General features: G+C 58.0%; 1 protein-coding gene across 1 annotated transcript; it reads right to left on the reverse strand.

Annotated features, from left to right (window-relative positions):
* Positions 1 to 4,341: 4,341 nt before the first annotated feature.
* Positions 4,342 to 92,384, reverse strand: LOC118989595 (contactin-3-like). Its single transcript, XM_037049921.1, has 22 exons — positions 92,277 to 92,384; positions 82,476 to 82,602; positions 73,273 to 73,448; positions 64,039 to 64,134; positions 47,835 to 48,038; positions 46,314 to 46,416; positions 45,493 to 45,677; positions 42,447 to 42,583; positions 41,491 to 41,620; positions 38,937 to 39,087; positions 26,261 to 26,388; positions 24,757 to 24,932; positions 20,238 to 20,355; positions 19,304 to 19,462; positions 19,058 to 19,207; positions 17,441 to 17,511; positions 16,148 to 16,382; positions 14,066 to 14,181; positions 7,381 to 7,564; positions 7,003 to 7,115; positions 6,296 to 6,467; positions 4,342 to 4,442 (listed from the first exon to the last, which is right to left on the reverse strand). The coding sequence occupies exons 1-22, from the start codon at positions 92,329 to 92,331 to the stop codon at positions 4,342 to 4,344; spliced, it is 3,087 nt and encodes a 1,028-aa protein (XP_036905816.1). The 5' UTR covers positions 92,332 to 92,384.
* Positions 92,385 to 141,789: the final 49,405 nt, after the last annotated feature.

Consider the following 141,789-nt stretch of genomic DNA (forward strand, 5'->3'; position numbering starts at 1 on the left):
GAGAACCATCCCTGTTCTACCACGCAGGGCTGGTATCCAAATATCCAAGTCAACAAAGTTATTGGTGAAAACGAGAAATGGGTCTTTTATTCCATGGGAAATGAAGCGGACCTTTGGCGCACCCGATAAGGTCCATCGGGCCCCCAGGCAGCACCAGAGGGCAGAGCAAGCCGCAGCTGAGAATGAGGACCGGCCAGAGCGCCCTTTCGCACGTCCCCGCTGGTGCGTTCGCCCCCAGTGCAAGGTCCAGAGCTCGTTATCACCTCCACGCAGGGCCAGACGAGCTGAGTTAGGGCCCAGGATTCAGGCAAACACAGCTAACGATTCCAATGAGCCACATCCCAACCTCGTGACCTGTGTCTTCCAGACAGTGCTGCCCACAACTTCCTCGTTGCCAACTCCGTCGAGGCCCCAGCGGGGGACGTTACCGAGGGCCCACAGCACAATGCGCATCAGCTCAACGTTTGTTGTTAAGGGTAACATATGCAGAATCACATGATCCCAATTAAGATTGATTTTAAACATAAAAATATGAAATTATAGGAATATACAATGGCTGATGGATTTTAATCGGCGGGGGGGGGGATCACCTTGTAACATCCTAATTGTTTGGCGGTTTGTTTTATTGAATTACACTGTTATGTTTCTATTGAAAATGATAAAGTGATTGGAAATCAACCCAAACCATCTTAAAAAATGGACAGTGAATGGTGAAAATGAAACATAAAACCTGGAAAACATTTTCACAACAAGTGTTTTTCTAGTCTTCACGTAGAGAATTCGGAAGCGGAGCCCGTTTATGCATTCCATGTGAGAAATACGGAATGCCAACATTTCTGAAAACCCAGGAGGCCCCCCAGGTTCAGGTCCCCGGTGGGAATGATGACTGATGACAGAGACGGAGCCCGCCCCACCCTAGGCAGAGTTCCTCAGCCCGCAGATCTGACTACCGGACGGACAGACGGATGAGACCCGTCCCGCCGCAGCTGTAGCTGTAAGGCCGGGCTCGAGTCCCTGTGTCCTCACACCTCCCGAGCCTCGGCTTGCTCACCTGTGAAATGCGCTTGGGGAGACGGACAGCAGACAGGAAGGGCTGACCTCAGAGCCCAGCACACACGTTATTCCACCTTTAGCAGCACCGAACCCCTCAGGAGAAACCAAACAATCTGAAACCAGCGTGCGTTCCAGGAGAACTGAAAACATAATGAACCCAAGCCGCCTTAAATGTTGTCTTGTCTCCCACTGCCATGCCTTTGCTGCCGATGGAAGGGACACCAGGTGAGAGAGGCGAAGGGACCGAGAAGGACAGAGTGGCAGCCACAGAACCTGCACGGGGAGGTGACACCCAGCACAGCTGACAACGTTGTGGTGACCGTGTGTGGTGCCAGGCGGGAGCCAGAAGCATCAGGGGACACTGTGTAAAGTGTGTGACTGCCTTGCCACTGTGCTGCCCCCTGAAACCAATACAGGACAGTATTCAAAGTCACCTGTAATGGAAAAGTGTTGGCGAGTAGGGTGACAACCCTAGGCACCCACACGCCTCCGGCCTCTCCTGCGGGCGTCACCTGGGCGTGCCAACGACCCTCCTGCACAGAGAGCCGGGCGCTCACGGAGGGTCCTGACCACGGTGAGGACGCCTTCCCACGGTCCGTCCTGCAGGTGGAGCGGAGGCCCTGGCGGGTGCCACAGTAAAGGCAGGGCCTGGGCCACAGCCACCTTGATCCTCCTGTGCGTGAACAGCAGCAGCTTCAGCCGAGGGGGCACCGGGACCCGTCCCGTGGAGAGGCCGGCGTCTGCGGCCCCAGGTCCTCGTCCCTCGTCAGGGCTACTGGCGCTCCCATGCAGCCGTGCTTAAGTTCAAACCACACCCACATGTGCACACGTGTGCACACACATGTGCACCCACTCACACCCACACACGTGCACAGCGCTACGCATGCCTTTCCCACTTGATTCTCCTGCCTCGAACTACATCTTTGGGTTTTCATGTAAGAAAACGATTGTGGTTATTTTAGCTCCAATTCTCCTGACCTCGATGGTGACATTTAAAACTCCTGACTGATGAGACACTAATCTTCCTCCGGTACATTTTCCAAATATTTAGAGTCTCTCATGCCGTGAGCCTTGTTTAAAAACAAGGCTCAAACTCTGACACCAGTGACACGGCCCACGGAGGACGTGATGAACGGATGTTCACCCCAAGAAAACACTCGTCAGAGACGGGGGTGTGGCCAAGCCCAGCAGGGCGGAGTCCACCAGGTGCCTCGCCCCTCCCCCTCCCCCCAGCGGGACACAGAGAGCCCTGCTTCAGACGCTGATTTCACTCGGTCAGGAGGGTGCACACGTCCTTTTCCAAAAAATTGTATTCGCTGAGTTTTTTAGAGAGAGAAATATTGATTCATTGTTCCACTTCTCTATGCATTCACTGGTTGAATCTCGTATGTGTCCTGACCGGGGATCAAACCCACAACCTTGGCGTATGGGGACGATGCTCTAACCAACTGGCCAGGGACCCAGGTAAGTATAAAAACATCCTGTGAGACACGGAAAGACGAAAAGTTGGCTGAAAACCACGGTTATTCCTCCTATTTCCCCTGTCAACGCTCTTTTTTACTGTACCACAGCTCAGCAGGCATGGGCAGTTGTTATAAATTTTATTAGAATAATAGAAAATAATACATACAGATAACCATAGGATACACACACAGGAATTTAAAGATACTTTTTATACTTTTCAATGTGAAACAAAGTATGGATCTCACGGAGATACATTGCCGGAAGCGCCATGACACCGCGCGGCCGAGTTGAAGGTGACAGGCACTGGGACGTGTGGGGACTGGTGCTGAGGAGGCGCGCTCCCTCGCCGCGCAGCGTGAAATGCAGGGGCCGCAGACAGTGTCTCCCCCTGTCTGACTGGAAGCAGCGATGGTCAGGTTTTCCTAGCTATATACAGTATGTACAGACCTTGCAGAGAAAGCTGTATTTTTCTCCTTAGTATATAACGACGTGATCTCAAATGGAATCTCTAAACGTACAGTGACGCTCTGTTCTTCCTGCTGCTTCAAATGCTAATTTTGCAGAGAACCACAAGCTTCTGCAAAAGGTGATGTTAGTAAAAAAGAGGTAAAAGAATCGATTTTGCAATGTCTCGCACGACCTGGGCGTCTGTGGATTCCCCACGCATCTCTGCGGAGCCACGCTGCGGGGATGTGTCGAACACCGAGCACGGCAGGACCAAGCCACACACATTGAAGCCGGCCGCGTCGCCCGGTTCTGTGACAGAGTTAATCGGAAACGAAAATGCCCGCCAGACTCATGTGGGTGGCCGGCTGGGCTTCATTAAAAAGCATTCCGTCATCCAAAACAGAGAGGGTCTCTTCATGGAATCAGAAGTGGGAAATGAAGAATCGTGCACATTGTGCCAAATGTTTGGGTTGAGATTCGGGCCCTTCCTTATTTTCTCCGCCATGTGTTCATGAAACCTGAAAGCTTGCTCATCGGTGTGAAGGAAACAATTCATGTTTATCATTTTCCCTTATTTTTGAGAAAGGATGAAGCGGGATCATTTCAATATCACATCGTTGAATGAAACAAGAAAGCACTACCCAGAATGGAAGGGAAGCTCCATAAAGCTGTCTGCTCCCATCGCAAAGCTGTCCGGGGCCCTTCACACGGAGGTCCGCATGGCCGGGCACAGGGTCAGCCAGGCCCCTGCCCACTTCCTCCCTCACGGTCACGGGGAGCTCCCGGGCAGACGCAGGTGAGCAGGCCACGTGACCCTCTCCAGTGGACGGAGCGGCAGAGAGAGACCCAGGCCGAATCCCAGCCGGGCTGGGGGACGCCGGGACCCACAGCGCCCCCGACCTCAAGGGCTGGGGGCTCCAGCCCCTCTGGGAATCACGTCAGCACTGTCCCCAACAGGGGGGTTCAAACGCACTTGCGACCCCTTCAGCATGACCCTGAGTTGGCCTTCCCAACGCCGCCGCCACGGCGGGGGCCTACATGAGCGTTTCCGCATCAATAAAGACAATATATGTGAGTCTCCGCCTGGGAGCGTGGGGGCCTTTACCCACAGGCAGCGCTGGAAATGACAGCTGAAGATCATCCGTGTCAAAAGTCTGAAGTTCGTCACGTGGAAAGTCCTTTGGTTTATGTTGAGTATTAAGGCATTTCAGAGTCTCCTAGAAGGATGCACTGCATTTTAAGTCATATTCGTATCATTCCTACGTAGAAAGTTAAAAATACAGAGTTGGAAAAAAACATGCATAATCACTGCATCTCAAGAAAGCACTTTTTTTGTAACCCATCCACTTCCCAGGAAATCGTCGGGAAGAGTTGCCGTCACCATAGCGTGCGAAGAGCGAAGGGCAGGGCCAGCGGCAGGCAGCTGGCCACGGGGTGGGCGCTCGGCTGGGCTGACGTGGACCCCTTGGCATCCGAGTCTGTCAAGGACAAGAAACGGCTCGTTAACGAGGGTCGCGCCGGCATCCTCGACCCGGGCAGAGGAACGTTTTCCTCTGAAACCCGGGCCACAGCCAGAGGCTCCCGGGGCCGCACTCGGGGCCGGCCCCCTCTGCCCGTGCTGGTGGCCAAGCGTATCTAGGAAACACCGGTGTCGTTTTCTTAAATAGTTCTAGGCTTTGTTCATCTATGTTATCTAAGGTGAAAAGACAACTTAAGGATTTTGAGTCAAGGGTCTGATGCTTTACTGGATAAGAATTTGAAAGACCTGTGTTTGTCTCTATCGCATACATTTCAGATACGTGATTAATAAAACATCCCCTTTAAAACAAGGCAAAAGCAACGACAGCCCGTTTCCTCAGAGGAGGCCTTGTCCGCACCGTCAGAGTGGACGGACAGCATCACGGACTCCGTGGCTTTCCAGCTCGAGGGGGGTCCGGCCCCACCGAGGCCTAGAGCCCACCGTTCCATCGAACACCCACGAGGCCTCCCTAAAATGTTCACTCTGCCCCTTGCGGTGTCCTCAGCACAAGACAGTCTGTCTGCATTGTCTCAAAACCATCCTCATTGCCCCCCATTGACTCCCGGTCCGGCCCCCAGCGAAGTGCCCTTCTGGGCCTCTCTGCCACCCCGCCAGGTGTTTGCAGGTTCCTGCCGCAGAGCCCCGTTCCGAGGTAAATAGTTCTCCTCGTCCGCACGTGGCCCGGCGATCTGTTTAATCTGACTCCGGTCTCTGTGGTCACCCAGAGAGACACTCTCCTGCACGCCCCCCCATCTCCCTCCCTCTCTGTTCCCCAGTGAGTCTGCACCGAGCTCTCTGAGGCTGAAGGGAAGGCTTCAGCCTTCAGTGCCGGACACTGGGGCCGCGGTGGAGCTCGGGAAAGGCAGGGGACTCGGGCATTCACGTCACTGAGAATCGCAGAACAGACAGTGGGGCCAGTGGCCTTGGCAGCAGGGTGACCTGGGCCACGCAGGTGCTGGGGCAGCCGCCCCTCCCCCTGCAGCTGGACCCCAGTGGAACAGTGAAAGTTCAGCCAGCCTCCCACCGTGGGTCCCCAAACGCAGGGGGACACTGTCTTCATCCACGGGCAGGTGGGCCTGCAAACGCTGACCCAGGGCTGCGAAGGGTCAACTGTGCCCAGGATGAAAAAGCCCGCACATGAGTGAATCCACGCAGGTCAAGGGGCAAACCCGTGCAGGTCAAGGGTCAGCTGTACTCAGCCTGAGGCCTGAAAACTCCAGATTTGAGATTTAGAAGACGTGTTCTCCATCATTGTCGCTGATAAAACACAAACCCACGCCTGTTTCCCTGCCCACCCTCTGAAAGCGGATTCCCATAATGAAACAGGTCGCACTTGAGTTTCTAAAGGGAAAGTTAGTCTGAACCTCATTTGAAAGCAGAAACAAGGAACATTTTTAGGTGTTTTGGTCTGGCCAAGTGGTTTATGACCTTAATAAGGTTATTATTTTTTCTACTTTTTAAAAGAATTGGTAAGGCGTGACTATCATTTCTAGAAAGCAAATAGCCTGAATATTAAAAATCTTACACGATTTGTGGGTTCAATACTGCCCCTAAGGGATTGTTTCTACATGCAATCCAAAGGCAAATTTAGGCTCAGAATGTGGGGGAAAATGCAAATTCACAGTTTTGCTAAATACTGGCTACATTTCCTGTCTTCCGGCTTTTATGTTTCTCCTAATTTTGCACAATTCCCGCCTCACCGCCCCCCCGGCCCCCAAGCCTCCCTGGTGTCCCCACGAACGTGTGGTGGGAGGAGTGTGGACGGGGCCCGACAGGGATGCTACAGACACGGAGGTGCCCCTCGAGCCTTACTGGTCATCCGAGGGACCCTGACGGGCTCGCTGCTGGCGCCGTCCCCTCCGTCCGTGGTGGCCCGCACATGGATGACGTAGCCCCCCTCCTCCACGGGCAGCCGCAGCTCGGCCGAGGTCCCGTTGGTGCTCAGCACCCGCATGCTGTCCTGGCCGCTCGTCCTATAGAAAACCTGGAACGCGGAACACGCATGCTCACCACGGGCCAGCGCCCGTGCTCTCACGGAGCCTGCGGCTGTGACCTTATTCAGTTTGTCACAGCTCTGTCCTGAGAGGCTGGCACGTGGCAGGGTCATCAAGTCCTCAATCCCCAAGGCTGGGCAGAGGGAAGTCACCGTCGGGGGGCCGGGCCAGGCTGGGCGGGGTGTTGGGCAGGACCGGCCCCATCACTGGGATGGGGGACACCACACCGAGTGACCACAAAGGCCCGACATCGCTCTTAGCGCCACACACTGGCAGGATCAGACGCGGCAAACCAACGTGAACAATCCACAAACATTTTGTCTGTAGGTGAGCAGACTTACTTCACTTTGATCTGCAGGTGAGCAGACTTACTTCACTTTAAGTGCATTTAAGGAATCAGATGTTTTGGGAAAGGGCCCCTTGGCTAAATGGACCCCTTGGTCCGCTCTGTGCGTCCGCCACGCAGAGCGGACCCGGCCCGGCTGCCCAGAGGCAGAGAAGGAATCAGGGCGAGGCACCGCTCACCTTGTACCCCGTCACCTCCGACTCGTTCTCCGCCGCGCGTACCCGCTCCCAGCGCAGCAGCACCTTCGTGTCCGTGGCGTTCCAGACCACGTTGCCGGGTGGCTGGCGGGGGGCTGGGAGAGGAGGGAGAGGTGAGTGTGGGGGCAGGCGCGGGGGCACCTCCCCGGAGCAGATACACATGAAAATAAAGCGACTCAGAAGGTCAAGGGGGGGACTTGCATACCCCTCACACCAAACCCGAGGGCCTGGGGACACGAGGAGGACACGTGTGGCTTGTGACTGCGGGTCTGGCTGCCGTGGCCGGTCCGTCCCAGACACACACTCCTGCCCCCGCTCCCCCCCCCCGCCCAGGCCGTGACCCACACGGAAGCTACATACGCATCTTCTTGGTCGTGGCGTTGACCGTGGCGCTGAAGGGCCCGGCGCCCGCGCTGTTGTAGGCCCGGACGGCGGCATGGTATGCGCGGTGGCTCCGCAGGCCGTGGAGCCGGGCCGAAGTCTTGCCGGCTGCCACTGTCACTCTGCGTGGCGGGCCCTCCTCCCCGCTGCTCCAGTACCGCACCTGAGGGCAGAGCAGACAGAGCCACCCTCAGGCCCGGGGAGTCCCACTGCAGGGGGCACCGTGGGCCCTGTGTCTTCCTCATTGACCGAAAAAGTATTCACGAGGCGCCTACTGTGTGCTGCGCCGCTCCAGGCTCTGGGCCACGGGGTTATCAGAAAGGGTGTCGAAGAGTCAGACAATGAACAAGTGCCCAGATAAACCAGGAAAATCCAGAGAGGACGCGCTACACACCAGGAGAGGCGAGTGTTAATGAGGGGACAGGATGGAGGAGCTGCCTATTCTGCGGAGCGAGGGGCCCCTGCCCGGCCGCTCGGTGCCAAGCCCAGCTCCAGAACGCTGGACGCTCTGCTGCAGCTCCCCGACAGGGGACTGTCCTTCGGGGAGGGCAGGGACCCGGGGACAGAAGACCATCACAGAGCCAGTGACTGCTCTGCGGTGACGGCCACATGTCCACAAGGCCACGGAGCTGCCGTGGAGGAAGGGGTGGGACGCGGTGCCGCAGGAGCCGTGGTAAAACGCCCGTGTGGATTTCACTCTTCTGCATTGTGCGAAACAGCCTGGGAGGTCACGCAGAGACAGGGGCACACGGAGCGCAGCAATGGAAGACGGGTCAGTGGAGTGTTCGATGAGAAGAGAAATAAGGACGGGGAAGACCAGGAGGAAAACACACGCCCCCTCACCACCTCCAAGTCACACCTCGGCCCCGCGGGGCTTCCCTAGGAGCCCGACTTCTTCCTGCAGCGAGAGTGGCCAGGCCCGCGTGGCGGCCAGCACAGGGCTCGTGGGAAGCACAGCCCCTGCTCGTGTGGAGCCCGGACGTGGCCGCCTGGCCCCCAGGACAGGGGACACAGACACAAGGGCAGGCTGCGCACATGTGCGTCACTTTCATGAAGAATCCATGCTCTCCGGCTGCTCTTGGAAGATGCCCCCTTTTCCTTTCATTTTTCCTCTCTTCATAGTGAAATACAGAAACAGGGAACTGCTCCGCTAAGTCATGGCAGTCGTCCCCGCAGGTCGGCGTTGAGAGGTCGCGGGACTCTGTGGAAGGAGGGACAGCCAGGCCGCCCTTGGGGACAGAGTGGCCGCATGCTCTGGTCGACTGGGGCGGGGGCCCGTGCAAGGGCGGTTTTCTTTGTTTTTGTTTTTTAAAGAAAGCAGAAACCCTGGTCATAAGGCGAAATGCCCCAGACTCAGAGCTGGCTCCATTTCCTAGACAGTGTGGGCTGGACAAAATGTGGCTGTGGGCTGCGTGGGGTGACAGGTTTCCGTCCTCTGGGGAACACACTAGAGATCACTGCTTTGTATCCAGTGAACAACCATCAATTTGCTCTGAAAAAAGAGCAGTAGCAAAGTACAAATTCGGGGATTTCAGTAGTGGTCCCAAATCAGCACACTCAGGTTACACCGGCCCAGCATTTCCCCGCTGTGTGTGTGTGTGTGTATGCATGTACGTGTGTTTGTACATGCGTGTGTGCCCATGCATTTGCACGCACCATGCGCCTGCGCCTCCCTGGAAAGGAGTGACTGGTTTCTGTAAGAGGGACACGAACCCAGACGACTGGGGCAAAACCGAACGTGTCGGTTCCACAGCGTTAAAGGCCCGAGTTAACAGTACAACTCGGCATTTGAGCCAAAAGAAAAGCACATTAATGACAGACCCCGTGTGCCATGGCGGGAGAAAACCAGGTCGGCAAAGCCAGAGTGACACGCCAGGGTGTCTGCTCCAAAGCCGCCGCCGCCGAGCTCACGGCGGGTGGGGCTGGGACTCGGGCCGGTCCTGGCTGTGCCAACGGTGAGCGAGGCCAGTGAGGGGGGCTGGCACGGGGCCAGAATGACAAGACAGCGTCTCGCTCCCCAGAGGGGCCCCCTGGTTGTCAACAGAGAACCACCTTCGATCACGGATCACAATCGAGTGTGGCAGGAGGCCTGGAGGGCGTGGCCTGAGGTGCAGCACAGATGGGGGGCTCCGAGGACCCTCGGGGACAGTGGGGACGGGGGGCAGCAGAGGGGAGCAATGTGACCCCACCAGGGCCGTCCTGCCACTCACTCTGGTCCCCAGCCGGGCTCCGACCCACGGTCCCCCCGTTCCCCTATGAAATCACCTCATCAGAAGCCCCCAAATACTGTTCCAAAGGGACAGAATTAAAGAGGAGACACCGGAGGCCTCGCGCCTGCAGAAGCCCTTCGACGCGTCCGTCCCCAGGAGGAGCTGGAGGTTCCGGCGGCCGATCGCTGCGCAGAACTGGACGTGATTTCCAGTCTCCTTCTCAAGTTCAAGTAGAAATGCTTCAACAGGGAGAAAATGCCACCGCACTGAACATGGTGTTGGTTAAAATTGATTCTAGAATCTTACTTGGCTTTCCTTTAAAAATCGCGTGAATATGCATTAAACCAAAAGAAAGAATAAGCAGTGACATTAATGTCCCTGATTTCTGTGAAATGTCCCCCCCAAATATTTATGTAAGGCTAGGTACTGTTTTCTACACGAAGAAGGAAAAGTCAGGAGTGGCCGAAGACCAAGACCCATCTGTTGTCTGGGTTGTGCTCAGAGAGGATAGCAGGCAACCCCCTCTCGCTGGGGCTTCAGAGGCACGGCCATGGTGCGGGGTGCGCCAGGGTGCGGGGTGGGCGCCAGGAGCCACCGGGCCCTGGGCAGAGGGAGATGTGGGGTGAGAGCCAGCACGGCACTGAGGGGCATGAAGGCGCCGGACACGGGAGGTGGCAGAGGCAGATCGCAGCGCGCGGGAGCCCGCGGACCAGGACGACGGTGGGCACGGGGCAGAGGGCGCCCACGCATCCTCAGCAGACCCTCAGATGAGTCTGCGCCGCAGGCAGCTCCGCCGCAGGGGAGGCCCGAGTCAGTGCTAGAGACTAACATCCGTGATGGGACACTCGGCTGGAGGCGAGGAGGTAATTAAAGAACCCGGACGGTGGAGGAAGATGTATGCGCCGTGAAGGTGCAGGTAAGAGGCGCCGTGGACGCCGTGAGCCTTCCAACCAGAAGGACAGATCTGGGGAAAGGCGACAAAGGGAGAACAGCCGAGAATTTCCCAGAACTGAGACTGGGGATCTTCACCCTGTGCACCTGCCCACAGACGCAGCGTCAGAACTGCACGGAACTACGCAGGTTGCCCTTGGGTGCTGGGAAGTCAGGCNGGCACGGGGCAGGGGGCGCCCACGCATCCGCAGCAGACCCTCAGATGAGTCTGCGCCACAGGCAGCTCCGCCACAGGGGAGGCCCGAGTCAGTGCTAGAGACTAACATCCGTGATGGGACACTCAGCTGGAGGCGAGGAGGTAATTAAAGAACCCGGACCGTGGAGGAAGATGTACGCGCCGTGAAGGTGCAGGTAAGAGGCGCCGTGGACGCCGTGAGCCTTCCAACCAGAAGGACAGATCTGGGGAAAGGCGACAAAGGGAGAACAGCCGAGAATTTCCCAGAACTGAGACTGGGGATCTTCACCCTGTGCACCTGCCCACAGACGCAGCGTCAGAACTGCACGGAACTACGCAGGTTGCCCTTGGGTGCTGGGAAGTCAGGCTGCACGGGGAAAACCCACACGCTGGGTGCAGAGCACAGCTTCCTGCCATTCACCACACTGGGTGCTGCGGACCCCCTGCCCCGCAGGGGGCACGTGCCCAGGCGCCCGGGGGACGCCCGGAGGCACCAGCAGGACCGGCCCCTAAATTATACTGGTTCTTCCTATAAACACAAGCCTGTGTGTGAGCTGATTCACAAACTAGACACAGTAGGGGACGAACCACCAACCACACAGCAGTCACACCTTGTGCCCCTCGGACGGTTGACAAATGGAAACCTCTGAGGTGTTGATCTGTGGAGTTCCTGTCACATTCTCGGAGCCCGGTGCACCGCAGAGCTCAGTATCTCGGGACGGGGACCGCCGATGCGGGGTGGGGGACAGACACACTCAGACTGACACTCTGGGTGTGCGGCACGCCAGAGCTCCCGTTTCTGGATGAGAAAAGCCGTTCCGCCAGCGTGTCCTCGCGTGCGTGAGTGAGCAGACACGGACTGGAGGACGTCAGGGTTTAAAATGCGACCGCTATTTCTGCGAGGAGTTCGGCCGTTCCGAAGACGAACAGCCCCCAGGAAGAGTCCTTAATGTCACTGCGGCCGAGACTGCACTTAATTTAGACTTAAAATGAAATGCAGTTTATAAAGGTAATGTGTGGAAAGACGGCCCTTTTTTGAGCCATTAAAGTACAGGTATGAAGTTTAAACTGCTACTTTAATGGGCTAAAATAATTCTGTTTATACGTACAGATTTTCAGAGACGAGTGTTTCAATTGAGCTGCTGGGCCAAACACATTTAAATAAATATCAGGCTGGCAAAAATGCCTCCGGCGACGTTTTGGAAGAGAAATGCAGATCCGTGGCCTCTTCCCCCCTTTTCGTTTGGTTCTCGGGCCTGGGAGGGCCCAGGCCTGAAGGGCGTTCTCGCCTTCTGACCTCGCTGGCAGGTTTGGGAATGGAAGCCGGAGGTGGGGGTGGGGCTGGGTGTCTAGCTGGGGTCTGACCGAGAGGGACACGCAGCTCTGCTGCAGCTGCCTGGCCTCTGCCTGCTCCCCGTCTCTGCAAATGTGTCTGGGGGGACGGGGGGCTCTCCCATTCTCCTCTGTTCTTCCGCTGGGTCAAGAGTGAAGTTAACCCCTCGCCTCACAGCAGGGAACTGGACTCAACAGGCAGGTCTTTCCTTCCCAGTGGAATTTGCACACTCTCCAAAGCCTCCTCCAGCATCTGCCCTCTCTTTCCCACTCTGGTTACGCTGCTGGGAAGCTGGCGGCCGAGGACGGCTATGGGGTCTCGGTCTGGCGACCTGCACCCCTGTGTGGGCACAGTCCCTGCCAGGCGTTTTTAAAAACCGACGAGGTGCTGGGAACCATGCTCATCTGTCTGTTTGCTAAGTCCAGACTTGGGTTTCCAGCACTTCCCAAGGTCCAGACCCAGAACGAGTTTCAGGATGCTGCCTGTGGACAGCACGCCGGATCCCTGGGGTCCCCTCCACGTCCCCCCGACTGTGAGCTCTGAGCTCGGCCTTCCCTTTGTTGCTGGCACCCCATCCCTCTGTCCATGGGCTCAAGGGTGTGCGGGCTCGGCCGGGGCACCGCCACAGCCCCAGGAAATGAGCTCTCGAGTGAGGACTTCGTCCCATCAGGGGGAGCTGGCCTGTGCGCAGCCCTCATGGGGGAGTCTGACCGGGTCAAGGCCACGTGGGAGGAACAGCGCCCACAGTCATTCCACCACTGGGGGCTTTGTGCCCTGCGGAGCCGTGACCGATGTTTTTCTCGGTGCAATTATATAAACCACTTCTGAAGACGTCCCCAATTAGGACGTCTTTTGTCCGAGCTGGTCTTCACCCTCTTCACATTTCCAAGAGCCCGGGGAGAGAACCGCACCGGCTGCTCCTTCGGAACTGGGATCAGGCCCTGTACGCAGCTGTTGGCTGCTTGGTGGCAGGTGGTGCCTGGGAAGCTGCACCCGGGACTCACTCCCTGGGAAGACACGCCCTCCCCCCTCCCCACCTGCCTCCCACCAACGGCAGCCCAGGGGGAACACGGCCGAGTCGCACGCTCGGATCCTGCTGTTTCCATGTGACTTCATGGGCTGTCGCAGATGCCCGGGAGATCCACCCCGAGGCCCCACATTCGAAACAGAAACAGGGAGGCCCCAGAGTCTCCTCAGGCTGCTCGACAGTGGCCGTGAGGTAGGTAGTTTACTCCCGTCATCTTCGTCGTAGCGACTTCGGAGAGAGCGCCAACATCTCGTTCAAGGGCCGTGTCAGAACAGAGCCCCAAGGTGGCAGGATCGGATGTGGCCCAGGTGTGGCTTCAGAGCCACTCTGTGTTACAGGTGTGCTCCCTGTGTCCCCCCACCTGTCCCGGCAAAGCCATTTCCCCGCTGTGGGGGGCAGCCCTGGCTGCCGCCATCCATGGTGCCCTGGTGCACAGCCAGGGGACTGAGGGGCTCCCAGCCCAGGCTCTGGGGCCCTGTGTGGGCTGGTCTGGCTGCTCTGCTGTGCGATCGCTGGTCTTTCCCTCCTCAGCTCCGCGCTCCCGACTCCGGAGAGCTCGGCCAGTGTCCTGTGATTAACACGCAGGTGGACTTCCCCACGCGTGGGTCCTGAAGTGTCCGTGAATGAGACCCGCGCCCAGGTGTCTGGGGTCAGCAGGTCCAGATGGTTCTGGGAGCTCATCTCTAGCGGGAAATTCAGGTAAATCTGATGACCGAGGTCCTCGGGACACAAGTGAGCGTCACGCTGCTGACCGACGCTTTCCCTGTCACGCCCACTCAGGACAGTGCCATTTGCCACCAGGGACAGAGAGCCCCTCAGGCTCCAACGACACCCAGGATGCTCATGAGGGTCAAGGTGCTGGGGGAGTTTCCACAAAAGCCGGACTTTGGCCGAAAGGTTGCCGTGGAAAACACACAGGTGGACGCGGCGACACCCAGGCGGAGCGGGTGGGCTTGCCCGGGACTCACCTCGTAGCCAAGCAGGCGGCCGCTGCTCAGCTTCCACGGCACCGCGCCCCAGGACACTTCGATCTCCGAGGCGGACAGGCTCTCCGCCGAGACCCGTGGTGGCGCGGCTGCGGGCTCTGCTCGGGGACACAAGGGGAAGCGCGGTTTCAATGCTAGGAGCATGTTTAAAAAACCCACCGAAGTTTCCAGTTGGCCAGCACGTTAGCACATGGAAAAATTCCGACAACAGGCAGTGCACGTATTTGAAAAGACAAACCGTCCCACGCAAACACCGGCTGATGTCCATTCCTGAGGACCTGTTGGCACCGGAGCCACGCGTGTCTCCCTGCTCAGAGGCCGCAGCGGCCTGGGGGCCCCCTCCGGCTGGCCCTGGACTCCCACTTTCCCCCCTTTCCCTTCCTGCTCCCCGCCCACCGCCGCTCCTCTCCTGGCTCCTGCCTGGGCCCCAGCACACCCACAAAAGCTACTGGTTGTCGCGTTTCAACGTCCCAACAACGGTCGAGGGCTACAGAGGTCGCCTCTGCACTAGTAAGTGGCTGCTCGGGTCCTGGCCGCTCGCGCCCCGACCTGGGTGGGGCGCCCTTTGAAGGGGCAGACACTGGGTGCACCTTGGCAGCAGGACCCTCCCGCCTCACGCGGCCCTGAGCAGAGACCCTCCTTCCCCAGAACCCACCCCGTTGTTGGCCGCCACAGCTGATGGATTCTGAGAGGGTGGCCTGGTCCAAGCTGGGCTCCTGGATTTTCCTCCTGGGAACTCACAACTTGGTTTGGGAAGACGAGGGGTGCGTAGGGCCCATGGACCCAGCCCTGGCGTGCTAGGGGAGAGCCCGTCTCCGGGCCCAGGCCTTTGCTGATGAAGGCTCTCCGTGAGGCTTTCTGTTTAACTCTTCCTCCGCTTCCACGAGAGACCCCAGAAGCTCCCCAAAGACCCCTCAGGTGTTTCGTAGACAAACACCCTCTGTTTCTGGCACTTGGAACTGAAGGACTCATCACCGAGTCCTCCGGGCGGCAGGAGGGGTCACAGGAGAAGGGGGGTGCGGGAAGGGTCCAGGCTGCCTCTCCCTTCCCCACGGCACCCTCCGGGCCGGGGTGCCACGAACCTCCTGCTTCACTGGGACCTGACCCAGACCCCACCCTGCCCTGGTCCTGAAAACACCGTTCGGATGGGAACATAAAAGCTCTCTTCTGCGAAGCTGCTTGTGACACATTCGTGTTTCCACTCAGAGAAACAGGGGTCCTGGGGGAGGGGGCGAAGGAGAACAGAATCTCTCCTCGTCTTCAGGGGCCACAGCAGAGGACACAGCTGACATGTTTCACAGCTCAGTGTGGTTGAAGTGCCAGCTCGGTGAGTCGGCTCGGTGGAGGCGTGTTTATCCATGCCGTTCGCAAGCTTCCACTGCCCCACGTGTGCACAAGACCCCCTCGGCCCCTGCAGGTCGCCCGGCCGGGAGAGGCTGGAGGAGGTCGCGTCGGCCGTGGGTTGTACCCAATACCTGCTGACAGCTGCGGCTCCAGCAGCTCCTGACATTGCGAAGCTTTGTGACCAGAGGCAATGCCGGGGTTGGGGGTAGGTAGGGGTGGACGGGGTGGAGACGGTGGGTCCGGGTGAAGGGTGCCCACCGGGGCACAGCTCCAAGCTGAGCCTGGGCTGCCTGGCCTCTACCAAGCCATGGCCTCGCCCTCCCGCTCAGCCCCTTGCTTGGTCACAGCTGTGGTCATGGGCAGGGGAGCCTCCTTAACACTGAAGACCAGGGCACTTCCTGGGGAACCCTCTTCCTCTGAGCCGGGAAGAGGACGCTCAGCAGGGCTTGCCCCGCCCAAGTCTCAGCCGGGACTCAGCACGCTCCCTACACAGACCGTCACCCAGGGTGACGTCTCTAACTGCCCAGAGTCTCCTGCTGACCCCTGGCCCTGGCAACCTGTGACTCCCACCATCCTGCACCCGAAGGAACCCACCTGAAGTCACAGGGAACTGCCGCCCACCCCCAACGCCTCCCACCCCCCGGCAGTCAGCTCAGGGACAGGCCAGTGGGCCTGTGGGCGGAGCTGACAGAAAAGCCAGGTGCCCCCCGCCGCCCCTACCTTCCTCCGCGGAGAACACGGTAGTCACGGGGCTGAAGGGCCCCTCCCCCTTGTCGTTGTACACGCCCACTCGGACCTCGTACAGGGAGAACGGCAGGATGCTCTCGTTCCGGAAGACGTATCTGGGGGTGTCTGCGGACGGGACCACGGTCTGGATCCAGCTGGTGGCCCCCAGTGGGCGGAAGGCGACGACGTACCCAAAGCCTTCCCCATTCTGTAGCTCTTCGGGGACAGGCTGGAAGGGGGGAGACAGCCTGTTGGCGGCCCCAACCACCACGCGGGGCCAAGCACGGGCAGCTGTGGTCCTCAGCATGCGGGTGGCCCCGGAGAGGAAGCCGCACAGGGGGAAGCGGGTGCGTAAACGACAGGGGAAGCCCTGGGGCAGATGCGTGCTGCTCTCACAGCCAGGCCTACGGAGCCCTTCTCAGGGCTCAGGGACTTGGGAGCATCCTGAAGCTGTGGTTGGGGTCCTCGATGGTGATGGTGATGGTGGTGGTGATGGTGGTGGTGATGGTTAAGGTGGTGATGGTGACGGTGGTGGTGGTGGTGGTGATGGTGGTGGTGATGGTGATGGTGGTGATGGTGGTGGTGGTGGTGGTGATGGTGATGGTGGTGGTGATGGTGGTGATTGGATAACCTCATCTCTCATGCCAAATAAGAATCATCTAATCCCCACACGGATATGATAATTAAGCCCCCCAAAGTCGAACTAGAAAACAAGGAAGTAGAAACAATGTGTTAAACTCAAAGTTGTATTTGCATCGTGTGAAAATCCCTCCTGACATTCCCTCAAGATCTCTTAGTTTTTCCAACAATGTCTTCCAATAAGACAGACAACCGTAGTGAGTGCCTTCTGGCTTTCAGCGTGTTCGTGAAGGCTGTTCCTAATTAGGACAGAAAGCAGCGGCACCTGAGAGGGTGGCCAGGAGGCCAGCACCTGCCAGCACCTGTGAAAGGTGTGTCCCCTGTGGGTGGCTGCCCCCGACGGGCCAGCAGCTGTGTGGAGAACCAAAAGGCCTGTTGGACAGTCAATAGCCAGGACCTGACTCTCCCCTTGGTTTGCCAGCCCGATGGCCACAGGCAAATTATTTAACAACTCTGTGCCTTTGTGTCTTGTCTATAAATTGTTGCAAGGATGCAATTTAAAAATACTCAGAATGGTTGGAACGGTGCTTAGCACAGGGCAGGCTTTAAGCCTGAGCTGCTGGCAGGACAGCAGCCCCAGCCACCAGGAGGCCCAGCAGCTGTGGGGACAGCTGACCCCAGGAAGGGGGTGGGGCAGCCAACACTTACGTCCCAGGTTATCACCAGCTCAGACCGGCTTCCGCCTCCGCCGCTGACCTCGGAAGGGGGCACCTCTGGAGCTGAGGGCGAGAGAGAAACAGGGGTGAGGCCCTGGGAGAAGACGCCGTCTGGCTGGTTTCTGGTGTTTGAAGCAATTTCATCGCCGGCACATTTTACACGTATGTGTAAGTCTATCGGTGATGCATGCACTTACGTGTGTGCACAGCTGACCTGGGAACGTGGGCTCGGACACAGGTTTCCCCCGCTGAGCCCTGGGCCGTTTCTGACGGCGGTCAGGGCGTCTGAGGGTGCAGGGGGCCAGCTGTGCGCACTGAACTACTGCCTCCCGCAGCAGCGGGCGGCTTCCTCACGCTTTGCCGCCCACGCTCCCAGTGGGAGCTGCGATGCAACTGCAGCTGTGGGGGAGGCAAAGGTTCCTCCAGGACCGTCAACTGTGCGGGGCCCCTGCGCTGCCTTGTTCACGGGTCAGCTGTGTCTGTCTCTGGGACATCATCACGTCATTTGTGGTTGCATGACATCATCAAAGATTCAAACAGCAGGAGCGAGTGGCTGAAGGTCCCTAACACGACGAGGAAAGTGATTCTCAGGGAAGATCCAAGGATGACGCAATCCATGGCCCAAGGCAGCTTTACAAACGTGTGCCCAGACCCGAACCCTCACGTCCTGCGACCCAGGGCCCTTCCCGACCCTCAGCCAGACACCGCTCTCTCACGGGCTCAGAGGCTTTGGGCTGGGCAGCCCTGGGCACCGCGAGAACTCCGGCGGGTCGGGTCCAGCTGTGCCCACGGTGTCGAGAAAGCGCGAAGCCCAGACAGACACTCCCTCTATGGGTCATGTGAGTGAGCACAGCACCTCTCAGACAAGGTCCCCTGTGTCCCCATCACCTGGCACCAACTGATCCATGTCATTCCAAGTAAAACAGCATCATTGAAGTTGCTGAAACCTACACCATGGCTCCTACTTGAGTCCATTCGCAGACCGACACGAGAACTTTATCGAAACATCATTTTACTTAATTCCGCTTAACATCACAGGCTTTGCAGGGAAAGCCCCCCGGTCACGCCAGATGCCTTGGTGACGTGACACTGGGCACAGCTGTCATGCTCAGACACTTCCAGGATGGTAAGCTGGTGTTGTGGTTACCATGAGCAGCCCCCACGTGGGGAACTTGGACAGCAATTCTCTCCTAACTGGACACTTATGGGGCCAAAATGTGTCTCCTTGGTGACAGCCTCAGCTCGTCCCCAAGCTGCTGGCTCCCCAACCTCACTGCCCTCCCACCCACCAGTGCCCCCTGTCTATGCAAACAGCACCCCCCCCATCAGCAGGGTAACTGTGTCAGGAGTGCTCGTCACCACAAGAGACAAAACTGTGCTCGCTCAGTGTTCACAATGAACGCCGTGGCACACGGGGCTCCTGGACACGTCATGCTGCACCAGGCCTCTGACAAATGCCACCCAGCTGTCCCCAGTCCTGCCATGGGGGTGTCGGGTCATCGCCACGATGGATTGTTGCGGCTGGACCCCGCTGGCCTGGGTACCGAGGGACATGGAATCCACACCCGGGAGACCTGCCAACCCATTACTCAGGAAACAGAACACTAACCTGCCTCTTCAGTTCTTACTTTTTCTGAGGGTAAACTGGGCTCTCCACCTCCGATTCTGTTGCTGGCTACAACCCGAAACTCGTACTCCACCCACGGACTCAGCTCGACCACAGTGGCTGTGCGGGTGTCCCCGTCGAGGAGCCCGGGCACTGCGCAGGGGCAGGTCAGAGAGTGAGGGTCCGAGGTACTCGGCGCTGCCCCGCGGCGCGCTGCCCGGTGCCGGCGGCGTCCGCCTGCCCCTGTACCTGTCGTGGCGGTTTGCCAGCCCACGGAGAAAGGGGTCCTCGCCTGGACGGAGTAGGACGTGACCGGGCTGCGGTTGTCGGTGCCCTCTTTCCAGGACAGCTGGGCTGTGGTGTCTGTGATCTCCTCCACCTTCACGCTCTCAGGCGGCCCTGGGGAACCTGCGGGGGGCGGGGACCCACGGTGGGGAGCTGTTCGGCCATGTCCTCCTCCTCCACCGGAGGGAAGACCTTGCCACTGGGCCACTTCCACCCCCCCTCCGCCGCCCCACGTCTGTAGTTAGAGATTAAACCAGAATGTGAGGCAGTAATTCTGAGGTCGGGACACCCGCAACGGCACACGGCGCCGGCTGTGAGGCCCCTGCCCACGGGACTCCTGCTCCTGTCCACGTGCTGCGTCCTCTCCTGTGCTGGGCAGCCAGCCCCTCCACCCACTCACGGTGCAGGCGCAGGCACCCCAGCTGCTGGGGCTGCTCTGCTCTCTGGGGCCAGAGCCCTGTCCAGCCCAGGAGCAAATCAACACCTCGGACGGTGGCTCAGATCCTTCACCTTGGGCATCCTGGGGGACTGGATCCTAACCCACGCACACACAGACACATGTGCACACACATGCAGTCACACACGCAGACACACGTGCACACACATGCACTGTCATCATTCCCTTCCACAGCAGACACAACTTCTGCGTGACCCACATGCTCACATCGGCCGGCCAGCAGCTGCGATTGCTTGTGACCGGGAGACCATGTGAGGCTAAGCTGAGAGTGTCATTACTTTGGGTCCACACTCACCCTGACAGCGCCTCATTCTCGGGGGTAGGGGGGACGAGTTGGTGTCAGACCCGTGTGCTCCCACGCCCCCCCCCATTCTGGAGATTCCTGCACGGGGGAGGCTCGGGTAAGACACGAAGCCGGAAGTGGGGCACGTGGATGGCTACCTCTGACCACGAGGTCGGCGGCCGATGACGCGCTGTCCACGCTGCTCCGCACCACGCAGACGTACTGCCCGCTGTGCTTCAGCTGGACGTTTCTGATCAACACGTCGCCCGATGAGCTCTGTTGGGCGAACACGCAGTGAGCTCGCTTCCGCTGTGCGAGTGCACAGCGCCCCGGAGGCTGTGTGCACCCCCACCGGGGCGGAGCCTGCACCCCACGAGGAGACTGCGTGGGGAAGATGCACCGATGAATGTGTGGACATCGGAGCCAGTGACACCCCTGCCGGCCTGCCTGTGGGCGTTAATGGCTCCAAAAATGAATGTGGGCGGGGTTGCGGCCCCAGAGTCGTCTCCTTCCACCGGCGACTCTCGTCTGCACACCCACACTCAGCACCACCCGCTGCCTCTCTTCTCCGCACCCCGTCTCTGCACAAACCTCCCGAGAAGAGGGGGAGCATGTCGGTCTCGGGGGAGAGGCAACTGCAGGGCAGGGGCTGCCACGGTCCGGCCCCACTGGGCCTTACACACCCAAAGCCGCTGGATTCGGCTTCACTGCAGAACGTGGGCACCGTGAACCTGAACCCCTCACATGGAGGAATTAGAACGTTTCCAGCCCTGAAGGCACCGGCTGTCCATCAAGAGGCTCCAGGTGCCTTGGAACCCGTCACCGGAGCCCACGTGGCTGGTTCCCAAAGCTCAGCTTCCAGTTGTCTTCATTTTAGACGAACGCAAAACCACGCCCGCAGAGTGACTGACTGCGGGCCAGCATCGTGCTGGGGTCAGCAAGTCAGGGGTCGACGTGAAACGATTCGGACAGCAAAGCCGTTCAAAGTGGATGATCGTTCCTTCACGCTGTGCAGCGGGGAGAGGAAGGGGCTAACGGAGACGCGGAGACTGTAGGAGCCACTGATTACTCCTCAGGCACCGACGTGGCATTGGGTGAACCCGTAGATGAAAAATGCAGCAAAAATCAGGAGGGACCCCCGCCTCCGCATCCCCTCTCTCAGAAAAACCCCTCGGTGGTGTTCTTTTCCTAGTGGTTCCCTTCCTCACGCCGACGTCTCCGGTGCCGCTTCAGGACCTGAAGCCCAGTGTGGGGGGACAGGTATCCGCGTGGGAACGCGTTGTTTTTATGGATCCAGGAAGTTTGGTAAAGATGACGCAACGTCACCCGGCACAGGCCCCGTGCAGGAACCCCAGAATGAACAGGGCCATCGAGGTCTTGTTCCACCTGACGTGGGGCCACTGGCCTGTTGTCATCGGGGAAAGGGAGTGGGCGTGTGGATGGGCAGCCCTCCTGGAAGCTGTTTCCTTACCTAAGAAGATGGGACGTTCGCATGAGTCCCTCCCTCAGAGTGTCCCCTGCAGAGGCGTGTGCCTGTGCAGAAGGACGTGTGGGCAGAGGAGGTCCTTCACACCAGCTTCTTCCTCAGCTCCCCCCACAGGTCTGCTCAGTGAGCGAGGGGGGTGTTGCTCGCCAACACTCCTCCCCGCAGGGTTGTTCTGAGTGATTGTAACAAAAACCGAAAACCCCCAAGTCTGACCTGGACGCCCCCTTCCCCTCAACAGCCGAGTGTGAGCCCACGAGGGCACAGGCTGATTGGCCGCGACCACAGACCGGGTGCCCCACAGCCGACACTTCCCAGGGGCACACTTCTCACCTCCCGGTCTCACCAAAGGGAACAGAAACTAGGTTTGGTGTGAAGGATGACGATTGTCAGACTATTTTCTGGTGAAAAGCATGATCTAAAATTTTAAAGCCGGTATAAGAAACATAGTTTAAAAGTCAGTTTTTACTGTAATAAAAAAGTTTCTGATTTTGACAGCCATGTTTTAAATTGCCCCAAATGAACTGTTCACCCTTCACTTCCTCATTCATGTTCACGTCAATTAAATAGCGTAATAAAATGGTGTAATAATTATGTCTTGAAAAGTGAATGAATTTCTTTCTGAAACTGGAGCATAAAATCCCAGCCAGTGTAACAACTTCAACTCAACGATAAAAAGGCGAGCACCCCCGAAATGCAACCCGGGCCCGTCCCCCAGCTCGTTGCGGGTCAGCACCGAAGCAGCCAAGTGTCACGGCTCCACCCCAGTAGGAGGAAAAAAGCCGAACCCGGAAAAACCAACAACTTTTCTTGGGCCCAGCGGAGAAGGGACGTCACAGGCAAACCCACAGCCTCTGAAACTGGGGAGACGGCAGGCTGGGGGCCCCTTGAGCTTCATGGCGCTGAGCAAATGGCCCCTTGAGCTTCATGGGCAAAGGCAGTGCTGGTGCCCCCGTGGGGGACCCCGTCTGCCTTCGACCCCAAGGCGAGGCCAGCACTACAGGCCCTGTGGATGGGAAATGCCCGGCAGGCAAACACGCAGACACACGCAGAACAGAGTCGTCTAGAGCTGGCAGTGGGGCGGTTCCGGGCAGAGGGCGTGAGGCCTCCTTTTGAAGGAATTAAAACATCCTGCAATCGACTTTGGTGATGGATGCAAAACTCAGTGGCTGTACCCCCAACCCTCGGCTGCTCACATTGAGTGGATGCACCATGCGGCACGTGAGTGACTTCTCAGTGACGCTGTTAAGGACACCGGTGCCCACACAGCAGCACCCGCAGGGACCAGCCTCCTCCCTGTCTGGGGCCGAGTGGTCCCCTCGTTCCCTGCACTCGTCAGACTCGCCCTCGTTGGCGACACGTGGTCTCTCCAGGAGCAAAGAGCCCCCAGACAGTCTGCAACACTGCATGGCGGGAGGAACGTGGAAAATTCTAGAAACTGTGAGAAAGACACAAGAAAAGGGGAACAGACAGTCCAGTGTCACAGGCAGCGGAACCCAGACTCGCAGGTGAGTCTGAATAGAGGTCTCGGCTGCTCGGATCAGGTCACGGCCTGCAGTGACGGAGACGGGAGCCGGCCTGGACAATGGCAGACTCCCCAACTGCGGGTGCAGCTGGTTCTGGGACCCTGCTCTGCAACATGCTGGTCAGGCTGCAGCCACTGGGAGGCGCTGCCTCATGGTTGGTNGCCTTCAACCCCAAGGCGAGGCCAGCACCACGGGCCGTGTGGATGGGAAATGCCCGGCAGGCAAACACGCAGACACACGCAGAACAGAGTCGTCTAGAGCTGGCAGTGGGGTGGTTCCGGGCAGAGGGCGTGAGGCCTCCTTTTGAAGGAATTGAAACATCCTGCAATCGACTTTGGTGATGGATGCAAAACTCAGTGGCTGTACCCCCAACCCTCGGCTGCTCACATTGAGTGGATGCACCATGCGGCACGTGAGTGACTTCTCAGTGACGCTGTTAAGGACACCGGTGCCCACACAGCAGCACCCGCAGGGACCAGCCTCCTCCCTGTCTGGGGCCGAGTGGTCCCCTCGTTCCCTGCACTCGTCAGACTCGCCCTCGTTGGCGACACGTGGTCTCTCCAGGAGCAAAGAGCCCCCAGAAAGTCTGCAACACTGCATGGCGGGAGGAACGTGGAAAATTCTAGAAACTGTGAGAAAGACACAAGAAAAGGGGAACAGACAGTCCAGTGTCACAGGCAGCGGAACCCAGACTCGCAGGTGAGTCTGAATAGAGGTCTCGGCTGCTCCGATCACGTCACGGCCTGCAGTGACGGAGACGGGGGCCGGCCTGGACAATGGCAGACTCCCCAACTGTGGGTGCAGCTGGTTCTGGGACCCTGCTCTGCAACATACTGGTCAGGCTGCAGCCACTGGGAGGCGCTGCCTCATGGTTGGTTCTCCACAAAGTCTCAATCCCTCCCTCCTCGAAATTGCAATTCTTTTCATTTGAATTTATTTGCTGATTGACTGATTTGAGAGACAGACAGACAGACAGAGAGGACACCGGGACCCGGAAACCTTGATTTGCTGTTCCGCTCATTGACCTATTCATTGGTTGGCTCTGGCCTGTGCCCTGACTGGGAATCGAACCTGCAACCTTGGAGTATCTGGATGATGCTCTAACCACTGGCCTTCCTGACCAATTCTCGGTCGGGTGGGACCGTCACAAAGGAGGACACACTGGAAAGCATCTGTGTTTCGCCTGAGTCTCGACGGTGGCACTCACCACTCAGCAGCGTTGGGCACGTAAAAACATGTTTCAGACCCTCAGTCTGTGTGCCTGAGACACGGCAATGCCACGGCTCACGTCGGTGCCATCGCGGGGACTGGCTGTGAAGGAGGCGGGACTCACTGAAACCGAGGCGCTTCCTGGTCAGCTTGTCATTGGACAGTAAGCACTGTGTGGGGACGCCGTCCCTCCCGTGGGCTGCCAGCGACAGAACCGTCAGGGGTGGCGCGGTCTCAGACGCCAAGTTTAACCGAAACCACACATTCCAGGTGGCAGCAGATGGGCTCACTTTCTGGTGATTCCAAGGACTTCCTTCGGTCCCAACAAACCTGGGAGCCCCGAGTCATGAGGGCGACAGGCATTTCTGGAGCCACCCACGCATGTAACCAGCGGCCTCTCCACACACCGGGACCCAAGCCGCACGTCAGCAGGGAGCAGGAGGAGGACGCACGACTTACCCCGCCGACCTTCTCCAGGTGGGACCCGCCCCCGCCGACGTCCGTGAGGGCCCCGTTGAAGTACCAGGTGAACACCGCGTGCAGCAGGGGGTCATGCCGCGCCTGGCAGGGCAGGAGCACGCTCTCGCCCACGGCCACGTCCATGTCGGGCGGCGCCACCGTGATCCGCGTGGGCTCTGGGGCGACAAGGTTCGGGCAGAAGGTCACCATCTTGTTTTGATGAAAGCGACTTTCACAGGCAGACTGCCGGTCTAAGTCGGAGCGTGTGTGTTTGGATATGCACATGCATGTGCTGGTCTGAGTCAGGGGGTGTGTATTTGGGCACACACGTGTGTGCTGATCTAAGAGAGTGTGTTTGGACATGCATACGCATGTGCTGATCTAAGTTGGAGCATGTGTGTTTGGCCACACACACATATGTGCTGGTCTAAGTCAGAATGTGTGTTTGGACATGCATGTGCTGGTACCAGTTTGTGTCTTTGGGCTCACACACATGTGATCTAAGCCAGAGTATGTGTGTACATGCACACACATGTGCTGGTCTAAGTCAGAGTGTGTGTTTGGACACACATGTGTGCTGATCTAAGAGCGTGTGCTTGGACATGCACATGCATGTGCTGGTCTAAGAGTATGTGTCTTTGGACACACACATGTGCCGGTCTAAGCCAGAGTATGTGTGTGTACATGCACACACATGTGCCGCTCTAAGTCGGAGTGTGTGTTTGGACACACACGTGTGCTGATCTAAGAGTGTGTGCTTGGACATGCATACGCATGTGCTGATCTAAGTTGGAGCATGTGTGTTTGGCCACACACACATATGTGCTGGTCTAAGTCAGAATGTGTGTTTGGACATGCATGTGCTGGTACCAGTATGTGTCTTTGGACTCACACACATGTGATCTAAGCCAGAGTATGTGTGTACATGCACACACATGTGCTGGTCTAAGTGGGAGTGTGTGTTTGGACACACACGTGTGCTGATCTAAGAGTGTGTGCTTGGACATGCATGTGATGGTCTAAGAGTATGTGTCCTTGGGCACACACACACATAGGTGCTGGTCTAAGCCAGAGCATGTGTGTTTGGACATGCACATGTGTGTGCTGATCTAAGTTGGAGCCCATCCGCCCCATCAAGGCTCCCGTGGTCCCCCCGCCCACGTGCCCCCTCTCCTGCTTCATCCACTCAGCAGCAGCAGCAGCAGCAGCAGTGCCGGCCCCCGCGCCGCCTCTCGCCCTCCGCACACTCTCCCTGCCACTTCCCGCCTCCCCACACCCTCCTGGTTTCCTCCCACCTGCGGGCTGCGCCTCTTCCTGCCTCCATCTTTTCCTAAACCCGCCCTCGCTGTGTGTCTCCTGCTCGGCAGCTCCCCTCACTCGGTCTCCACGCCTTCTCTCGGTGACTTGTGGTCCCCCCCAAACATGCTGTCTCCAGAGGGCACGGCCCGCCGAGAGCCCTTCTCCTCCGGGACGGCGCCACATGGCGCGCTGCGTGCACACCCACCCGTGACCACCAGGCGCGTGGAGTCGTTGGCTGTCCCGAACCGGTTCTCCGCGAAGCAGGTGTACGTCCCCGCGTCAGCTTTGGTCACGTTGGCTATTCTGAGGCCTCCGTCTTCTAAAAGAGAAATTCTAAAGGAATGCAAATTAGATCAATGAACGTAGGGTAGTCACTTTCCCCCCAATACACAGCACGGTTTTAAACCCAAGCGTTGCCTTAGGCTGAACTTTCAAGGCCAGGAAACCGGCCGTTGTCTTCAGGAAAGAAAGAGAACGAAACAACGTTTCCACACGCACAGGTTCCCACTCCCACCGCCCCGCCCCCCATGCCCCACCAGGACCTCACCCAGCACCACTGGAGGGTAGACCTGACCTGGGAGATTCCTTTGTCAAATAAGTGGGAAATACTTTCCAAAACACATGGTGTGGAGGTTTGGAGAAAACATAAAGTAGATATGAGACTATTTCCCTTCAATCGGAAACAGTATATGAGAAATGAGAAACCCACTGGTCTTTCACTAGGAGCCTGGGAGAGGCGTGTGCAACCCGAGAAAAAACAGATTTTACGGGAAAACGTTGGTGTGGTCGCTGTGGGCTTTGGTGCAGAAGCCAAATTCTGGGTTCATGCGCCTCTGAGTCATCAGTGAGGAGTGACAGCCAGCGGGCGCCTTCCACAGGCTGGGCACTGTGAGCCAGGCGGGAGCCCACCTGCCGGGGTCACAGGCCCCGGGGGGCACAGGGATCCCTCCCTCCGCAGGTGCCCAGTGGGCTCCCGCCTGAGAGACGTGCTCCCGGGACACAGGCGGGGTAAATGGGGGCCGTGGCTGCAATGGGAGCTGCAGGAGAGTCTCTCAGGAAAGGGGTCCTGAAGCCAAGAAGCGAGAACAAGGAAGGCTGCCCGTCTGTGGCCTGGCCCCAGAATCCGTGTTGCCCCTGGTCCCCACCCTGCATCATCTCCCCTCTCCCTTAACTCCTGCATTTGTACCACCCATGGCACAGGCCCCTGGTCCGCGGACGGCCCTTTCCCTGTCTCAGTTCCCAGGTCTGAGAGGGGTCGCTTTTTCCCGAAGGGCCGATGGCGGACTTCAGAACGCGGCAGTCCAGTGTTCAGAGGACAGGGAGGTGTGGACGGGGGTCCGGGGCTGCCTCCAGCTTGGGGGCCATGTGGCATGGTGGGGGTGGGGACGCTGAGCCCGAGGGACAAGCGCGGAGGTCACGACTCCGTCTCCGAGTGTCATCCATCAGCGGCATGGTTTTCGTGGATGTCAACATGCAATTCATCTGAGTTCCTGGCCCAAAAATACACACACGAGGTTTTTCATGTTTATGCGTGTGTGTGCACACGCACGTTCCTTCAACAGCCACCCCTCACACTTGCCTGCATCCTGGTTTCGCTTCCAGGAGAAGTCGTGGGCGAGCCGTCCCCACAGGGGCCCGTGGGCGATCCGGGGTAGGGAGACCCAGCAAACTTGGCAGCTCATGTTATTATTATTATTTTCAATTCCCAGGCACCTTTTCAACACAAGGGTTTGAGAAGCGTGGCCCAGAAAGCTGCTCAGAGCAGAGCCCGCTATGTGGGGGGTGAGGTGAAGGAGACGCCCCGGGTCGCCGTGCAGAAGGCCCGGTGCCCGACCTCCACGGATCTGTGACGGACGCCTGGTGTGAAGTGCCAGCGGGTCCCTTCTCTCTGGGTGGGGGGGGCTCAGAGCAGAGCCCATGCCCTGCTTGTTGGCACACACAGGCCTTCTGGAGGAGTGGGCCGTGAGGACAGACCAGGAGCCGCAGAGAGGTCCCATGAAGGGGAACCTGGGGTGGAGACCGTTTTGGGGACCACGGGAGCTGACCTGACCACTGCAGCCGTGACTGTGGAGTCCTGCCACCACCCCCGTGATGTCACACAGAGGGACTGTCCAGAGCCGCTTTCCCCCACTGGGGTGGCGCTGACCGATGTCCTGAGGCTTGCGGACTCCGCCCCACCAGCTGGTCTCCAGTCACACAAGCCTCCCGCTTGTCACTGTTGTTACGCGTGGTCCCATCTTGGGGCCTCTGCAGAAATGGCTCCCGTGTTGGTTCGCATGCCCTCCACCACCAGATTCTGGCTGCTCGCGGACAGGGTTGTCCCCCAAATGACCCTATGTCTTCACCTTTTGCCGCTTCCGGACTAATGCCTTCTCTCGCAGGCCACGAGCTCTGGAAACCAGCGAGAGCGTCTGGATTAACCCCACTGCGTTCCCGAGCCTCGCCCAGCCTGGGCCGGAGCAGACCCCCAAACCCTGCTGAAGCATCGGCCACTTCGGGGGGCGCTGTGAGGTCAGAGGGCTCCGTGAACCAAGATGAGCTGGGAAAGTGAGCAGATTGTCACACCCAGACACGCTCGCGTGTGTAGACGCACACATAGGTGCGTTCCATGTGTATGTGTGCGCGCATGTACCTGCCCTTCCATCTCTACGGAAGCAAGGGCAGGCCGTGCAAGGCTGTGTGAAAGACTTCAGACACGACCTTCCTGGGTCGGCGGGACGGGGAAGGCACTTGGGCTGCTGAGGAGGAGAAAGGGTCAGCGGGCGGGAGACCGAGGAGCCAGGCCAGGGTGGGAGTCTCGGAGGGAGACGGGCGACCATGGCACTGGGCTCACCCGACTGCCAACCCTACCTGGGAGACACATGGCCGTGACCCCAGAGCAGAGCCGCACCTGCGCCACGGCCGACTGATACGTGTGACCTGCCTTCACGGTTGTGGAGATAGTGCGGGTCTGCTGCCGACTCTGCCCCCGAAGAGAGTGGGGAGGAAACACCAGGAGGCCTCGAAAGCCTTTGGGTGGGGAGGCGTCCGCTCCGAGTCAGAGGAAAGGGTGCGTGGAAGCTCTGGGATGTGGGGCACCCGCCCTCCAGGATCGGGAGGGCAAAGACCCCCTAGAAACGCCTCCTGTGGATAGAACAGGCATTTAGCTACCCAAACATCTTCTGGTTGGGGGGCCCAGAACAGTGGGGTGATCCCAGACGTTTCCCGGGCTGTGTCTGGACATGAAGCTAACCTCCCGGGACAAGCCTGGAGCCTTCGGGAGTGTTGGGGACGAGACCCCCTCCTGTGCGAGAGGCCGTGTGCCTCGCTGACACGTGGGGCGGCCTCCAGGGCCCCGGTCGGGAGGCACTGAGTCCAGAACAAGCACGCTGGCTCGCAAAGACACAGGTTCCGTTGGTAATTGGTAGTTTCTTCCCAAACTGGTTCTTCCAGTAACTTCTACAAGGCCCACGGGGCCCTTGTGTGACAGGAAAATAAACTATGTTTAGCAGATGGAGGGGACGACTGTCTCTCAGCAGACCACCTTCAGGAGCCCGCACTTCCCTTCAGGGTCGTGCAGCGAAGACTTCAGGCTGTTTCCCGGGAAGGGAAACTGCCCTCAACACTTTTCTGCTGGGGCGCAGAGGTGGGAACGAGGTGACAGTGAGGGACCCTCGTCTGGGCACCGAGTGCGAGGAAATAGTCACGAGACAAGCCTTCCAGAACGTGGTTCTCCGTCTGCCTTGAGAAGGAGGGCGGTTTGAGCTGGGCAGAGTTCCTGGGCAGCCCCACGGTTCACCCCGGCAGGTCCCCTGGCACCGGCCTTCCTCGTGCAGGGACAAAGGTTGATGACTTCACGGTGACCCGGTGCAGCTGTGGAGCATCTGAGATAAGTGTGCACCAGGGCGCTCAGCTCTCCAGTGACCCGCTCTGTGACTCCGTGGTGCCACTGAACGAAGGACAGTTTAGAAACCCGGCTTGTTCAGAAAGTAGACTGTGGCCTGGGCAACGTGGACCTGAACTTGAGGGCGGCACCAAGCGGCAACATGGGTTTCTAAAGGGAACTGTGTGGGGTGCCGTGCGTGTGAGGCGGAATTCCTGAGACCGCTGTCCCCTGGCTTGTGTGCTGGCTTCACTGCGACTGTCCTGTGTGACCTGAATCACCAGGGCGCAATTCTGCACCTCAGGAGCCCGGGGTTGGGGTCGGGGGTGACCGGCTGGGTGGGAACCAACGTGGCTATTTTGGGCTCCACTCTCTGAGAACATCTTCTAAGAGACGGACACTAATGATCGGCAGTGGGAGAAGCACCCCCAACACAGGTGGCAGGTGCGAAGGGCAAACAGAAGTCGGTGAAGCGCACGAGAACCACGGGCGCTGGGCAGTAACAGACCCAAGGTCAGAGGGCGCCGGCACACTACAGTGCGGAGAAGGGGTCCGAACGCTCACCTCTCAGCCGGCTCGCTCGGGGTGATTTACGGGTCAGAGGGTTGCAAGGGCAAGGAGAGCAGAGAGGGTCTGGCAGCCGGGGACCCTGCGTGGGTGAGCACCAGGCCCCGACACACCCGAGGGACAGGCCCCTCGCTCCGAGACACGGGCCTGGTGCATCTCCCAGCCCCCAGACAGTTCCGCATGCCCGTGAGCGTCAGAGACGAAGGGGTGTTTTCCCAGCTTCTGTGAAACCTGTCGAGCGCTTGCCCGTCGTGACAGACCCATCGGGAGCCAAATTCAGGATGACAGTGACGCAGTGGTTTTCTTTCTAAAATGAATTGAGGTCTGAAGGGCCCCTTAAAAGATGCTTCTGCTTTCAAAAAACTAATCTCTGCAGCAATTCACGGGACCCAGGCAACAGCCCACCTGAAACACGCAAACCCTTATGCAACACAGCATTGCCGCGACTATAAATACCCAGGCGCACAAGGCGGTAAAACTAACATTGCCCGGACGGCTCACACAGAACCTCAAAAGAAACGCTGGTTTACGTTCGAAGGGACCCCGTACTTGACACGGATGTTCTCTGCCCGTGATGGGTTCAGGAGTCAGACCCTTGAGGGTGGAAACGCCAGCGTCATTACCTGCGCTACACGAGGAGCCGGCGCAGAACTGCCCACCCCAGAGTGGGGCAGCGCGGGGCGCGAGGGGCCAGCTCCCCTGCTACATGGACCCCTGGGGCCACTGGTCTCCAGGCAGGAGTCAGACCTTGCCTCTGGGGAGGGTCAGAGACCCCATCACTGCAGGGCTGCCCTCTTTCCTGGGCCCACCGCCCCGGGGTGCCCCTCACCTGCGACGGGACTGCCAGGTGCCCTGAACCAGCCCAAATGGGGAACCTCATCAGCTCAGACGTCCTGGCTCAGAAGTGAGGAGTGAGTTTGGGCTGCTCAGAACCGACTCCCTTTCTTTGGCAAATGACACTGGTCTTGCGTCAGGGGCCTCCCTGCCCTGCCCGTCTTTGCAGGGCTGTGAGTCTAGGCCCCTGTCCGATCCCAGGGAGGGCTGGACTCTGGATGCCTCAGGGGCTCCTCAGGCTTTCCTGGGCACCTGCCACCTGCAGGGCTCCCTGGTCCCACCGTGGGGCCACCCTGGACGACGGCTGGACAGCCCCTCAATGAGGTGCATTTCTGACAAGTTCCCATGGGACAGCGGGGCTGATGGGGACTGCATTTTGAGAAACAGCATTTGAAGCCAGGTCCTCTGAATGCTCCCTCCTCAGAGCTGATCTGTGATGGAGACACGAAGACAATGACGGCCCCTTCGTCCCAGCACTGGCTGTGTGGGGACTGCAGTCACAGGGACCCGAAGCCTCCCTCTACCCTGCCACCCCTGCCCCTTGCTGAGGGGCTCTGTGTAACACCCCCCGGTGTCCTCTCAGCCACACTCCTCGACCCCTGGGGACACGGGCTACCAGCGGGTGCCAGGCACACAGCTGCCCAACACACCTGCCCAGCGCATCCCTGCATGGCAGACGCTTGGGCCCCGCCATGCCCGGCCCAAGGACCCGTTTTCACTCAGCACCGTTTCAGGGCCTTTTTCACAATCTCAGGTGTCCTTTCTAACCACCGGGGACACGGCGCCTTTGATGTCGGAGACGCTGAGGATGCTGTCTGCAGGACGGCAGTCTGTGCATAGTGGCAACAACAGGTGGGACCCCCGGGGCCAGCCCCCCGCAGCCCGCAGCCCCGGGCAGGGCAGTCGGCACCTCACGCAGTGACGACGACCCCCGGTGACCTGCACAGCCTCTCCACCCCGGGTGCTTTGGTGCCCACCTTTCCAGATGTGCTTTAGTGAGATTTTCCTTCCTGGTGACTCACGTGTGGCGACAGGCTCCCTGAGCACCACCTGGCAAGAAACAGCGGTGACGTCTGCACAAGTGGGACAGGCGTGGCACGTTCCCGTCACGCTGTGTTCTGAGGAACTCCTCGGCCCCGGCTGCCCCCACTTCCCATCTCCCCTCTGTGCGGGGCTTCTGTCCCTGTGCGTTCCGACCCGGATCCAGCGGAGCCCCCCGCCGCTGCGCAGAGGACACGGACTCCAGTGCTTGCCTGGCGACTCCTCACGCATCTGACTCTCCGCCTGCCCAGCGGCTCCTTCTCCGTCCCCCAAGGACACGGGACACGACCTTGAAGTGAGTCCCACTGCAAGGTTATTCAAAACACACTCACCGGACATTCGCCAGAAGAAAGGTGGTCTGTCTGTGTTTCAAGGGTTTGGAGTCTGTGGGCTCAAAGCCGCCGTGGGTCGTGGGATGGACACTGCATTTCCAGGGCCATCGGCGTCCTCTCCACGCGGTGCCCCGCCACCCGGCAGGCCTGCCAGCGCCCCATGGCCAGGAGGACTCATTCGGCCCCTGCCCACTGCCTCCTGGGACGCTGCGGGTTGTCTCATCGGCTCCTTTGTGAGCAGAAGGCTCAGAGCCAGAGCCCTGGGTCTCCCCTGGGGGTGTGAACCGCGGGTGGATTTTTTTATCCTAAAGCCGCCTCAGGCGCCAATTGTCCCGGTGTTTTGAAAATGTGACGACTTTCTCCACTAAGTGAATTAATACATAACACGAAAACCAGGTGCCTACAGAAATCTTAAGTCAAAGCGTAAGATGTCTCTTTCCGTAGCATTTGAGCGTCAAAGGTCAGGTAAACATTTTTCCCAAAACAAAACCAATCCTCATACGTTCAGACTCGATTACAGAGTTTTTCAGGGTCGAAGACTCCCAGAGGGCCCAACACTCCGCTCTTCCCACAGAACCCTCTCTGGCCACGACCGTGTGGAGACAGAATCAGAAAACGTCCCGGAGAGGATCGGGAAGTGGAGAAAGCCCAACCGCACCACGGAATTCTGGGAGGTTGTCGGGCAGTAAAAATCCAACTCGGGGACAACGCGCGAGAGCACACAGAACAGGCCACCAGTCCCGGGGACTCCGACGTCGGACCTGCCGCGGCCCAGCCCCGCGTCCGTCCATCCCAAGTTCGGCCAGGAGCTGCAGGCGAGGGAGAAGCTTCTAGAACAGCACTTCCCCACTGCTGATAGGAGGCCTCCAGTAGAAAGCTATAAAAACATCACCCTGACACGATTCTGAGAAGTGGCAGCCGTAAGCTAAGTGAGAAAACTCCAGGTGCCTGGAAAGAGGTCCAGGAAACCTGAAAGGCTCTTCCACAAACATCCGAGGGGCTCTCACCACGCCTGCGTGTTCTGGGAAACCAGAGGGCGAGGAGGGGGCCCGTTCCCTGGAGACCGAAGCCGATGGGGACCCTTGTCACGCAGGCGCACCCGGCCACCCGGTGTGGTCGCTGGCGGGGAGCGTTGCATCTGAGCTGCCCCCTCCGTTCCCTCCACGACACCCTGGGTCTGGCCTCTGCGAAGCCCCCGACGCCCAGCCGCCCCTCGCCAGCTCCACTGCGTCCTCCTGTCTCTTTGGCCCACTGTCTGCAGCGCGGCCAATACCCGCCTCGCCAGGCCCTGGCGCAGCCGGCATTCACCCCTCCACCGCCTGCTGATTCCCTTTCCAGGGCAGCCATGTTTTTGTCACAGCCTCCGAGGATCCCTCGCCTGGACCCGGCCCGTCTCATCCTCGATTCCTCTCACCGTCCTTCTGCGCACGGCGTCGAGGACACTGCTGTCCTCAGCATCTCTGGCTTCCTCTGGTTCCGGAAGCCAGCCCTCTCCCCCGCCCAGGCCTTGGCTCTTGCCTCGCCTCCTCCTGGGAGGGCATTCTTCCAGCTCTCGGCCTGACCTCTGGCTGCTGACCTTGCAGCTCTCTGCCCAAGGTCACTTCCTCCAGGAAGCCTTCCTTGAAACACCCTACATACTCAAGTGTCCTTGGAGCCCGTCTGTGCACGGTGCCTGCCTCCACCAAGTGCGGGGCCGTGCTCCCCATGGCGACCATGGCGCACACCCTGTCACGGGCTCTCTTGGGACCCTGCCCATCCTGGAGAGTCTGGTTGCCTTAGGGATTCTCCGGGAGCCGAGGCACCCACGGGAAGGAGGGTCTGCACCTGCCAAGCCCGGGCTCAGCTCCCAGCTGGCTGGGGTCATCTCTGTCCCGGAGAGCACTCAGCTCCGGCTTCCTCACCTTCGCGACCCCGTGGGGCCCTGACCCGGCCACACCTGGGAGAGACAGGCCCTTCCTGCTGTGGGCTACACAGCCACTTGTCCAGACAACATTTTCTCTCTTGCCTGTTGCTGGCTTGTACAGACCAGTTGAGACGCAGCTCCGAGGTCACTGCTGCCTGAGGGGGCCGTTCCTCTCTCCACCCCCCACCAGGGCTGGGATGCAGCCTCCCCTCGGTCTCCCCTCAGGCTCCTTGTGGACACCCTCATTGCGGACAGGTGGCAATGTCCAGGTTCCTGGAGGCCATCGCTAACAGCACCTGTTCTCTTCCCAGGTGTCCCAGTATACGGAGCTCCGTGGTCACCTCGGTGCCACTGGCAGCCAGGTGGCCTGCATCCCTCGCAGGCTGTGGGGCCCCGGGAAGGCTGGTGCTGAGTCTCCCTCAAGTGCGTGCTGCCGGTGCTGGGCGTGGCCCCCACGCTGCGTGAGGGCAGGACGAGCGAGTGGACAGTGTGGGTACCTCCCTGCAGACAGGACACAGGACACAGTTCTCTACCCAACCAGACCCGGGTCCTGACATGAGGCCTCACACAGACTACGTACAACCCTTGCTCGTTCCGGAAAGGCCAGCAGTCGGAGATAACCCGGGAGTTAGGGGGCAGCAGGAGAGGACTCGCTGGTCTATGAGCCGCGTGCCTGAGGCTGGCTTCACCCAAACTCGTCATCGGGAGGGGCAGCTGGGCACAGGAGGGAGGCGAAGGGGACGAGAGGGGGTGGGCGGACAGGGGCGGTGACTTGAATGTGTGAGGAACAGTGGATGCCTCTGAGATGAGTGAGGCAGAGAGAGGAGCCAGGAACTGGGAGGCAAAGCGAAGGACACGGAGGGAAACGGCTCTGCAGACAGCTGTCCTCCACCGCAGGGCTTCGGGGTGCCATGGGGGGGGCCTCCCGGGCTCTCTCTCCGACCAGCCTCCCCCTGACAGGCGCCAGTTCAGACTCTGCCCCAAGTGAGCTCACCAGGCAGAGGGCCCAACACCTTCCCCCCGGGGACCAGGGCCCTGGCGGGAGCCTTTCAATGAGGTGACGTTGCGCGTGGAATTGGAAGGAGGTGAGGGCAGGACCACTTGTGCCTTTTGGGGGAGGAGACCGAGGTGTCCCCGCAGAGTCTCAGCCCTCTTTCTGGTGTGCGAGGTTTGACAGGTACGCGAGGCCGCGCACGCCCTGCCGCAGCCGAGGGCAGGACTGTCCTCTTGCCCCAAACCCCACGACCCCAGTGGGCCTTCCCACCCAGCCCCGGCAAGCAGTGATGGCTCTTTCCTGTCCCCAAAGCTGCCCCCTTTCCAGGAATGGCACAGAAACAGAATCCTGCCGCATACAATGCTGCATTTTAAAAGCCAGCTTCTACCTCTATGGAAACAAAGAACACTGAGAATCGGTTACGTTTTAAAAACGTGGTCTGCACTGTGGTTGTTCGTCTTTGGAGAAAATGTGCGCTGCGTCCTCCCTTTAAAGGCATCTAAAGGTCCACAGGGTTCCATGCTGCGTGGAGCGTAAGCCAAGTGGAGGTGACTGCGACGAACACCCGTGGGCACAGGCAGCGGGAGTGACGGGCAAGCCCCTGTTGAGAAATGACTGGCCGATGTAAATACCAGTAAGTGACACAGAAAAGCTGAACACTCTTTAAAACGTGCCGACCGGCTCTTTCTTCTTGCTTTCTGTGCCGGCTTGCACGCTCCGGGGCCTTTTTCAATTTCACTTCTCTGGAAGGAGGAAAACCCTCGCATGTTAACTCCGGTCTTGAGAACGTAACTTGAGGCCACGCACGGACATGGGAGTGAAGGGCCCCGCGTGGCCCGGAGAGCCCGCTTCCTGCAGCGAGGAAGGCGCCCCTTCTTCTCTCCAGGGACAGAGAAAATACAAGGCAAAAATAATAATAATGATGATGATGATGATAAACCCCAGACAAAACAAAAGCACTTTGCTCCCTGCTGACGCCCATGATGTCACAGTTCAGGCTGCCGGTCCACCAGGTGAGTCACGCTGACCTTTGACCTAAGTGGACGATAAATCCATTGCTTATAAACTGTCACCGTCAGACACTTAAACGGGACCGTACACACCAACCTCCTCCGCTCTGCGTTCTGTTCCCATCAGCTCCGCGGAGAGAGGCAGACCCCGCCTCGGGCCCGTGTGCCCACAGGCACCTGTGAAGACGACTCCATCATCCATGGCCTGGTGCCTCCTGCTGCTGCCCACCTGCTCACCACACCTGCATCCCCCCTGCGGCTTGGGCCTGGCCTCCCAGCCCCCGACTCGCTCAGCCTCTAGGTGCAGAGGCGTCTCTAACTCAGCCAGCCGCAGACTGTGCAGGGCCTGGGTGCTTGGTCCAGCTCCCTCGGCCGGCCCCGTCTGCCTGAACAGGTGGGTCTCCCGTGCACCCTCCTGGGGCCTAAGCTGGACACCGAGGACCCACCCTGTCTTCTCGCTCCACATCTTCAACCAGATCGGCACGGGGGTGCTGCCGATTCAAGTCCCCCTCCCTCCCTCCGTTCCCACCGCCTTCTGTTTAGTTCGGGCTGCAGTTTGCCACTAACTGCCCACCCCACCCCCCACCCCGCCGTGGTGTTTTTGAACAGAAGTTTGATCTTCTGGCTTGGCCACTTGGACTTCTTCTGTCGCTGCCGGTGGCTGCAGAATGAGGCCCAGACTCGGCAATTCGGCAGCCGGGTCCCTCGGTGAGACCCCCTCAGCCCTCTGCCCCTCCCACAGCCCGTCCACCCTGGGCAGGAAGCCTTGGTCACCCAGACGCCCAGGCTGCCCGGGCCCGGAGGCTCCGCACCAGCCCTTCGCCCTGCCCGGCGGCTTCTCCGGAGCCTCGGCACCCTCCCGCCTCCCTGGGAGGCTGCCCTCTCCAGAAAGCTGGTCTCCCCGGGGAATCACTGAGCATCCCGGGGGCAGCCCTGTGTCACCTTCTCAGACCGTGGAAAGCTGCGCACAGCAGCACGGACGTCCCCACCCATGCCCGGCACACCGAGGGCACTCAGAGTATCCCCAGAGGCGTGACGGACACGTGTGCGGAGAGGCCTGGAGAAGCCACGTGCAGCCGCGTTTGGGAGACCGGGCCGGAACTAATCCCCGCATCACCTGGGCTCGAGAGGCGCTCTCCACCTGACAGCAGTGATGCCGCTTCCCCCACACTGTTCTGTCACTCAGGAGTCTCGGCGCCCGAGACCCCCCCCCCCCCAAGCTGACACGGTGCTGCATGGAGCACTCATAGCCAGGAAGACGGCAGTGACCCCAATGGACCGTGTGATTGACCCGAGGCACGTGGGGAGCGGCCCGTGCGACCCCACACAGACACTTAGCGCTCGGGTGTTCTTTTCCGGTTTGAGCTTTGAAAGATGCTACGGGCAGAAAAAGCACAGACACGTAGGCGGACAGCTGGAGAGAAGCAGACACATCTACCTGTGTATCTGTATGTTCCCACTCGACGCATTCACGCAGCGGCTCCATCGAAAGCACACTTGCTGCCACCCACCCTCAGGTGAGGCTAGAGAAACCCTTCCTACTTACCCCAAGTCTCTTATTCACCGAAAAACCCAACTGCAGCTCCCGAACACCGCCAGGAGACGCGGAGACACCCTAGAGAACCGGTGAGTCTTCAATCTGGCCGTAAGCACCCTGTCAGCCACCTTTGCCTCCTCTTATTCTTGGGCGTGTCAGTGAATTCACGGTCCCCCACATGAGCTGCGGAGCAGCCTCCCTTCCTCACCCCGAGGCAGGGCGGAACCTGTCTGCACGCCAGTGCTCTGCGTGGGGACAGGTGCGAAGGAGCCGCAGTCACAGGTTTGGAAGACGGACGACTCTTGTTGGGAGCGGATCACAGAACGGTGCAGCCCTTACCCCCTCGGTTCCGAGACACCTCACCCGTGACCGAGACACCTCTCCCTCCCGTGGGCCATGCACTGCGGCAGGCTGAGGATAAATCAGGGACACCTGGTTGGAAATGGAGGCGGGAGCCCTGAGGGACTCCGTCAGGCCCGGCCGCCCGACCCCAGTCTGGAGGGAGGACATACTCCTCCTCCCGGCAGGACCCCCTCCAGCGGGCCGGCTCCTGGCGCCCCCCAGCCCACGAGGCGCTGCCTCCCCGAGCCCTCCCCAGCTGCGGCTCTCCGGGGGCCAGTCCGCCAGTCCTCCCTGCCCCTGCTCTTCTTGACGGGGCACCCCACTCACCCCCGCCCCCTCCCCGTGACGTCCCTGAGCTGTTCCCCAACAAGCCTGGGCTGCTGGCGGAATGACTGCAATGACCGGCTCTTGGGCTGTTCTCCGGTGACAGGTCTCTCTGTGGGGAGCGGGGGTAAGTACCTTCCGTTGTCCTGCACCACCACCTCGCCCCTCTTCCAGGAGGACCGGGCCCGGGGCGAGGCGCGGGGCCGGCAGTCCAGGGCCACCTCGCTGCCCAGCTGCGCCTGGGCCAGCTTCTTCATGGGTGCGCTGGAGAAGTCGGGGGCAGCGGCTGCGGAGGGAGGAAGCAGAGAGACGAGGAGCGCTGGACGTCTGGCCCGAAGGGTCTGCGTCTCGCACACCTCGCAGGTGGCTCTGGACGGCCATCTGTGAAGCTTCTGGGTGAGGGACGCCCTCCAGGGCGGGTTTGCCTGACACGTGGGTGCCACACACAGCGTCTCGCGGCACACTGGTTCCTGGTGCGAGGTCTTCTGCCCACTTCTAACCCTGGAGACAGTCCCCTCACACGGAAATTGCAACTGTCTACTGGGAAGTTTAAAGTCGCTCCACCTGGGTCTAGAAGAGTTAAACACTTTTATCAGAGGATGACCGGTGTCTCCCCCACGTCACCACCACCCAGGGCCGGGCCCTCAGGCCAGCGCCATTCACGGAGGCCAGGTGTGGAGTCCTCTTCTGTCACATAAACGTCACCGAGATCTGCCACAAAGCGGCCCCTCGAGCCTCCGAGTCTGGGGAGCACATCACAACGTGCGTCCTCCCAGGGAGTCACAACATCACTCAGACACTGTCACCTGGAGCAGACACCAAAAGTGTGGTAATGTGCAGGACGCCGATCCGGAAGCGTCTGCGCGTCCGTCCTACGTAGGGAGGGACCGCTGGAAGGGAACTGCACGGTAACCAGTGAGTCACCTGGTTCTCCAAGTGTGGAGCACAGTCAGGGACCCACCGCATGTCCAGACCACCCGAGCTCTGTCTTTCAGCAAATCACAGGGAGCGTGACTTATTTTTAGTGAGTGGAGACCATGCCACGAAATACATCGTCCACAGGGCTGCCCACAGAGAAGAGGCTTCCAGGGGTTGTCAGCCTTAAAAATTATGATTCTGAGAGAATCAGTGTTACTGAAACAAGCCAAAGGACCTTTGATTTCAATAAAACAAAAAAATATAAAGGACCTTTATATTTCAAAAAAATGAAAGAAAAACCTATTGGGCACTTTCCCCCCCAAAACGGGCCACGCAGCGTGTTTGGTAGGGATGCGTCGTGTCCATAACATGGGGTTGACACGGGAGAGCAGCCGCACTTGGACCTGAGACTCTCACGTGAACTCCTGTCCCCAGCCCACACCCTTGCCGGCCGGGGGGACACAGGCCAGCCTCTCAGCGGGGGGTCACCCTCCGAGTGCCACGGACATGCTCTGGTCCTCCGGACTCTAGGGCCGAGAGACCTGCTTTTGTTAAGTCAGGATTTTTCAAGGGGAACTTGACCTTAGGGCGGGGTCATCTGCTGGGACAGCTGTCCTGCAGGTGTTTCTGTAGGACAATCAGCAGCCTCTCCAGCCTCAGCCACGAGCACCAGCCAGCGGCCCCTCCCCCGCCCGCCATGGCAACCAAACAGGTGCCCAGTCACTGCCCCGGGGGGGGGCAACATCGCCCCCAGCTGAGGAAGGCCCAGTCAGGTGCATCAGGACCCTCCTTCCTCCCGGTTCCAGGACGTGAAGACTGGGGCCGCCAGGGGGATGGCCCACGCACGCTTCATGGGCCAGCCACAGGCAGGCCTGTGGCTTCCATGGGAGCCCTTAAGAAAGCCACCTCTGCCCCCTGGACCGACCGCAGAGATGGAAATGCATGGGGAGCAGCATTTAACGCCTGGTGTTGCCGGTGACGTGTGAGTTGGGATCGGGCTGCGCTCAAATCCAAAGACGTATTTTCAATATGTGGACCCGCAGTCCTCCCTCCCTCCCTCCCTCCCTTCCTCCCTCCCTCCCTCCCCACCGATGCCACAGGAGACTGCACTCTCAGCTGCGGCTGGATTTTCCGTCATTCGCAGCACAGAGTGTTTTTCTGGCCGGTCGCCCNAGTCCTCCCTCCCTCCCTCCCTCCCCACCGATGCCACAGGAGACTGCACTCTCGGCTGCGGCTGGATTTTCCGTCATTCGCAGCACAGAATGTTTTTCTGGCCGGTCGCCCTAAACTTGACATAACATGCTCTCCGTCCTCCGGGACCTGAAGTGCAGGAAGGAGGGAAGCTCAGACTTCCAGGTGCCCCACCATCACCACGGAACACCGCACCGCGCCCGGCCGGCTGCTCTCAGCAGCCTCACCAAAGAAAGGGCAGCTCCTCTCAGACCAGTAAGTGACTTGCTGGGACTGGGGGAGTCCTTCCTCGGCTCAGCAGCAGAGAACACCACAGTCACACGCTCCCCGGCAGGGGACCGCTCTGCGGGACAGCAGCATGGGGACGGGAGGCCACGGTCAGTGCCGGCCCCCAGCGGCGGCCTCATCCGGCCATGACCCCCGCTTTCCTTAGAAGTCACTGAGTATAAGCTTGATCAGAAGTCCTGACCACTCTGCGGGAACCTTGTTAGATGCAGAAATGTGAAAGTACATATTTCTGCTGCTGCAAAACAGAGGGTTTAAGAAAAATAATAAGACGACAAGAGAAGCCGAGTCTTACCCACAACCTTGAGCTCGGCGCTCGAGTAGATGAGCCCATGTTTGTTCTCCGCGATGCACTGGAACATTCCAGAATCCGCCACAGTGAGATTCGCGATGGTGAGGGCGCCGTTTTCTATCTGAATCCTCTCCTAGACGGGAACAAGAACGTCTCGCACGGGAACACTGACACCGTCTTGGCCGAAGAGCGAACACCACTGACCAGCACTGGGCTGCACGCAACCCTCCTTCGTTTGCTCAAGCCGTCTGACCTGAGACTTAACCTTTCCCGTCCTGGAAACTGGGAGAGTGATTTTAACCCAACAGCCACACTCTGGGAACGCTAACCAACACCCTTCAAGCTAAAAGCGTGCCGGTGAGACATGTCACGTGGGCAGGGGCGAAATGTGGCAGCTGTTCACTGCCCCCTGCGGCTGACCCCAAGGACTCAAGAAGCCACAGCTTCCGTCGCGGCAACAGGAGAGGTTTCCACCATTTTTAAAATGAACTGAAGGCATTAGAAGTCCTGAGCATTGGAAACGGTTCTGAAAAGTGCCTGTGTATGAAGGGTTGGGGGCAGCGGGAAACATCACACGTGGAAACGTGAAGAGAGTGGTCACTTTGCACACAGTTGAGAGTGAGCAGAAGCCACGTGGCCCGAGAAGGAAGTGACAGGGAAGACACACACTCAGGGGACCAGGCGCGGAGGGGAGACTCGCGATTACCTCCAGGGGCCGGGCCACACGGGAGGAAGGGTGCTACGTTCTGTGCATGAGTAAAGGAAGTCCTTCCCCACTTTCAAACCAAAACAGTGGCCTGTCCTTCCACCGGCTGAATTCGCAAAGACCACCCTTTCCCGGGGGAATGCAAGGCCGGGACCCCTGCCCCAGTGGCCGGGTTCCCCACCTCCCCGACACCTGCACGGCTCTGGGCGCGCCCCCCACGCGGAAGGAGGGCGGGCTCCCCGGCGGGCCTCACCTCCAGGACCAGGGCTTCCCCATTCTTCAACCAGCGGTAGGAGGGCCTGGGCTTCCCGCTGGCCCGGCACTCCCAGCGCAGAGCGTCCTGCACGGCGGCCTCCACGTGCTGGATGAGCTGCACCCAGTGAGGCTTCGCTGCAATGAGAACGGGCCTCAGACCCCCGGCCGAGGGACACCAGACACTTCCCCACGGCCACCCGAAGGGACCCAGGCCTGCAGGCAAAGGGCCGACGCAAGCACAGGGCGGGGCTGGTGCCTCACTCCCCAGGCTTCCCCGCATGGGTTCGCGGGTGTTCCCAGATTTTCGGATGGAGGGGCCACCTGCCCCCTCCTCGGCCGAACCCTCCCTGCTCTGGCTGCGGTCCCGCCGCGGCCCCCTCTCCCCGCAGCAGCCTTGGGTATCTGGGCGCAGGTGTCCGACGCAGGCACGCAGAACGGATTTCCGATGAGATTGCAGGGGAGGGCAACGTCCCCCTCGAACGGTGGCAGACTCCGGTCTGAATTACACACTGAAACTCTCCGTCCACGGAGAAGGAAGCAGTGCTTCCTTCCGATGAGAAATGACTCTTCGTCAAACGCAGACTGGCAAGTATCTCATGAGGCTCAGCGCTAATTAAAACCGGCGCCGGCAGGACAGATGCGTCTGCCCCCTCCCGGTCACGTGAGGTCTGATGGAAAAGGAGTAACCCACGCACCTTCAATTTTGTGTGCAAATCAGCTGTAGCGAGTGGCTTTATCTCTTTCACTCAGAAGACACTGGAAAGTTCTTTTTCCAGATAAAAGCACGCTCCACCTCCGGTGAAAGGCACTCCGCACACAGCCTGCCCAGCCCAGCCTCGGCGGCACCCACACCGGGAGGCAGGGTGTCTCACTGGCCACGCGTGTGACGTGTGCGGAGTGGGGTGGGCTGCCACGTCTGCACCCCCCGCGGGCAGTGGCGGTTCATCCAGTTCTACTTAATTGCAACCATGGGAAACCCGCCTCTCCATTTCTATCTCCCAAAATTGCTTTCTCAAAAGATGAGATCGAAATGAAAATATGGCTTTTCAGCCTTCAGAGAAATTGGACCCAAGTTTTACCTTATTTCATTTTTCTTGTTTTAATATATAAACGACTCGCCCACTCTGAAGCACAGTGCGGCCCCAAATCACTTTTCTGCTAAAGCACATTTTCTTCTCCCAGAAACCCCGGCCCAGGTGGACGGGGCCGGCAGACGGGCCTGGGACACGAGCCCCCGACGGACCCTCGGTCTGCAGCAGAGCTGGCGGCCCCTCTGTCCTCCTTCCCCGAGGGACAGGGGCATTTGCCGGTCGAGCCGGCCCAGAGTTGTGGCTCGTGGAGTTGCCCCCTCATTCCCCGGGAGACCCACATGTCCCCTCAGACCGCTTTTTTACATGAAATACGACGCAGAGACACAGGCAACTGTGGTGACTTCACGAAACTGCGTCTCATCGATTTCCGAGGCACGGCGTCACATCACACACGTGAGGCGTGCTGACCACGGGGGGTGCCTGTCATGCTCCTTCTCCCACCTTTATTCCTGAAACTACCCGGTTCTCCATGAGGCCATCCTCTTGTCCACCTCCTCACGCTGTCCCCACCACCCAGGAGTCCTGACCTCCCTCCCTGTCCCAGACAGAGCACCTCACGCTGTCTCAGGCCAGTGCCCCTGGAGGTGACGGGGGCAGCGGTTGACATGGGGCCATGGGGACGGGAGAGGGGATCCGAGGCAGGGAGGGAGGACAAGGACAGGTGTGCTAGCCACTGCCAGTGGCCCCGTTGTGCCTATGTGAGACTAACATGCAGAGAAAGGGAAAAGACAGATAACAATGGAAGCAAAAATTGCCGAGAAGCTGAGCCAGGGCTGAACCTAAGGTAGCGGAATCCCGCTCGGCCTTGGGCTCCTCATCCTGCCGGGGGTGCTGCTGATTTGGGGCTGCTGTCCCACGCAGTCAAAAACACCCTCCCGTCCAACAGGGAGACGGTGGGGCTGCCCTGCTCGCCTGGGAACAGTCACTCTGCACCTGGCTGGGCTGCGGTGGCTCGGGAGGAAGAGCTAACCTAAGACAGGAGGAGGAGTCACCGCTTTGGGGGGCCGGGGGCCTCTCCGTATCGCCCCCCCCCAGCAGGCAAGGGGGTCACACGCAGCCTCCGTGTTGTTCCCGACATTCGGACGTCTTCCAGGACACAACAGTGTCTATCAGACCAGAGCTGAGCCACGCGCCCATTCTCCTCAGGGGGCCACCACGAACCCCGTGGTCGCCACCTGTGTCCGTGAGCTTCCTCTCCCCTTCTGGGTCAGCAAACGACACGCTCAGGCTGCCACCGCCCCCACCCCAGCTTCTGAGAGTCACCGAATGTTGTGCGGTTTTCCTGCACAAAGCGGCCAGTCCACGAGAGTCGTGGTGTTCCCGACGGCCGCACCACAAACTCATATTCCCCAGCTCCCGTGCCCGAGTTTCCACAACACACTCTATAAAATCGTCCACGCACATTTTCTAAAATGCACTTTCATCACAAACTGAAGGCATTTTAAATAAAAGGTATCTGCAAACAAGTTTTGAATAGAAATGCAGTGTAATTTTCCTACAAATGACCTCGAAATGAAGGTAACATTATTACCCTTTCCTGAACTGAGCAGCACATCCAATAAATGTGATTACGAATCCTGGGCGCTGCCACACTGTGGGATGGGCAGGGGCCCCAGAGCCGCGGGGACCCAGGCGCTCTGCGCTCCTGCCCGGCGGCAGCTCCTTCCCGCTGAGCACAGATAATAAACATACAACACCCACACTTTCTGCAAAAGGCATTTCCCTTGATGTGGTTAAAGGCCTAAAAGGTTGTTCTCGGAAGACAACGTGAAATGTTTTAACACCACGTGAATCATTTTAAAATGCCAAACGAAGCCAGCCTCCAAATGCACAATTCTATGGCTCACCCACTCCCTTTGGGATTTGCATCCAAACGACAAGCAGACCAAGGTGCACACCAGGTCCCACTTGCTTGGTGCAGGGCCACCCCCTCGGGCCCACGGGGACACCCACCGTAGTACGTGAGGCGCCCTCTGGCCACGTTCCTCCCTCGGGCGTTCTCCGCGACGCACTCGTAGGAGCCCGCGTCCTCCTGCTGGAAGCTGGGGATTTCCAGCATGCCGTTGAACTTCCGTAACTTCACTTTACCGGGGAAAGGCAGCCCGTCACTTCTTCTCCACGTAATCCGGGGTACGGGGCTGCGGGGAGAAGTGCCAGGTTGTTTGTTGTTGTGAAAAGTTTGGTCGTGTTTTTGGCTCAGTGAAGTAAAGCCTGGGTTTGGGTTGAGAAAGAGGCCCTGGCTGGTGTGGCTCAGTGGGTTGAGCATCGACCTGTGTGAACCAAAGGCTCATGGGTTCGATTCCGGGTCAGGGCACAAGCCTGGGTTGTGGGCCAGGTCCCCAGTAGGAGGCGTGTGAGAGGCAACCACACATTGATGTTTCTCTCTTCTTTCTCCCTCCCTTTCCCTCTTAAAAAAAAAGTCCTGGTTTTTGTCAATTGTGCACCACCAGGGTGGACCTGTTTGTGTTGACGGTTTTAATACAAGAAATGCTGTGTTTTCTAAATTCTGATCTAGTGTAAAAGGTTTAACATACCTACTGTATTGTCACATGAACGAGGAAAAGAAAGATAACACCAATTCAGTTTACAAAACTAGGGAGGCAGAGCCTTTGAAGGTTTTAAATTAAATTAGGTATGTGCATTTCCCCTGCATTTTATTTTTCCTTTGCTTCCAAGTGGGAAAAATAGAAAACACACACACACAAAGAGCCTGTCAGAAGCCATCTCCATCTCCCGAGCAGCCCGCCGCCCGAGGCGGGCGTGGAGTAACTCACTTCCCCAGGGCGAAGCACTCCAGCCGCACGGTGGAGCCTTTGGCGGACGGGAGCGTTTCGGGGAACTGCACTTCGATCTTCGGTTCGTATTCACCCATCACACCTGCAATCCACAAAGTGAACAGTGTCACTGTTTCCTGAGGAATCTCCGCCTTCCCCTTCCCCACAGCTTTCTCCTGCCCCATGTTGAAATAGCCTGTCCCGATGGCTTCAATCACTCGTTCCCACCTGCGGGGAGCATTTAGAAGCCATGCTGGCTCAGGCCAAACGTGCGAGGTCAATACCCGTCCTCCAATCCCGAGACTCAGAAGTTACCGTTTACGGGGCCGTCCGAGAAAACCGGCACGCCTCTCAGGTCCCCCAAGACAGGTGGCTCCAGCGTTATGTGCTCCGCGGGGCCATCTGTAGCCCCACTGAGGCACAGCCGGCGTCTAAATGGACTTCCCGAAATGCCCCCGAGAGCCGTTTCCTGAACCGCACCCTGGGGGCAGGGACACCGGCCCCAGACCTAGAGCTCCCTGCAGACGTGACGCTACAGCACACAACCCGGGGAAGGTCTGGGGCCACTGTCGCCAGCCAGGAGGCCTGCTCAGGGCGCCAGGAGGCTCACGGGGTCCCCGAGACAGCGGCTAATGGATGAGGACAACCTTTCCCGGCTGTATGGAGGGGTGACGGACAAATGCCACCTGCGTTCAGGTTGCCTGACGCGACCATTCCATACACATCGTGCTGTGAAATGACTCTCCTCGGGCAGGTGGGTGCACGGGGCCCCTCACAGAGACACCACCTTTGGCTCATTTTCTAATTTTTTAAACATTTTATTTTAGAGAGAGGGGAAGGGAGGGAGAAACACAGAGCGGTTGCCTCCCGCATGCGCCCTGACTGGGGATCGAACTGGCCACCTTCTGGTTTGTGGGAAGACAAACCTCACCCACAGAGCCACACCGGCCGGGCCATTTCTAACTGACTTTTAAATTTTTGGTGAAGAGAACACTTCAGGTCTGCACCTTGAGCCAATTCCAAGGGCACGATGCAGTGTGGTCAATTAACTACGACTGCCAAGCCGCTGGCGGCAGAGAAAATGACGCGTTCGTCACAGGACGGACTTTTAGTCACGAGACGAGTGAGTTCTGGGGACCTACTGTGCGCCTCTTCTCTTTACTTTTTTTACGAAGATAACTTTCAGCCTGTGGCAAAGGGCCTCGAGCTGGTGAAGGTCAGGACATCTGACTTCTCCGGAAGCCAGTGGGCCAGGTTCGCTGGGCCCCGGGCTTGGAGTGAGGGGTCAGTGTCTGGGGACGCTTGGCAACAGTGGGGGGATGAGCCCCCGGTGCTCGCTCTGCACCGGCCCCCGTGAATGACGGAGGCTGTGCCTGCGTGAGGACCGTGACAGGGACCTACGGCCCTCGGACTCATTTTAGTTCCTGCATATGCAAATATTCTGCTCTGAAACACACGAAATGATAGCTCTCCCCGAGTGCCCGCGCCCACATTCGCGACCCGCCCCTGGGGCCGCCCTACCGTCAGCACGCAGCATCAGTGGCGTGGGTGCGCCCAGCACCCGGCCGGCGGCCACCGTGCTGGTCACCACACACGTGTAGTTGCCCACGTCGGACGGCTCCACCTTGGCGATGTACAGGTGTCCCGTCTCTTGGGAGATGAACCTCCGGCTGTCCTCTTCCACGAAGGTCGGATATGCGTTGAAGATCCAGGCGTATGTGAGGTCTAACGAAATGTGTGGAGAGAAGGGGATCGATGCCGTTAATGGGGACGGTCATCTACGGGACGTGGGAAACCGACAAACTCACCTGCACTGCCGAGGGTTTCTGCTGCAGGTCGCAGAGAGGGCCTGTGACAGGACCGTGTGTCCCTTCTGCGTGGCGAGGGAGGCCCCGCAGACAGCTCTCCCGTGGGAGGGGCCTGTCGCCGCCAATGCACCTGTGCTCCCAGACCCCTCCCCCGACAGTGTCTCCGGCTCCGGTCTGGACCTCTTCCACTGGGCACGACCGCACTGCACGCCCGTGACCTCCTTCCATGGCCGGTTCCTGACCCAGAGCCCCCATACTCTGCAGTGGCCTCAGCAACTTTGGCCCAGGAATCTCGCGATGGGCCCAGGAATCTCTCGGATGGACTGGGGTGTCTGGGGCCTCAGGTGCGACACAGCCCAGCTCAGAGCCCCCCAGAAGGAGCCCGTACACCTCGGGGTCGCCCTGCAGAGCGTGAGGTGCTTCTTGTTTCCTCCATCTGCCCTTCCACTTCCTCCCTCCCACGCCCAGCCCCCGTTCTGCTACACAAACGCCCGGGGGGGGTTTCCACGCTGGGTGCTAAGGAGCCGCCTGCTGAGGGCGTCTTCCTTCCTGCGGCCCCCGGGCAGCACGGTGCCTCCCTCCACTGGCCTCCACGTGTCACCTACTGGCTGGCCTGCCCTCCCCACCCAGCAACTCCCTCCTACGCCTTCCTGACCCCTCCCACCCGGCCCCCAGCCAACGAGCAGCAGAAGTCACTGGACACGGAGCAGCCCTCAGTCCACAGGGACAGAGTTCATCAAAAGTAAGTTCATGCCACTAACTACCTCCCAAAGGAGGTCCGGGCGTTTTTTCCAACCTCAGGGTCCACAGGACGAACTCCCCTCCGTGATGTTGACGGCTGCGTGCACCCCTCCCTCCCTCCAGGAGCCCGGGGGCCGCGGTTTCAGCGCCACGTTGGGAATTCAGCGCGGGGGGTGCTCCCATGCACGGGTTACAAAACCACACAATTTACTGCGTTCGGGGCCGAGGAAACCACACCGGCTGCAACCCTATCGAATGTTAATCGCACACCGCAAAGTAGGATATACATCATATCAGCATCCTCTGGAGATTTTTCAACGTAATTGTACGTATGATGATAAATACAAAGCTACCATAAAAATGATAATTTTATGTACTCAGTCAAGCTAGACTTTACAAAACCCTTCGCCACTTCCTGCGTCAATCATCACCACATTACGCCTGCACAGCCTGGCCACCGGCTCTCTATTAATGGCGTGACACGGATATGAGGATCAGGCGACATTTTTTATAAGAGAAGGAAGAGGGTTAGCGATCAAAGCCACAAATCCACAAAATGGATTCCCGAGACCCTGCTTCCAAAAGGTGGAGTGCATGGAATACCCTCCTCCCAGCGGCCACCCTCTGCCTGGGGCACACACGCACCAGGCCAGCCAGCGCCAGCGGTTCACTCGGAGACGCACGGATGCACATACTGTGGACGTGACTGCGGCCACTGAGAAATCCTGTCACCAGGGAGATTCAACCCTCTGCACCGGCATTTTCTAGAACAACTTCTAGAAGAAGAAAGTGCCATTGGACAAAATCGTACAGGACATTTTGGCCATTTGCTGGGGTGCCCACGGGAAGAGTACGAAGTGCAAAAGATGATGACGTATTTAAAAGGGTGGGACGTCCCCTTGGGGGCCTGCGGGCGGCTCCCACGTTCGCAGAATCGGGAAGCGAGCTTTGCTCTGACGAGGGAAGATGACACCGCGCTTCGGGCTGGCGGGGGTGGGGGTGGGGCAGTCCGGGAGGCATGACGCATGAAAGGACCTGGGACAATGTGGCTCACTGAGGACGATTTAAGTTGTGAAGAGTAAAGGACCAATGCTGAGGGTTTTGGAGTTGGCACCTGTGCACACGCCTGACACGCCTGTCTGTGTCGTGTCCCAGAAGCTGCTCTCCAGGTGGGTGTTTGGGGCAAGGTCTGCAGACTCAGTGGGTTTCCTGGCTCAGCCTCCACGCCTGCGCCTCGTCCACCGTGCGGCCAACACTGAGGGCCCTGAGGTCGGGACGGGGAAGGGACACTTCCTCCCTCGGTTCACACTCGAGCCAATTCTGGGTCCCGGGCTATTTGGGTGGTGAACTGACCATGTGAACACACCTGCTGCCACACGCCCTAAGCGGAAGTGACACAGACCACGTGATCCCCAGGCCTGACCAGTGTCACCTCTGACCTTGTCAGGGAGCCCGTGTGAGGCTTCCGGGGTCAGCGACTCCCAGGACATGCATGGCCCGGGGACGAGCTGGCCACGGAAGATGAACTCGGCCGACCCCACCTCCTGCTCTTGTCCACCCCGTCTGAAGGGCCCTTAGAGTCGTGCTGATCACACGCTGTGAGAGTCTCCGAATTTTACGAAGATCTTTCGATCCAGTAGGAATTTCTAGTTCCCTACCTGCATCCATGCTCTCTCTTCTGTGAGGCCCCGAACGCCTGGAGCTGCGTTTGGGGAAAAAAATCGAAAAGCAGACACAACCCATCTGGAAGCTTCAGCAGTGAGCCAAGAGGAAGTCACAGAGGAAAGGGCCCGTCGGGAGCCTTGCTGATACACTGTCACTGTCACCATCACCAACAGACTGTCAGCCCTGGGCCTCCCCACAGGCAGGATGGCCCACCGTGCCCACCCAGTGGAGCCGGGCCACAGGCAGGTCAGAGGTCAGCGCTCGGACACGGGGGAAGTGACAGGGCCGCGGGGACGGCAGGGCTGAACGAACGGGATGTACAGTGGCCAAGGCCTCGTGGAAATGTCTTCCTCCACAGGCCCCGTCTCTCTGCCACGACCCACTTATCAAACTTGAACAGGAACCAGGTCCTGGCCGGGAATGACCGGAGACGCGTCTGAGCTGGGGAGTTAAACACAGCTGCCCGAAACAGGAGTCAGGAGGCTTTAGTGACTTGGGTTTGGCAGCCCGGTAAACACACATCCGCCAGGACTCACACCGATGTTGGCCACCTGCACACCGGCTTCGCCTGTGGCACCTTCTCCCAAGGATGAGGCCACCTTAGGTGCGAGGACAGAGGCACCGCCATCCTGAGGACAGCACAGGCACCAGGAGCCTAGACGCCCTGTGGGGAGTAAAGGTCTGTGGGGGGTGGGGAGGCCGTGGGAAGAACCGCTTCGGGTCACGACCTCAGGTTGGGCCCTGCGGCCTGCCCACCGACTGACCTTGACCTAACCCTCTGACCTTCAGCGGTCTCTGCTGTGAAACGGGGAATGTGACACTCTCTCTGATGTTCGTGGGTTGCCCCAAAGGGGAAGTAACCCGTATGTCTCCGTGGTGCATACTAAATGCTCAGTAAACGTGGACTGCTATGACGGTTGGTATCATTATTATTATTATTACTTTATATTATTATTTCGCACTCTCCTACTTAGCTTCTTGAGTAAGCCACTGCGTTTTAACTGGGATGAGAGCTGTTGGGTGACGTTACTCTTGTGAGAAGCAGCGCCGGGCCCCGGAATGACAAAAGCGGCACAAGAAGGAGAACAGGGAAGCGAGGACGCGGAGAGAAGGGGAGGTGACGGCGGAAGGAGAGAGGACGGGACAGAGTCTGAGCGGGGGATGGGGTGGGTGTAACTGAGGGGCCGGGCTGGGCATGACACCGTGAACGAGGGGGCAGGTCAGGGGTGCCCAGGGCTCCCCCACCTGCTCCCCTGACCCCGGTACCTCCCTTCCACCCACTCACCCAGCAAACACCTGTTCGGCCATCACTAAATCACCGTGGCAACCACAAGCGCATTCTGTGGAAACCCCAGAGACAAAAAGGGAGAAGGCGAGGTACTGGCGGAGAGGACCCCGCAGAGAGGACCCCGCAGAGGAGGCAGAGACCTGGGGCCGGTGCACGGTGAGTCTGTGGGCTCCTGTTCTTGGGCCGGTGCTGAGACCAGCTCACGGCTGCACCGGAGAACGCGAGGCGTGAGCCCCATGGAAAGGAGGCGTGCAGGCCAGTCCCACGACAAACACCCTGAGAACGGCACCCGGCAGACTGGAGTCTGAGCCCAGTGGACACACACACATCCATCATGCATCGGGACTGCGCCTGGCACTGGGGGAGTAGACCCAGGCTGGCCAGTGGGTCAGCCCTGGACGCACTGTCCACCCATGGCTGACTCAGGGAGACAGAGAGGCTGGGCTGTTGAAGGGCCTGCACCGGGGTCTCGCATAGTTAAAAATGAACCGCCGACCGAGTAAAACGTCAATCAGTTTCNTAAGCCACTGCGTTTTTTTTTTAAAGATTTTATTTATTTATTTATCTTTAGAGGGGAAGGAGAGGGAGAGAAACATCAATGTATGGTTGCCTTTCGTGCATCCCCTGCTGGGAGTTGGCCTGCAGGGAACCTGCCTGCAACCCAGGCAATGTGCCCTGACTGGGAATCGAACCGCGATCATCTGGTTCGAAGGCCCATGCTCAATCCACTGAGCTACACCAGCCAGGGCGCCACTGCGTTTTAACTGGGATGAGAGCTGTTGGGTGACGTCACTCTTGTGAGAAGCAGCGCCGGGCCCCAGAATGACAAAAGCGGCACAAGAAAGAGAACAGGGAAGCGAGGACGCAGAGAGAAGGGGAGGTGACGGCGGAAGGAGAGAGGATGGGACAGAGTCTGAGCAGGGGATGGGGTAGGTGTAACTGAGGGGCTGAGACAGGGGCCCAGGGGCCGGGCTGGGCATGACGCCGTGAACGAGGGGGCAGGTCAGGGGTGCCCAGGGCTCCCCCACCTGCTCTCCTGACCCCGGTACCTCCCTTCTGCCCACTCACCCAGCAAACACCTGTTCCACCATCACTAAACCACCATGGCAACCACAAGCGCAGTCTGTGGAAACCCCAGAGACAAAAAGGGAGAAGGCGAGGTACCGGCGGAGAGGACCCCGCAGAGGAGGCAGAGACCTGGGGCCGGTGCACGGTGAGTCTGCGGGCTCCTGTTCTTGGGCCGGTGCTGAGACCAGCTCACGGCTGCACCGGAGAACGCGAGGCATGAGCCCCATGGAAAGGAGGTGTGCAGGTCGGTCCCACAACAAACACCCTGAGAACGGCGCCCGGCAGACTGGAGTCTGAGCCCAGTGGACACACACACATCCATCACGCATCGGGACTGCGCCTGGCACTGGGGGAGTGGACCCAGGCTGGCCAGTGGGTCAGCCCTGGACGCACTGTCCACCCATGGCTGACTCAGGGAGACAGAGAGGCTGGGCTATTGAAGGGCCTACACCAGGGTCTCGCATAGTTAAAAATGAACCGCCGTCCGAGTAAAACGTCAATCAGTTTCACACAGAGAGAAGCTCTCCAAACTGGCACGAGCCTCCTCTCTTCTCCTTCGAAGGCCCCGTTATTTTCCTTTCCAACCTTCCCATTTGTTCACCGTGGAACAGAAGCGCCCCCGAGGCCTCCACGGGCAGATGGGGACTCCAGTCCTGATCGGCCGGGGGCTGTCCCCGCTGGGGCGGAGGGAGGTCTGGCGTCTCCGTGCGCTCTTTTGGGTGGAACCCGCTGCCTCGTCACAAACACGCTTCTCCAGCAGAGCGGTTGTCCCATGCAGCGCCCCAGGGTGGAAGACCCCCGCTTGAGAAAGACTTACTCTGGGAAGTGCAATGAGAAATGGCGATTCGGGCTCCTGTGGCAGTCACTACACCGTTTCTGGTTCAGAAGTGTCACGGTGATGGATGTCTCCCTGTGACCACGGCAACGTGCTGTGCCCCTCCAGACGGTTACTCCTCCAGAACCAGAGACCATTTCAAAGTTAGGGTCGCCACCCACACCCCGCCAGGCAGCCTGTGGGAAGGAGGAAATGTAGGCCCTGGGTCCCCAGTGTTACAAAGCAGAGTTCAGGGGGCCAGGTCCCACAGGGGTAGGGACCATGTTACCTGTGGTTCCCCAACAATAGCTGTGGCACTTGAAGTGTTGACCTGCGCACCCAGGGAAACTGTAATGCGGTGTCTGTGGACCAGTGTTTCATGTCAGCTCTGTGCTCCAAGCCAAGCAGGGCTCCCTGGTCCCTTGGATGTCCAAGTAAGAACACACACGCTGCTCCCCAGTTCTACTAACGTCACGGGAGTGCGTGTACGAGGAGGGGACCGAAGGAAACCTCGGCAGGGACACGTGTGTGACCTTGGACCATGAAAGTGCTTCCTAGGCGACAGGTGGTGTGCCTGGTTTCTGCAAAGGCAGCTCCGTTCTCCTGGAGACACCCAACGGCGGTCCCTCCCCGGCAGTCCGCCCGCTGCAGGAGGCGGCCTTCCGTGCATCCTCCACGCTCAGTCCGGGCCCCAGGCGAGCATTTCTTCAGGCTCATCTCTTGGCTGCGCACAGCACCGGGAAGACCCTCCTGTCCTCACTGCCACCGAGTCAGTCACAGGACATGCGCTCAGGGTCCTAGAGAGAGCAGGAGCCGGTGCTCACAGAGGCTGCCAATTGTCACCAGTTGGCTCCGCCTCCCAGTGGGTGGGCCACCCCCTGCTGGGCCAGAACCTTGAGCACTTGTCATCGCTGTCCCCTCACACGGTGGCCCCGCAGCAGACTCAGGGCCTCACTTCATGTTGGACGGTCTTTGTCAGAGTGTTTGGGATGCCAGCCTCCCTGTCCCGGCAGCTGAGTCCGAGGGGCGGAGCTTCACAGTCACACAGAGCCCGGGCACGTGACAGGGAGGGACCCACACTGAGGCCAAGAGGGGCTGAGGGGCGGGGACAGGCCGCGCTCTGCTGCTTGGTGAGTCCTCGACCCAGGACGGCCCTTCTCCAAACACCAGGCTAGTACGTCCACAAGGCTTTATGACTGTGGTTTAAAAAATGTTTACTTGTTGATTAGGAAGGAGCGGAGAAAGGGAGAAAGTGAGGAGAGAAACATCCATCTGTTGTGCCACTGACAGACACATTCACTGGTTGGTTCCTGTGGGTGCCCCGATCGGGGATCGAACCTACAACCCTGGTGCATCAGGGGCAGCACGCTTAACCACTGGGCCACCCAGCTGGCACCTGCGGCTACACTGAAACAGCAGTGATGGAGACACGCATCACAGTGTGAGTGCAGCCAACACCGGGCGGGCGGGGCAGGGGAGAGAGGGCCCCTCCTTCCACACGAGGGTTTTCTGCCGACCAGCACAAAGCAGGGCCTTACTGACCCAGGGAGACTTTGAGACGGCTCTTATGCATCCCCTGGGGACCCCCGAGCATCCCCCGAGAATCAACCTGCCGGCCCCGCGAGAGCGTCCAGAGAGTCAGCGCATCACCGGGATGCGGTGGTCTTCTCGTGCACCGACCCCGCTCGTCAGAGACACAGAGACAATCACCGGCCAGAAAAGTGTGGCCACTCATGCAGAAAAAGATGTGCAATTCACCAAGGGCCACTGTGACTTCAGCGCTGGAGTGTGTGACACTTAATGTCGTCATTACCGACTTCCCAAAATAAGACGGGAGCACCACATTGCTCCAGTGGAGATCTCACCCTTTTTTAACGTGACGACTCAGATGTGCTCTCGGAGAAAGGCATTTGAAAGATGATACTTTTCTCTTTTTTTGCAAAATTTAAGTTGCGTGAATTGGAACTCGATGCATAGATTGCCCAAATATTACAGAATTAAAGTAGGTTTAGCACTTAAAGTATAATGAGCTGCAGAAACAAATGCCTCCCTCCTCTGTGGGCAATTTTCCTCGCCCAGACAGCTTCCTTCCTCAGCAGATCTATAATCTTGCCGAAAGGAAAAGAAACGCCGTGTGTGTCAAGTGCGAGCTCAGAGAAAATAAATAGCTAAAACGAAGTGGCTCCGGGCCTCCTCGTGGCCAGTGATTATTTTGTTTCTGCCAGAGGAAGAAAGCAATAAAGGAAAGATGTATAGGAGAGTTTCTGCGCCGAGCACGTATGCATTAATTCTTTCCAGGCCTGCAATGACAACCCCACTTGTTTGTCACGCTGGATTGTGCACAGAAGGAAACAGGAGAAACAGTAGTTGTGTCGGACGCCGCGGTCCTCAGAGCCGGTGACGGACAGCGTGGCCGAGCCAGGCTGAAACTGGGTTTCAGGATTAACCTGGAATTTGTGACACTTTCCCCCGTGGTGGGCAGCATACAGTGAGAAGGGACTTTGGGGAGACGGGGAGCGGAGGGACACTTTCCTGGGCAGGGCCGGAGTCACGGCGCTTCCCAGACACTGAGTGTCACTTCACAGACTGAAGGCTGGCAGCCGCCCCGCGTCCAGCGCGCTGTCCAGCGGCACTGTTGTTCCGCAGCACTTGCTCGCTTCGGGTCGGTGTCACAGTCGGTACTGCACTTGATATTCCAATGTCAGGACGGCCACCCCGGCTCGGGCACTCTTCAGCTAGTGATCTGTCACTCATGGTGTGGACCTTGCCGACAGCTGCGGCATCTGCGGCCCCCGCACCCGCCGCTCCAGTGCCCCCACTTCACCCCAGGCCTCCCTGGTCCCTCAGACACCACGACAGCGAAACGAGGCCCATGAACGACGGACACAGGCTCCACCCGTGCAGTTAGAGGGAGACCTGCGCGCCCCCCACGGTAAGTCAGAAGCTAGAAATGAGGGCGCACCGTGAGGAGGGGCCCCCAAACGAAAGCTGAGGCGGCAGAGAGCCAGACCTCTGCCGACGGTTGGACGCGTGGTGCGCGGAAAAGACGATTTCCGCACGGACGTTGCAAGTGCGGCCGCGGTGAACACACAGCAGATAAGAAAGCAAAACAGTCTTAGTGCTGAAGACCGAGAATGTTTTGGGCCCCCACCCCAAACCGTTTGAAATGGCAAGTTCAGAATGTCCTGGGACACACCTGTGGATGGTGGAATATAACACGAAACTGCTTCCCCTCAAAGGGATCGCAGGTCAGTCAGACATAACACCTTGTTGGCATTTACGGGAGCCACGCGCCCCTCCGGTTAGCACAGGAACACACACCCAAGACCCTAGATGCGCACAGTAGGTCCCCTTGGCGGCCGGTGGCTGGGAGCCACACACACACACACACACACACACACACACACACACGTCTCCAGTTGACCTTTCTGTGACCTGGTATTTCCAACGGAGCCAGAACGGCCCAGAAAACCGCCGGCCTCCTGCAGTCGGCTTTCCCCAGGGAGGAAGCCCCAAGGTCACTGGCAAAGCTGCACAGAGTCTGCCCTGCTGTGGGAGGCGGCGAACCACAAGCTACGGCGCTTCGAGGGAAATTAATTCCCCGCTGCTGTCACAACTGGGCGACATAAATCCCCCTGATTTACAAGGAGGCACATTTCCGCCGGGCCTCTGAAAGTCTGATCCAAGTGGCATCTGAGGAAAGAAAAACAAACTTTCCGGAACACACGCGGTCGGTGCCAACAAGAGGCCCCCGTGGCGAAAACCGTGCCCCGGGTCATCTCTCTGGCTGAGCAGCAGCGTCCTGAGTGACAGCCCTGCCGGACCCGAAGGGCGAGGACAGGGCGCACCCGGGAGGGAGCGGGCTGCGGATTCTCGCAACTGCCCTTGCCTGGATGTGGTGGGTCCAGTCCTTGGAGTGGATGTGGCTGAGGCCAAAACTGCCCACCGAGCAGATGCTGGACAGGGCCTCGGACATGCAGCCCTGGGCACAGACCCGGCAGAGCCTCCCCGAGTGACTCAGGGCCATCGGGACGTCCTGTTCGCGGCTCTGTCACAGGCCCCTCTCCATCTTTGGGACGAGTCCCCAGGGCTGGAGGCTCATGTTTCCACGGTTCCAGGAGACTTTTCACGGAATGCCTCCCCCGTCGCCTCCCTGTGACCCTCCCCAGGGGTCCAGGAGGCCATCAGTGGAGCGTCCCCCGGGGTGTGACTCTGTGCGCGACGGCCCACTCGACTGTTTTCCATTTCCGTGTGCAGAGGTTCTGGGGTCCTACTGCCAACAGGCCACGCGTGGCTTAGGAGACAGGCCTTCCGTGATGCAACTGGTGCGAGAATTCTGCTCACACGGGAAGGCCACACGTGTCCTGCCAGGATGTCTTGGTGTGGCCCCAACAGCGCCACTGCTCACTGTCTTGGTTCCTATACACGGACTCAAGGAGTCTGTCCCCGATCACGTGCATGAGACCTGGAAGCAGCCCTGGCTGGTGCGGCTCAGTGGACTGAGCGCAGGCCCGTGAACCACAGGGTCCCCGGTTCCATTCCCAGTCAGGGCACATGCCTGGGTTGTGAGCCAGGTCCCCAGTGGGGAGCGCACAAGAGGCAACCACACACTGATGTTACTCTCCTTCTTTTTCTCCTTCCCTTCCCTCTCTCTAAAAATAGATAAAACCTTTAAAAAACAAAGACCTGGAAGTAGACCAGCTTGACACAAACACACAGGTTCCCCCCCCAAACATGCTCCTACAGAGTCTCTCATGAGCTGCAGGGGTGCGAAGGAGGAGAACCACTCACCCACGGGGACGGCTGCCCAACGTTTGCAGCGCCCGAAGGGACGGACCGGCTGCAGCAAATGCCACGGAAAGCCCAGCAGACGGGTGGGTGTGTGCAGTTTGCACACAGACATTACACCAGTTCCTATGAGGAGCTTGAGCATCTGTGGATTTGGGCATATGGGGAGGGTGGTCCTGGAACCACCCCACACATGTCGAGGAATGACTATCGTATCCTGGGGCAGAACCTCACGGTTTGGATTCCAAATGTTCTGTACAGAACACTTCAGCTGCCGTTCCCGGGCCTGGCTAACGCCTGCTTCCTCTGACTAGGAAGTCCGCTGCGCCTGTGTGCAGGTCTCCAAGGTGACAGTCCACACAGCTGCTGGGTTAGGGTTGACGGCCCCTTCGCACCTTCGGCAGCCCCCCACCCCCCAACACCTCTGCGGCATTCCGACGCTCTGCTCGCCACACCTGGGTTCTGGCCACGCGGCGATTCCTTCAGCGGAGCTGCGTTAGTTCAGGGTGTCATCTCAGGACGCGGGTTCTGGCAGTGACCTGCTTCCCCAAGACCCCAAAGCCGAGGCTGCTCAGGGCGTCCCTGCGCCCCATGGCCTCACGTCACTTATGCTCTGGCTCACCGACAGAAAGACTGACAGCGCCTTCCTGCCGCCCGCTGGGTGTGACAGGCTCCAATGGCCCTGTGCCTCCCTTGCGCCCCGCCTGCTGCCGCAGGAACGCGCCTCTTGTCCCATGTCCCCGGATGCTGAACCCGCCTCCACCTCAACCGCAGCGGTGGAGCTGAGACTCGGGACACAGCGGTGGAAAACCGAGGAGCATCCCTTGTGCTCGCCAGCCCCGGGCTAAGGACACTCACAGCCTCGGTGTCACAGCCGCGAGAAAACACACCGCACCACACATGCCTCTCTGAGTGGTTGGCAACGTAACCTTCTAGTGCTAAAAATTAGCGTCTCGTGTTTGTACCAGATGTCAGGTTTGCAGTGTCTGGTTCTGAGCTGTCAAAACCCATAACACGGAGAGAAGAGGCCACGTGGCCGGGGGTGGGGGGTGTGGGAGGTGCGCACAGGGATGGGCGAAGCTGCAGGAGCTCATGTGGAGCCCACACACGTCCCACGTCCGACGCCGTTTCCACGCTCCAGCAGCCCAGAACTGGCCTCCTGACCCGACTGCTGAGCAGCGCACGTTTGGGCTGGAATGCGCCGTGGGCGCCGAGGGCCAGTGGATGGGGCCTCTCCCGTCGGATGGTGGAAGAGGATGGGGGAGGGGTGGGCCGGTGTCCCCGCCAGAACACCCCCGCCGGCTGCTGCCATCGTGATGGGCATGACGGGACCCACACCTGATCCATGGAATTTGCAAAATGCTCCGATTGCATGGGCCACTCAAGGTGCCTGAGCCCTTCCACTCCTGCCCCCCTTCTCGGGATGACGTGATGAAGCACCCCCAATCCCACCCCCACCCGCCCAGATGGAGGCGTCCTCAGCCGAGACGAATCGGAACACATTCAGGAGGCGACTCCACTGCTCCCGGATGAAGTCAGCGGTGTTGCCCCTCCTCCCCTCTGCCACCCTCTCCCGTGCCCTCAGTCAGCACGGTGGCCCACTTTTTAAGGGCCTTCCTGTGGGACTTCACCACCTCACGTGGATGCGAGCTGACCTGCCCTCCCGGCAGAGCGCTGGGGACCGAAAGGTCTGTACCTTCGGCTGTGCCGCCGAGAACTTCCACCCACCAGGTGCCAGGCAGAGCGTAAGAGAACATCTGGGGGTGGGGCTGGGCACAAGCCCACAAGCCCACAAACTGTCCTCTCAGGGAAAATGTGAAGCTAACGCTGTCCTGGTCGAAGCTCCGGAAAATGTCCAGATGATGCCGTTCTGCTGCCCCAGCAGGTTGGAAACAGTGTTTCCCTGTAAGTGCCTTGCATTTTGTCCGGTGACAAACGCCACCCTGCATCACACGGGGGTCTCGGAGCCCGGCGCACGCTGACGGAGGTGGAAGCCCACGTGGGCCCCCGGCATTTTCCGTCCTGCTTGCACCGCAGTAGGGCCCCTGGGGGAGGCGGTTGCAGGAAGGCTCTGCTCTGGGGGGCGGCTGGCGAGCAGACAGAGTTCTGGCACGTTCTGTCAGGCCAACCAGGAGACAAGTAGCAAGACTGTCCTGGCCGGGTGGCTCAGTGGGTCAGAGCGTCATCCCACACTCTGTAAGGTTGTGGGTTCAATCCCAGCAGGGCACACAGGGGAGGCAGCCAATTGATGTTTCGCGAGCTCTCCCCCACCAAAAAACCAATAAACAAGTTCTCAGGTGAGGGTTAAAAAAAAAAGTAACAAGAGCGGGCGGCAAAATTCACAGCATATTCCCAAATAAAGACAAATATTAAGACTATGTGAGAAGATGAGAAAAAAAGGTCCTTGAATTACCAGATTCACAGAAACATCTGCATAAAGACCGAGGACTGGCTGGACACCGGGGGAGGCAGTGCACATTTCTGTGGGGTCCCCACGTTTCCCCTCGAGACCCTGTTCCTTCCCAGTACAGGGTCAAGGCGAACACGGCTGACCATCCAAATCGACCGCTTCCCAGTGAAAATTGCATTCGGTCTTTAAAAAAGAGACTGAGTTTGTTCTCACCTAGAATGGAATTGCAAATGTGAGCCCCCTGCCCCCGGCTTTGTTCTGTTCAGCGGACAGATCGAGTCGGATTTGGGGTCACGAACAACTTGTTAAACAACATAAAGGCGTGAACGGGACTAGAAGCGGGGAATGCGTCGCTGCTTCAGAACGAGAACATACACCGGGTCTGCAGAACCATTTCCGGGGGGACTGCGCGCTGCCCCTGATACAGCAGCCTCCCAGGCCCTTAATTAGCGGTTTAATTAGTCTGGTTTGGAAGCAATTTATGCACTTCTGAGTCGAATAAAAGTGAGTTTTAAAGGCTGCACCCTGCTTTAACCGTCTCCCAGCCCTGGCCCCCTCATTCTGTTGCATACACGAGGCTTCAAACAGTTCGCACTGAACGACCTTGAGGAAGGACCCCCGCTGCAGGCCGCAGGCTGAGGGAGCCTGGCTGTGGGCTGTCTGGCCCGGCTGTTAAACCACTTTGGGAAATTTCTGGCTTCCTTGGAAACCCACGGAGCTGCTTTCTCTGTGGCTGTCACCCGCGGGGCCCGAGCGCCCTGGGCCCCTCGAGGTGATGCTCACGTCTGACCAGTGGACGAGTGGCCTGGCTGCTGGAGTCTCAGCTGGTCGATGCGGCGCGGGAGCGGTGCCTGTCCCCGGTGCGGTGCGCCCCGGCCCGGGGTCTGACCAGAAGCGGCCCCCTTGTGTGGCTACAGGGTGAGCTGCCACCGAAAGCCGGCCTGTCCGCGTCCTGGGGGCTCCACACCCCCAGGAATCAGAACTCCATCTGTTGCTGTTTCCTGCGGGTCAGCTCAGAGGTGCCCTGGGAGCAGCGGCTTGGCAGGGGGTCGACAAATATCCTTCAAACACATTCCTTTCAAGTTCACCAGCACCACTCCCCAAGTCTGCTCTGCTCAAGGCTGAGGTCATCTACGTGACGGGCCGTGTTCACCTCAGTGAGATGGACTCGAGGCGTCTCCCACGCAGCAGTGGGTATTGGATGAATGCGCCAGCAAATAACCAAGTGGACGGACGGACGGACGGATGGGCAGAAAGAAGGAAGGGTGTGAGGGAGGGAGGAAAGAGGGGAGGGAGGGGCGCTCAGGCAACACTTACAGTCCGAAGTTCCCACACGCGAGCATTCTGGAGAAAACCAGGATGGCGGATTGGTCATCTGGGGAGATTCCCACACTGAGTCCTCACCACAACCAGAGACACCATGGAACAGTCTTGTCGGCTCCTCGCAGGGCCCGGAGCCTGGACAAGTCTTCCCAGAACACCCTCCAGGGCACCTCTGCTTTGGGTCCCCCCCAAGCTGGGGCAACTCCTTCAATTGTTGGTCTTAGGGAAGGACGGGAGGGAGATGTTGGCATAGAGGGTGTGCATCCCACGCCTTCTGCTTCGGGCCCCCACGGGCCCCACGGGTCCCCCTCAGGCACCGGTTCGCAGGCAGGCTGCAGCCTGAGCGAGGTCCCTGCTCTCGGTGTCTCCCAGTCCTCCGTGCACACCCGAAGCCGTGCAGTGAACGGGCAGCGGGGCCCAGGGTGGCGTTTCCTGGACCTGTGCTGCGGTGAGCCCGAAGGAAGGGGGCCGATCAGATGTGCTCCTGAAACACTGGGGGACACAACCCGTCAGTCACCTTCCAACAAAATCAACTTTGTCACCACGTGCACAGGACGGTTCGCTGAACCTGTGACTTCCTGATACCAACAGTCTAATCCATTACTGTCTCATTAATGTCTCATTAACGTTTGTCAGGAAGGGCCGGGGCAGCAGTTGCGTCACCTTACTTCCAGGAGGGCAGCTGTTCTTGTGCACATTTGCATTTCTTGGGGTAATCGCGGCTCCCAGCTTTGCACACACTTGGTAAGGAGACTGATAACGAAGCTACAGGGCGTGCACTTCCCGTCCCTGTCTCCTCAGCTCCCAGGTTCCAACCCATTTCCACGAGCAGCGAGTCACTCTGGTCCTGGGGGCACCACCGGCTGCTCTGCAGGGACGGCGGAGTCGCACGAGGGAGAAGATGTCACAGAAAGAGCGAGAGGCGGGACGCGTCTCCCAGGACAGCAACCCGTGTGGCTGGGCAGTGACACGGATTCTAGGAAAATTCTCAGGTGCCCCCAACCGAGAACCGGGCTTCCTTCTCTGGCATCAAAGACACGGCACCTGCTCTCAGCCACCCAGCCCGGGCCACCGCCAGCGTCACGCACGGTCGGCAGGTCGAGCAAGGGGCTGAGGGGCTTACGGGCACTTCGGGGTCCCCTGCAGCCGCCTCCCCCAAGCACCACCCTGGTCGACACCGGAAGAACGTGTCCGATTTTTGTCCCGAATGAACAAAAGAAGGTTCGACACTCGCTTCACCGAGAGAAGAGATTTTTAACGCAGTTTGAGCAAGGGCCAGTTACGGCACCAGAATGTCTAGCAACATTTCAGTTTGTACCAATGCAGGATGAAAATCCGCAATTCCAACACCTAGCTAAAAATGCTGTGAATATACATGCGTATTGATTTGATATATATTCTACAGAAACCAACATGTCCAACAGCATACTTTAACACGCTTCTGTAAGAGCATGCGTGTGTACCTACATACACACACGCATGTAGGTATCTCTATGTGGACGCACACACACGGAGTGCACACACACTGAAAGACCACAGCCCACGCCCCACTTCCCTCCCACAATCGACGACCAAGAAGGCTGGAGCCGAGCCCGGTGCCCTTGGGCGGCTGAAACGGACATGAGCTCGCCCACCTTGGGAACCTGCTATAGGAGCCAGCAGGCTGTGTTAACAAACAGCCCCGGTGGGACCACCTTTCACAGAGTTTCTCAGCGGCCACCTCGCGGGCAGAGCCCCGCGGCCCGGGGCCCCTGACCGACGCAGCCCCAGCCCAGAAATGTCGTCAATAAAGACAGAAAGCAGAAACGGGCTTGCCTTACCTCCGGAGTGTGGCGGGGGGCCGCAGAGCAGGACGACTCCCTGACCTTCACGCACGGACACTGCGCTTCTCATTTGGGTTTTAAAATTTTCCAGGTCTGATTGGGAAACACAACAAAGCAGAATTTCAGAAAGAACCCTGACACATTAAAATGTCCACACAGAGACACGCTTTTCTTCTGTAGGACAGCATTCGAAATCCCTTCTTAGGAGTCTCAGGAGAACGTGTGTTTTGAGGAGGAAAGTAAGATTTTGATTTCTTTATCAGGCTCCTAGAAATTCAGCAACACTGTAGAGACTCACGCCCACGGAGCCTGTGTTTCTGTTACAGCGTCGGACGTGGCCCTGCCGCCCAGCACAGGAGCGTGAGAAGTGCAAACTCGTCAGCAAGGCACCGGCCTTCCCAGCACTATTGGAGGGATGGCAAAGAGCGAGGCCCCGCCCCCACTACAGAGACACTGTTTTCCGGCGCCCCCCCCACCGAAGGCCATTGGCCGTTGGCAGGTGAGGGGACCCCTGGGTCTGGCAGGTGAAGAGCACCCTTGTTTCGTGGGGAGAAGCTAATTAGTTTTATTTTTTCATTAATTATGTGATCACTTCATCCTGAAAGTTTTTATCAAGGTCAGAGACGTCATGATTACTTATGAATTGGCTGAAAAAATACCTGATTTCAAGTTAGACGAAGATGTTTCTTTTATTTTTATTGGCTGCATTGGGGTGACTGTGGTTAATAAGATTACACAGGTTTCAGGGGTGCCGCTCTGTAACAGGGGGTCCCTGGATTGTGTGCTCGTCCGCCGCCCCGAGTCAGGTCTCTTTCCATCACCCTTTACCCCGCCCCGCGTCCGCCTCCCGACCAGCACCCCTTTTCCTTCCAGTAAACACCACACTGTGGTCTGCCCTCTGAGTCCACAAATCTCATTTCTTCTCCATTTAATCCCTTCATCCCTGTCACCAGCCCTGACCCCTCCCCTCTGACAGCTGTCAGTCTGTTCTGCGAGTCCGTGAGTCTGTGTTCACAAGCAGGAACCTCTAACGATACACTCTTAACCGATTTTCAAGTAATTCTGTGAGGTAGGTGACACACCCTCTTATTGTCCCCAGGTTCTACATGACCAAGCCCAGGCACGGGCGAAAGTCCCGCCTCCAACTGGCTGTCAGAGTCGAGGGGAGCCCCCGCCCCCCCCAACCCCGATCTCCAACTCAGAGAAAAGGAGGGGGCACCGCCTCCAAGCTGAAGTCCAAGCTTCTCACGCCTTTTCAATCTTCAGAAGCTCTGCCTTTGCAAATTGAAACGGAAGGTGTTTGCTCAGTTGGAAGCTCACACTTGAGGTATTTGCATTTGTTCTGTCCATCACTCCAGGCTGGGCCGGAGGAGGCGTCCCAGCCTCTGAAGTCGCCTCCGCCGCCCTTCACCGGGGGTTCAGGGCCCATCGTCTTCCCCAGGAGCAGGACCCGCCTGCCCAGGAACCCGGGCCTGACGTGGGTCCCAGGCGGCCATCAGGCCACAGGCTCTCAAATGCACATGACGACGCGTGTTCAGGTGTGAGCGCTCTGCTCAGGCATCGCCCCCCCCCCACCCCCACCAATCTAAGGCAGCTTTCGGTTTCTCAAAGTCGTCACACAGGGTGGCTGGCTGTGTTAATTTGCGGAGGGCCCGCCCAGCCCCACCCTGGCCAGAAAGTGTGCTTCAGGAGACAGAGTCCAGTTTCCGCTTCATTCCTGTGTCCTGGGCACACAGGTGACGAGTTAGCTGTGCAAGCAGATGTCACGCCCTCACCGCGCACGCACCCACACAAACGACGAAGTCCTGTCTGCGGGGGGAGGCGGACGGGAGCCGAGGCCGAGGCCTCGCACAGTGGGTTTGGTTGTTCAGCTGCAGAGCCCTTCGACTGCTAACTGCGAGCTCACGAGGAAGGCAGTGGAGGAAAAGCCCCCGCGAGACGTAACTGCGGAATTTAAAGAGGCATCTGCGTCCGCCCTCCACCCGACGCTGTGTCACACCTACAGTGTCACGTCCACTCACTTTAAAAGTCAATTCAACAGACAGAAGTGTGCAACTCACGACTAATGGAGAGTAACGAGAAGTCGCACTTGCAATAATGACGGCCTGTGAGTTTTTATGGCGTCTTTAAAAACATTTAACGGAGGGGAAAAGTCAGCCCAATATAAAGCAATTAAAGAAGAAAAGAAGGTGTGCATTATTGTGTCATTTTACTGCCATATCCTACGATGAACCAGAACCCAGTAATAGCTGGATATAAACAGTACGGTAACCTGCTCGTTGCCGTAAACGTCCCCATCAGTCAACCCCGAGCACGCAGTCCCTGCCGTCGGCGCCCACAGAGCCTTGACCAAGGTTCCTCGGTTTAAACTCTACGGCACCGAACCGCACACAGGTTAGGAAGCCCTCAGACAGCTGTCCTGCGCCTTCCACGGAACGCCCCTCATTTCCTGTCAGACCCCGGTGTCCAACTCACGGCCCAGGACGGCTATGAATGTGGCCGGACACAAAATGGTAAATGTACGTAAAACCTTTTTTGGCTCATCCGTTTTTGTGAGTGTCTGTGTGTGTTGAACGGTCGGCCCAAGACGGCTCTTCTTTGTTGGGTGTGGCCCAGAGACACCAACAGGCTGGACAAACAGTGCCCGTCACCATCCAGCATCCCTGCTGCCGGGGCCCAGGAAGGGCCAGCCGGTCTGACAGCTGGACAGGTGTCCTTCCTCCAAGGTGGGAACCCGGTGGACCTGTGGCGTCCTCTCCGGACAGCTCCCGGCCGTCAGCGGTACCACCCCCCAGCCGCCTCTAATCCTGGCAAACGGTCTCCTCGTATTTTTATCTGTGCTCGTCCTCTCTCCCCCTGATTTCCCTCTGTGAGCCAACCCGTCTCTCGAGCAGCCATGCAGCGTGGTTCATAAATACCCACGCGCCACACAATGAAATTAATAGCGGCTCTGCGGCCTCTCGTCGGGCCTGCTCTGGGCCGGTTCCACGGCCCAGAGTGAGAGAAGACGGCCGAAAACCACACTAATTACGTTTAGATGAGGTTCTGAGTCTTAAGTAAATCACACCACCGCAGTGAAGACTTTGAATCTGAATTATTTATATACTTCTTGAGAGCACTATAATCTCTTTAATCATCTTTGCTCAATTAAGAAGAAAACCAGCCATCATTTTTAATAAAAGAATAAAAACCAGTTGGGGCGTGATGATTAACAGGAAGCAAGAATCAGTGAAGACCCCACCCCCACCCCCACCCCAAGGATCCTGGCGTGTGGGGCGGGTGGGGGTGGGTGGTGACCCGAGGGCCACACACGGCACATTTCTGCACACAGGCGCTGCGCAGGAAACCCTGCGACACCCTGCGTCCTTCACGGAAACCCGAGTCCAGGGTCACTGAAGGTTCTGACATTCACCGAAAGCTCTTAGGCAGCGACTGTCTTCCTCCCGACCTTCAGGAGCACAGCCGGCCTCCGCCTGACCCTGGACCTTGACCTTGACCCTCCCATCAGCCTTGGAGCATGGCCGTCAGCAGGAGACGTGTTTGAATTGCCGGCCTCGGGAGGCGAGTGAATCACACACTTCTCTGAAGAGCATGTTCAAGCCCACCTCTTACTTTTCTCACACTGTGTTATCATCACATGTCGTCCTACGTGGACCTGGTGGCAAGGGAACCCACCATGCAACGTCCGCCCCCTCACCCTCTGAGAGTGACGTGACCCCGGCGTCCGCACGCAGTGGGCCTCAGGCCCTGGTGGCCCTCGTCACTCTTGCCTGCTCCGCAGCTCCTGGCCACACACTCTAAACGCGTGCAGTTTTTGAAATTCAGTTTAAAAGTCTCTGAAGGTCCTGGTTACCAGACCACAGGAGAAACTGGGAGCAAGTTTGCTCAGAAACGCTAAGAAAGACTGTTGTGGACCACTCTGCCTGGTTTCGGGAATTGTAACTCTACCCCCTGTGGCTTAAGAGTGAGCCACTACCTCTGGAATTCGAGCCACGGGAGACAAAGCCTGTCTCTGGTAGCAAACGCTGCCTCAGTTTCCTCCCTGCCCCCAAAGCATGCTCAGAAGTCCTAGATGCGTAAGACCCCCCACAGCGGGAGGGCAACCTAAGCCAGACTAGATAGGCCTTCATGGAAGGACTCAGGGGGCTGCAACAAAGAGCAATGGACCCTCCCCCGCAGCTTTGACAAAGCCCGAGTCCCCATCTCCCCTGGGAGAAGCGCTTCCCGGCTCTAATCCCCTTAAGCCTGAGTACCTGTTGGGGAGGGGTGCAGCTCCTTGCCTTGCTAGAGCATGTCCTGGCGAAAAATCTGGCATCACAAAGACTTCCCTATAAACCTGTGAAATCTGCTCTGCTAAGAGTGCTTTCATTCATATGTTAAGGGTTTGAGCAGGAAAGCCTAAAACTCTGTTCTTGACAGACTCTGACTCAGAATAAGCCCTCAGATTTCTTTGAAATGTTATCTACTGTTTGATCCTTGCTGTCCTGAATTCCAACCCAATAAAAGCCCCTGTAGGAAGAAGCTTGAAGCCTTTTTCCGCTGAGAAACTGGCTACCTCTCCTCCCCAAGCAGATCACATCATGTCTCGGTCATGTTTACTCTCATCCGTAGCACATGCGAGGAAAGTCGCCCCCACAGAAGACCTCGCAGGAACACACACAGACCCCCCCCCCCCGCCAAAGCACGACCTACTGAGCAAAGGCAGAGCAGAGCCAGACGGTCCTTGAAGGAACCAGGGGGAAGAGCATGGCCCCCTGAAGCCCTGGGCGTCGGGACTCCTGTGGTCTTACTGAAATCCTGGCTCCCAGGCCCCGAGCCCCCGGGTTTGCTGAACCAGGTCGGAGGTGGGGCCCAGGAATGAGCATCTGCAGTAGGTTTCTGGGTGGACCTGATGTCCTGGTCCGAGGAGCAGACTTGGAATCCTCTGGTCTGTGCTCTGGACCACTTCACAGATGTGGGGAACCAGAGCCCCGCGTCCCCCTGTACAAAACACTCTGCTGCAGGGGCCGAATGGGAACCGGCAGGTGCTGGGCAGGAGCACACCTGGCCACACTGCGGGGGTGCAGGGGGCTGGCCGCCAGGACGCCTGGACCCGGGCGGGGGAGGAGGCCCACTCTCCACGGTGCCCAGAGCACCCAACACGTGAAGTCCAGCGGCTGCAGAAAAGCAGTTGAAGACGCCCAACGGAACGACCTGACTCCCAAGCCCTCACTGTCTTCCCTGCCCGGGCACACACACTTCAAGGGCACTGCGGTCACGAAACCCAGGGTCCAGGCCACTCAGAAGGAGGGGACAGACATGAAAGTGGCGTGTTTCTTTCAGAGCGAGAGCGCTGGGCTGACACTGTGCCTTCACGCCGGCTCAAGCACGCAAAGCGGCAGAGCTGAGGAGCCCGCTCATCCACCGGGGGCCCTGCGTGTGGGGACAGCAGCGGGTGGACCATCACAAAGCGTCGGGCGGGAAGTAAACTGTCTGAAACAGTGGGGTTGTTCAGCGTTTTTTCCACGAGGAAGCCCATGACTGGTCGGAAGTTTCAATGCAGCAAGCTGGCATTTTCCAAGAAAAAAACACACACAAACTTTCTCTGTTTTCCTTGTGGTGACTTAGGCCACAACGGTTGGGGCCAATGAACACGTGTTCGTTTCATTCAGCCTTAAAACGCTCCTTTTACGTGGAAACGGCAACTTTCTAAGAGGACCCACAGAGGAAAATGAACCCCACTTCCACAAACTATACACAGAAAGCAAACAAAAGAGCTCTGAAGACCAATAAACGCAAATCTTATAAAATTTCTTCCACAGATACGCTACACTCCGTTAATGGTGGAATTTATTTTAATATTAAAATAGCATATTAATATCATTCTCGGATAAGACCAATATTGCGGTAGCTAATGGTTTACTTTATTATTGGAACCCGATGTTCTGTAGAAACTGATGATAAACCGGATCACAATATCGACCTTGGCCGAGAAACAAAGGCGCCGTCAGTCTGAAGAAGAAAATCAGAGCGTTTTGGTTACTTGAGAAACCTGAGTGCACGCCAAAGGGGAGGCGAGTTTCAGAAAGTAACTTCCCGTTGGACACCGTTTTTGAAGTGGGCTACGCCTACGAGTCACGGCCTTGGATGGCGGGTCACGGGCCCCAGTCGGTGCTCACACTGCACCAGCAGCTCTGTGCCCGCCGCCGGCGCCTGCCCTCCCCAAGACCCGGTCTGCGCACTCACCTCTCCCGCGTGAACGGGGCGCCCCTCCCAGAAACTCCCCACTCGGATTCCCACATCATCTGCAGTATTGGTGGGGGGGGTGACATGGGCCATTCCTTCCACCCGTTTCCAAATAATGAGGCCAAAGAAAAATGTGCCCTTTGGCTCCTTCCATGGGTGCCGCATGCACACTCGCCATTAAGAGTAAGAAATGTTTGGCATTGAGCATTTATAAAGTCTGATGGCACACAAACTTCATTAAATTTTTAATGCCACGGCTTAAGGAAGTATTTTGCACAGCCCAGAAGGTAGCTAATATATGACAACATGCAAATTAGAGGAATCCAACCAATTAAAAACTTTAAAGGAGGAAAAACTACACAGCAGAGTCAGGGACTGTGAGAAAGTCGCAATTACTTATATTCGGGTCACAAATCGTGTTCTGATTTCCCCGACAATGTTCAAGGTCGTTTGGTCAGAGAAATAACTCCCAGTGTCCAGAAATTGTTTTTTTATATTATAAATTCTGCAGGTGAAACACAGCCGTACCTGATACCAAGATCCCAACCGACTCCTACAGGTCCCCACGCCACGGACTCTGTGGGGTGAGGGGCAGCCCCCTCCCCCCGACACCGGGCACACGCTGGGGAGGGCTGCAGGCTGCTCCTGTCGGCAGCCCCCTTCTAGGCGAGTGCTGAGCTTTCCCTGCGTGGACCATTTAACGCGGCATCGAGACCATTCTGAACACAACGAGAGGCGTGAGTGAACACGTCCCAGACACAAGGGGACCAGCGGTCACCCTGGAACTCGAGAGAGCCCGAGGTGGGGGAAGGTGGCTGGTCCCTGGGTCCCCGTCCGTGTCTGCCTGGCAACTCAGACTGGCAACTGCAGCCCTGGCTGGCCTAGCTCAGTGGATTGAGCGCGGGCCTGAGAACCAGAGGATCGCAGTTCGATTCCCAGTCAGGGCACATGCCTGGGTTGCAGGCCAGTTCCCAGCAGGGGACCCACAAGAGGCAACCTCACATTGATATCTCTCTCCCTCTCTCCTTCCCTTCCCCTCTAAAGATAAATAAATAAAATCTTTTTTAAAAGCCTGACAACTGCAGGGAGGGCACGTCTGTTGCCAGCGGCTGCCCCGTCCGTGGCAACAGCGGCCCCACGCGCTCCTGGCCCAGCAGGGCTTTCGCTTCACGGATTTCCCCCCTCCCTCCTGTTTCCTCTTTGTTACATCAAATTACTCAGTCGAAGAAAATTGGTCATTCGTGCTGTTGGAGTGATTACAACGTGGTTTGGGCTAATTGCATTTCTGTGGTTTTATTAACTTGAGCTTCTATCCCCTAAGCTGGTGGTCTGACCCATCGGCTTGGTTAGAACCGGCACCATCGATTCATTTGTTTTCATTCACTGTCATTCACAGGCGGCACCTTCTGTGGCATTGAGTCCAGGGGCCCCTGGGAGTGAGGTTCAAACAGACCGGTGGGTTCACACGTTATCAGCTCCCGCCCTGGATGCGTTTATCGCCGTCCATCTGGGATCTCCGGTAAAACCAGGATTTCGCTTTTCAGTGTCTCTGCGTCTCACCTGCAGCACGGTTTCGGGGACTTGCAGGAGATCACCACTGACAGCTTGACGGGAGGGCAAAGCCCTTGAGAGATGGGCACGGCAGGAGCGAGGGGAGTCTCCCCGTGGAGTGATTTTAGAAGTGGCCAATTCACGGGTAAACATTTTCTCGTTAGAATCATTTTTGCGACTCCTTTCCGCTTCAGAACTAGAAGGCATCAGATGTGCCTCAACCCCGCCCCCCGTGCCCGCCCCTCGGCTGTGATGCCTCCTCTGAATCAGAATAGACGTGGCGGGGGGACGCCCGTGTCCCACGTAAACTGGAGGTCATTCCCCTAAGTCCACGTGACCACTGAACTCTCCCGAGGCACCCTCGCTGACGCTCACGGTCAAAAACAGAAGCAGCGCACGTTCCCTGAGATGGCAGAGGCGGGGCCCCCAGACACTGCCGGAGCGGACCTGAGTGGGCAGGGCATCGTGCGAGCACGGCACGCCCCCCGAAGGCTGCGTGGGGGTCACACAGTCCCGCCAGCCCGGCCTCAGGTGTGAACGCAGGAGGGGTGAGCCGCCACACCTGCGAAGACCCTCGCCCACACACCGCCGGCCGCAGAACCCGCCGGCCCCAAAGCGGACGCAACCCGGTGGCCGTCCGTGGACACGGGGACAGCACGGAGCACGTGAAAGTGAAGGAAGTGCTGACGTGTGTCACAGACACGCGAGTGTCCCAGGCATCGTGCCAAGGGAATCCCAGAAACATCCCACGGAGCTCCCGACGGGTCAGCCCAGAGACCCCGCACGGCTCACCCCAGGGACGGGTGGCCACTCTCAGCGAGGCCACACACAGGCAGGAGGCCCGCGGTTTCCCGGAGCAGATGGGGAAGGCCCGGGGGGACAGGAGTGGTGAGTCTCGGGGGAGAGTTTCTTTTGGGGATGATGACAGGGAACTTCTCCATGGAGCAAAATGCTCAGGCGAAGTTGGGTGTCCCTGTAGCCACACTACAAACCACACGGCGACACCGTTTCTGGGGAGTTGGTGGCCGTGTGGGTGTGTCCCAACCCAGCTGTTGTAAAAGATGCGCTGTGACCTGCCCTCGGTCCCACCGCCCCACATCCCTGCCGTCGGCAGGACCCGCCGGCACCCGAGGCCCTTGGAGAGGTTACACAGAACCGTCTTCCCTGTGCGGGACACTGAGCCACCCTCCCCTCTCCCCGTGCCCACCCAGCCAGACCTGGGTGGCCCCCACCTGGACACGAGGCCCCAGGCAGGGCATGGCCCGCACAGACACGCAGGCCCGTGGGGGCTGACAGGTCACTCCCCTGCTGCCCAGCCAGGAGTGGAGGCCCCTTCAGGTGGGTGAAGGGAGACGGGGTCTGGTCAGCAGGCGGCAGGGCAAAGCTGGACCTTCACCGAGCACTCACATCATCCCGCCCACACCCGGGGCTCACGCACGGAGAACCGGCACTTACAGGCAAACTGGAGTCGGGCTTCTCTGCTGACGACGGTGCCCAGCGAGTTCGTCGCGAAGCACTGGTAGCTGCCGGCGTCCCGGCCCCTGTGGGGACCGACCAGCACGAGGCTCCCTCCACTCAGGCGGTACCGAGAGTCCTCGCGCAGGTCGATGTCACTCCCGTTCAGCTGCCACCTAGGAAAGAGTCAAGGAGTGTCCCCCTTAGAGTGAGTTTCTTTAAAGCGGCCCACTGTACACGGGGCCTCCCCTCGACACCGCAGGTAACGAGCACGTCCCCGCATCCTGTCACAGCTAAAGGCCAACCGCACCCAGCAGCCAGAGGGGACTGGGGGTGGAAACCACAGCAGCGCGGCAGCAAGAAGTTCAGGGCGACTCAGGATTTCCCGAGCGGGTGGGAAGGATTTAGTCGCTCCCTGGGCTGGGCCCGGGCAGCCGGGAGAGGCAGAAAGCTGAGGTAACTACCTCCCCCAGCACAGGCGGTAAGTCACTGGCCTGGAACGGGAAAGAGCCCGCTCCTGTGGGTTATCCAGACGGACGGGGCACACTTAATAAATTAATCGGGACCGCGCTCCGCTGTTTATTTCCGTTGTCAGGGTGAACACCCGCCCGAGGCGCTTCCAAGCCATCTCCGTGCTACCTGCTAAACAGGACACTGAGTCATGGACCCCAGTTGCCACCTGGGGGTTGGAAACAGACCAGGCAGGGGCACCCAGAGGCGCACTCGTCAAAGGGAAGGCAAAGGGACAAAAGGAGGAAGAAAGCAGCTGGCCTCAAACGGGCTTCCTAACAGGAACCCCGGGAGTTTTAACCAGCGAGTCTGTGGGACGCGCCGAGGTGGACATCGTCACTAAAAACTCACCCGCGTGCCACAGTCCCCAGACACACTCACCCCACACGCCCGGCCACCCACCTCCTGTCCCAATAATGCTATTATTCTCATTAGGAAGCCCTCACCCTAATAATAAAGTCCCACTGCTACCTGTTCCGCAAATTTCAGCACCTGACGACAGACACCTTCATTGCTCTTTACGGCAATTCTGAGAAAATGGGAGGCACAGGCCCGTTTCCTAGATGAGGCGCTTGGTCCGGCAGCCGGTGAGTTGGCAACGGCCCCACGAGGATTAACCGGCCGGAACAGAAGTGACACCCACTTCGGTTCTAGCCCGAGTCATGTCGTGGGGCATTGGAAGGTGTCTCGTTAACACAGGGAACATTTTTTAAATATTCTATTTATTTATTTTTAGAGAGAGGGGAAGGGAAGGAGAAAGAGAGGGAGAGAAACATCAATGTGTGGTTGCCTCTCATGTGTCCCCTACTGGGGGCCTGGCCCGCAACCCAGGCATGTGACTGGGAATCGAACCAGTAACCCTTTGCTTCGCAGCCCATGCTCGATCCACTGAGCTACACCAGCCAGGGCTAACACAGGGAACATTTAACCTGGACACACTGCGTATTGCAAAGGCGCATAGAGAGGTGAAGTGTGAACATTGCCCCAAGTGAATGTGCAGAAGTTAAATGAAATATTAAACAGCTGTGAAAATGTATGAACTTGTATTAACATGAAAAAGTCTCAGTAACTATGCTTAATAAAACTGCAAAATAAAACACGCAGTTTGAAACCATTTACATCAAGTTTTAAAAACACACATACATTAGGACTACTCTAAACAAACGTTTTTGTGTACGAACGTGATACACCTCATTTTAAGGTATTTTAATAGCTCTCATGGACAGAGAGGAGGACGTGTTAGGGGCGAATGCAGGAAATCTGGCCTTTTTGGCCGTGAGAAGGTCCATCACCGCACTAGGCTGCATGTCCAAGCCGCGTTCCGTGTCTGAGGCAGTGCGCGGTGCAACCGTGATGACGGGAACTCTAGGAAATGCACAAACGCGTAAGCTCAGTCTCGGTGTTCAACAAGTATTTTGGCATTTGCTCCTTTTCAAAGTCAAGGATTCCTTGATTTGTCTTTTTTATTTATATAAGCCTCCCAGGTCTACTAACCCAGCATTTCTCCTAAGAGACCAAGTTACAATTAAGAGAAAAAAACCCAACTCTTTCCTTCTGAATTTAAAAAGAAAATTACAAAAAAAAAAAGAACAGAAGGAGCTGTGACCTCCTTCTCGTGGCGGAGGCTGCGTGGGTTCTGCTTTGTGCATAGAACGACTCTCTCAGGATCCTTCCCAAGGCAAGTCCGTATCGACATGGATATTTGGGGTCATTTTCTTCTACTTTAACTTTAATTCTGCCCTTAGAGTTTTAATAATAAGCATGTATCAAACCCCTCTCATCTTATTCTTCCCCAACTTTGAGAACTACAGAAATTCTGAAAAGGAAATGAAACACGGGAGAATTGTCCATCCACATTCTGTCCAAATCCTCTGTTTGCTTGACCCACAGTGTGCTCTGAGGAGTGTCATCGTCATCATCATGGCCACTGTCATCACCTGGGAGTCTGTTGGATACCTGGAATCTTGGGCTCCACCCTGGATCTTCTGAGACAGAGCTGGCATCCTGATGAGAACGCCCAGTGTTTAATGTAAAGCTAAGTTGGAGACGATCTGGCCCACATTCCACCCGAGGAGCCACCACGGGCAACCTCTGGGGACACGAGCAGGTAGGCGTGCCCGCACTTGGCCTATTTTGCGTTCCACAACCGCACTCAGAAAGTCCTCCATCCTCCCTGCCTCTCTTCATCGAGAAAACGCTGAGCGCCTGTGTGCCAGGCCAGCTTCCGGTGTCTGAGCCCACGGTGAGATGGGTCCCTGCCGCCAGAAAGCTTCACATTGGTGGGTTTTCCCCATTTCCTGGTTCCTGCCCAGACTCCTATCTAGGTCCCAGGCCCCAGCCACTCCCCCAGGTAACAGCCTAACGAACCCCGAAGGGACTCGACCCCAATGCGCCCCACTCCGTGGGCTGAGCCGACCCTCCACCAGCTCTGTGACCATGGGCCGCTCACTAACCCCCCACAGACCTACGTTTTTAACATGCAGATGGAAAAAATGCCAGCTTTGCCAGAGGGCTTCTCTGTCAATTTATGCAGACAGTGATGCTGAGCTCTTCACTGGGGGGGGCATTCAGCCAACAGGGGTGCCACCGCTAACGTGGAGGAGACGCCCTCACTGGCCGCCAGCTGTCTCTCGGCTTCTCTCTCCTCCAAGTGCCTGTTGGTTCTACATCAGCTTCCCCCCCTCGGTGCCCCCCAAGACCCCCTCTCACATGGAGCAGACTGTCTCAGCAGATCCTGTGTCTCACATGTACCTGTTGGAGAAGCCAGGGACCATGGGGCTTGACCTTTAGAGAGTAAACCCGACAGGGTGTCACGGCGAAAACCTAACCTGTCAACGGTCACGGGTTAGGGAGGGGCTTCGCGCCTGCAGTGGGAATCACACTCTCAAGTCAGGAACGATGGGCTAGTCTCATGACAAAGGGCACCTGTGTCTCCGCTGCCTACAAAGTTCAGCTCGCATGGGGGAGAGAGAGAAGCTAGCTCTGCAGTCAGCAGGTCTGTGGCCTGGCTCCGCGAGCCTGGCGGTGTCCTTTGAAAACTGTGCTTCTGTGTTCAGCTGATGGGGACCAAAGGCACAGCGGCCGTGTGGGAAATCGTGAAGATGCACAAAACTCGAAGGAGCTTCTTCTTCCTTCTTCACCCACAGCTGGGAAGAGTCAGAAGCCGGGAAGTGGGTGAGCAAACACCTCATCTCAGCCATCGACCCAAAGTTCTGACTAAGAGGAAAACAGAGAAGGTTTGTTCCAGTCACACACACGTTCTCCCTTCCTTCTGCTTGGTCTTCATCATGCGGTCACAGTCCTCGCATTCTCTAGCCGCCAAAAAGGCAAAAATGCCTGGCTCCCAAATCCGGCCCTGCCGCACCCAAGCGGAGCAGCGTTTCCTCCCGCAGACCCTCAGAGCTCATGCTCGCTGGAGATTCCTTGAAGAACATTCCTTTTCTTTCAGCAAAGCCTTACACTGGTTTCTCGCCTTCCCAACAGAGTTCCTCACTAATGGCACTCGTCCTCAGGTGGTACAGAACTTCCCAATATCTTATTAAATATTGATTCTTTTCCTCTTGCTGAAAGTATGTGAATTCAAAAGAGTCATATTTGTTTAAACTCTCAAGTATGTAAGACATTTCTGGGCCTGGGTTTTATCCTGAGAAAATAATAATGCAAAATATTCCCACTTCAGCCTGATTTCCAAATGTTCCTGACATTTCCACCTGCCTAGGAAATGGGCGGGAAAACTGGAGGCACACCCCCCACTTCCTTCCTGAGTCTGTGTCCACACAGCGACTGCGGTTCTGCGGTGAAGTGTCACCCAGCCGTTGGGGGCCGGTGGGCACGGCACTCAGCAGTGAACTCTGACCGAGGGGCACATTCAGGGAGTAAACTGGGGGACCTTTTAGGGGAAGGTGTTCTTTTAGTTTTGTCCCTTCACAGTCCTTGGTAAAAGTTGCAGAATCCCACTTTTATTTTAAAAATGATTCACAATTCAATCTTTTAAAAAAAGATTTTATTTATTTATCTTCAGAGGGGAAGGGAAGGAGAGAGGGAGAGAAATATCAATGTGTGGCTGCTTCTCATGAGTCCCCTGCTGGGAACTGGCCAGCAACCCAGACGTGTGCCCTGACTGGGAATTGAACCGTGATCCTTTGGTTTGCAGGCCTGCGCTCAATCCATTGAGCTACACCAGCCAGGGCAGAAGCCCACTTTTATAAAGGGATTTTGCAGTTTAAAAGGAACTTGAGAATCTTACAACGAAATCCTTTTGAAACATGGAAATTGTTTAAAACGTCATGGAAGTAGCACTGCATTCCCAAAGGCTTCACACGGCGACCTGCAGCCAAGAGGACGCCCCTCCACACAGTCATCATGCAGTGACCGCGGGAGCGGGCTCAGACACTCACAGGGAGCCCTCGGTGCCAGACGCTCGCTCTGCACGCACTGGGATCTGCTTGTAGGGTCCTCAGGTGAGAACTGGCCTGTGATTCCCACTCCATGCACCCACTGCGTCTCAGTCAGTGTGTTCCAGGGCTGGGAGCTGCTGAGTGGAGGAGACGCGTGGATTTGTTCTGGGCCGGCAGCCCCAGGGGAGGCTGGGTGCGGGGTGAGACTTCTGCTCGCCGAGCGAGACAGCAGGGATCTCCTGGACCAACTTCCAGATATCAGTCACTCACCTACACAACTGGACGTAAACTGTCCCGGGGCTGGGCAGGCGGAGTGAGGGAACAGGGAGCCCAGCCACAGAAGGGCGCAGTCAGTGGGGGTCCCCCCCAGGCAATTTGAGAACAGTTGACGTGACACATCATGGGTGCCCTCGAACCAGCAGGTCGGAATCTTGAACTTGAGCATCAGGTGCCCGACACAGGAGGGGTCTCCTCTGGACGATGGAAACTCCACTCCCTGCATCCAGGAGACAGAGCTTTGGGTCTGCCGAAAGGTCTATGGTGTTTCCGTAAAATAACAGACACGTTTTCCAGTTTCCCCAACAACTCTATTGTCTGGATACTTTGAACACGTTGGCTCTCTCCCCAGGGGTGGAATGTGGATTGTTCTCAACTCATGTCTCCATTTGGTCGCTATCGACCTCACCTGGTCTGCCCGACCGCGGAGCGTCGTCCGGCACGGAATCTCCAGGACCAAACCTCGCAAACCACTTCGGACACCTTCGATCAGTCACAGCATCTTCTCCACACACGGCACAAATCTTTTCTTTGCATTTCAGTCGTGTTTTTGCCTTTCTTGAAATAATAAAGCATAATACGCCAATAATGTTGCATAGTTTCTCCCATCTTCAATATTAAAATGGCTGCACAACACTCCCCCAATTCTGATAGGTTTTTTCAAATTCACGCAGACATGACAGCCGTCACCACACAATCTAACAAAACAGTTTTGAGTGAAGTTAAAGACAACTGAGTCCTCCTACAGCCATCTTACAGAAAAAACCAAAGGAAGTTTTCGGCTGACCCATAAAGCATTGATGGTGTCCTTCCCATGCTGAGGACACACCACTGTGTGTGTGTGTGTGTGTGTGTAAGCTCGGGTGTGCGTCTCAGTGAGCTTAGTCACTATGAAGGCCCCGACTGCCCACTCCCCTGAACGACCTGTTTGGCCCCCTGCTGACTCCCACCCGAAGCCGGGGAGACGGCGATGGGAGCTGCTCACAGGTGTGTCCTGACCAAAAGGCTGGACCCCGCCCTCCCACCCGGTCGTGGTCCCGAACAGTCAGCAAACATGTCTGAGATGGGGACGGCAGGCATCACTGTTCTCGCTCCGCTGGTCCCGATTCACTTGCCACGTTAGGTGTCAGCACAGAGGGCGGCCTCCCACACTGAACGCCCCCCGGGGGGAAACAGCAGCAATAACTAGAGACACATCCTGTCGCCAGCGTGATTGAAGGCACCAAGTCCTAAATCCGCTCTTCCGCCTGAACTGGGGAGCCAGGCTGGAGAACGTCGCCCCTGGAGGGGGAAACCAACACCACCACCAATAGATGGAGTGACTTGGGCCGTTCCCACACAATCCCAGGATACAAGTCACCCTCGGCGGATGGCACAGAGCCTCTGTCCCACAGGACGCCCACACTGCCACCCCAAATCTGAGGGAAACGGGGCTAAAAACACTCTTCCAGAGAAAGAGGAATGTCACCTTGGACTCCAGCATCGAACAAAGCCAACAGAACAACACAGTGCGTGAAACTCTTTCGGGGGCCAGGCTGGGTCTCGGACATCGGCCGACACCAAACCCTTTTCAACCAACAGGCAATACTCGACTTGGGTCTTGACAAGAAAATTAGGAATTTAATCACAGGAGCAATTTGTGGTTTCAGATGCGGCTTCGAGTTAATAAGCAAGTGCATTTGTGCTCCAACGCGGCCCTTGTTAATATGTTTACTGAAGTGATGAGAATAATTGCGGCACATCCCGGGATTTGCATATTCAACACTTTATCCAAAAATAACTAGCAAGGCCCTGGCAATAATTGCTGAAGATACAAATGAGGGAAATCGTGATGCTGTGCTTTTAAAAATTGAGCTTTTAGAGTGGGTTTTATGATATAGATTCCCTTTTGTCATTCACTGGACAATTTAAACATAAATATTTAAAAAAAAACAACAACAACAAACAGAGACCAGAGCCACACCGGGATTAAAGACGAGAGGTCAGTTTCCATAGTTACAGCCCTGTTCCAACTGGTCGGTGACGGGCTCAGTGGTTCTGAGGAGAAGGGGGGAGATGGGGGTCCGCTATTCCTGAGTTTCCCGCCGCCGGGTTAGGGTTCTCGGCAGCAGCTCTCCTTCCCCAAGGCCACAGCCCCGGAGACCTCGGCCTGGCCCTCAAACACGAACCTCAGCCCAAGGACACCTGGGGCACGCCTGCCAGCCTCCTCTCCCCACTCAGAAACGTGAGAGGAGCCACCACACAGAATCGTTTCTCCCCTGCTCTCTGTCACAGCTGAGACCCAACCTGCCCCTGACCACACGGCTGTTTGGGGTCCGCGTCTCCCCAGGGGGGGAGACCCTCTGTGGCACTCACAGGGAAGAGGTCCTCTTCCCCAGCTGAGGTCAGTGTGGCACGCTGGGCAGCCACTTGGTCACCTCACTGGAAAATGTCTGAATGTGGGGCCAGACAGAAGCAGCAACCCGAACCTACGGTTGTCCCTGACTCCTGACCTGCCCCCGAACACCCTGCCGACTCCCTGTCCTTTGTTCTGGTATCTGCACGTCGGGCAGCCCGGCTCCTGTGTCCAGGGAGAGTGCACACTGAAGGCAGCCCACGTGGGCCATGCTCCGCCTCAAGATTTGGTTTATTCTGGCCTAAGTCACGTGGGAAAAGAAGAGTCAACGTCGGAAGTGGAGAGGTGCCCCAAAGAAAACATCTTAAAGCATCGCTTGAAAAGCCGTGTGACACTGGACGGAGACTCCAGCGTGGTCATGGCTGCGTGGGGCAGGTGCCACGACCTGGGGTGCTGGGGCTGCTGCTGGACAGTCCCGTCCCCGGCCCAGGTTTTGCGGGTGCTCCAGCAGGCCACCCCTTCCGTCCTGTTACCCGCCCGGTCAGGTCGGGCCCTGGCAGGTTTACCCCATCCAGCCCCAAGCGGTGGTGCCTTCAGGGCTAAAAGGCACCCGAGTGACCAGAGGCCCTGCTCTTTGGGGCCTTTCAATGGACAGTTGTCACCCAATGGCAAGTCGTGGAAAGCACTTGGTATTTGATCCAACTATTGAGGCCACGCAGGGCCACCTCCTCCGGTGTCACCAGCAGGGACAGTGAGACCGCACAGTCCCTAACCTTTGAATGCGGGGTGGGGGACCTGGCGGGAACAGGCAATAGGAAGAATAAAACCGTCAGTTACACCCTAAGACAAACAAGTGTCTTGAGACCATCTAAACGCTCAGATTTCTAACATGGCCACTTAAGAGCTATTCTTACCCAGGGGGCAACGACAAAGACATCTTTCCCGGACAAGGTGGCTCTGGTCCAGGGGGACCGGATCGGGCGCCCAGCGGACAGGCTCTTATAAGGCGGTGGAAGCTCCCTCTGCATCTTGGGGAAGGTGTTGCATTCCATCTACCGGCGGTTTCAGGTGGCCCTTAATGTTCCTCCTCGTGGCTGCCTGTGTACCTGCCTACTCTCTACCTACCTACCTACCTGAATATTTATGTGTGTGTGTGTGTGTGTGTGTACCCATCACCTGCCCCACCCCCCTCACCTGCAAAACGCAGACTCCACGTGAAAAAATCGGATAAACGTTTGCCTCTTCAAGAAGAAGCAAATGACCTTACGAAGAGCACAGTTTCCTCTGCGTGTAGCAAACCTCCCCACACACGCCAGGAAAACGGTGAGGAAGCAGGTCAGGCACTGCACCCTGTGTCTCTAAACTGTGACTCCCACGCCCCTTCGGTCACGTGTACTCTCACCCCCACCCCTGCACGGAAGCCCAAGTTCCCACGTCAATCGCGCCCTCAGTCAGTAAGAATCACTGTGCGTGGAAGAGATTCTGCGGGTCTCCCTTTCCCCCACAGCCCTTCCTGGGACGTGGAGGAGTCTCTGTGCCCGCCACCTGGTATGCACGCATCAGGTCTGGTGAACACCAGGTGTGACCAGAGCTTCGTGTTGCTTCTCCCCGAAGGCGTCGGTGTACCCACTCAAAAGCACCCCCATGGCCTCACCGCCGTGTTCTTAACTCGAGTCTCACTGTACCTGTAATGAGGGGCAGGGCTGCCTCTTGCTTCACAGCTCAGAGTGACCCCTTTATCCTCGGACCCCACGGGGACCATGCTGCTGCTGGGCTCTCGGACGAACACAGGGCCATGGAAGGGCCCCTCACCTGTGGGAGGGAAACAGCCAGAAATAGCCCCGGTCAGTGGAAGTATGGTAAAGAGCTACGTCCCAGCCCTGGCTCGTGTGGCTCAGCGGACTGAGTGCCAGCCTGCAAAACCAAAGGGTCACCGGTTTGATTCCCGGTCAGGGCACAGGCCTGGGTTGTGGGCCAGGTCCCCAGTAGGGGGCGCGTGAGAGGCAACCACACACTGATGCTTCTTTCCCTCTCTTTCTCCCTCCCTTCCCCTCTCCCTAAAAACAAATGAATAAAATCTTTCAAACAATAAATCAAAATATTTTTTAGAAACCTGTGTTCCAGAGCTGAAGAGGAAAGGCAGGGACTCGTACCTGCTCTTGGCAAACAAAGGCACTGGCTGCCCACAGGCCGGCACCTTCTGCAGGGGCAGCTCTGTTTGCGGGTGCCCTTGACCGCTAGCAGCCTGGCCACAGGTGAGACAACAAACCTGGTCTAAAGTCACGTCCGCAGCAGTAAGACAACTTAAAGGCATGAACAAGGCACTCCTGGTTCTTCCTGGGGACTAAGGCTCTTTGCATTTTCCCTGGCGGGTGACCGGCGGCCGAAAGCCCTGGCAGAGCTCCTTCCCGAAACCAGAGCCGGCTTCACAGCGGGCCGGCGGCTTTCTCATCCACTCTGCCTGGCCGCACCACGCACAAGGGTGACTGTCGTGTGCTATTCCGAACCAAGAACTCCTACTTTGGGTGGGACTTCTGTTTTGTAACTGGCACACTGGACGGACAGATACGTCACTGAACTCACGTCCTTTAAAAACTGTGTCTATTTTGGTTAGGAGAACGAAAACATCCTCGGAGGAGAGTTCTCTCTCTCTCTCTCACACACACACACACACAGCCCACTCTCTGTGTGACTGTGTGCGCATGACACTGGGGCTGTGAGACCATGGCCAGAAGCTTCTGAGAGCAAACAAACTCACAGGAAAGAGAAAGCTGTGGACTCTCCTGTTTCAGATGCTCCGAACCCTGGAGAGGGCCCTACGGAGGGAGAGAAGGAGCCCATCAAAAAGGCCCAGAAACTGGGAGCGTGTATTCCAGCCACGTCGAGCAGGGAGAACATTCGAAGGGAACACTCACCGGAAGAGCAAGAGTGGAGTCACCCACACTGACAGTCATGGCGGAAACGGTGGAACCCGCCGCCACGAGCCCCGACGTGAACCCCACGTTCGCACCTCTGTTTCCACCCTTGGCCGGGTCCCTCCCAGGGCACAGGAGCCGGAGCCCACCCACAGCCGGGTGCCAGGAGCGTTTCCAAGCAAGACGAGTGAGCCCCGCAATCCAATCCCCAGGTGTCTTCCCTCGAACCCCCACAGGCTACTGGGACCTGGGAACCAGAAGAAGATGAGTTCATGACGTGTAAATGACAGCATACACACACATCAGCGTCCATCAGTGAAGTTGTATCGGGACGCGGCCACGCTCACCCGGGTGCACATTGTCTGGGCCGCTGCACCTCATGACGCAGAGATGAGGGGGCACGGGCCGGAAGCCCCCACATCACCACCTGGAAGTGGACCGACCCTGCTTCTCGAAGGGGCCTGTCTGCCGGGTGGAGAGGCAGCAACAGCCGCACCGGCGTGGGGGTCGGGGACGGGGATGGGCCACGTTTCCAAGGCGGCGGCACGGTAACGAGCGGTGTTTGACATCACTGTTGCATGTTTTTCAGCCCTCGCATCAAACTTTTAATCATACCTAACCCAGGAAGAGCGACTTGGGAGACAGGGCGCAGTATCTACACGGCGTGAACCCCAGGACGGAACCGCCAGTCTCCTGGGAGGTGGCGGGCGGCGCCACTCTGTGTAGCCGCCTGGTGTGAGCGAAACTGTGGTTTCACGTGCTGCATCTCAGACAACAGACCCTCACCAGTCTGCAGAGGGACACAGCTTCAAGGGAGAAACCAGGGACGCCACGGAGGCCACCAGTCTGTCCCCACAGAGAGAAGGATCTCCAGCAAGCACTCCCTGCCCACTCTGCCCGCGGGCGACCACTCACCACCAAGGCGGAGCCAACGGGAAACCCGGCAAATGAGCAGCCAAGAGCTTTCAAAACCCCACGAGACGCACAAAACACCACGTTAGATTCATTTATGCTGCTGGTAGCGGAGTGTGCAGGTTCCCACCCAACAGGAATCCTGCCAACAGCTGTGCCCGGCTGCAGAATTAAAGGAAAGAAGGAGCTCGCGGATCGGCCATGCGGAGTGAGAGTGGCCCCGGAACGAGAAGACAGATGGTCTCTCTCTCAGAAACGCACGCGGCTCCTGCTCACCTGCCGAGACCTCGGAACTGCCCCTTCCCGATGCCCCGCGTGGGGCCGCGCCCCTACCGGTCCATGCGTGCTCGGGCACTGTTCCACCCCCACAGCTCGCACACGCTCACACAACTAAAAACTGGTGAAAGAACAGTTAATAACAAAAACCTACTTGGAGACCAGAAAATCCAGCCGCTCTCCTTCAAAACTTGAAAGCGAACAAACCACACCCAGAGGGCCCCGGGGCGACAGGCGGCCTTGCCTGCTTCGGGGGTCCTGGAAAAAGGGGGTGGGGCGGGTGAAGGGGGGCTGGGGGGCCACAGACAACGCGTGTTCCCTTCTGAACCCGACCTGAAGCACAATGACAGCCTCTCTGTGCCTCAGCTTCTCCGTGTGAGGCGATGACAACCAGACAGACCTACCCCATAAACTCATCGGGAAAAGGAACTGAACACATCTAGAGCCCGGGGACAGTCCCCACGTGCATGGCCGTCTGCGTCATCGAAGCTGCCGCAGGCCCGTCACACCCACGCAGGAGGCAACTCCACGCCCCCCCTTCCCCTGGGATTAAATCAGCGCCCCCCCGAAGTAACCCCTGTGTGGAAGCCTCAGCCCACAGCGAGACCATACTCGAAGGCGGGGTCTGGGGGTTACTTAGGTTTCAACAACGCTGTGAGGGTGGGGCCCTGCTGATGGGATGAGGCAGGAAGATGGCTGTGCCCCGGGACCGAGGGGCCTCCCCGGGCTGGAACTGGGCCGGCACCCGGGCGCTGGGAGTCCCAACCTCCGGAATTACGAAAATCATACACGACGCATCGTCACCCCACCCAAGGACATCCCTAGCGAGGTCCACGCAGGCCAGCACACCACCACATCCTCTCAGGGCCGGTCCCACTTTAGCGTAAGGCTCGTCACGTCCAGGAGCTGTGCCGTGAGGCTGCCTGGTAGTTCTGTTTGTTTTTTTAATCCTAGCTCAATCCTTTATTAGCTACATGAATTTTAGGAAATTTCCTAACGGTCAGAGGCTCCAGCCCTCTTTTGTAAAACAGGGGTGACAACCGGCAGGGCTCAGAGGAGGCCTCAGGCTTCCCAGGGCACCACAACCCGGCCAGGCCCCGGGCCTGGAGCTGGGTGCGGAGTGGGCAGACGGCGTGTGCCCCCTGGGGTGCCAGTCACCACTTTAAGATTCAGCTCAAAGTTGTTTCTCCCTGAACCTCCATGCCAGGGTTTTAGGGTTTTCCTACACGGGATGTTAGGGCGGGCTTTCCCCTCACTGTCACACGTGCCTTCTTTCCTTCCTGGGCGACAGCACCCCGGTTCGCCCAGGGCCCCTCCCCGCCTCTCGTCCGGATGCACCAGTACACAGAGCAGACACCGGGGCAGGCCCACAGGGAGGTGCTGGGAAGCTGCCCAGGCAGCCCCCGCAGGGTGCACCGGGGAGGAGAGACAGGGGCGTGAGGCCAGGGCAGCAGCTGGTGAGAGATGCTGAGACACGAGCTGCTGAGACACGAGCTGCTACGAAGAGGTGGCCATGCTTGGGGACAGGGAACGAGGAAGAGGAGCTGAAACTCAGGGCTCTTCCTTTCACCAGCATGTCTGTCAGATGTGTGCTACTGCCCAGTGGAGAGTCCTTTGCAGTGGCTACATGCACGTGTGCGTGCATGTGTGTGTATACACACATGTGTGAGTGTCTCATACTTCCCACCCGCCATCCTTCATGCATCGGCACCTGACACCTGTGCCGGTCCAGAGTGGGGGCCCATCCATTCCATTCCACTCAGCTAACACAGCTCCCGGACACACACTCACACTCACACACTCGCGGGCACTTAAAACACTTCTACGTGACGAGTCCTCAAGGGCGCGCAACACTCAGACAGCTGTCCAATAAATCGGTTTGAACAAGCCCTTCCTTTGCAAGAGCCGGTGAAGCCGTCGAGAGGCACTTTGGAGACAGCAAGTAGTTCAGAAGCTTAAACAAAGTTGTGGGTTTCACTTCACCTTCTGTTCGCTGAGCTCTCACAGCATTTCCAATACACACGATTTTTAAGTTCCCCAGATGCCTTTTTAGTTGCCACCAAGCGTACAAGAACCCGGCACACGGAGTTGTCACCGGTCCGTGTTACAGAGACACACTGTACCAACGCGTTCGCCTTCCTCTCTGGCTTCCACACGCACGCTCTGAGAAACTGCCGAGACCCGCGTGGGGAAGTGGAACACCCTCACGGTTGTGGGCGCTGCGAGGGAGGGGTGCGTCGCACGGACTCACAGGTGCTGGGTTTGTGAGCAGACGTCGGCGCTGTCTCCACGTCACTGGGTGCCACACTGCACAGAGACGCAGGGAGGAGACGGCAGTCTCGAGAGCTCCCACCACCACGGCCACAACCACCTCCACCAACATTGCCTCAGGGACGCTAAGGGTGGCGCTAGTGTGCAAACCAGCGGGAATCGGCTCCGCAGCTACTTCAGGGAAAACTGGAAAAGCCTTTTGTCTTCAAAGCATCCATAATCAGCCCGCGGAATGTGGCTCTGTGGGGTGGGCATTGTCCTACAAAGCCAAAGGCCGCTGGTTCAGCTCTCAGTCAGGGCACGTGCCTGGGTTGCACCCGATTGATGTTTCTCTCTCAGAACACTTTTTTGAATATGCAGTTATCGATTCCAGAAAGAACGAAAGGAAGGGAGAGAGAAAGGAGCATCCATGGGGGAGACTCATGGACCAGTTGCCTCCCACATGCGCCCCAATCGGGGACAAACCTGCAGCCCAGGTGTGCACCTGGACCACTATCCTACCTGTGAACTTTCAGTCTATGGGATGACGCTCCAATCAACCAAGCCACACACCAGCCGGGCACATCGCTGTGTGTGGATGAAGCCAAGAATCAAATCAACAGTTTGGGACACAAGAAAGAAACAAGCCTCCAATCAGAACGGGAAGAAGGAAATTTAAAAAAACAAGGATAAGCGAAGGAGCCTCTGGGGCACCTCCAAACGTCCGAGTCATCGGGGTGCCCAGAAGGGGAAGAGCAAGAAACTGAAACTTACTTGAAAAAAATGATGAAAGAAAATTTCCCTAACTTGGAGAAAGAAAGAGACATACAAGTCCAGGAAGCACAGACAGTCCCAAGCAATCAGAGCCCAAAGAGGCCCAACCCAAGACACATCATAATTAAAATGCCAAAGGTTAAAGATAAAGAGAGCATCCTCAAAGCCGAAAGAGAAAAGGAGACAGTCACCTACCAAGGAGTTCCCATAAGGCTATCAGCTGATTTCTCCAAAGAAACCTTACAGACAGGAAATATTCAAAGTGATGAAAAGCAAGGACCTATATCCAAGATTGCTCTATCCAGCAAAACTATCATTTAGAATGGAAGGGCAAATAAAGTGCTTCCCAGATAAGGTCAAGTTCAAGGAGTTCATCACTATCAAGCCCTTATTACATGACATGCTAAAGGGACTTACCTAAGGAAAAGAAGATCAAAACTATGAATAGTAAAATGACAACAAACCCACAACTTTCAACAACTGAACCTAAAAAGCAAAAACTAAGCAAACAATACAACAGGAACAGAACCACAGAAATGGAGATCACGTGGAGGGTTATCGGCGGGGAGGGGGAGGGTGGAGGGTGGGGGAGGGCACAAGGAACCAGGAGCACAAATGGCAGGTACGAAGCAGACAGGAACAGGGGCAGGGTTGGGACAGTGTGGGGATCGGAGAAGCCGGAGAACCTTTATGCACGACCCATGGGCGTGAACTCAGGGGGGCTGCTGGGGGAAGGGGGTGCCGGGTAAAGGGGGGCAAAGGGGGAAAACTGGGATAACTGTAGAAGCATAATGAGTAAGATATTTTTTTTCAAAAAAGAGTTTCATTTACCTAGCTAGTCCCCCTAGAAGATTAAAACTGAACACAGGTTGGACTCGGCCAAGTTTGGAATCCCCACGTGTGCTGATCGAGGACTTGCCCACATTCACCCGAAACCCGCGCTCACTGGTCAGAGGGTCAAGGCCCCGCGGCCACACGGACTCGGGAAGCAGCTGCTGCTCCTCGCGCGGAACCTGGAGTCAGCACGGTCTCGCTGCGCTGGGGCTCCTTCCGACGACAGACGTCACGGAACCTTTAAAGAACAACTTCTACTCCCCCGAGGTCACGGCCGTCCCACAGAAGTACAGCGCAAGCCACACCCACGTCCCTTTGAACTTGCCAGGACCCACAGTAGACAGGGTTGAAAGGAACAAGTGACATTTTTTAAGACTATTTTCACTCAACCCAATATATCTACAATAGCATCAGTTCAACCTTTAGTCCATAGAAAGATATCCAGATATTTTAGTTGGTTATTATTATCCTTCACAGTTTTGGAAAGAGGCCTGAGGTTCTGCAGCCATTTTACGCAGACACCACCTCTGCGTTGAGGACGCACAGATGCGCGGCCACCCGTGCCCAGCGCCCCCACCCTCCCACAGGGCCATGGGCACCGAGTCTCCAACACGGCTACGCCGTCAGCAGGTAGTTAAGTAGGCATCCCACCGCCTCCTCGGGGCCTTGATGGTTTTCAGCCCAGGCCTGTCCCCCAACTTCATGCCGGAGAAAGACGCTGCCGGAGCGGTGAATGCCGGTGACTGGGGCGCGGCAGACGACAGACCGAGGAAGTTCCCGGATCTCTCAGACCGTCTCCTCATCTCCGAAATGGAAACAGCTCCCTCACCGCGCCTGCGGAAAGCGGGCGGGCCACCAGGAGCTCCCCTGGTCCGTTCATCAGCTTGTCACTGTTACTGACGTCACTGCCATTGCCAGCAGGTCCACCCCCAGGGAAGGCAGGGAAGGCCGTTACCGAGCGTTGGCTTTATTTACTGAGCCCGTGTCTCCGGCTGCTCACTGCTCTGCAAGTGAGCGGATTGGCACAACACAGACGTTCGGGTCCTGCAGAGGCGACGCCTGCTGGGGTGTGGCTGGCCGGGGAGTAACGGGGGTGGAATAACTCCTGTCTTCACGTGAACACTTCACCTAAAATGCCACGGGCTGGGCTTGAGTGTGAGACTGTGACGTTACAGACTCGCATGCTTAGGATCTCATAATAAAAGGGAGTGTTATCTGTGCTGGACCCTGTATTTTCACTTGCCCTTTAGTATGAGATCATCCCTAAATCATGAACAGATTCTTACCTTTAGTGCATAAAGATGACCCAGTGTTGGTTGTCAGAACATCACATTAACGAGTCAGCCTGTTAGTCAGAAATTTCTACAGGTCCAGGGGGGGAAGGGTTGAATGCCGTCAACACTCCAGAAAGCGGGTAAGATCCACATTCTGCTCCAGGTTATAATTACGTAGATGCCCATTCACCCGTCACCCCCTGCAGGGAATTCATCACCCACCGACTGACTCAATTCTCCCTTATCAGCCCTTATAGCAGGTCTTTACCAACAATCCAGAGACTCAAGTTGGCCTTTCCAATGCTTTAAAGATTATGTTGATTTACTCTTAGAGAGAGGGGAAGGGAGGAAGAAAACGAGGCAGAGAAACACCCATGTGAGAGAAACACCAACTTGTGGTTGCCTCTCAAGCGCCCCCTACTGGGGACCCGGCCTGCAACCCAGGCATGTGCCCTGGCCGGGAATTGAACTGGCGACACTTTGGTTCGCAGGATGACAACCAACCAGCTGAGCCATAGCAGTCGAGGCTGGCATTTCAATTTTTTAATAAGCTATTAATATTTTAGTCAAATGGATACTGCTTTTTCCATAAATTCGTTCATCAGTATGTAAAAGATTTCTCAAAAATGCTGAAAACAGTTCATTCAATTTGCACACCATGTAAAATCGCAACTCAAAATTTTAAACCTTTCAAAAACGGATCTTTTCCTTTAGCCACACTTCACTTCTTCCTGCTTCCAATTAACTGGGGCGTTTGAAGGTTGCTTCCACAAAAGTTGAGGCATGAATAATATCATTTTCCTCCTTCTACGACAGAATTCAAGGTTGAGACTTTGTAAGTGAAGAAAATAGCCCTAGAAGAACAAGTTCTGCGGGGAGGCCTATACCGGTCCTCCCCCAACGCCCAGGCAAACAGGCAGGTATTTGTAAGTAATCACTCCTCCTCTCAGGGCCAGAGGCGTGGCCGTCCAAGAAAACATTTTAGGAGCGGAGCTGAGGTGCCACAGGGAGAAACCGGGTGAGAACCTTTAATTTAAAGGTTGGAGACTGTCACTTCATTTAAATATTTGCGGGATGTTTACAGTTTGAGATAAGGGCTCGGAAGTCTACCCCCACACGTGCACGCATGTTTCCGACAACATGCTTCACCTGACTACGCGTGTGACCTCCTTACACACCTGGCAGTGTTTGGTCGGTTCCCTTCTTATGAGGAAACTGTGTGTATTAGAAAGTTGTTCTTCTCGGGATATGGGTGTTGAAGATTTTTTAAAGGATTTTATTTATTTTTAGAGTGGGGGAAGGGAGGAAGGAAGTGTGTGAGAAAAACATCAATGTGTGGTTGTCTCTCATGCGCCCCCAACTGGGGACTTGGCCCGCAACCCAGGCCTGTGCCCTGACTGGGAATTGAACCGGCAACCCTTTGGTTCATAGGCCGGTGCTCAATCCACTGAGCCTCACCAGCTAGGGCAGGTGCTGAAATTTTTGAGGGTGAGAGGTAATGACTTCTGTATCTTTCTTTCAAACAGTTTCACCCATCAATCAGTTAATCAGTGGAAACAAGTATATCCACACATTTGTCAGATGCTGGGGAATTTTTACAATAAAAAGAGGAAAACAATAAAGTAAATTCAGAACTACTTAAAAAAGTCTTCTCTTATACATTCCTCCAGAAAACAAAACAAAATGAACAAAAAGGAAACATATCAAACAATTTACTTATAGGAGCTTTATTTCATATGGTGGACGTCTGGAAATTACCCCCTTTCCTTTCCATTTTGTTCTAAACTTCAAAATTTCCAAATTAACAAGTAAAAAGCCTATGCTTATCTTTGTTCCCTTAAATAAGTTATTTGCTTCAAGAAAAACTGTGTTGTCTCCAAGGTTAGATATGAAAATATCGGCCTCCTTTAACATTTCTATGCTCCCTTTACACTAGAGATAAGTTTTAGCACCTTTTAGGAAAAAAGTCATAAATTAATATCCTCAAATTCTGGTTAACGGCCACTGTCATACACGGCAGGGCATCTGTGATATAAGGAGCCATTATATTTGCTATGAAAATAGAACGGTGTGCCAAAATTAGAAGCTGAAATGAGGAGCTGATAGGCAGAAGAGAGCATTTGGATTTTTTTCCCTGTAAAAAATTTGTTTTTCTTTGCTGCTGGCAGAGTATTACTTCAACATTTCAAATTATTGACTATATGACTCAAGTACAGTGCTAACCTCGACTCAGAACACAGCTCCTTCTTACCTCCTAGGCAGCCAATGAGGGAGAGCAGGACCAACTGTTTCCATGACAACATCATCTCTAACTGCCCAGAGCAAGGACCACTCTCGTCCAGTCTCTGAGGAGCAGGATGCTTTGTCTTCAGGGAAACCCCTTAATCTGTAAAAGATACGAACAAGGAAGTTAAGACTTGAAAAGTGAGTTGCCTTAAATAACAGACTTTCTTCTTTTCATAAAACGGTAAGTCGCTCAAAATCCTAAGTGAAAGGAATCTTTTTGGGTGCGAAAGAGAAGGTATACAAAACGTAGACACTTAAAAAAAACACTTTACGTTACTGGGAGGCAGGTGGAATGGCTGTGCCATGTAAGAAATGTGCAATGATGCTAAGATAGTAAACATTAAGGTATTAAATATGAAAGCTTTGCCTAGATAATAAATACAGCAAATAAACTATAACCTGAAATGCTAGCTTTTCTCATTCTCTCTAATGATGACATTTTGGTAAAACCCAGAGTCTCCCACCAGCAGAGGCCCAGGAGCCCAGCTCACGGTGGCCCCGACGGAGGCCCTGACCAGGCTCTCGAGTTGGAAAAGTCACTCCCGATGCGCAGGGCCAGCGCGCAGTCAGGCGGCTCCCGACCACCACCCCGCCTGAAACTGCCCCAAAACGCTCAGGGCGGAAACTCTCGGGTCGACCGCCCTGCAGAGGAAGCTGTGCTTCCCTTCCCTCCTTCCCTTCCCGTCAACCTGAACGTGCTGGTGGAGAGGACAAGCAAGGGGAACAGCCCCGGTCATTTTCAGCGGCTGGTTCACCCCAGTCACCCTGCGTGTTCCGTGGGCAGGCAGGCCAGCTGCACACCTGGAACCAGGGACCTGCTCCAACAGGGACACCAGGGGGGTCCTCACGCTGGCGGGACCGCGCCCCGCCCGGACTGCGCAGCGGTGGCTGATGGGGCGGGGTGAGCTGTTGTGGAGCCAGGGAGAGAAATCTCAGCTTTCCCAAGACCGAGGTTCTTAAAAATAGGATCGGATGTGGGACGTGACGTATGCAGTCGGCACCGTGTCCCAAATAACCCCATCAAAAGGGAAAGTAGAGCAACGGCCCAGTTACGTGGTCAAAATGACAAACCAAGCCAATGGCTCCTGCAGTGACCCTGTGTGTTCACCTGCCCTCGAGCGTACCGGGCGGGGGTGGGGGGGGCCTCTGGCCGGATGCAGGGTTGGCAGCTCCGGCCCCGCCCACGGAACCCCGGACCAGGGGTCGGCGAATCCTCCTCGCCGCCCCGGGTGACAGGCTGCACACCTCTCAGTTGAGGTTCCCGTCAGTGTACAGGCTATCACGTGACCTCACCTGCAAGCAGGTTACCCGGCAGGCGAAGGACAGCACAGTCGGGGCTGTGGGAGGTGGGCGGGAAAGGCAGGCGGCTGTGAAGGTGAGACACACAGCCGCCAACCGTGGGGACTCACGCTCCACCCGGGCAACTCCGCGAGCGCAGCCGCAGAGCCCCCTGGGGTGGGCCTGGAGCTGCCCAGGTTTTCCTGGTCTCCCAGCAAGGGCCGGGGCAGTCACACCCACCCACCCCTTCACCACCATCCGGCCTGGAGCCCACTCTCAGACCCACTAACTGCCCGGCCTCGGCCGTCGGTGACGGCACCCACAGGGCAGCATCTGGCAGACCAGGCTGGTGAAACAGGCTGGGAAGCTGTTCTCCACGGCGTCGGGGGATGGCACAGGGGGCCGACGACTGAGTGCTTCCTTCCCCTGGGTGGGGGACACACTGCCCACCCAGTCGCGGCACCTCGGACCGAGCGTGCAGATGCAGCCCCCCCCTTCCCTTCTGCTCCTTTGGTGACAGGCTGCCAGCCAACAGTCGCTTTCAGCTCCAGGCCTGAGTGAAAACTGGATCATCCCACGCTCAACGCACAAACCAGCGCTGCATAACCCCTGCCCCCCCCTTCTAACTTTGTGTGTGTGTGGGGGGGGGGGCGCTCAACGGTACCCGGGCTGGAGAGTGCCCTCCTACGCCTGCCCTGTTCACGGCTGCCTCCTCTCCCTGCTCCAGGCTGCCCAGACCCCACCCCCACCCCCAGATCCCCCACCTAAGGGCTAATAATGTTGGACTCAGCGGGATGGGGGGGTGCAGAATCCTGCTGAGCGGACAGTGCCTCGCACCCACTGCAAGGTCAATGTTTTGCAAAGCCCTTGTGACTCAGGACTCATCACAAGATCATAAAGACTCGTGAGAACGATGCAGAGGAACGAGGCTGCCGACCTGTGAGGGGCTGGACCCCAGGTGCCCGGCTGGGACCCCGGGTGTCGGGATGAAGCCCTTTGAAGAGTCAGCGTGATTCTGACGGGCGTTGACGTGAGCAGATGGGCAGTGGGCGTTCACTTCAGAGGCGTTATCATCTGTGCCAGGCTCAAAGGAACACAAAGGAAGCCCACTTTCCGTCACGCCCATGTCACGCCCGCCCCCGAATTCACTGAATCGCGGCCTGGAAAAGGTTAGGCCTCCTGCCTGATAGGAGAGGAAATCGCGCACGCTCTAATGTTCTCAGAGAGGCACACACTGTGCAAAGTGTGCAGATGAAGAAGTATCTCATCCAGGAATATCACGTTTAAAACCACGTTGCTCGTTTTTCATCGGCGCTAAGTAGAGCTCTGGCTTCCTAAATGATGAAGGCAATTAGGACAATGGAGACCCGACTTCGCAGCTCTGTCGAGAGCCATCGCAGAGAGAGCTGGTCCCGCTCCTGGAACTGCCAAGCTAAATAACTGCCTCCGAAGCCGCCGAAGCAAGACAAACACAGATCAAAATGCCATCAGCTCACCACGAGCCTTCGCTGTTCACGGGAATGTTCTCGATCAAAGAAAAGGCGGGCACCCTCTGGACTGTCCTCGGCTCACAGACATTTGCATCCAGTGGCTGGAGCTTAATGAGCCACATCACCTTCCTCCCGGCTGCCCCGAGACAGCCCCCAAATCTGCTGCAGACTGGAGACTGGACCAGCCACTCTCAAAGTCTGCTGAGCTCAGAGAAATGCTAGACCTTGGACCTGAGACGAGAGAGGCTCTAAATGGTTCTGGTTTCCACTCGGAGAGTGTCTGTGGCGTGTGCCACACATACCCCCAAACTGCCGCTGAGATGCTGGATCGTGACACGCTGATGACGCACACCAACCCGGCACACATGTGGGCACCTCTGACTGCAGCCTGGGCACATGGACGCCCAGGGCTGAGGCTGCTCTGCGGAGGGGGGGGGACGTTCGGTCTGGAAGTGCCGCTTCCCTCGCCTTCATTCCCACCAGACCAGCAGGTTCCTGCCGAGCGCTCTCCTTTCAGAGACCAAGGCCCCAGCAGGTGAGCCCAGCAGGGTGACCTACGCAACACATGGCTCACCTCCAACTGCGACGCCGAGAAGCAAATTCCATTCTCGAACAGATGTGGTGGCCGACATCCACAATCCCCCCCCCAAAAAAACCCCACACCCTTGAGCAGATTAGAGACTTCGAGTGCACGGAAACAGCCACGAACCGGGAAAAGCTTCACAGCCGGGTGCTGTCTGTACTCGGAGTCCTCGCAGAACGTCTCCAACTCCCGGCACGGAAGCCGCCAGGGCACCGTGGCGCCGAGACGGCGGTGAGCCACGCGTTCCCACCGAGAACTCCGGAGAGACCCTGTCACTCACGACCCGCTCCTCCCCGTGGACCCTGCCTGTCCACCCGGCCCGCGAACCCCGTGTCTCCTGCTGGGATGGAACCAGACTGAACGCTGGACTCCCAGAGTTGGATGATGCCACGCACGTCCTCCCACAGGTGACAAGTGTGTGGTAGGGAAGGAGAGGGGACCCTGCAGGGAGCCCATGTGAGGTCACTGCTCCGCCAGCGGCTCTGTGTCCACGACGGCCCAGACGTGGAAGGTCCGTGCTGCCAGCCATCTCGTACTACAGAGAACACCACCCACACGTCACCTCCCTCCCTGTGGCCCACCACCCTCCCTCGCCTTCCCCTGGAGGGCGACTGCGGCTCTCGCCTCCGGATGACATCCTGCCGGACACAGTGACCCAGGCCCTCGAGCACTCAGTCCCTTGGAGAACCAGCCCCATCCCCAAATACACCAGACTGACCTGAGCAGACAAGCTCGGTTATATATTCTTATCCCCAGCATTTCCCAAAATAAACAAGGAGCCAGATGAGCAGATTCCTGTAACCACAGAGGCCGATGGGCCTTCTTCGCTGCTTCTCCCATGAGAGGGCCCCATGAGCCCTGGACACCGTGAGGGGGGGCCACGGCCCTCCTCGTGTCCGTTCACTGCATCCCTGCCACCGCAGACTCCGTTGGGGTTTTAACACGGCTGCGCCGCCTCATCGGATGGGAATGTTTCCTACACACAGAGACAAGGTCCGGATGACGAGGGGGCAAACAGCACAGGGATCTCCCTTCGGCCTGTGAGGACTGCGTGCCGGCCACGCGTGTCAGTCCTGACCCCCTCTGTCCTCACGCCAGCCAGCCCACGAGGGGCTTCTGTCCCCTCCCCGTGTTGTGGATAAAGAGGCTGAGACAGAGATGAGGTGAGAAACTCCGCCCGCCCCGGGGGACGGGGAGGCAGGACCCTCACCTCCGACAGGTCACCGCACGTCACAGGCGTCCCCAGGCCTGACCCTTGGGGAACCAGGAAGCGGAACCCGGTGCTCCCCCCATTTCTAAAGCACCACCAGCAGGTGCAGGAGGGGTAACGCCCGGACTTGGCCAGAGTTTAAGGCATCAAACAGGTTCTGCCAAGGGGAAGGGCTGTCCCTGACTCCCCCGAGGGCACCTGGGGGCGGAGGGCACAGCCACCGCGGGGACTGAGTCATGAGATTGAGGAGACAGTCTGGGCTACGGAGACAGGACGCAACACATGGGCGTGTGAAAGGCACGACACTTTTCGTACGGGGACCAGAAACACGCTGGTAAACACGTGTGGAGCACAGGTGTGTGGAAGGAAGCATGGGACGGGGGGAGGTGCGTCTCCGGGGAGAGCCGGGCACTCAGGACCGGGGAGCAGAGAGGACACATCCCCTCTGTGCTGGGCATACATTTCTCTGCGACGCGCACTGGCTCACGGATGAAGACATGACTAAACATGTTTCAAAAGGAGAAAACCTCACTTTGCTTCTGACGTGATAAGCAACGTCGTGGTGACAGGGACTGAAAGGGTGGAGCAGCCACGGACATGGGGGAGCAGGGACAGCGGCTCTGCGGGGAGGCAAGGCCGGCGCCCCCGCCTGTGGTTCTGGGTGAAGCGGGGTCCCCGGCGAGTGCACGCTGACACCAGGCACCCACGGCTCCTTGGGTGCAAAGAGGACATTTTATTTGAAAATACATCTCAAATCACCCCGTGGCCCCCACGGCCCCTCCACTCTGAGAAGCGTTCTGACGGAGACCTTCCCACCCAGGATTCCAGAGTGGAAGAGAGGGGTAAGGGCACACAGTGGGGTCACCCCCAAAGGCAGGGTGGGCACCAGAACAGAGCCTGGAGGTCTGGCTCTGGGCCGGTTCACAACCCAACTGCCGGGAGGGAGAGGGTGTTCCAGCGACTCCCACCCGGGGGGGGGGGGCCGCCGCTCAGGCGACCTCTGGGGCCACAACCCTGAGGCAAACAGAAGGCTCTGGGTGCACAGAGGAACTCTGCGAAGTCGCAGTGGATTACGTGCTAAGCTGAAATACCCGGAATTTCTCTCCATAAGCGGTGGTCGAAGGTAGTGTGAGCACCATGAGAAGCGGAATACGTTGTGGCTAACCTGTGTGTGTGTGTGCACGTGTAAATGCAGGGTAAACACATATGTGTACACATGCAGTTGTGCCACATCAGGCACGTGACTTGTTACTTACGCCCCGTTCGCCCTGAACTTGGCACCTCTGCGGTGGGGCAGGTGCGGAGGCACACGCCTGGTTTGTTGTGGGGTTCAGGGCCCGGCAGCCCCCAGGGTGGCTTCCAGAAATTAAGTTTGATTGGCACCCTGGCTGGTGACAAGTCACAGGCTTCAATGAGGCATCAGCTGCTCATCCGCTTATTATTCTGCTTAACTGTGTGTTTAAAAGTTGCCTCTTATCACAATGAATGGAGTGATTTTGACACCTTTGGAGATGCTAATCGCGGCTATGAATAGCTACCTGCCTGGAATTCACACCTATTAGGAGCTGCACCTAGGTGTGTAAAACGCCCGCTCTGTCAGCTCAGAAGCGCGTATCTAAATGGAGGCAAACTGTGAATTTATGCCCACAGGACGGGTTTCAGCTGAGGAGACTGAGGAAAAGTACTGCAGTCCCCACACCCCCTCCATTTCCACGCAGGCAGGCGATGATTCGGGTGAACCCTTCAGCCACGCCCCTCCCTTTCCATGCAGGGGTGGGGGGAGGGGCCTCGGACGGACTGCCTGTGTGGAATGATCTGGGATGAGCCCAGAATCAAGCCGGGAGGGGTGAGGACCAGAGGCTGTGTCTGTCTCACTCAGTCTGGGGCGTCCCCTCCCCACAGAGCCGAGTCTTACAAGGGATCCCCCAGTTGTCACCGTGAGCAAGCAGCCCACTTACACCCCAACTTCCAAACACTTGTGCAGACCAAACAACGTGCATCTGTGACCTTGACACCGCCCCTCCCTAAACGTCTGGCCTAAGGCATCTTCCCCACTTGAGACCGTGACGCGGGTCCTGGGTCCCCAGTGCCCTGGGACACACACAACGCTGTACCCGATGCACTCTGAGACTCTTTCCAGTCTTCTCCTTGGGGGGGGGGGCGGCGGTGGGAAAAGGGGGCTCCCCCACCATGCAAAAGAGGGAACCCGTGATACCAGAGGACCTGCGTGCTCGTGAGTGAGACTGACCCCCTTTGCCCTCTGAGAGCTCCTGTCTCAGAACCCAAGGTCCACAGGTGCTCACTCGTTGCTCGGTGTTCGTGTCGACGACTCATTTTTTTTTTTTTAACACAGGGCTGGCCCCACAAAACGAGACCAGACGTGGCCTGCAGGCCAGGGGTCTTCGGTCTCTTTCCGGGGCGAGAGGAGAAGCAACACACCTGCAGCAAGAGTGGCGCTCTCTGCGGGGACTCGTTCAAATGGCGATGAGCCCGCTGGGCTTGCATCCCACCCGACCGTTGCCGACATGCCCCGCCGTGCACGGGGCCCAGCAGACAAGCCAAACAATACGTGCGGAATTAATGAACATCGGGTTTGGGGCCCTGGCTGCACAGTTGGCCCCGTCCCCGACCATCTGGGGGAGCTCGGCAGAAACACGGTCCCCTGTCTGCCTGCCTCATCCTTCCCAGGCACCAGGCCCAGAATCGCTGCTGTCTGCTTTTTAAACTCCCCACGGCATTTCTGCTGTGGGGATGCCCACGCTCCCAGAAACCGGCTGAGCTTCCAACACTGGCCCGGCCTGTCGGAGACAGGAGTCTTCGCCTCTGCAGAGGTTTGTCCCCTGGGGCGAGGGCTTATCTGCCAGCTCTGTGGTCCCTCCTTACCAGGAGGTGGAGGCCCAGTGGAGACTTCAACTTGCCCCCAGGGGGCAACTGATGAGTTGCTTCCAAAAGCACATGACGCTTCCAAATCCATGGGCAAGATTCGGCTGAGCTCTCGGCTGGAAACACAAGAGCAGGGAAGAGGATCCCTGGATCCCTGGCTGTGGGGCCTGTAGCTGTGAAGGCTACGGGTGGACAGAGGACACCCGTCACCTGGAGTTCTCAGGATGGTCCCAAGGCATGACACAGAAGCCGGGACAGGCAGCTTGGCCGGAAGGGACACGTCCCCCCCCCAGCCTGGGAGGGTGAGGTCCAGGCGCCACCCTCCGAATGTGGCTCATCCTTGTCATGTCACAGCCATGGTCCCTGGGAGACCCTGGGGACCACAGGAGGACAGCTGGTGGCGGGGAGGGTCTGCCACTGGAAAACAACCTGAAGGGAGTCTCGGGAACCCAAGAAGCCAGTTTCCTGTGCCACCCGAGCTGGGGGTGGGGCTCCAGCCCGAATACAGTCTACGGGAAGGCTTTTGAGGGGCATTCGGGCGGCCCATCCCGCACGGGCAAGCCTCCCAGGTCACCTACTTGAACGGGTTTCGCGCTGACTAATTAGCAAGCCTGGTGAAACGCTCCGGTGGGTGGGGGAAATGCTTTCTTTGGCTACATAATCACTGACTTCCCAGTTCCACAGCTAAGGAGACGGGGAACTCGGACCCGGCTCCGTCTCCCGCCCTCTCCTCCGGAGCCCAGTTACGTGCAGGGGCCAAGGATGGCGGTGTCATCTGCGAAGCCGGTGCCTCAATGCGCAGTTTCAGGCAGTGCTGGAAAGATGGGGTCTCAGTGGGAATGGAAAGAAAAACCTTCCCGCTCACTCGAGAGACGCCCCAGGTTGCCAGCGTCTGCACAGGAGTAGACAGGTGATGCTTCTCATCACTGGGGCATTTTGAAAACCCAAACATTCGATGAGATGAAGGATTTAAAGGGTGTGGGGACCTTCCGGTCCTTGGTAGAGACAGCTGCGGACTCGAAAGCACCTCGGGTGCGGAAGCTGCTGTGTCTGCAGCCCCGTCTGCGCCTGTCACTGCTACCCCCCCCCCCCAGGCCAGGTGGAGGTGGTATACTGTCCTCACGAGGACTGGCGGGCCATTTCCTGTCATATGCGGTCCCCAGGATGTGGGTCCGATGCGAATGGGCGAGTATCTGACACAGGACAGGGAGGCACAACCAGATCCAACCATCTGATGAGTCCTTCTGGGCAGAAATGTCACTTGGAAATTTCCGGATTCAGTTTGTCACAGTGACTGAGTCACCAGGTGATGCGGAGGAACAAGCCCCTGGAAGTGCTGACGGTGGTCCCGTCCCTGACCGACTGTCCCNACTTCCCAGTTCCGCAGCTAAGGAGACGGGGAACTCGGACCCCGGCTCCGTCTCCCGCCCTCTCCTCCGGAGCCCAGTTACGTGCAGGGGCCAAGGATGGCGGTGTCATCTGCGAAGCCGGTGCCTCAACGCGCAGTTTCAGGCAGTGCTGGAAAGATGGGGTCTCGATGGGAATGGAAAGAAAAACCTTCCCGCTCACTCGAGAGACGCCCCAGGTTGCCAGCGTCTGCACAGGAGTAGACAGATGATGCTCCTCATCACTGGGGCATTTTGAAAACCCAAACATCCGATGAGATGAAGGATTTAAAGGGTGTGGGGACCTTCCGGTCCTTGGTAGAGACAGCTGCGGACTCGAAAGCACCTCGGGTGCGGAAGCTGCTGTGTCTGCAGCCCCGTCTGCGCCTGTCACTGCTACCCCCCCCCCCCAGGCCAGGTGGAGGTGGTATACTGTCCTCACGAGGACTGGCGGGCCATTTCCTGTCATATGCGGTCCCCAGGATGTGGGTCCGATGCGAATGGGCGAGTATCTGACACAGGACAGGGAGTGACAACCAGATCCAACCATCTGATGAGTCCTTCTGGGCAGAAATGTCACTTGGAAATTTCCGGATTCAGTTTGTCACAGTGACTGAGTCACCAGGTGATGCGGAGGAACAAGCCCCTGGAAGTGCTGACGGTGGTCCCGTCCCTGACCGACTGTCCCTCGTCCAACGCTGGGCTCAGCGGCCCAGGGGGATGGACCGGGACCCTTCCCAGCGGCACCGACCGCGCTGGCATCCGGGGTCCCTGAGCAGGTCAGCCTCCGGCTCTGTTCCAGCTGATCCCTGTGGGCACACGTTCCCTCCACGGACCCAGTATCGCCACCAAGAACGCCCACGTGGCTGGTGAGAAGGCCAGCTGCTGCCCAGCACACGGGGTGTCAGGGGGCACCATGCTCAAGGCCATGGGCAGGAGGGCACGCTCCTCTCAGCGGCGTTTTCTGTCCCTCACAGGTAACGAACGATGCTGGTCGCTCTGCCAAGAGCCAGTGGCCATTGTTTGCAGTCAGGTCCCTTGTCTGGGCCTCTGCTTCAGGCACGTCCATGGCCGGCTTCCCCTCCACGCCCTGCACCGTGAGTGTCCTGTCCGACACGCCGGGGTCTTCCCGGGGGTTCTCTGCCCGCGCTGACTGTGGACGGGCCCCTGGTCCCTTCCCATTCCTGGGCATCCAGCGAGTCGGCGCTCAGAGCTAGGCCGGGCCGAGAACCTTCTCTGCCATCAGGGCATCATGGTGCCCAGGGCGCCCAGTGCGGCCCCACCCAGGGCCCGTGGAAAGACCCCGTCCCCCATGACGGGTGGCCCCAGCACGCTCCCCCACTCCAGACCCAGAGGCCTCCTCCCTCCCAGCTCCGCACCCCTCACCCCATCGCCCGAGTCCAGCGTCTGCTGGGAGACCGTGCAGAGGAGCGCAGAGGGGGTTCCCGCAGACCCCTGTCTTTGGGCATCGTCCGCAGGGCACACGTGGGAGAGCACCCCCGTCTCCCATCGGAGCGTGTCAGGCCAACCGCCCATGTCCTCGTCAATAAACCAGAACACGCCGGACAGCTGGTCTGCATAGCCTCTTCCTTTCCATTTAAAAAAGTGAAAAAATCGATGGTCTGCATCACGTCCACTCAAAATAGAGCGAGAGAAACTCATTGCCCAAACCAGGCCACACCATTTCTAGAGCACAAAAAAGATCATTCCTGACCAAGCCATAAGCGAGGGGGAAACAACTTCATAAATCGATAAAAATTGAAGCTGCATTAATCATTTATAGGTAAACCAGAAAAGAAGTTCTTTTTATGGCTGAGATAAAAAAAAATCAGTCATCATATATTATCCTATTTAAAATGCCCTTAAATAGTATTTTGTGTTTCTCACATTATAATTTCTTATTGAACCTACTGGGGTGACGGGCTAACAAAGTTATATAGGTTTTGGGTGTGCAATTCTGTGGTACATCAACTGTGTATTATCGTATTGTGTGTTCACCACCCAAGTCACGTCTCCTTCATCAGCATTCACCCACCCCCTGCCTCCGGTCCTCACCACACTGTGTGGGGGTCCCTGGTTTGTTTTGGCTTAATCCCTTCTCCTGTCTCCCCCAGGCCCCGAAGCCCTCGCTTCTGACGGCGTCCAGTCTGTTCTCTGCACCTAAGGGTCTCTTCTAGTTCGCTGGTCTGTTCTGCTCCTTAGACTTCACCTGTGCGTGAAATCACGCGGTCTTTCTCTGACGGGCTTATTTCACCGAACATGGTGCTCTCCGGGTCCATCCATGCCATCGCAAAGGCTAAAATTATCTTCTTTTTAAATAGCCGACTAGTATTCCACCGTGTAAATGTCCGTGGCTGTTCTACCCACCCACGTACTGCCGGACCCCGGGGCCACCTCCATGTCTCGATCATAAATAGCGCTGCAATGGACACAGGGCGCTCATGCTCTTTTGAATTAACATTCGGATTTCTTCGGGTGTGTTCCCAGAAGTGTGATCTCTGGGTCACGGGCAGATGCGTTTTTAACTTGTGAGGCATCTTCACGCCGCGTCCACAGCGGCTGCCCCCCGTCTGCATTCCTGCCAACAGGGCACGGGGGTCCCCTTTCTCCACGTCCTCACCGGCTCTCGTTTGTTGATGTATTGATGAGGGCCATTCTGACAGCCCTGCGGTGGTATCTCACTGTGGATCTAATTTGCTTTTCTCTGATAATTACTGACACTGAGCATCTTTTCATGCGTCTGTTGGCTCTCTGTGTGTCCTCGTTGGAGAAGTATCTATTTGGGTCCTCTGCCCATTTTTTTTTATTGAATTGTTGTTGTTTTTTTGTGTGTGTGTATGTGTGTGTGCAGAGTTGTAGTTCACACTAAGTAAAAAGAGAGGGGCACATATCCTGATGCTTAATTTTATTTTCTACTTAGAAAATAAAAAGTATTGCTATATACTTTTTTAAAGCACATGGTTTACAAATAAAAACACTCGCCCTGGCTGGTGTAGCTCAGTGGATTGAGCCCGGGCCTGCGAACCACACGATCGCGGTTCGATTCCCAGTCAGGGCACACGCCTGGGTTGCGGGCCAGTTCCCAGCAGGGGACTCACGAGGGGCAACCATACCTTGGTATTTCTCTCCTTCTCTCCTTCCCTTCCCCTCTAGAGATAAATAAATAAAAAATCTTTAAAAAAATAAAAACACTCAAATGAAGCCTCAAACCCTATTTCCCTCCTAGAAACATGCAGTGTCTATTTTCTGGGCTCAAACTCCCAATTTTAAGCTCATTTTCTTCCTCAGGTTAACCACGGATCCCTGTGGAGTCTCCTCACCTCCCTTGACCTTCTGAGGGGAGGCGGCTTTGATGCGGTAGGAGGCAGAGGCTTCTGCCTGTGCCTTCGAGTCACCCGAACAGACACCTCCCAGGTGTGCTGTGTCCCCGCCTGAGAGGGCCCAGGTACCGGCCGGGGGGCAGTCACAGCACAGCCCCCCGAAGTCCACAGGTTCCAGAGGAACACGGGGCAACGCTTCCGAGAGCACAACCACGAAGAGGCTTCGCTAAAACGGATCCTTAGACCAGTGATGTCAGCAGTTCCTCTGTCGGAAGCTGCTGTGTCCGCCCGTCCCACCTCCCCAGGGGACCCCAGCATGACTTCCTCCCTTTCCAGGAGTTCGGGAGAAAGGACCGCGGGGCCCGCAGGCCCACAGAGCAGCTCGTGAGCTTCCTTGTCACTTCCCCACCAGCTTTCTGTGAGTGGACGCGGGCAGGTGGCCTCAGAAAATGACCACTGTGGGCCCGCGGCTCGGTCACACACGGGCACTTTCACCAGAAGTTTCATCCTGCACCAACGAAGGATGTCACTGATGCAAGCCCGCGACGAGACGTTCCACGTCAACTGTGTTCCCGACACACACGCAGCTGCCAGACGTGTCCGACTGACGGAAGCTTCACCTTGCATGTGCAGAAAAGACACTGGTTCTGAATGTTCCGTATTTTCATTGCAATAAACTTACGATAAGTCCTTACCAATCTGTAGAGTAAATGCTGAAAGAATCCACTTCGTCCCAAGGTGAAGTTAATGCCATTTATTAACTTCTTATTAAAGAAGGCCTACAGGACTGTGTACTTAAAATTCATGCTTTTGTTTGGCAAGTTATCAGCAGAATAACAAACAACCCCTCGACCAAACTCAGGTTATAAATGGCGAGAGAAAAAGTGAACCCTGTAAGATCACTGCAGGAAGAAGAACGTAAATAAAATAAAGCCCAGCTACTGATGGCCGGACGCCCCCGATGGTCCCAAGGTTGGAAGTTAAGGTTCAAAGGTGCAAATACCCAGCTGCCCAAGGAGCTGCTCACCTGGGGACGCCTCGCTCCCACCCACAGGCCGTCCCCTGCCAGCTCGTCCAGGTCAAGGCCAGGCCACAATCCCAGCCTGTGGCACGCACCCTGCTCTAGGCACCCAGGCGGCAGCTGCAGAGCCGACGCCATCGGGAGGGAGGGTGGGGAAGCCCATCAGGAAGCCAGGAGCCAAGGACGCCCCAGCGGCTCCCCGGCGTTTTCCGCAGGCTCCGGAGAGGACGGAGGGCCGGGGCCCAAACCACAGGGTTTCCATCACTCAGAGCAAAAGACTTAAGAGCTTTAACGATCTTAGATCCTCGTCCATGAACAAGGCTTTGTCCACCGTGTCGCCGTAGAGCTGAAAAACTAGGTGCATGAAAATGAAAGCCCTCGAGTTTGTCCTCTTCCTCAGCGGCATCAAGAAAGAACTCGGGCTTCCCGTGTGGACACCTGTGCCCAGCGGGGGCCACAGCCACACGGGATGCAGGCAGACCCGGCGCAGACAGCAGGAGTGGAGGCTGCGAGACCGGGCAGAAAAGCAGCAACCGTGTGCTCTTTATCAGAAATACAGTTTAAATACAGGCAGGCAGGCACGTTCGAAGGGAACAGCTGTGAAAAGCAAGCGTGCGAGCTATGCGTCAGGCAGCCAGGGTCATGCACCAATGTCCAAGTAGACCTTGAAGGCAGCGAATGTTACTAGAAGCAACAGGATGTTCCAGGGGAAACAAGGTCACGCCGTTCGAAAGCAGTGACAACCCTAAGTGCGCGGCCACCTGATCGTGTCAGTGCTTCCAGTACAGGAAGCCCACACGGACAGCTCTGGAGGCACGGACACCCCACCAGGCAGGGGAGACTCAGAGTGCCCTCTTCGTCTCGGACAGAACGAGCAGAGCAGCCCTGCCCCCGGATCAGCAGAGACACGGGAACCTGGGAATCAGCATCAGCGACTGGACTCCCCAGCCTCCATGTCACCTTGTCCTGAACCCCGTGACGTGTCCTGCTCGGCGCCTGCGCAGCCTCCTCTGCAGGCAACCCTCCACAGAGCGACCTCTGCAGGCAGCTCCATGAAAGTACGCTCTAAAATCACCAAAGAATGGAAACAAGAGGTATGTTCTCTAACAATAAAATGATAAATGAAAAATTAATAGCTGGGCAAATTCATAAATTCACCAATATTAAAAATGATATGCTTCTGCCCTGGCTGGTGTAGCTCAGTGGATTGAGCCCGGACCTGTGAACCACACGATCGCGGTTCAATCCCCAGTCAGGGCACAGGCCTGGGTTGCAGGCCAGTTCCCAGCAGGGGACTCATGAGAGGCAACCACACATTGATATTTCCCTCCTTCCCTCCCCCTCTAAAGATAAATAAATAAAATATTTTTAAAAATTATATGCTTCTAAATAACCCATGGATTAAAGAAGAAATGTAAAACATCTTTAAATGAATAATGATGAAAACAAGTTCACATTCTCTGTTGCAGAAAAGGCAGTTCTGACCAATTCAAAGTTTTAACTCTTAACAGGAACGAGGAAATGCTTCAAATTAAGTCTGCAATTCCCACTTTGAGAAGCAAATAGAGCTCAAAATAAATGTAACAAAGAAAACCTGAAAAAATAAGAGCACGAGTGAACTAAAAACGTAGAGGGCAAACAACAAGGGAAATAAACACAGTGAAACAGTGTTTCTTCAGAAACGGGAATACGGCCGATAAACCGCGGGCGACCCTGCCCAGGGAGAGCAGAGCCTAAGCGGCGCCCCCTGCAGGGAGAAGAGCAACATCACAGCTGACCCCACAGACACGGGGAGACGGGCCGCGGGGAGGGGAGATACCGCAACAGTGTCGTGCCCACCAACTCAGTCCACTCGGTGACAGGATGACACCTTCAAACACACGAGGGACTACACAGGACTCAAGGAGGTGACGTCGAAAATCAAAGGAACCGCATTTCAATGAACGAGACGGAGCTCGCAGTCAAAACCCTTCCCAGGGCAGCGGCCTCAGGCCCCACGACTCTGTGGGGGACTCCAATGTGAGGAAGACAACACCCACCCACCCGGAGTGTTCTGGACCCTCAAACTCGCCCTGGGAGGCCGGCCTACACGGGACACTCAACATCGGACGGCCGTTCCAGCCAAACCACAGCCCAGTTTCTTCTCATGGAAACGATCCCAGAAAGTCCTAAAAACACAACAATCCCTGAAAACGTTAGCAGGTCAAACACCAGTATTAAAACAAGGGTAAAATGTCACGAAAAATGGGACTTGTCCCTGAACAATACGCTTCGCTTAGCATTTACAATGCCCGTCATGGGAGATGCCCCATTAACAGAACGAAATGGACAACACACGGTTCTCAGGGGAGGAAGAAGAAGAACCTCAGGACAACGTCACCGCCTTCGTGACGAGGTATCAGCCAAGCAGGCGCAGAAGAGGGCTGCCCCGGCGGCGAGGGCGTGACTGGCAACCTGCACCTACCTGCTTCTCACGGGGAACACAGGCCCTCCCACCGGAGGAGGCCCGGAGGCCCTCTCTGCGCTGTTCGCCCTGGCACCAGGAGGAAGAGGCCTTCAAGGCCGCGCTGGTGCGGCTCAGTGGACTGAGCGTGGGCCTGCACACCGAGGGGTCGCTGGTTCGATTCCCAGTCAGGGCACGTGCCTGGGTTTCGAGCCAGGTCCTTCCCTGGTTGGGGCGCAGGAGAAGCAACACATGGATGTTTCTCTCTCTCTCTCAAAATAAATAAATAAAATCTTAAAAAATAGTCTTCTTTAAAAAAAAAGTAAGAGGCATTCGGATGGGAAAAAATACAAAGCTCATTATTCGCAGACAGTATGACTGTATGTGTACAAGAAAAGCCCATAAAATCCGTAAAAGCAAAGCCCACTTGGATTGTAATGCAAACCCGCAACGCCGCAGAACACAAGGTCAATATGCTACTAAAATCAACTGTGTTTCTAAATGTAACTGCAAAACGAAAGTGTAAAAGTCATTCTCATAATGGCATATAAAACACCAACGATCTGAGAAGCCTAATGTGTGTGCGCTGCGCCCCGCGCCGCACCCGGAGCCCCACTGAGAGAAGCTGAGACGACCAAGGAGGAGGGGAGGCGGGCTGCAGGGCTCACAGGTGCGGCCCTGGGACCCCCACGCTCCTAAGTCACTCCCTTCGAATGCCAGCAGGTCCTTCCGATGAAACGGAACCTACAAAACACCGGCCAAGCTCCACCTGAGACAATTCAGCAGATTTGGTTTATTTTTAGAGAGAGAGGAAGGGAGGGAGACGGAAAAGGAGAGAAACATCAATGTGTGGTTGCCTCTCTCCCCACTAGGGACCTGGCCCGCAACCCAGGCATGTGCCCTGACTGGGAATCGAACCAGTGACCCTTTGGTTGGCAGGCCGGTGCTCAGTCCTCTGAGCCACACCAGCCAGGGCCTGTTCTCTGTTTTTTGAACCAAGGCACAGAGGCAGTGCGTGGGGGGCAGGGCGTTCAAGGAGAGTCACTGCGGACGGAGCGTGTACGTGAAGGGATCCCGGGTCTTTGCTCGCTCCACCTGCACGCACACACCGGACGTGCATCGCGGCACCAACGTGGGACTGGAATCCAGGAAGCTTCCAGAAGAAAGCTGTGTGGCTGTGTCTGCGATGACCAACAATGATAAACTGGGTTTCTCCAAAATTAACAATCTCTTGTCATAAATAGCATCATTAAGAAAATTGATACCGTTAAGAAAATTAATTACTAAGAAAATTCATTAGGTCTAAGAGAAAATGGGCAGTACACTTGTAGGCTGAATATACAAGGAAATGATGAAAAGATAAAAAGCCCTATAAAAATGGGCAATAGACTTGAACAAACACTTCCCTGAAGAAGACATAAAAGTGATGAATTAGCCCATGAAAAGATGCTTAACGGCATTAGTCACGCAAATTAAACCCCGGGCAGGACACACTTCCCCGGTGCTGGGATGGCTGCCACAGAAGACCCAGGTGGGCAGGGAGGTGGGGCCAGAAACCTGACCAGGGCGGTGGGCCTGTGCAGACAGGGTACGGGGTGACCCCGAGACAAAAACTCCGGCTGAGCTTCTACCCCAGACGCCCAGCACGTGTGCAGAAGGAATGGTGCTCATGTGTGTGCACGTGTGTGTGTGAGGGACCCACATCTACAGCTGCCTCATGGGTACCCCTGATTTCAACCAGCAGAGGCGGCTGAGGGATGGCACAGAGGAGGGGATGCCCCTGGAAGATCTGTCACCGGGTCCCCCCAGACGAGGGGGACGCCCTGGAGCAGGGCTCTGTGGCAGCTGCGCTGAGGCAGGAAGCAGAGGGCCAGGTGCCACAGACACCACCACTGGGAGGAGGTCTGAAGAATCGGGGCCCTGAGCCCAGATGTCTGGGATGGGGTCCGACCCCGGAAAGACGCAGAAAACATTGGCCCGTCGTTTGGCACTGTCAGTAATTAGTGACGCCAGACACACGAATACAGAGAACCTAGGCGACCCCAGAACAGTGAGAGCCTGAGAGTGGACAGTAGCCCACGCCGGTCAGCGGGATGCGCTGCGTCCCCACGGGGGAGGGGGCGCACAGGGAGACATGGCACCGCCTCCGGCGTCTGCACCACAGCAAGGGTGACCAGCCGAGCATCGGACCCCAGAGGACACTGGGCTCCCGGCCGTGGGAACCGGGTGGCTGCCCCAGGGCCCGGCGCGGCTGCCTGGAAGTGCCGCGGGGACCTCCGTGCAAGAGAAGTGATCCAGGTGTCATGTGGCCCGTCTGTGGCCGTCCCGTGTCATCGGCCAGAACTCACCACACGCATCACACACACCACCCGAGACGGTGTGCTTGGTTGTGCACTAGTTGGATCGCAGTCTCACCTGTGCTCGGGAAAGACCGGTCACAGAGGGCAGACCCCGGGGTGCAGAACTGCTGACTCACTCGCCTGCTTTTCACCGTCACCTTCATTCACACTCAGGCCTGAGACGCCGGTAATCGCTGTCCTCGCAACAGTCCTGGCTCTTGTCCCTGGTTCTCACCCCAAAGCCTGCGCGGCTTTTCCACGGGGTCCCTGTGCTCTGTCAGCCTCGGCTTCTTCACCCAGAGGATGGGGAGGACAGAGCGGACCCTGACAGCCCCTGCCACACGCTGGGGCATCGTCACAGGAGCCACCACCAAGCCAGTAGGAGCCATGGCGTGAAGACCGGGGACGTACCATGGACAGCGCAGGCCAACGTGCTCCCCCCACTTGCAGTTCCTGCCTCGGGGCGGGTCTTGCGTTTTGTTTCTCACAGTGAGGTGAGAGGCATGCCCAGAGGCTGATGCGTGAAGGAGACGGCGCGTGGAAAGCGGCTTGTCCGCGGTCACCCGGTGTGCAGGGCGTGCGGGGCGTGAGAGGCGTGGGGACGGCAGCTCCCCCGTGTGACCGCACCTCCCTGCAGCAACGTGGCGTCCGCCAGACCCCCCCCCCCCACCGAGGCACTGCCTCCTGCCGGGAGGACACAGAGCTGGGGCAGCGTCTGGCTCCAGGGGCAGGGGCAGGTGGCAGAGCCGGTGAGTGGCCACCTCATTCTGCCCAGTGCTCCCCCCAGGCCCAGCAAGCTGGCCACTCCCCTGGGGACCGGCGGGGGGGTGGGGGGCTTCCCCTCCGTCCTCTTTCCTACCCAACCAGTCGAATAATGAATAGGAGGGGGCTTTCCCTTTTATACGTGGAGGGAAGGAGGCAGCCGGGGACAAACCAGCTCTGATAAAATCCTGTCGCTGAGCATTCGCATGGACAGAGACCGACGGCTGGAGGGTTCTGACCGATCGGCACCCACAAATCCGGGGGACCCCCAGCCGACAAGCCGGAGGCTCGGGGGCAGGCGAGGCGAGCTTCCCCGCCCGCCCCCACACACACACACCGCGTCAGGAAAGAGGGAAGCGGAGGTCTCAGAGCCTGAGGCACAGGGTTCTCAATGTCAGGACGACTGTGCACAGGCCCCGCCTTCCGGGACCTCCAGGGAAACTGGGGGAACTGATGTCTGTAGGGAACCTCCCTCCCTGACTCTGGCGGCTTGAGATGCCTCGGCTTTATTTGGAAGTCAGGTTTTAGACAAATAAAACGCTACGTACGACTGGCCACCCTGTAGAGTAATAAACTGACTTAAATTTTGTGTTTGGACGTGACCCAAACCCCCCTGAGACAATATGGGCCTTTGGTAGGACACGCCAAAGAAACTACATGCTAACTTTACCCACAAACATTGTGTTGAAAGTAAGTGCATTTTTAAAGCACACTACGAAATTAAAACTCTTACTTAGCTCTGGAAAACCTTCATTTCTATCATCTGGAAACACTAAATGGCTGCCTTAATTAAAGCTAATAATTTTACCATTTCCAATAAGCACAACTAGGAGCATAATTGCAACGTTGGGTAAAGGCGGTGAAAAGGGACGCAGTTGCGGCCAGCGCGGGGTTTCTCAGCGGCCAGACGTGCTGCTGGAGAGCGGATGGGCTTCTTCCCGCTTTACTCCATGTTTGTACGTGGGGGGGGGGGGATCGGACTCCACAGCTGCCTTGTTAGAGTCACAGCGGATGGAGCAGGACACAGACCCGGCTGGCATCCAGACTTCATTTCCTCCAAGTCTCCCGAGGCTGTGACAAGCTGCCAGGCGTCTTCCCGGCACAAAGGACAGCGCAACGGCCCCGTCTTGGCTGGCGGGGGACGGACGGCGAACACGGGGCGCGGGGCCTCCCTGCATGGCGGCCGCCCTGGAGGGACCCCCGGGAGCCCAGAGAAGCGCCTGTTGTACGCCAGTGGGAGGAGTGAGGGAGCGGGTGTCCCCCGAACTGTGCGATGGAACTTGCGTCGAGGAAACGTGGGAAAGCCCTTAATAGAGCAGGAGGCTGAGGGAGAATGCTGATGCCCGCACGCGTCCACCATCACTTCTTCCCTGACCCGCGGCCTGACCACCTGCTCTGTCCCCTGCCTGCGTGAGCGGTGGCGGCCACGCCGCAGAGTGAGGCACCGTGGGTTCAGAAAGGACATTAGAATAAAAGGGTGTGATTCACCACGTCCACAGCTGTTTCCTTCAGTTGCTTGGCTGCTGCCACAGCAGCAGCTGTGGGGGCTGGGGCGCCGGAGGCCCCAACACCGCTTTCAGATGCGCTTGGCTGCTGAGCGCAGCTCGGACAAGCAGACGGGGTTGCCCTCCCGCCTGTGGGGCCACAGGGGCTGCGTCTCTGCTCCCCTTCCGTTTGGGAAGGTGCCGGCAAGTCTGACGGCCGAGGCTCAGGGCCTGGCCCACTGGTCTTCACTTGGTCACACTTTGCAGCAAGTTTCTAACACGCGTGTGGCTCGCTCACGGTTTCTGTGGTCCGACACACAGGCGGCAGCGGCTTTGTGCCAGTTTTACCTCGGATCCGACGGACACGTCCCCACGATTTTAACGCGTGTACGCGGCCTAGAGAGCAGATGCCCCATTTCCGCTGGTGCGGCAACGCATTCCCGGAGCCCAGGTGAGAGAGGGCTGCAGCACCACCCGCGTGGAGGTGCAGGGACCGCGGGGCCCCCACGCCCGACCCGAACTTCCCACAGCGCGGCGGCCGGCAGCCCTGAAGGCGACGCTCATCTAAATGCTGCAGGGATGGGAGACGGTCGTCACCACGCCCAAGCAAACACGATTCCTGTTTGAGCAGAAGGCACCGGTGACTGGTGCCGGCCGGGTCTCTGCCCGAAACCGCAGGCGGTTCAGTCTCAGAGGGCCCGTGGGTGTGTTCTCACTGGCACACACACCGGCCTGCCTCGTGCACCCAACCCCTCCCTTGCCCCCCCCCCCCCCCCCNCTGCAGCACCACCCGCGTGGAGGTGCAGGGACCGCGGGGCCCCCACGCCCGACCCGAACTTCCCACAGCGCGGCGGCCGGCAGCCCTGAAGGCGACGATCATCTAAATGCTGCAGGGATGGGAGACGGTCATCACCACGCCCAAGCAAACACGATTCCTGTTTGAGCAGAAGGCACCAGTGACCGGTGCCGGCCGGGTCTCTGCCCGAAACCGCAGGCGGTTCAGTCTCGGAGGGCCCGTGGGTGTGTTCTCACTGGCACACACACCGGCCTGCCTCGTGCACCCAACCCCTCCCTTGCCCCCCCCCCCACCCGCCGTGGGCCGGGGCTGCTCTAGAAACGGATCCTCAGCCGCCTCCTCTAGCTCGAGACCGTCTGACAGGAGGAAGCCGGAGCGACAGGAAGGCAGACCTCACTCACTGGGAAGTTCACTGGGGAGAAACCACAAACGCCCTGTCGTCCTCGGTGCCTGAGGGGACTGGCCCAGGACCCAGAGGACGCTCGGCCCCTCCTGTGGAAGGTGCAGGATTTGCTTGCCACCCGCGCCCCTCCCCATCTACCTTCGATCCTCTCTGGATTCACTACGATACCTGAGAACGCAGGCCCCGGTGAACGGTGGGTGCTCCGCGCTGTTTTGGGAATAACCACAAGGGAAAGGTCCCGTCCCAGCAGCGGCACCGTGGCTGGTTTCCCTGCGATGCACCGGGTCTGAGGTTGGGGAAACCGGGTGTGCAGGGCCGGCTGGTCTCCTCTCCCCCTTTCCTGCCCCCCAGCCGCGGGAGAGTGAGCACCACTCCTTCTCCGGAGGTGGAGGAGGCTCAACGGCGCTTCGAACGGGACACGAAGAACTGGGCAAGACTCTGGGACGTGGCTCGGGGGGTGGGCAGGCCCTCCTCTGCTGGCCCATGACACCCAGTCCTGCAGTGACCTGTCCACCCAGCAGCTCCGGTCTCAGAAGCGGCGAAACGATGCACGTGAGGACGAAACCCACCGAGCACCCTCAGCGAGAAACTCCAGGTGCCATTTCTGAGCCAGTCAGTCAGCAGAACTCAGTGGTGGGGGGTGGGGGGAGCCTGGAGCTTCCGCACAAGGGCCCTTTTGGTTGGATGGGGGTGGCCTGTCATCAGGGGTGTCCCAGTTTCCCAGGCCAGGTCCCAGGGCCTCTGCATGGGCCTCGGGACGGCACAGGGCCTGGGACTTGCCCCTCGCCTTCAGTGCAGTGTGACCTGGGATCCGAAATTCAGGTCCCTCCCATGGTCCTGACCCCCCCACCCCAGGGGGTGCGGGGCACACAGGCTGTTTAAATGCACCCACCACTCCGTTTACATGGGCTTCTCGGGCCACAGAGGATGGGGGGCCAGAGGGGCCCCTGCATTGCATCCCCCAGTGCGGACTGAGCACAAGCCTCCCTAAATTGCAGGGACTCAGGGTTCTGCCCCTAATGGGAAAACGACCCCCGCCTCCGTTTCGGGAAGTGCGTTCCACTGCCCTCGAGATACGGCGTTCATTGGGTAAACCTCCCCCGAGATCCCACTCTGCACAGGACGACACCCCTCACTCGGAGCGAAATTTCTGCTGCAGCTGCGTGTCCCTGGCCAATTTTGTTTTAAAGAATACGGAGTAACCGGCACCTCGCTCCCCCCTAGGGAGTGAGTCACGGCTTTAGGAGGTGGAACCTGCAGGTCCTGAGGAGGACACAGCCCAGCCCCACCGCTGCTTTCTCTCCATTGTCCATGACCTCGATCAGCTCGCCTGTTTATGCATGTGTGCGCCCACCACCTCGGGGTGCAGCCTGCTGGTCACATGGGCTCAGGAGATGCAGACCAGGCCTGGGCAGAGGCCACAAAGGGCTGGGGGGAGCCAGGGCGGGCATCCACACGTACTTCTGCCCTGAGATATGGAGACTGGGACAGAATGCAGGGCTCCCAGCAGAGGACAGGACGGGATGGGACCCTGGGGTAGAGCACCCGGGACGGGGCTGTGAGCCGCCTGCGTGTGACTGAGCGTGCATTCTGTCTGTCTGAGACCCTGCAGGTGGACGCGGCTGTCTGCGCTGTTACCTACACACCCCCACTTCTCTCATCCCCTTTGCAGCCCTGCCGTGACTTCTGGCCATTGAAACAGGAGGTTGCCCATTGTGGGACAGGTCCGACCAGACACCGGATGCAGGGCTGAGCCCTGGGACTACATCCCGGCCAGGCCTGTCTTCCCGGGGGCTGCCTCGGAGCCAAGACGGGGCGAGGGTGGCGTGGGGAGGACGGCTGCTGGAAGGGAAGGCTGCCGGGAAGTGCCAGAAACAGCCAGGCAGAGGCCCCAATGTACAGCAGCCGCCCACAGGCTTAGTCAATCTTGCCAGGCTTCCTGGGGCTGGGACGGCCCTTCCGAGTCGTCCTACATGGAGCCAAGGGGACCAGGTTTGGGACCAGGTGTCTGCCCAGCACAGGCCTCCTCTCCAGCAGGTGCGACCTCAGCAGAGACTTCTGGGCCCACAGGGCAGGTCCCAGCGAGAGGAACCCATGAGGCTTCAGCAGCTGCGGCTCCTGCCCCAGGCGTGGGGGTGTGGCCTGACATGCTGTACCTCACAGGGCTGGGTCGTCCCAGGGCTGGACCTGCCACTGAGGACCGGAAGGAGAAGCCCCTGGACCCTGGTTCGGCGGTCCACCTCCAGCACTGGAGGTTCCTGCAGACCCCGCCCACCCTCCACTCCCAGGGACACAGTGGGTCAGGTGGGTCCGGAGCGGCCACTGAGATTTCCAGATTGCCCATGACCAAAGGCAGCCCTGCACATTTACAAACAACCAAAGGAGACGGGACCTCACAGCGTGAACGTGTCTATTTTCACTTCCAACTGCAGTTCACACGACGTGTCCCTGTGTGACCACACTTAACCAACACAACGGGTTTGCCAAGGACGCTGAGCTGGGCGGAGCTCGGTGGGGCGCCGTGCAGGTTGGTTCCACTGCGGCCACTCACATCCCACCCGTGCTCTGACTGATTCGCCCGGACTGGCTGTCGGCTCTGTCCATCAGGGCCTCCTCACCATGCCCTGGAGGAAAGAGCAGGAATTCGGCCTGAGAGCCCTGAGGCCCTGCACGCACCCACCACCAGCTGGCACCACCTGGCCCCACCTGGCCGTGCACACACCCTTGGCCGGCCCTGAGGCAGGGTCGGGGGAACGAGATCATCCCTTGTAGGGGAGGGCAGGCCGCCAGGCAGGGACCGTCCCGCCTTCCTGGCAAACCGTCCCCCGAGGGGCTGGTCTGAGCTTTATCTCCTTGTAAAACTCTCTTTCTGGGAAACCGAACAGGAGACGCATCCTCGTCGTCCTCCCTGGGCCCCCACTTGCCCTGCAGACAAAGGGGCGCCCTCTTGGCCCTCAGAGATGGCTGCACGCGCTCACCACGAGGGGTCGGGACAGAAGAGGCCTGCAGACTCGGGGCCACCAGCTCCAAGGCCAGCTCAGAAAAGGAGGCGAGGGGGCGGCGTGGAAGGGGAAGAGGAGGAAGAAAGGCCAACTGCAAACACCTCGGCCACGGGTCTGACCAGAGCCCGGACTCCCCCTGAAGGCCTTCGCCGTCACCCTCTCGCCGACGGGGTGTCTGTGCTCCGTGCCTTACGGACGTGAAGCTCTGTTCAGTCCGTTCCCTCATCTAATCCACAGCTCGGGTATTGTGTGTGTGTGTTGGGGGGAGGGGTTAAATGACAAAGAAATAGAGCACTAATAATCACAGGGAAAAACTTAAAAATCAGGATTCAGGAGAAAAACCCAGAAGCAATTTTTAGAAAAACGACAAAACAGATTTTGAAACAAGTCGTCCCACAAAACCTTGACGGGAACTCACAGCGATGGGCTACCAGAAGGAGATGAGACCTGTGTCCTGGGTTGCCCGTCACAGGGCCGTGTGTGGCCTCGCACCGCACCCCCCAGACGGCACAAAGCCACATGTGGAGGAGACCCTTCCTTCTTCCGAGACACTGACACGCCAGCCAGAGAACCAGCTACGTGCGTGGGCTTGCTCACTGTGTCGGCGTCCGGAGAGTCTGAGGAAGACAAACCTGTGTTTTCCACTGCACGTGGGAAAACTCGGCTGAGCTGTGTGAGGACGTGGGAAAGAGAGAAAACCTCTGACCCTCGAGGCTCAGATTCCAGAGGCGCCCGCCCCACGCACCCAGGCCCTGCTCGGCTTCCCTTAGCAAAATAAAAGGCGGCCGTAAAACTTCACTAAGGATAACCGAGAAAACGACAAGGTGCCTACTATGTGCTGATGCGAATGCTTGTTAGCAAAGCGGACAGGTAGGTGTCAGGGGGCACCATCCCTGTGGCTCGAGCCCAACACGGGGCGGGCCCGCTGGTGTGCGTCCCAGAGCCGGTGTGGGTCCCAGAGCCGTCGAACCCTCACGGGCTCGTCACGGTGACGGGCCACCAGCCACTGTGCTGCCCCACGTGCCGGGCGAGGTGGAGTGCCGGCCTGGGGCACAGTGCTGTTGTCCTGGTTGGTTCCAATCCCCCGGAAGGGTCTCTGCCGTCCCCTGCCGTGTGCGAGGTACATGAGAGAGGGCCGTTTCTGAGTAAGAGATAGAAAGGGGGTGTGGGTCAGACAGTCGGAGGTGGCGCCTGGCTGAGGGGCGGCCCGAGGGGCACGAGGCCCCTATCTAGGTCTGGTTCGAACACAAGCTTGTTTCCTGCCAACACTTTAAAAGGTGGGACAGAAAACCAACCCAAACTTGCGAGCCGAGGGCCACCCAGAGCCACCAAATATCATGTCCTGGCCTGTGAAATGCCGACACTCCCATTTCCATGGCAACGGGCACAGCAGGCATCTCCAAGGAGAGGCGGAGCCTGCTGGTTAAGAACAACCAGACAAATATTTGCTGGGAGAAAGGCCGAGCGAGGTAGGATTTCGGAGCCTGGAAGACGCCTGTGCAAACACAACATCCATGTGTGCAGACACACACGCCCGGTGTCCAGGATACTTGCTCTTCAAAGTAAAGCCCTGGACGCCCGTGGGACAGAAGTGCTCCCAGACACGCACACGCACACACGCACTCACGCACTCAGGTTAAAAAAGGTGGCAAGTGGCGTCCGCTGTCTGGTGTGAACCTGCGGCCGCAGGCCGACTTGCCACAGGGGAGCGGGGTGACGGGTACACGGGGCTTCCTGTGTATTTCTGTGACTTCCCGTATTCCCATTGTATCAGGCTGGCTGAGGGTTTGTTAGTGTTGTCCCCTAAGGTGGCGCTCAGTAGTGCCTAGCTGTCTTTCACTTCCTTCGAAACAACTGTGTTAGACTGCACTGTGACAGCTGTGGTAGCAGCGAGCGTGAAAAAGAACTTATCAAAACAGGCGAGTTTCTGTGGAGCCATACTGAAGGTGGAAGAAAATACACAACATTTTCAACATGTGCTTTATTACCTCAGGAAGGTAAAAACACCACTGAAACTAAAACAGGAAGATTTGTGCTATTTAAGGAGAAGGTGCTGTGACTGATTAAACGTGTCAGAAGTGGTTTGCGAGGTTTCGTGCTGGAGATTTCTCGCGGGACGGTGCTCCGAGGTCGGGCAGACCAGGTGAAGTTGTCGGGGATCAAATCGAGACAGTGACTGAGAACAGTCCACGTCCTACCAGGCAGGAGACAGCCAATGTACTCAAAATATCCAGATTAATAAAGTTATTGAGAAAAATGAAAAATGTGTCTTTTATTTTATTTTTTTAAATATTTTATTTATCTTTAGAGGGGAAGGGAAGGAGAGAGGAAGAGAAACATCAATGCATGGTTGCTTCTCGTGCATCCCCTGCTGGGAACTGGCCTGCAACCCAGGCATGTGCCCTGACTGGGAATCAAACCGTGATCGTCTGGTTCACAGGCCCGAGCTCAATCCACTGAGCTACACCAGCCAGGGCTTGTGTCTTTTATTTTTACGGAAAAAGAACGTATGGACTTTTTGGCCAAAACAAGTAAAATAAAATCTTTAACAATGTAAGTTTACCAAGTCTGACACCTGCGACAACTCGGCAAACCCTGTAAGGGCCGAGGAACGCCTGCTATTTCAACAGGCCAGTCACTATTCCCCGAAAGACCACAGACGGGGATGGCGCAGGGGGAGGGGCATTTCCTGTGTCATCAGAGGAGCCCCTTGGGGACAAGGGGCAGCTGCCGGGGGCCCCGCTTCCACACTTGGTCATAGTTGACGCAATGCACCGACTTGTTCTCCAGTCACTCATAGTTCCCATCTGCCACGGCTCTGCCCCAAGAAGAGGACGGGTTCGAGAACTCCAGACGACTCCTCTGAGCGGAAACAAGGTGCTACTCGGAGTCCCAGCCCTCCGCACCGCCACCTGTCACCTCGGACTTCCCGCATGGCATCTGCACTGCTCCCAAGGCCTCCTAAATTCACACTCTGTCAAGACGTTCACCTGCGTGCAGTTAACGTTTGTCACCCAGACACACGCAAAATAAAGTCGTTACATGTATACACTTTCAGCCCAAGAAAGCAGTGCTAAGCCCTAACAGAACTGCAGTTGAATTTCCCGTGAATGAGCGATCAGGCTCTCTTCCATTCGCAAACACCCACCCAAACCCTAACGTGTGTGTGCCCCCTCTACCCCCCGCCCTGGATTGGCAGGAAGGGCAGAGACCACCCAGCTGAACGGCCCTCACGGAGCGCTCATCGCGCCGCCTCTGACCGGGAAGCGCAGATGGTGGAGGGCGGAGAACCCGGGCTCATGCCTTGTCGGGCAGGGACCGGAGGCAGGGTCACCTGGCAAGGGTCAGGATCGGCAGTGACGAGCTTTGCTGGCAGAGGGTCCCGAGCAGGAGAGCCCCGGGGGCTGGAGGGCCCGGCGGCCAGCAGGGATCACCCGGGGAGTTTTCTCCAGGCAGTGGGTGTCCCCCAGCACAGGGCATGGGGCTCACGGATTCATCCTGACTGCCTGTCAGGGAGGCTGGCATGGGCGGCGGGGAGGGAGGCAGGGCCATGTCACCTTGGCCTTACTTGTCACCTCTGCACCAAGTGAGAAGTGGGGACCCGGGGCTCAGACTGGGCTGGGGCAGGAAAGCCCCGGGGAGCGTCCTTTTGTTTCTCACCAGTTGACCGGTTCTAGGGACAAAAGGAAGGAAGGTGCCATGGGCCACCGGTGCCGCGTGCTCCAGGACCACAGTGCACGTCAGCTAGAGAAATGGTCACCGGACCAGGGCCCACTTGGAAGGACACGTGGAGCCTGTGTCCGCACAGCAGACTGCTGTCAGACACACTCAGGGGCGCTAGGGATTGTGGGCAACAGGGCAGGAAGGCGGCCTGTGAACCCGGGCTGCGGACTCCCGAAGAGCAGGACGTCCTCCACGGCGTCTTTGCTCACAGGCACTTCCGTCCGGAGCTGCAAACTCAGCACCTCCCCCAGCACAGTTCTGGGGGGTTCACCAAAGCTCCCTGGCAACCGGGGCCGTGACCGGCGCTGCCGTGCAGGACTCGGTGGCGGCACAGAGGTGGCCACCACAGCACAGAGGTTTACAGTGCGGCCAACGTGGAAACGGGAAGGAAACCGGCGGAGCCGTGGCCCTTGCTGGGGACGAGTGGAAGAGCCAGAGAGAGGAGCTCAGAGTGGTGGAGGAGGAAGGACCAGGAGGGACAGAGCAGGCTGTCTCGGTCACGTGTGTCAGTTACACAGGGCCCGAGGGGGGAGCGGCTGTGAAAACCCCCGTGTGTCTGCACCTGTCTGTGCTCTTGGAGTTCAAGGCTGGAGGGGACAACCTGGCCAAGGGAGGGGATGAGCCCTATGGTGGAAGAAGGTCAAGAAAACCTGGGACAGGCAAGGGAGTGGACGAAGCTCCCACTCCACAAAGCATGGCACGGGGGGGGGGGGGCGGGGNGGATTGTGGGCAACGTGGCAGGAAGGCCGCCTGTGAACCCGGGCTGCGGACTCCCGAAGAGCAGGGCATCCTCCACGGCGTCTCTCCTCACAGGCGCTTCTGTCCGGAGCTGCAAACTCAGCACCTCCCCCAGCACAGTTCTGGGGGGCTCACCAAAGCTCCCTGGCAACCAGGGCCGTGACCGGCGCTGCCGTGCAGGACTGGGTGGCGGCACAGAGGTGGCCACCATGCGCCGGAGGTTTACAGTGCGGCCAACGTGGAAACGGGAAGGAAACCGGCGGAGCCGGGGCCCTTGCTGGGGATGAGTGGAAGAGCCAGAGAGAGGAGCTCAGAGTGGTGGAGGAGGAAGGACCAGGAGGGACAGAGCAGGCTGTCTCGGTCACGTGTGTCAGTTACACAGGGCCCGAGGGGGGAGCGGCTGTGAAAACCCCCGTGTGTCTGCACCTGTCTGTGCTCTTGGAGTTCAAGGCTGGAGGGGACAACCTGGCCAAGGGAGGGGATGAGCCCTATGGTGGAAGAAGGTCAAGAAAACCTGGGACAGGCAAGGGAGTGGACGAAGCTCCCACTCCACAAAGCATGGCACGGGGGGGGGGGGGGGCAGGTGCTGCAGGTGATGGTGCTCAACAGCCCGGAATGCTACAGGAGGCCCCTTAAGAGCTTTGAAGAGAGAAGCAGTAATTTAACGTGCATTAAACAAAACGCTGCTGTGACCGCTGTGCAGAGAACAGTTTGGGGGAGGAAGCTGGGAAAGGCCAGGAGCCCTCGCCGTGGGCCCAGGGACTCGGTGGTGGCCCTGCGTGGGAGGACAGCAGGCCGTGCAGTGGAGACGCAGACAGAGGGAAGCGGGCAACTCGGAGAAGCCTTCAGCCCGAGAACCAAAAGGACGCAGGAGCTCTGAGCTGTGCCAGTTCCCAAAATAGGAGCATCGGACATGTTGGAGCGAGCCCGGGAATTCGTCATCTAAGTAAAAAGAGCAGGGTCAGGCTCACGGACCCGCAATATAATCAAAGTTGTTTCTGAATTACAGCTTTTGTCTCAGAGTTCGAAAGGCAACCCAGAGCAAGCGAGTGAGAGAAGCCAACGGGGCAGATTTGCCCTCGGGCTCCAGCACCCAGAGGATCCACAGTCGGAGCCACAGAGGCACCTCAGAGGGTGCAGGGAGCTCGCTGGGTCCCGGAGGACCGATTTCTCAGGGTGCCGAGGGCTGCAATGAGGAGCACGCACGCCGTTGGAATATTTTATCCTACTTAATAAAACAGTCACTTTTTCTCACTTTTGGACAGCTTCTTGCACAGTGATGATTCCACAAATATTTACATTCCAACTAGCAGTGAGGTTTGAGGCCATCGAGTTCCACCAGCACCCCCCTGACAAAGCCCGACTTCCTGGGTGTATTATGCGTGTAGTGGGGGTGGAGAGGGTGGGGGCGTGGGGGGTGGAATAGAAAGAACCAAGGATTCAAACTCGGCCTGCGGCGTCTCAGCCAGGGGGAGCTTCCTCCTGCAGCAAATTTTCTGAAGGAACGGGCTACTGTGTGTGGGAGGCAGCTGCGGGGCGTTGGGGCTGGGGGGGGAGAGATGGGGGGCGGTGAGGACAAAAACCCAGAACCCGGCCAGCACATGGGATCACCTCTGGAACCAAGATCTGTCCCCGCTCCGCTTCAAGACACCTGCTCTCCTGAACTAGCTGTGGCCCAGCGCGTCCAAACTGCAGTGCCAAAAGGATGCTATCGACTGCAGGGTCCTGAGGCACAAGGGGCTGGTCCCCCAGCTTCAAGTGACTCACAGGTGGTGTCAAGAACCAGGGATCGCCTCCGAAACACTCACCCTCAAAGGGACAGGGGGACCCTCGGCTCAGAAGGCTCAGAAGTGGGCTGCAGGTGACGCAGGGAGGATGGGCACAGGCACCTGCCCCCGAGCGTCTCCCAATGCACTCAAGTCACCTCCTCTCCCTGCTAACGACTGGCTCCTTGCGGACAGGAAAACAGCCTGGCTTCTCTGTCGGGTGGCGTGGCCTCATCCCAGTGACAGAGACCTCACAGTTTGAAAAGGTGCAACGGTGTCTCTAGCCTGTTTCAGTGCACACCAGATGCGGAGCTCATGAAAACTTCAAGGCGGACCTTCACAGCAGGCGGGAGAAGCCACGCCGGAGGACGCGCCCTGAGTGTGGGAGCCGGAGTCAGGAACTCACTGACGAGATGCGTGCATAGGTGCCGCTAGCACAGCCGAGGGGCTGTGCGTCTGTAACCACCAGCACACAGCTGGCCTCGGCCCTCGCGGGGCCTCTGTGGCCATTTCGAGGAGCACCTGGGCTGTGTGACGGTCGTGAAGGGTATTTAAAAGTTAGACTTCTCCCAGGGAAACGGAGGAAAGCCTCCATGCGCTCAGGCAAACATTAACGACAGCCAGCAGCAAGGGGGGCACGGGCTGACGTTATTGTCTGAGGCAGCGGCTGCCTGAATCTATCAGCCTGCAAATCAGTTAGCCACTCGGTGTGTCAGTCCCCCCCCAGCTTTAGACAAGGAGGCCCCCCACATGCGTCTAACCCGGGCACTGCCCTAAGGGCAGTGCAGCCACGGTCTCTACGACCCTGGTGGGCACTGACCCACTCAGGGGCCCTGGAACCACGTGCCCCTTCTCTGCTGACTCCTCCACTTTTATCGGCTGCACACTCCCCCCCTTCCACATGCCAGGCTGAGCCCCACCAATCGTCCTTGTGGGCTCGCCCAGGAACCTGCCCACTGTGACCAGGGACTGGCAAGCAGTGGGCATTTTTCAAGTGGTGTTTGTGTGGTCAGGGCCAGTCACCGGCAACTTCCTCCAGGGCCCCCGCCCTGCAAAGGGCTGAGCCACAGCCTGGCCTGCCTGGCATCTACCACAGAGTCCTGCCTCTGTCCCCAAACGGGCTCCAGAGCAGAGGCCCCGGCTGACTTTGACACTGAGACACGACTGCGCTTCCACGGCACTTACCCCTCCCTTCAGTCTGAAGCGCTCTGACTCACTGTTCTGATTAATTCTTGTTTTTAATCTATTTACAGATCAGGGTTCTTTGCAGCCAGCGAGATATTCATCTCTGCGGGGGCAGACAGAAGCCACGCACGCAGTCTTCCCAGTATTTTTAGTTATTCTTGCTTCATCGTTTTGAACGGCTTCTGGATTTACCTACTCACCAGATGGGCCGGGGCTTCCGACCTCTCCCACACACCGGGCAGCCCCCGCCCCCTCTGCCCGCCTCTCTCCCGCTTGGTTTCCCCAGTTCGGACTGCAGGGGGCCAGACCGGCAGCCCCCTCGCCAGGGCTGCGAGGGGAACTGGCTCTCCTCGCCGGAGCGCCAGCGTTTATTATTAAATCATGCCGTGGGCGCCTCTCCTGAGTGCCAATCAACCGGCAATGCAATCCGGGGAAGGGCGCGGGGCCAGCGGTCCTGCGGAGCGCAGCACGAGCCGAGCCTGGTGCCGGCCGGCCCCGCTGGCGCTCGGTGACCCGCGCGGGGAGCCCTGCGGGGCTCCTTCGAGGAGGAGCAGCAGCCCAGACCCGGGTCCGAGCTCAGCAAACCCGGACCACAGCCCGTCAGAGAAAACCTGGCAAATTAATGCGACAGGGACTCCGTCCCCGCCGCGCGGATGGAAGCTCAGAGAATGCGATCTCTAGAGAGGGGTCTGCACCCGGCGGCCCCAGAGCCCGGCGGGAAGGGGGTTTGGGGCGCGCCACCGTCACACTCCCACTCCGACCACAGGCCGGGGACTCTCCTTCTGCGTCCCAAGGGTCCACAACTTTCCCCCCCAACTTTTCCCGGGTCAACTGCGGCGCTAAGGGCCGGTCACAAGGCCGGGCGGGCACGTCCCCCTCTGGGGCCGGATGCCAGCCTTTTAACCCCGAAACAGCCCTCGTCTGGAAGGGAACACAAGCGCCCCAAAGCACATCGGCCAGAGAAGCCTGGTCTTCCCCAAACTTTGGAGCCCAGGGGCCTTGGAGCTAGCGCGTCCAGTCTGCCCCGCAGCTCCAGGAGGGACATCCCGACCTACCTGGACCCGCGGCCTCCGCGCGCCCTTCCTGCCGCGCGCCGTTCCCGCCGGCCCGGCTGAGTGTCTGCCGCCGCCGCGGTCCTGCTGCCGGCGTCTCCGCCGCTCCTCGCGGCTGGGGGCGGGGCCACCGCGGTGAGCAGGGGCGCGCACGCGGAGCAGCTGATGAGCAGCCAACCGCGCCCCGCGCCCGCGCCCCGCCCCCGTGCGCCCACGACCCTCATACACCTACGCCGCCAGTGCGCCCGCGCCCCGCGTCCCCTGTGCTCCCCCGGCCCACGCCCCACCAGAACACACGCCCCCTGCGCGCCCCGCCCCCGTGCGTCCACGCCCCACCGGATCCCTTGCCCCACGCGGCTCGCGTGGGGCCACGCTCCTCATCCCACGTGCCCATGTCCTGCGGGTCCCTGCGCTTCCCGTGCCCACGCCCCACCGGAACCCAGGCCGCATGCCCCGTCCGCGCCCAAGGCTCTGACCCCATGCCCACCTCCCTTTCCCAGCCCCGCACCCCAGTGCGCTCGCGCCCCGACCCCGGTGCTCCCACCCCCACACCCCCCAGCGTGCCCACGCTCCCCGCCAGCTCCTCTCTCACTCCCTACCAGACTGACGCCCCACGCCTCGCCAAAGCTCTGCGAGCCCAAGTGTGTCTGGCCTGCAGGGCCCGAGGTGGTGGCGCTGGAGAGCCCAGGGCAGCGTGTGGCCGCCGGGTGGCCTCGGTGCGCACAGCTGTCCCAGGAGCGCGGGGGTTAAAGGCAGGGATGGCACCCAGCTGGGCGCGGGGACCGCTGTGTGGATAATGAAGCCGGCAGTCCCGGAGGGTGCGCTGCGCGCCCGGGAGTGGAGGGCGCGATGGAGGAGCGTCTGCTCTGGGCTTTTCCCCAGAGAGCTTGGGTTTCTGATTGTTCCCTGAATTAGAGAGGAGGAAATTAACTGGCCTCAGGCTGCCAGCGGTCGGTTCTGAGACTAACCCCTCCTCCAGGGAGGCGTGCTCACCTTTATTGTCCCGAACAATTCCAGACAGCGGCCTGCGGCCGGACCTAAGTGACGCCTGTGGAAGCCTCGGCCCTCGGTGTGGACAGCGAGGCCCTCGCAGTCACTGCAGTCACTGGACCTCTGTTGGAGACACCTACCTGCGCAGGAGTGCGGGAGTGACCGCAAGGTCCTGGAGACGCGCCCTGGAAGGTTGGGCGGCCGCTGGGACAGGACAGACACGGGCACTGGCCTGCCGTGGCCTCTGGGAGTTTTCGCAGTTTCTAGAAGGACCTTGCAGGGTACCCACGGCCCTCCTCGTCAGGGACACAGGAATTGGGGCTGAACTGTGGGATTCTCTGACATTCTGTCGACAAAAGGTGACTACCACCCGTCTAATGAGAACACGAACCCCCCCAGTCGGGGTCGGGGGCGGGGGCGGGGGGCGGTACAAGTTGGAACTTGGTTCAGGTGTACAGTTTACAAACGGGAAACGCAGCCCCTGGAGGACAGAGGGGAGGCCCCTTACGCAAAGTGTCCCCCCCGGTCCTTGATTGGTCCATTCTGATGCAAATGAGGAACCCAAATTTGCAGGGTGTGCCCTAAATACGCTGTTGTGATTGGGATTCCATATTCTGATCGGCCATTGCGGAGCTGTTGGATTGCTCAGTAACGATGCAAATGAGGGTGTGAGTGCTCAGCTCCGGTTGGACGGGCAGGTCTCCGCCCATGGGTGGGAATGGGGTTCCGGGAACTCCCTTCCAAGGGTCAAGGGCAGGGGCTGGCTGCAGGGGTGTGAGGCGTCCCCTGGAGGCAGCTGGCGCCGTGAGCCGGGCGTGCTGGACTCCCAGCCCTCTGTTGAGTGGACTCCTCGGGGTCAACATTTTGAAAACGTGTCATAAGTTCCTAGCAAAAGGCCTACTAGGTCGCTTAATTAGACTAAAAGGGAGCGCCCAGCGCTGTGCCCTCTGCCCCCTCCTCCCTGAGTCCTCCTGCTGCGGCGACGCCCCCTCAGCCCGGGCGGCGACCCGGAGGTCCCAGGAGGCCAGGCCGGCCTGCAAGGGAAGCCGCGGTGTTGACGACCCCCTCCCAGCCTTGCTCCCGGTTCCCGAAGGGCTCCCGTCTGGTCCCCTGCAACTCAGAACGGAACCTGAACTTTCGGAGAAACTCCGTCACGGTTTAACAGATGAGAAGTAGAACCAGGGCCGGAGGGATGCAGGGTTCTGCACCCCGTCCTTGCTGCTGGCGGGAAGGACCGGCTCCCCAGGCCCCAGCACCTGGGGGCGGTGATGAGCTCTTTCCTTGGAGCTTGTGGCGGTGGCCTGGACCCGCGGGGACCCTCTCCAAGGCGGGCCGCTTCGGTCCTGCCCCACTGTGTCAGGGAACGGTTCTTCCTTTTAAGGAGAGTAGCTGCATTAAAAAAAACTGAAGTGATTTAAGTTTTGATGGGGGGGGGAGGCAAGGTGAGATAGAGCTCACTACTATAAATAAAAATAATGGGCTTTCTCCCATCAGAATTAAATTGCGGTAAATTTGGGCTCCTTAAGGTCTCTCTACTTAGCCAGAGAAAGAGACAGAATAGGGATGGAAAGGTGGTTTATGGCCAATCCCCTTGTTATGGGGAGCTGTAAATAATCCTTTGCTTGCAGTCTGCGAGCATGTTGCCAACCCCCCTGAGTGTGACGGGGTGTTTTATTGGGTAGAACTGGTGGCATATTCCGGAAGGCACTGAGAAACTACATGCAGACTGTGCACCTGCCGAGCACGGAGCAGGTGCCCTGGCTGCCCCGCCCACCTCCATCACTGGAGCCCCTTCTCAGTGTTTCCAGGGCGGGGTCTCCGGATGTGTTTCCTTCTCATGCACCCACACGTGCCCTGTCTAGTGCAAATAGTGGGAGAGTGGGGGGCTGGCCCCGGGCGGTGGAATGACAGAGGAAGACGGCAGACACACTTCTTCATGTTAGAGAGAAACCCAAACCTGTACCCCTTGCCACGCCCGCCCAACCCTTAGTCCCCTCCAATGTCAGACCAGCGGTGCTGGCTGAAGCTGGTCACTGCGGGGGAGGGAGTTAATGGGATTGGAGTCTGGCAGCTGGGGGTGGGGGGCGTCTAAATTGGTAGGAGAGCTGATGGACATTTATTTATTTTAAGATTTTATTTATTTACTTTTAGAGAGAAGGGAAGGGAGGGAGAAAGAGGGGGAGAGAAATATCACTGTGTGGTTGTCTCTCCCAGCCCCCCACTGGGGATCTGGCCTGCATCCGAGACCTGTGCCCTGACTGGGACTTGAACCAGCGACCCTTTGATTTGTAGGCCTGGTGCTCAATCTGCTGAGCCCCACCAACCAGGGCCTGATGGACATTCAGTGTGAGTCAGCTCCGAGTGTCAGAACAGGTGAGGTGTGTGTAAACAGGCGCACAGGAGAGAGAGGTATTGTTCTATTTCCTCCCTTTGCTCAAAGAGGAGAGCGAGGTGTGAGTCGGCCGAACGCCTGATACTTAGCAAAAGTCGATACACAAGAGCAGGTTTAAATAAAATTCTCATCCAATTTCTGGGCCGGAAGCCCAGGAAATTAAAAAAAAATAAAATAAAGGCACATGTGGGCCTTCTCTGTGTGAATGCTGGATGGAGTTGTTATTGAACTTGGCCTTGACGGATTGTAGCACCCTAAGCAATTCTGCAGTCAAGTTTCAGCAGCCATTTAGATGGCAGGTATTTTTTTTAGGGTATTGTAACTGAAAAGAAAACTCCCCTTTCACGGGGCACCTTTTACCTCAAGGCACTTTAAAGTGGCATTATCTCCCCCTCGCTCCCCCGCCCCCACCCCGTGCAGGGTCCCCGGTGGCGCTGTCTCGCACCACGGCGCAGCACTCAGGGCCCCGGCTCTGCCGGTGGAGACTGGGCAGCGAACAGAAAGGCAGGACAATAGCTGCGAACCCCACAGGCGGACGTGTTTAGGTGAAAGGATAGATTGGAATGTAGCCGGTTTCTAAGTTAGACGCCTATTTCTGCGGGAAGAGGTCTGCTGTCTTTTACAATCGTTTCAGGGTGCGGCCGCATTCCTCTTCCCGAGCACCGCCCCCAGGCCTGGATTGGAGCGCGCGTCCTGTCCTGGAGTTTACAGAGTTCTCATCTTCGGCGCTGGGGCGGGTGGTTCTAGCAGGTTCTTTGTCTCAGCCTAATGAGGACCGGCAGGTTTTCAGCATCCAAGATGCAGCGAAAAAGTGAGATTTTACAAAAACGGCAGGGGAGAGGCAAAAGAACCCTTGCATGAATCATTCCCCTGAGCCGCCAGGTTACGAACCGCATGCTCTCGCGCAGGCGCGCTCCGCCCCTGACCAGTGAGCGGGTTGGCTCCAGACCCACGTCACCCGGGACTCACGCAGCTGCTTCCTTGGAAGACGTCTGCTGCCTTCCCGTCCCCAGACGCTCTGCCGTCACCGTCTTCACTTCACAGGACGTGTCCCTGTGTGACATTTGCTTTTTACCGAGGTCCCTTACTGCCAGAATCCCGCACTAGAAAGGCAGCTTCGGGGAGGCCGGGAGCGACTTGGCTCTGTTCACTGCTGCGGTCGCAGCTCCCGGCATGTGACTGACACACAGGACCGGTGTCCCAGACACGGTTGTCCCCGGCTGAGCCAGTGGCCGGAGTGCCGAGCCCCATGTCGGTTGCCTGTGACAGGGCTTTGCAACGCTTCTGAGGACACCTTGAGGGAACGGTGGTCCACACCCTGTTACAGGCGCAGGGACGCCCGCAGAGAGGTGGGTCCACCAATGGGACAGCGGAGATGGCTGACACCCCGACACCCAATACCATTCCCTGTCTTTTTGTGCTGGCTCCTTGGGGCCAGATTCCTCAGGCGGGTTTCAGGGAGAGTGGAAGTGGCAGGGAATGGACAGGTGGGGCAAGTCTGTGGAGGAGGGAAGGTGCGCACATAGGTGGGCAGCAATGGCACCTGGGAGGGGCGAGGGGGCTGCAACCTGGGCGAGAAGCCAGGTCACCAAAGTTTGTCAAACTTCCAAAGTTTGCAGTTCTCTTTTTATTTATTTTTAGAGGGGAAGGAGAGAGGAAGGGAAACATCAATGTATGGTTGCTTCTCGTGCATCCCCTGCTGGGAACTGGCCTGTAACCCAGGCATGTGCCCTGACTGGGAATCGAACCGCAATCCTCTGGTTCGCAGGTCCACACTCAATCCACTGAGCTACACCAGCCAGGGCCCCGAAGTTTGCAGTTCTTGAACTGAAAACCTGCCCCACAGGAGCTGGAGGTCACCACGTGGAAGGCCTCGCCCTCCACCGCAGGGGACGGTGCACAGGCCGCCTGCATGTCCTGCTCAGTGGCTCTATTTATGTTGCTTCCCCACCCAGATATCAATGGGATAACGGGAACTGGAGGATGAAAAACGAAACCTTAGTGAATGGAGGACACTGGTGTTGGCTGAGGAGGGGTCTCGGGCGCAGTCTGGGATGGGGGCTTCAGCGGCCAGGACGACGCCCCACCGCCGGGCAGCATCCACGGAGAGCCTGTTCCCCCATCTGGAGGCTGAAGGTCCCGCCTCTGCCCAGCCTGGCTGGGTGGCCGAGGACTGCCCCTGGTCTACAGACTTCCTATGTTGTCACTCGGCGTGTGGGACACCCACTCACGGCAGACAAGCACGTGCGAGCCTGTAGGCACGGACCCCATCGCGAGGGCTCCGCTCTGGTGACCTCAGCCCCTCCCCAAGGCCCCTGCTGACGTCATCACACTGGGGTGTGACTGCCACACGTGAATCGGGGGGCACGATCATTCAGTCCATCCCCATGACACAGAGAGTCGAAGGGACAAAGTCCTGCGCTGAGAGGACAGCCACGGAGAGCTGCTGTTAGCAGAGCCCAGTTCGCCCACTGGGGGCGGGACAGACGTCTGGAGGGGGGTGGGCAGGCAGGTGGGTATGGAGGCGGCGGCCGGGCCGTTATCCGCACACAGGAACACGAAGTGGAGACGACTCACAATTAATTACAGGTTAGTGACAGAGACACAAATACACGGGGCCTGCGTGCCTGCAAGAGAGAGCTGCTCACTTCTCTTATCAGGTTGCTAGTTCTTGAAGGATTTTGGCATTTCTATTTTGAGCACCAGGCAAATCTCTCTGGGGCTGATTCTGGGTTTGCCTCTTCAGGGTCCTTAGCAGGGAAAACAATGGAGGGAGGAGGAGGATTGGAAAACGATTTCTGCGGTGTCTGGAGAGGAGGCCTTCTGCCCCGTGACAGCCGGGGCACTGGACACGGCGGGCAGCTGGCTCGGCATGGTGGTGTGGGGTGGGGGACCCTCCTCGAGGCCACGGAATGGCGTGTCGTGTGCCGGTAACGCATTCCTGCCTCTCCTTCGTCTGTCTCTTGAGTTGCCGTGATGGCTTTATTCACTGTTTAATGTCACTCTAAGTGAAGGAGTATTAAAAATGTTAATTTTAGCATGAACTGTACCACGCATCTTCACACTGTGCAGTGCGGGTTTGAAATGTGAATATAGGAGCATTTGGCTCATAGGTAGAATCACCGAAATCATGCAGTTGGTATGTTGCGGTTTCTCATGCAGACGTGTTCTGTTTTCCAGGGCTGTAGGAACACTGGGCAGAGCTGCCTGGCGTTGTCCTGTGAGCTGATGGGCGTGTGGTCTCCTGCGCTCTTCACCGGGCACCCCGGGTGCCTGGGGTCTAGAAGGACCGGGAAGTGTGACTGCCGGTCTCTCCTTCACTCTCCTGGGTCCTTGGAGTCTCCAGTTGGTGGTTGGCCTGGGCAGGGCAGTAATAACGAAGGGATACAACTGCGTTCTCTGGTTGTTAGTATTTCTCTACAAGCCTTTGCTCAGTTTCTGCACTGGAAGCAAAATTCTGGTTCTGGCACAGGGTGTCCCAGGGCGCTCAGCCCTTGGCTTCTGCAGCGGTGCAACTGGCCAGTTTACAGTGTGCTCACCCTGGGTGTTGCTCACAGCTCCCTCGGTGGGGTGCGGGTGGGTGCACCAAGGTCTGGGGCTCCGAGAGCACCAATGTGACGTCACACAAGCACGGCCACTGCTCCCGCAATGCCTTGCCCCGTGGATGGCACTTACAAAGCACAAGTTCAAAGAGAAAGCTGTTGAGAATTTGGAGACTGCTCTGCAGGGCACTAAACCCAGAGCAGGCACCTGCGTGGTGACCGTGCTGCGAAGCCGCTGGGTGGAGGGAGTTTCAGAAGCCTGAAACTTATTTTCACGTGCGACTCACCGTTCTGCTCACAAGCAACATTCTGGGCTGAGATGTCCATTTTCCCGTGATAGCTAGACATTCAATCTAATAGTTTACTTGAGGTGGATTAAAAAACAGTGCTTTCATTTTTGCGAGACTCTATCCACATTTCAACTCAGCAAAATTGATTTTTTGTTTATGAAACAGGCAAGCACAGTGTCCCTGCCTGGATTCTCCTGTGCTGCCTGCCAGGGCCCACTCTCTGGTTCGTGCCGTGAATTCGCTGTGGAAGCAGCCCACAGCCTCGGCTCCAGACCCCAGACTCAGCCAGCACGGGGTGGGCCGCCCCTGTTTGCGGGAGAACAGTGTGGCTTGCAAACATTCACATGCATTTCGCTTTTTTCAATTAGCGTTTACTCTGGCGTCTTTCTCTTCGGGAACAACTTGGCGCCACATGTTCGGTGCGGGATGCCAGCCTCCGAGACAAACGGCTACGCGACTCCGAGACGATCCTTTCCCGCTAAATCTGCCTCTCCCTGCTGTTCGTCTGTTCGTCTGCTCTCCTCACCCCTCTTTTCACAGGGTTCGTACATTTAAAATTTAGGTCATTAACTTGAAGCAAGAAACGGCAGAATCCCGAAACTGGCGTAGGTTACAGAGAACAGCTTGGGGCGTCATCTCCTTTCCCGGGGCTGCGTGGCTTGGGGACACGGCGGCTCTGCCCTGTGTTTGCCGGATGCCCGCTTACCAGCAGGACGGGTCTCCTGCTTAGCGTTCTCAGGAAGGCGCCTGGATCTGAGCCAGCCAGGGGAGGAACCTTCGCAAACACGGACACCTGAGACCCAGGTGGGGAGGTGACCATCAGTCCTGAGACCCAGGTGGGGAGGTGACAAGCAGTCTGAGGTCCCTATTCACTGCTCCGGGACTCACTGACGCAAACACAATGCTTGTTGCCAACAGGAAAATTGACGCGGCACATTCATAAAGCCCAGGCGGAGGGTGGTGATGTGAGAACGTCACCTCACTTCAGAGATGCTTCTGAGACACCTGTGCCCCACTCACCTTCCTCCCGGGTCGCCTACAGAATTTCACACACACATGTCCATTTTCTGATCCACCGCTTTTCCACTTGGGCGACTGTGCCCATGTGCCACCGTGACGCTAAGACGCATGCGCTCTCTCCTGAGAGCAACCTGTCTGCTGGCAGGCCCCGCGGGGAGGCACTGGGTGATTTCTGAAACGGCCTCTGGCTTGTGGTAGAACAGGTCAGCTGGAAACTGGAAAACCGCCGCGTCGGACTAGCCTCAACGTGAGAATAAAACATTTGGGCTTAAACACAGAGTGGGCAGCGGCGCACGGGCCCCCGCGTCAGGAAGCATTCTGGACGCGGATCTGGGAGAGTAGGGAAGCTGGGTCTCCCCTTCCTTACTCCTCCTTTACTGCCCGCCGAGCACCACCGGGAGGCCACCGCCTCCTCGCCTGCCGCAGGGGCGTGTGGTCCGCTGTTTGGGGAGGACATTCTGGGCCAGCCTTCGTGGGCTCCGCTCACTGCCGTGAGAGCCACGCCACTGCAGACGGTTCTAGGTTTGCGCTCTGAGCAGGACGTGTCTGCTGGTGCGATCCGTGTCCCCATGCCACCCGCCTGCCCCCGTGTCGTCACACGGCCGGAAGAGACCCAGACACCCCTCCCCCCACCCCGGTGTCCTCACCGGTGCACTGAGTAAGTTCACAGAGCATCCCCTCGTTCACCCACTAACACTCTTACTACCCACTGTGTGTCTCTGCGTTCTTTCAGACTAGACTCTGGCTGACTGACAGCAAATTCACTTCCCAGTCGGCCACCTCTCCCTCCCCCAGTCCCCACCTTCAACTCGAGACAGGTGCCACTGCCTGTGACATCAGATAGATATAAAGTAGCAGATATAAGATATAAAGAGACATCAGGTAGGAAGTTCCCACCTTCCCGTTCTGCTTGCTCTCGTCAGGACTCGCCATAGCCAGAATGCTGCGGGGGGCCGAAAGGCCGACACCCCGACAGAAAGGGAGGCCCCCAGGACACAGGCTTGAGGGTCATCCCGGGAGCTCAGGCTCTGTCCCTCAGGCCTCCGCCGGCCTTCCCGTTGAGGTCAGTGTCCGGCCTGCTCTTCTCACCGCCTGTGACCCTGGCAGCTCTGGGCTCGCACCCTCAGTGCCCAGTCCACCCCACCCCCCCGAACTCCTCTTCCCCGGCAGGGAGGTCTGGAGCCCTGAGAGGCACTGGGCCTCTGTCAGGCAAGAGCCTTAAATTTGGGCCAGCGCGTCAGTTCTCTGCGATGTTTCATTGTGCATTCTGCACAGGCTGGAGCGTGTACAGAACACTGCAAAGCACAGATGGCGAGCTAATTGCTCCAACACCTGGGACCCCCTGTTTGTATTCAGCCCCGAGACCTTCCCAGCAGTGCAGGGTCCGGCAGGCACCACCGTGCGGCCCTCTGGCTGCCTGTCCTGCTGACCTGTGCAAAGGCCTTGCAGCTGTAACTCCCGATAGAAAATGGGACACAAAGGCCCGTTCCTGACTCAGAAGGACCCCGGACGTCTCCCGTGCCTGTTTCCTGGTGGCTGTGACCTTGGGGGAGACAGGCGGCAGAGCTCTGCTGTCTTTGACACTCTCGTCCCCCAAACTCTGGTCTGAGGGTGGCAGTGTCCGCGTTACCTGGGGCGAGCTTGTGGGACCGTCAGAGCCCCAGGGCCACCCTGAGAGTTCCTCTAGCACCTGAGCTTGGCAGGTGTGGCTGCCGACCCCCAGCTTCTCTGTGCCCCTGTGTCCTTGGCTTCCCGACGGGGCTGGCGGGGCCCCAAGTCCCGTCGCCGCTGTGCGGTCACAGGAACTCATGCGTGTCAGGAGTTAGAATGGTGTCCAGGGCGGGGGGATTCCTCAGTCGGCGTGAGTTCCTGTGACGTAGCAGTCACTGCCCTCGAGTCCCTCTTACAGTCAGAGGTGAGAACACCTGCCGTCACCCCCCAGAACCTGTGCGAAGAAGGAGGGGCACCTCTGTCCCCTGAGGTCCACGCACTCGCGCGTGCCCTGTCTCCTGCTGCTCTGCATCATTTGTCCCCAGTTTGGTTCCTGCAGCACAGATCTGGTGTCCGTTTGGCACTTTTTGGGTAACGAGTCAGCATTTTTTGTACTTTCCGTGAAGTGCCCCTCCCCAGGGTGCTCACACCATCATCATTTCTGTTCAGGGACATCGAGGGGCTTTTGTGGCCCGTCCCACACAGCCCCCCGCCCCCTTCGCCACATGGCAGCCTGAGGGCTCTTAGGCACCAGGGGTTCGTTCCTGTGTGTGAGGGACACGTGTGCCGCTGCCGGTCCCACTGTTTTAGTCAGGGGCACACGTCAGCAGTGCACACGAGTGTGAGAACCGAGGCAGGCCTCAGGGTAAGGGCTTCTGAGGTTGTTTTACACGATTCCACGACCCAGGTTCCAGTCCAAGCGAGGTCCACACCTTCCTGCCCCCCACCCCGTTCCCACCCATCCAGGGGCCCAGGGCCAAGCCCAGCAGAGACCGAGGGGCGCTGACCTCCTGTCTCACACTCACAAAACACTCCAGTGGGTCTCCTCACAGGGCTGCTACATTAGTTTGCAACATTAGTTTGCAGAGTTGCTTTTGTGAGTTCAGTCGGCATTGGTTTGAGGGGCACCACACGTGAAAAACACACCCCAGCTTCTCCAGCCTGCTTTTGGCATTAAGAAAATTGTGGCACCTTGGGAGCCTCCGGGAACAAAAGTGGCCTCTGGCTTCCTGTTCCAGCACCTTCAAGAGGGCGCCTCTTTAAGTTGAGCATTTCCAGACGCGGCCACCCACAAACTCTCTTAGCAGGTCGTGAACGTCTCGCGGCACAGCCATTATTTCTGCCTTCAGTTGGGACCCGTGAGCGGAAGCCGTAGGTAGTAACTTTTTCAGTTCAAGGGCAATTTGGACCTCGCCTCTGTGGCATTTGTGTTTTCACAGTGAACTTCTTCGTGGCCTCGTGGCGTCGTGCCCACTGGTGGGAGGGCAGCACCTGGGTTCATCCACGTGTGTGTCTGGGGCCTGCACCCAGGCCAGCATGGCGGACTCTCAGTCTGTGCTCGCGGTAGAAATGTCTGCACCATGTGTGTCTTGCTGGTGTGGGCAGCAGTGGGCCGTGAGGTCCACATTTTGTTTCTGCCCCTGCGAGTTCCTATGGGCCGCCTCTCCACACCCCCCCAACCCCTCGCAGTCCCCCCGGACCGAACGGACGCATCTCCCGGCTCACCGCACGTTGCTGACATTGTGTGTGACTTCGGTGCCTGCCACACTTCCTCCTCCCTCTGGGAGCTTTTGAAAGGGAGACCCCACATTTTGGTTTCGGTCTTTTCATACCCGTGTGCCCAGTGCCTCCGTCACAAACCATGGCCTTCAGTCGTTTTTCACACTGCGTGAACCGAACCCAGTTCTGGGTGTTAGAAGTGGTTTCCCTCAGGGGAGGACGGGTCCCAGTGGAGCAGTGATTCACGACGGCCCTGATGCCCCGTACGTGACAAACCGGTGGCTTCCAACAGCCCCCTGCGTTTGTACGTGTGAGCCTGAGCTCTGTGCGTGTGGCCAGGCACCGGCTCCCCCGTGGGTCTGTCTGGGTGACACTGCTTGCCATGGGTTGGGCTCACGGGGACGGCAGACATGCGGGTGAGCAGCCCACAGTTCAAGTCCTCGCTCCACCATGAGGCCAACTAATCAAGTCGGGGAAGAAAAGGTGGACGGCTGAGCATCCGGGCGGAGGGCCGGCAAGTGCACTCGGAGCCCAGAGGACAGAACCCCCCCCACCCCGGCGGAGGGAGCAGACGCAGGCGGGTGGGGCGAAGACCCTCCCTCCCCACTGGTGACGACAAGATGGTGAGAGCCAGCGGTCCTGGAGGTGAATCCAGCTGCAGCCCTCCCGGAGTTTGTGTGCGCTCGTGGCCCGAGGCGCCGGGGCTCCCCGTGGATCGGGAGTGAGGGCCTTCTGAGCTGCCGCCCACAGGGCTGTCTGGTGCCGCATCCGAAGCACCCACTGCGTGTGCTGCGACGTGGGAATGCCACTGTGCCACGCTCGGGAGTCTCGGCTGCCGCCCCTCAGGCCTGGGCCCTCCCAGCTGTGCCCCCAGGCGGGCCCTGCGGTTGGGGCTGCACAGGGTTGGGAGCCTGTGGGAGGCGGGTTCTGTCAGCGGCCGTCAGGCTCCAAGGAGCCCAGGAGGCTTTGTTTCTGAGCCAGTGGGAGTCCACGCCAAGTCCATGCCGAGTACACACCACACCCACGCCAAGTCCATGCTGAGCCCATGCCAAGCCCACGCTGAGTCCACGCCAAATCCACACCAAGTACATGCCAAGCACACACCACGTACATGCCAAGCCCATGCCAAGCCCACGCTGAGTCCATGCCAAATCCACACCAAGTACATGCCAAGCCCATGCCAAGCCCACACTGAGTCCACGCCGAGTCCATGCCAAATCCACACCAAGTACACACCACGTACATGCCAAGCCCATGCTAAGCCCACACTGAGTCCACGCCGAGTCTGTGCAAAGTCCACGCCGAGTACATACCACGTACATGCCAAGCCCATGCCAAGCCCACACTGAGTCCACGCCGAGTCTGTGCAAAGTCCACGCCGAGTCCACCCAGGGTCCGTGCCAAGGCCCGAGGTTTGACGCTGTGCGCCCTCTGCTGGGGGGAGACGGAGCTTTGTGGGAGATGCAGAGATGTGAGCCGCTGGAAGCCCACCTGGCACAAAGAAGTCTTTCATTTCGCAATCATTTTGAGAGTATGTTTCTGTGACTCTCCTGCATAAACGACACATTATGAAATTGAGATTGATGCACGCTGACCTTAGAAATACCCAGGCTAACCCTTGACAGGAGGTGGGGTCTGAAACCCTGTGCGGGCCTGCCCAGTGGGCGGTGGGTTGTGAGGAAGCGGGTCTCTGTTTGTTGGAACTGTGAGTGTAAACTCTGCACCGTGCCCCAGCGAGGGGCGGGGGGTGGGGGGGCCAGGCAGCAGCCACCAGCACACGCTGCCCCGCGGGGTCTCTGAGGCGGCAAAGGCAGCCCAGGACCGGGTCAAGTTCGGGTCTGGCGTCACCTGCACCCCGTTCCCCGAATGTTTTCATAAGACGGAGAGGAGAGCTGTTTCTAAGCCCTGCCCAGCTCCTGGCCGTGCGGGCGGGCAGCTCCGTGCGAGCCGACGATCACCGAGATGCGGGTTCAAATGGGGGCTCGTGCGACTCCCACAAACCGTATCCCAGCACCTCCGCCTGAGCAGACACCTGGGAGACTGACGTGTGGGGGACGTGGCCGGACCTACCCACATCCCCAGCCACAGCCAGTCCCCTGCCGATGGCGTGTTTCCGCCCACACGGCCACCTGGGTGCCTCCAGAGCCACGGAGCCCGGTATTTTCTCAGCCAAGGTCACTCGTCATTGACTCTGCTCCCAGACGTCTGCCGGAGACCCTGGCACCCTTCATTGGAAGGTGACTCACCCAAGGATTGTTGTTTTTATGGCCTTAATGTTCTCCCTGCCGGTACTGAGTTCTGAGGACCGGGGAAGCTGCTCCGCTTTCGGGGTCTGCTGCTCCCTGAGTCCCGCTGGCCATCAGGTTCACGGCCGCCACTCGGGGCCGTCACAGGGCCTGGGCTGGAGAAACTGCCCGCTCACACCCCCTGTGCAGGTGTTTGGTTTGCGGGACTGAGGAGCAGGGGGGGCCACAGGTGGCCTTGGCCAGGGGGCCTCTGAGGCGGAGAAAGGAGGCAAGGAAACCAGCTGACTCCGGGCAGGAGTCACTCTGTGATTTCGGGAGAACACTTCTCCTGCTTCAGCCACTTCCGGCAGCGGCACGGCCCTCGCTGTGTGAGGATGGAACCGCGAGGACCCGCACACCTGGGCCCTCCGACTGTCGGGCGCCTCTGTGGGCTGTCGTTCTCGTTCGGAGCGTCGAGAGGCCTGGGTGGCCCTGATCACAGCCATGGGGACAGTTTGACGCCCTGTGTTCCTTATTCGGAACTGGCTTTCACTCCCGGTTATCGCGTGTCAGGGGCGGAATTTCGCACCCCGCGGGGCAGTCCTCGGGTCAGTGAGCTCCGCCTTCTGAAGTGCGTCCTGGCTCCCACGCACAGCTGTCAGCCTTGTCAGGAGGGGGGGTGGCACGCGTTCACAGGCCCTGGAACTCTGGAGGCTGCCGAAGCCTTCGCAGCCACCCCGGCCTGAGACCAAGGGCTTCTCCGGGCATTGTCAGTTTGGAGGAGACCGGCGGTGACAACTTTGCTCTGCTCAAATGTGATGACTGATGACTGAGCTTGGGGAAGACTAACACCTGCCTGGTTCTGACTGACCAGAGTGGCAATTTCCTGTCGTTCGATCTGTTCGTCTGCAGGTGCCCCGTCTGCCAAGCTGACTTCATCGGGAGTGAAATGCAGGGACTTCTGCTCCAGGCCTGTGGTGGGTAGGAGGGTCCCATCGCTTGTCATCACGGCCTCAGGGACAGGGTGTCATGTGACCAGGTTTGACTCTGGGGGATGGGGTCCCAGTACAGACGAGGTTCACAGGGTCCCCTGTCCCACGGGGAGCCTGGCATGTGTCCATGGTTCACGGTGTCATCCTTGACACCTGAGACGGAACCTGAAAGAGACAGGCAGTCACTGCAACATTCCCAAGTGAATGGTAACAAACACATGTGAATGTTTGAACACACTTTGCAGTAATTCTCTTGGTGAAAGAAAGATACCCTGAAATGTGGACAACGATGTGGGTTCAGGACCCTGCCTTCTCCCTGGTGGCTCTGGTGAGCAAGTTGTGAGCTAACGCAGACACAGAAGCTGTGTGTGAGGGACATTCCAATACTTCAAGGTTGACAAGGTTGACATCTGCTGCCAAAGATGAGGAGACTGAAAACAAAAGGGTTGAACGACTCATCTGAGGTCACAGGAGGAGGAGGAGTTCGTGGGCAGGAGGCCATCCCCCCCGGAGTCGCAGCTGGACAGAGCCAGCTTGCTCGCCATTTGCTGTGAGAAGAACAGATGTCCCCAAGCTCAGCTGGGATGCAAACCTGCTGTGTGCACGGCACCCAGCTCACTCCCTGGGGGACACGGGGATTGGCCGGTGCCGCTGGCTGGGCCGGGAGTAATACAGTCCGTCGTCTCTGACCTGGGCATCTCACGTCTTTGTCATACCCAGGCACAGCGACGGGTCACATGAGGGCGAATAGCGTGAAGATCGAATCCCTGCCTGACAAGTTTGTTAGCTCCGCAGCGATTGGGGGGAAGGGACAGAAAGATAAGGCGTTGCCTTTAAAAGTGACAAAGCTGCAGGTTCCCCTGGGTTCACACACAGACACAGTAGCTCTCAGTGGGGTTTTTAATGAGGAAGAACATACGAGAATACTATTAATGTTTGCTTACCATCTGTGAGGAGGTGCAAAAACATCATTACTTTCTTAGGAATAATAATACATGATTTTGAGAAAAAAGCATTTTGTGCTTTGTGAGGGGATTTTCATCCTGAATTTATAATGTAGAAATACTAACAAACACTTATATTCAAAACCAGTGTTTCTGTTTTGCTGAAGTGTCTGCACTGTAAATAGATTTTTCTCAGATATTACAATTTTGATAGTTCTCATCTATTTTTTGTAATGATAATGTATTAAATACGTACATATCTAAGGACTAGATGTCATTAATGTGAAAGATTGGAGATTTTTCTTAAAATGGTCATTTTTAATAATGTGAGTGGCAGTCTCAAAAACTCCCCGACTCAGATGGCAGGGCAGGGGCTGTCTGTGCAGGTGGCCACAGAGCGAAGCTCTGTCCCGGGCAGGAATCCCGGACTCAGACCCGGGGGCTTCCCCAGGGAGAAGCCAGTATGAGGGGTACAGACTTCCCGCCCCCTGGGGCTCCATGGGCAAGGGCCCCCCTCCAGACCCAGTGGGGGGGTTCAGGGCCACCTGGCCGCATCAGCCCTTCTTGTCCCATCCTTGGAAGCTGGGGCGAACCAAGGGATTAGAAGGGGCCGTGTGTCCATCCACAGAAAATCGTGATAACCGAGCTGTTTTTCCCCCAAACGTTTGTTTCTGTTTAAAGTTCTTCTGAGGGCTGGCTAAGGACCAACAGAGTTGTCCTTAAACCTATTGCTCGCTGTTCCCGACATCACAGCCCGAGCGTCAGCACACTTGTTTGAAAAGTAAACAACGCTTATAGATTGATGTCGCTGTCAACAGTCTGCGAGACAGGTCTGGGCAGAGCCCTGTGACATCGAGCCCGAGTGCACGTCTCACAGGTGGCAGAGGACAGCCGTGGCTTCTGCCTGGGATGGAGGTCTGAACACAGTGCAGCTGCTCCGCTGCTGGCTGCAGCTCCCCTGAGGGGCAGGTGCAGCTGGCTCTGTCCACCGAACGGGGACAGAATGTGCA

The sequence above is a fragment of the Sturnira hondurensis genome, unplaced genomic scaffold, assembly GCF_014824575.4.
Source record: "Sturnira hondurensis isolate 20B ecotype Veracruz unplaced genomic scaffold, ASM1482457v3 Scaffold0006496, whole genome shotgun sequence".
In the NCBI taxonomy this organism is placed as follows: domain Eukaryota; kingdom Metazoa; phylum Chordata; class Mammalia; order Chiroptera; family Phyllostomidae; genus Sturnira; species Sturnira hondurensis.

Excerpts from the sequence above, each read along its gene's own strand:
- LOC118989595 (XM_037049921.1), bottom strand. The coding sequence starts at position 92,331 with ATGATGTTGTCATGGAAACAGTTGGTCCTGCTCTCCCTCATTGGCTGC. Across the intron at positions 46,417-47,834 it reads ACTGATGCTGCGTGCTGACG|GTGTGATGGGTGAATACGAA; the intron begins GTAGGGCGGCCC and ends TGTGGATTGCAG. Across the intron at positions 16,383-17,440 it reads AGCTGGTGATAACCTGGGAC|CCTGTCCCCGAAGAGCTACA; the intron begins GTAAGTGTTGGC and ends CCCCCCTTCCAG.